Source organism: Ciconia boyciana, chromosome 4, assembly GCF_034638445.1.
Source record: "Ciconia boyciana chromosome 4, ASM3463844v1, whole genome shotgun sequence".
NCBI classification, from domain to species: Eukaryota; Metazoa; Chordata; class Aves; order Ciconiiformes; family Ciconiidae; genus Ciconia; species Ciconia boyciana.
Window position 1 is genome coordinate 62,894,630 of NC_132937.1, and position 144,179 is coordinate 63,038,808.

Below are 144,179 nucleotides of genomic sequence, written 5' to 3' on the forward strand. Positions count from 1 at the left end.
TGATGAAAAAAAGAAGAATTTCAAGTCACACAAAAATGCACTACTGGAGAAGAATGTTCAGGAAACTCACCTACCATGTGAGGAACCAGCCTGTTCTGCCTGATTCAGATGGAGGACTTGAACCTTGGCTCTGTCCAAGTCTCCTGGGCTAAGCAATTGTTCTGGTGTAAAAAACTCTGGGTTTTTTCTCATTCTGTTTTCTTGGAAAATACCTGAAGTTCCTGCAAAAATTTGCATAATATTTGTTTGCCTTTCTGTGAGATGAGAAACTTTCTTTTTTTAAATTTTAAAAAAGGGAGAACACAGCTTCTTGTCCAGCTCTGATATTATCCTGTGCTGAACTACTGTTTATGAGACTTGCTTGGTGTGGATCGCTGACTTAGCATTCTGCTTCCTGTAAACTCTTGAGTCCCAAAACAAAAACTGGGGAAAAAAAGACTCTCCCCAAAATGAAAAAAATTCAAGGTTTCTTTTGTGCTGTTGTTGTTAATACAAACTTCAGTAAGGGACTGTTCTTAATTTTGTTTCCATTTTAACTTTTCATAGAAATTTGATCCCAAGAGTGCGAGAAACTGAGTATCTTATATGACGAAATCTTGCTTGTCTCCAGAGGAAACAAAAAGTAAAGTCATATTGTCCAGCCAAAACACTTCAATACATTTTTTTGTGCAGATCATTTAGAAACTGAGGAATTATTTTCCCAGACATCTGATAGCTACCCTACTAAAACTTGGTGAAGTTGCTACTTGGGGCCTTTTTGCAGCTTCTCTTTGAGGTTAGGTGGCATCTGCCAATTCTCTGCTTGTACAGTCAGTGACAAAAACTTCCACTCACTCTCCATGCAATCAGAATTGAATCAGGATAATTTTGCATCTGATTATTATTCCCTAATGGAAACCTTTTGGTCTTTGCATGGTGTCCTGTTTTTGAAATTCAAGTTCAATACAGCAGATCAAATCTACTGTTGATAGCACCTCATGTTTTAGGCAAAACCAATTTCCAGTAAAATCTACAGGCCTTCCACAAGCTTTTCAGGTTGCTTAGCTTCCGTTACTTAAAAAAAGAAGTTGTGGATCTGGGCCTTGATAAAATGTGAAAAAAGTGCTCTGGCCTGTAATAGCTGCAGGGTGAGACTAAGTGAGCAAAATAGTCCTTTCTTACTTTGAAATCTTCCAGTACACTGAACTGTAAAACAGAACACTGGGAAGTTGAGGATGATATGTTCCTGTCCATCATGAAATGAACAGCCTCCTGTAGTCTCTTTATTCAAAACTCTCAACAATTCCGCTCCATTTCAATACAGTTGTGGACTACATGTTTCAAAAATAGCCCTAAATTAAAAAAACGGAAAAAAGCCACAAACTGAATTTTATACAGGTATGAAGGATATTAGATTGGTAGCAGAAAACAGAAAGAGCTGCTCCCTCTGTCTGTATGTGTAATCTTTTGGCATGACCAAGCATTGAAAAAGAACTCCATAATTCTATCCATTAGCAGGCTAAACAGAAAACCCCTGCAAACTCATACAAATAAAAACGTCATTCACTGGAAACAAGATCTGTTCCACTCACATTTCTAGTATTTAGATGGCCAGGAACGCATGGCTGAGATAAGGCAGAGAACAGGGAAGAGTGCTAACATAATATAGGCATTATTTCACAAAACTATAGAAAGTAACTCTTGAACTCCCCTCGCAGTGAGACGTACTGCATTCCATGACTGCATCCCATTTGTAACTATCAGTGATATCAGTAATTATTTGAGAAAAGTAGTCTTATGTAAATAAGACAGAAAATTAGGAGGCAAGTATTTAAACTGTATCACAAACTATGCGATGATAGGCACTTAGTTGAAGAGTAGATCTTTGAGTGTTGCTAATCACTTACCATTTTCTCTGCTTTTTGAAAAAATTGCTGAAATAAAGGTTTAAAGATCTGTAAGAATTTAGTTTAATATTATCTGTTAGAGCCATATGTTAGGAATAGAAGACCCTGGTAAGGCTGAAGAAATGAATTGCAAAATTGGGCATGAGACATTTGTTTTCATGTATATCTACTTGCAAGTTAAATTGTGCTGTATTTTGCTCTTTAACTATGTGGGGGAGTAGTAGGAGTTGCAGCTTCGATCCTTTGTGTTTGCCTGTTCTCTTGTATTATATACTTCTGTTCGCAGCTCTTAGGAGTCTGTCAGAGTCCGAGGCTCCTATACAAAAGTAAACTCTGTATTTTGAGGCTGATCACATGTAAATCCTTTAAATGTAGTTTGTTGGCTAATTCCTATTTTCACCATGCTGATTGGCTCTACAATATTTTAGTGGACAGGAGTATAAATATTATGGCTGTACTGGCAAACTCAGTTCCTGGGCTGTAAAGAAGCTGCAGAGCAGACAAAAGTGCCAGCTAGCTGAACATACAGTCCCTCCTTTGATTTCCTGAAGTAACCTGCATTACAATGCCTTACAGTCCTTACAGAATAGAGGATTTGTGAGTGGAGGAAATACAGACCAGACAATGAAAAAACACTTTATACATCTACGTTTTCATAGTAGCACACAATTTGAAACTACACAAGAATGCCCAAGACTGCAAATGTTCTCCTGTCATTGCTTGTTGTTAATATATAAGCAGTTCAAATTTCAGAGGGAATGCTCTCTTATTTCCCTTGATGTTAACAGAACAGAAAATGAAGTTTAACAAACTCGATTATCAATGACAATTCTACAACAAAAAGGCAAAAGGAAAAGGAATTAAGCAGTTACATATTTCTGGGCAACTATGTGTGGCACCTGATCCTGACGTTGAGAAATGGCAAAGCCTTGCAGTTCCCACTAACCTCATGTGAAGTGGTGATAGGTTAGCATTTCTACAGACTAGGATCATGGTATCGCCAGTTTGCAGCTTAAATGTAAATGGATCCAGAACAGTGGCCATTTGTGAAATTTTTGCTTTTACATGCGAATCACCAAGCAGCCCTTAGCCCATCTGCTTGGGAGCCCCATATTTTATAAACATTCGTATTTCAACTCCGTTAGTGTTTCAGAGAACTTATGCTCATTGATTTACTGTACTTAAAAGGCAATGTTTGAGCAATTGAGTTTTTATGTATTTTTATCCATTGCTGTCAATGTTGTATGAATGCTTCTACAGCTGGCATTATTTATACAGTTATGTAAACTATGGGTAGGCTCCGTTTCCCAAGTTGAAGTTCTGAAGCAGATGATAGAACTGGCTCAAAAAGAAAAGGAAAGAAAAAAACCCCAAACCCCAAGAACCCCCTCCTTCCTCCTACATATCATGGTGATTTTCTGAATAACATACAACATATTTATACAGATCTTCTGATGCAAGCTGGGCTCTCCATCGACGCCAGTTCCACACCATCATTTTCTACAGAGGGCAACCTATATCAATGCAGCTTTTAGGGACAAACTTGGCTATACACTATGGCTATAGACCAAATGTCCTACTACTCATCCCATGAGTGAGGTCCTATAGATAAAAAAGGAAAACAGAGCTCAGTTTCTTTACTGCAGGGAAGGTTTTTTTGTTGCTGGGGTTTGTTTTGTTTGTTTGGTTTTGTTTTGTCTTGTTTTTCCCCCCAAAGAAGGCTGTCTTTAGGAAAGTTAAGCCTATAATGCCCTCAATAGTAACGCTACAATCTGTTGCATATCAAATACACCTCAATTTATCATGAGAAAAGTTACTGGGAAGATCAGTGCCATAGTCTTTCCCTGTGTTGTCACCTCTCATCCTACTACAGAGGAACCCTTAGGTAGGCACACACATTTAACATCAAGCCTTTGAAAAGCTCTGTTTTCCACTTCCTTGTGTTCTTCAAGTGTTTGGAACCCTCAGCACACAAGATCCCCAGCAGCAGGGGTTAGGCCATGCTTGTCCCTCTACTTACTTCCTCTACTTTCCTGAAGAGGGACATGTTCTTAGCGTGAACTGTCATGGGGGATACTCCACAACTACAATCTTAACTGCAAAGCCACTGTAGTCCATTATCTTTAGTTATTTAAGTACTAGTTATCTTAAATTGTATTAATGAATTTGATCCTTTAAGAACACATAATCACTGCTGTGATGATAGCAGAAGCAGTGCAAGCAGCCTAACACTTTTTTATAACCCTCTATTCTCAGTCATTTCCTGACATTTATAAACAAATTATTTGAGTACTAGAATTATGAAGTTCATTGTCATACACTGAATACCTTTCAGGGCTACTTGCAACCAAAATTGCAAGAAAGGAAAATGCAGAAAAGCAAAATTAATCCTTAGGGACTTGAGTATAATGAGCTCTGGGTACATTGTACTACACTGGGTCCCAAAGGAATTCTGTGAAGGTCATGCAGTTAATCTTTCTGATACATGCTTCTTTCAAACTGATTATGGTTCATGCACTTTTTATGTAGAGACCTGCTACCCTTTTCCTAACTCAGTCAATAGTACTGGAAACATCTACTGAGAACATTTTGATAAAATAAACTGCATAGACCTGTTGTCGAAATTCTCTGGAAAGTACCTGCATTGCAGATGTAAGAGAGCTCATTGTATTTAAAATCCTAGACTAGAGCACATGTTCTTTTTCTGGAGGTTATGATTGCACACTAAATGGGAAGGGGACCTGGATAGATACAGGTGTGTTGGGAGGGAATACAGTGATGGAAGGAGTAATGCAAGACTGCACCATCTGTAGAATATCCTCTTATTACTTCTTTGTTCCTTTCAGTTCTATAAAGGTTATTTTAATGGCTGCTGAAATCCAAGATGTGCATCCCTATTGTGGCTGTAGGGCAAATATTTGAATTTATTTTTGTTTCTATATAAAGGTAAATGGCACTTGTCACATCCAAATGCAGGACAGTAGTGGAAAATACTCTGAGTTGGACTATACTCACCAGCAAGACACTATTCTGCCTCTAAAGGTGGATATTGAATAAGAATTTGCAAGGAACCTCCTGAAGGATATTTTCATGACAAAACTGCAAAGAAAACTAAACAACCCTTCCTCTCCCAGCCTGATGGAATATAAGATTAGTTTGATCCTATTTTATCTCTGGACAGCCAATTTATTCCAGCAAGGTTTGTTGCAAAATCTCTAAAGGTGCAACAGTACATGCAACAAAAATAACCATTCCTGCCTTGGCCAACATACCACTTCCAGAGCCATACTAAGCAGCCAGCCTTACACTGCAATACTGGACAGTTACCCAGTGGCACACTACTTACGCATGTAAGATTTAAAAATATTTTGTGATTTACTTTGAGTAAATTTTGTTCTTAAATGTAGGTTTTGGTAATTCTGAACTTTTAACCCTTCTACAAAGCTGCTTATGGTCCAGAAAGACTCCAGCTGCAGCTAGGGCAGTACTCAACAACGGAGGCTGATAATCTAAATTTGAGACTTTTACAATGCCTTCGTATGTGGTCAGTGGCCTTGCAAACCGAGAGACCACACACGCGCAAACAGAGGCTCTCATAATTGCCTAACATTTTCACCACCTGTTCTGAAGCCATGTTATCAGATGTGAAGGAACCAGTAAAAAACAGTTTATAAGCTATAAATGGAAGCAGCTATGTCAGAGAGCTGATAAACATTTCAGTTCAAATTATTTGTGTAGCAGACTCTGTAATTTACATGACACTGAACTGCTTTAAAGTATTGGTTTCGAGTTACAGGATGTCACAGTTACTGTTTTGGGGTGGGGGATATGTGTGTCGAAGGGATAAAGGAGAATGCAGGCAGGTGATATTTCTTGTTTAACAGATCATGTCAAAGGTAATGCTATCTTTTCCTTGCCTTTTCTGCTTCATCTTTACCCTGGTTTGCTGCCTAAGTGTGAAAGCTTGGTTTAGTTTAGAAAAAATCCGTAATGGTTCCTACCATGTTCAGTCATTTCATAGCCTTCAGAGATGTTCACTTAGTGTGGAAATGCTGGTATCTCTGTCTCCAGTGATGTCAATAAAATTAATCTTAAAAAAAAAGGTAACCTTACCCACACTATTAGTTTAAATGGACTAAAACTGAGTGGAAAAATGTATTTTATAGGCATGACTCAGGTGAATATGAGGAAGAGGAAGGTATCTCCAGATCCAATTATGGCTATACAATTCCTACATTATTCCTTAAAGGCATTTGCTTTAGAACTTATTTTAGTAGTAGCTCCTCTGTCACTGCTGATCTGAATGAAAATTATTTGTGATCAGCCTCTTCTAGAACTGGACATTTGGTATGACATGTGATGTGAATAAAGCGTTCACTAGGAATATGTTGAATATGCTGTGAATATCAGCCTTATTTCCCTCTGACTTAAATCCATTCCTATTTGTTACTTAAGCCCAAAGATCAGAACTGGCTGATTTCCAAGACAGAAGAAAAAGAGAAGCAATTGTATACATGCTGTTAGCCCTGTTAGCTTTGCATATCTCATTCAAGAAAAATTTGACAGAATTTTAGTTTTTGTTTTCAGTGAACTTATCCTTGAAATTGTATTCATATGTACTGGCCTCTTCTTGGTTTTGGTGTAAATTGTCAGGGCTGTGAATTCTTGCCTGTAACACTCTTTTATCAGTAAGATTATATTTTAAAAAATAGAGAAAGTCTGGTATTATAAATATACTAGTCAAAAGCTTGTTTGTGATATACAGGCATTTACTATAAACCCTTGACAATTTCAACTGGTAAAAATTATGTTGAAGAATTTTCCATAAATTGCTTACTGCTCCGGGTTTGGAATTTCAGACCCTCCAAAGTCATCTTTCTATATGTGATAAAACTATTCTCACCTGGAAATCTTGTGACAGCTGTAATTTGTAGTTACACAACTCTGCGGACATCCAGTGACAAACTATCAAGGTTAGTGCAATTTAGCACTGAAAGTATTCCTTACTGTTCCACATTATCAGCTATGATAATTTGTTTTTCATTCCTTAGGCAGAGCATAAGTACTGGTATTAACATTTAGCAAACAGCCACTCACTGGTGGAGCACTGCACAGTGTTTGTGCATTTATTTGTAATGACTGCTTGAAAATTTAATTAGGAATTAAATTCTGAAGTTTTACTCTCAGATCATCATCCAGATGACCTAACAAGTGTTATGTTATAGAAATCTATTATGTATCAATCAGATTTGACAATTTTGGGCAGTTTTGGTACTGCTATCTCAAAATAACTATTGCAGAATAAGAAACAAAACCAGAAAAGGGTAACAAGAACAAAGGGTGGTATGAAACAGTGGTCGTACAGGAAAAGATGAGTAAAAATGATTCTTCAGTTTGGGAAGTGAGGATTGAGGCAGGATGAAGGAAGGGGAAAGGAATCACAGAGGCTGATGAAATTATTACTGTAGTGAAGAGGCCTAATGAAAATTGAATAAATTCTAATGAAATTAGCCCCAGGGACATCCAGTGAAATTATCATACGCAGACTTAATACTAACAGAAGAAGTATTGACTTTCTCCACACCTCCAAGTTGTGCAACTTGGAGGCTTGAGATATGTCTCAAACGCTGGCTATGGGAGGCTGGGCAATGCATGGTAGGAACAGTCACCCTTATCCTCACCATAAATATACCAGATGCCTTTCAAGGCTGTCTGCAGGGCTAGGTGGACTTGGGTCCAATCTGCTGCAGCAATTCTGTAAGTTACACTGTTTTGCAATGGTGGTAATATTGCTTTTCAGTGTGGAAAATTTCTGTTTTGTGCTAATTAGCTGAGGCATGAGAGTTTGGGACTTTGTGCCTGCAGAGATCACAGGAGGCTCTTACTGATTCTGGTTAAAGCTCTTGTGCTATGCTAACCTTTCTAATTTCAGCAGTACTTTCTCTTGAGATGAACTTCAGTTTTCCTGGAAAGGAGTTATTTTTCCATTAGCAAAGCCCCTTTTTAAAACATTCACAAAATAAAACAATGTTTTTGGCAAGATAGGCTCATTTACAGGCTAGAAATGAAGTGTGAAAATTGCTGAAAACTTACTTTTATTGCAAATATTTCATATGTTTCTAACAGAACACATTCAGTTGTACCAGGCAATATATTTTGAGGAAATAACCTGAAACTTTCAGAACTTTAAAAAGAGAATTTTAAAAACAATTGCTTGGCAAGCATTTTTTTTTAAAGGCAGCTCTTATCTGAACTTTGAGTGATGTTCTGCCTTCTTGTATCCACTGCCTCTCCCTTCTTGCTGCTTCTTCCACCAGCTTCAACCCCATGACCCTTGCTAAGAAGGGTATCTTCTACTTTCTCTGATGGCTGACTGTGTTTTGAAAGTGTTTGTCTAATTTGATCATGAACCTCATAACCTCCAAAATGCATTGCACCATCATGTCATTTGTAAAGAATCACAAATTTGACATTTTTTCTTCTTTTACTAAAAAAGAGGCTTCATCCCTCAGGCTACCCTAGCCATCTGCTTCCCCACCAATCTCTAGCAAAGGATCTTCTCCTACTTCTTCTTATCCCTGATTTATTGCAATAACTTTAAGTATCCACTATCACATATTTATAGTGAGTATATCCTCTGTGGCTTTGGTGAAGTTCTGGAATTTTGCTTCAAGAGCACTCAGGCAGCAAGTACTGAACCCACAGAGATGTCAGTATAACCTGGTAAGAGTCAGGTAGAAGAAAGCTTGGAAACTGAATGAAGTTTCTGAAACCTAAGCAAAGTTTTGCACTTATTTTGTTAAGCAGTCAGGCAGATTCTTACTTCTCAAACAACTTAATTTCTCATTAGTGTGTGCAGCAACAGGTGGGGGGAAAGCTGAACCCCAATCCAAAATAAAGCAAATATCCTTTGGAAGCCCAGAATTTTTCATATGCAAACCTGGATGTAAGTCTGTGTTCTTGAACATGCGGTTGCAGAAAAGAATTGATAACAAACACTGAACTTTTATAGCTGTGAATTGGAAATAGACAGATGCAGATCATCAGCTTGAATCCAGGCCAGGATAGCAGTCGCCGAAGCTCATTATGTCATGGAAACAATTGTGTAGTCTGTTAAAGATGGGTTGAGGAGTACAGAAAGCTTTTCATTACCCAAAACTATGTGGAGATTACTGTGGAGGAGGAATACCATGGCTTAATTTCTCTTTCAGTCCTTCCTAGGATCCAGCTCAGCAAAGCAAGAGGTAGGTGGAGACTAGCTCTGCCATTATCTGCAGTCTATCACTTCTAAACAAAAAGGGGAACATCAACCCTTACTAATTTAAAAGAAACATATAGTTATACTGGCAGTGTATCCAACCCCTACTCATATCCCATGGTAATCTTTAATTAAGTGTTATACGGATGCCATTCAGGGAAAGACCCCACTGGATTCAGTCAGAAAGGATACCAAATAATGGAGTAGTGCCTTACGTACTCTTGGGCATTAATTACGTTCAGAAAGAATACAGTCATCATGAACTTTAAAGAAAATTAATTGTTTGCATGTTTTCCTGTTTTTCTTCAGGTGGTTGGGAACAGCCCACCACTGTCAACTCTGAAGCTCCCTGGACATCTGAACTGCCAGGCAGAACTGGCACTTGCTACCAATGCATGACTCGGTGTGGCTGAGCAGACTGGCAGAAGACGGCTCACTATGGCCCTTCAGACCGGGCGTTGCAAACCGCTGTAGTAAAAGCATGTAACTGGCTCCATGAATGAGGAATAACTACATTTGCAGTGAGTTACTCCAGAGTGCTAGTGACAGTTTCCTGCATGGTCTGTTCTTGTCTCTAACTCTAATTCTCTGTTGATAATAATCGAGCAAAGTTTGCCTGCTTGTATCCTGAGGCAAAAAAATTAAGTACATATATCACATGCACATTAAGTACATATATCTCTCTCCCTCTAAACATCACACCTCTTTCAGGAATTTCAATTTGAGTATTTTTTCTTTTCCTTTTTAAAATGTGTATGAACTCAACAACAGCACAACCTTATCTACACAGCCAATATAGGACGAATGCTTATTTATAAGATTAATTCTTCCTGTACCTACAACAGAGGGAAGAGATACAGAAAGTAAATCTGGCCTTTGATATCCACAGGGTAGCTGTGAAGCGATCACAAACAATTTTGGCATTCCACATTGTTCAACTTTTTGCTTCTTTAGCTTGAACAGAAGTAGTTTCCTACGTGCTTATTGCAACCAGCTACCTAAACTACAGTCCTCCCTATTGTATTTTTTTCAGCAGATGACGCTCAGACCTGCAGATTTTCCCAGAATTCGGCCATTTCCCCAAGTAGGTACAGCACTGTAATGACCTCTCTCCTTTACTGAGCTTTGTTGTAACCTCCTGATCACCTTCCAACCATCAGAGGGCTCCACAGCCCTGGCAGCAGGAAACACCACTAACCCCACAGCTGGCCGGGGCCATGGGAGCCAGGTACTGAACCCCCACTTAGTGACCCCCTTGCCATACAGTCTTTGATTAATTCTGCAGCACCAGCAACAACAAATCATTGCAACAGAAAGATAACAACCTTAAATTGCTTACTTCGGCAAAATTTCCATAGTCAAATTTTTGTTTAAACAGTGGTACAGATTTGACCTAAATTAAATAATGAAAAAGGGGAGAAATAGTGCAAGACCTCATCCTCAGAAGTTGTGGTATTGAACCGAGCTGTGGAAACAAGATTACAGTCCTGGTGTTGCTAATATCTCCTGCTTATTAATCGCAACAGCCCCACTTTGAATAACCAATAGCTCTTCCCCTCACTTGGAAGGTGGGAAACTCAGGCTGATGTCCCTGTGCCAAGCACTCTGCCACCTGGTCTCCAGCGAGGCTGTGGGCTGCTCTGGTTTGGAAAGGGCTCTCTGCTTCAGACATGAAATCCCATGCGGGCCAGAGCTGTGTGTGGGCTCTCAGAAAGGATGTTCTTGAAAAGAAAAAGATGCATTTTATTGACAAATTCCTTACTGGTTTTCTCCAAGTGCTGACTATGCAGCATGTAGCCACAGGCTCAAACCTATGAGAGAGCAGAGGGACAGTAGACAGAGAGAACTGGTACATGCAGAACACAAACAAAGCCTGTGTCCCACTCGACCCACAGTTACTGATTTCAGGATTGCCTAGCGTAAAGCCTCCAGGAAAGAGTTAATGATGACACACTATTACATCTGCATGGAAAGACTGAAACAGGCAGAGATATATCCCCCTCGTCTTGAAATGCCTGGAAGCCCACCTGTCCTAGGAACATTTTGCATATGCAGCAAGCATATTATGTTTATTTCTAATGTAAAGTTTGTGCTTTCCATTTTGTTTGATCTCTTCCTCTGTTTTACACGCTGTGTTTCTTTATGTCTGCACTGCTACCTGAACAACAATCATAAAGATCCTAAAGCATCCTCCAGCACTGTGGGTGAACTGCAGACTTTTAAGATGTTTGCTGAGACAGCCTGCGCAAAGGATTTGTTTTTGCAAGTGTTTGTGTGCATATGCGTGCACGATCCCTGTGTGTGGCCTGTGTGAATACTGAGTGCCATTTACCCTGAAGGCTCTCTAAACCACCCTCTCTGCCTGTGTAGAAAACATCTCCCTGCTGTAACTAAGCAGAATTAAAATAGTTATTTGTCCATTCTTTCTTTTATATACACCCATTCTGGCCCCCAGTGAACCTCCTCTGCAGTTTTGCTGCATGTTCTTAGCAGCAGCTGAAAGTCCCCCCCGTTACCGCACAGGCACAGCGTGCTGAGAAGAGAGAAAGAAGGCACTGGAGGCATACTGCCGCTCTCTGTCTCACACAGCAACCGCTTCAAACTCCTTCTCCACTACACCAACTCTGGCTGAAGCTGCCCTCCCACGCCTGTTCCTCCCTCCCGCACTCCATTGCTACTCCGTTTATTACATCTCCCTTGCTTGCGCCACTCTTTTCCAGCACTTTTCTCTGATTTAAGTCTCATTCCTCAGAGGCTGTGTGGCTGAAGTTCTTACAGAGTTACACAGGAGCTCTGTTTCATGGGCCATGAAAACACTGTATTTCTCTATCCTATTAAGCTGTTCCTTCTAAATAAATAAGAAAGCCAGGAAATAAAACCATCACAAACTAATAGCTCACAGAACCACCCTCTTGACATGATTGCTATAAAACTTTGGAAGTGATTTGTTTCATTTCTTTCTTTCTCATGCATGCTTGCTGCTAGCAATTTAGAGTTCATTTAACTATCACTGCAAGCAGTTTTATACTTCACCGTAAAGCCTGGGGTCAATAATCTCATAGTCCTATAGTTGTTTTTAGAATTTAGAATAATTCCTTAAATTTTAATCAAAATGTTGCTGGCATATAAAGTTCACTGGCAAAAATAATCCTTCCGCTTCACTGTTGGTACACTGAAAATTAAATTTTTCCATCTTGGAATCTGAGATTATTGTTATCCACTTTATTGTGAGAAGTCAAAAAACCTAATTTCTGTTCCAGAGCACAATACATAGTATTTGAACACTGTCTTTCTTTTAATTTCATTTTCACAAAAAGTGGTAAGTGGTTTACACCCATTTTTCTGCTAGGGAAACTGTGGTAGAGGGAAGATAAATGACTTTCACAAGGATTTGAGCGTCTTGCTGGTCTAATGGCTTTCCATTAGCCTATATTGCTTCCAGTTTGGGAAGGCAGATTGCTCAGATTCTTTTAATGTAGTTATGTTACCCACCTCAAAGCCACTTTGAAATGATTAAGCACATGGCCAGGAACCACAAGTTCTTCCTCCTTCCAAAGCTGGGTGCTCATCATATTTTACTACTACATCAAACTCTGCACACAGCACTTACTTTTGTGAGTGAGGAAAAAAGCTAGAAAGCGTGAGGAATCCACAGTCATCTAGGAAATTGGTACCAGTACTTCCACCTCCTGACACAGTGCAGACCGCAGCAGACCACAGTACCTGCTGGTGAAATTGCACCAATGCTTTTGGTGGAAACCTAGGTCCCTTCACCATTTACCTCAATGGATCCCAAACTTCCCCTTTTATCTTAACTTTTTGTAACACAGGATGTACTTACCCATCTACATTTAAAGTGGTCTATATCTGTGTACCTTCAGACTGATGACACTCAGGACCCTTATTTCAGACATTTCTGCTTACAAAGATCAAGAAGATGTCATCACAGAGAATCAAGGAAGCATGCCTGTGAGAGGAGAGGCCGGTGCATGAAGAAGCAGCATGGGACTGAACTTTTTTTATCTTGCCTTTGGCAAGTTAAATATCCGTTACTGTTTGGGAAATTATGGAAGAAGGGCACCCCAGTAATTACTTCCCAGTCATTTATGTAAACAATTTAATAATGAAAATAAAAATAACACAATGGAGTCGACATCTGAAACTTGACTACACTTAGTTTCAGTTAGAAATGCTTTTATGTTTGAAAGTACACCAAAGAAGTAACTCAGGTTTTTTAAAAGTCAGAGGTAAATAAATCTCTCATCTATTCAGAATGCCATCTGTGTGTTTCAATGGAAAAATGTCATCCTGTGGAAAGGAAATACAAATACAGAGTAATCTGTGAGAGTAAGCTGTAGCCTTTTCTGGATACCGCACCATCAAAACTTTCTTACTTTTGATTTCAAATTTTTTATTACAGGCTCACATACAAGCTTAACTACCATGTTTCAAAATAACTCTTTTTATATTTAATGTGAGTAAATATGATATGAAGCTATTGATTCACAATGACTTCACAACCCTAAAATGCCAATTTTAGAGTTTTTCCACCCCATTTATTAAAATTCTTAAAAATATTTTTGTTCCATTTACAGGAGGTGTCCTACAAAACAGTTCTGCTTCCTGACCGACAAAGGTAAAGACAGACATTAACAATGGCATAGTTTATGATCACAGAGAACAGCACAACAAGGAGCCAGGGACAAAATTTTGGAAGATGGTATTATATGCACTACAGTTTAGTAGTTTACAAACATACAGCTTGCCTAAAGTTGTATTTCATGATAAAGTACAATCCATCCGGAGAATAAGGTTAGATGTTTTCTATTGTCCATCCACGTAAAAAATACTGGACAAAAGTGGCACTGATGATTCAGCAGGTAGCACTCGTTTTTATACGGCAGGTTTGTAACCTGTTATATTCCACCATTACAGCTGATGAGTAGTAGTTGCAGTCGTAGAAGATGCAGCATAATAAAGGGTCATTTTTGCTGTTTAACCTACGTGATATGCTGTGCCTGCCAGTGTAGCCTGGGCAGCCTATTTCTCCCTACAGTACAGCCTCCTTTTTTATTGTCACCAGTCTGGAACCGAAATGGCAGGGAATTCATTGCTCCTCCATTCGCAACCACCGAGTTAAGTACTGAGCTACTGCCTCAACATTATGCTGCTCAGCTTTTTGCATTCAAGACAAAAACAAATAATAAAATGCTTTAGTTAAGGATTCTTACTGCTTTGTGCAAAAGGTGGGGCGCTAGCCCCATTTTACTGCTTGCAGTGAGTAATTATAGTCTGCCATTTCCTCTGTGCTTTCAAATTGTTACTGCATTCTTCCCACCCTAACCAAAAGGTTGTGTAGCATTTCATGCACTGTTAAATAGCAGCTTCACTCCACCCTACAAACACCTGTATTTCATTGTTGGCGAGTGAACCGACCCGTCCATTTCCCCTCGCTGAGGAATGCACTTTATGAATTTTTTGAACAGCATGAAGCGTAGACAAGGGTCACACCTTGTCGGCAAGAGCTGGCAACTGAAGTGTATCTATCAAAATTCTTATCTTTAAGGTTTTCCACTTCTCTCATCTTGTCACGCTCCTTTAATATATCCATGCTACTTCAGATGAGAGGAAAGTGCCACTTTCTGAGGCAACACCATAGCACCAGGAGCCAGGTACCCAGCAGGCACACCAGCAGCTCTGAATTCCTTAGCTAGGGATGAGTGGGAGACCTCTGGCTGTTCAAGGGCTTATTTTTATTAAAATTAATTGAAATAAAACTCTCAAATTCTTTTGCTTTTTCCCCCCCTCATAGATGCAAAAAAACCCACACAGGTGGACAAAAGCAGAGGATGGTTATATGAACTATGAACCTATTCTCGATCTACTTTGCTTTCAGTATGGATATAAGAAGTGATTTCTTGTGCTAGTAGTCCCAATTGATTGTTCATCCAACAGTAGTTATTATGGCAGAAGCAAGGAAGAATAAATCATTATGGCTTCTTCATGGAAAAATACATGGAAAAATAATTTACAAATACAGGGGCATAACTGTCATCCACTACTGTTTTCTGACCGGCAGCATTCTGTCGTGTGGAAGTTGTAACTGCACTGTCTTTTGCTTCAAATAGTGGCAAGCAAGTTACTTGGTTTTCTGACTTTTCTATGCTTGTGACGGGAGTCTCAGCATCACCGAGTGTGATGCTACCTGCATTGTACTGCTTTTGTAGCTTGAGCTGGGAAGCTCAAAAGCTTGCTCCTACAAAAGCTCCCTGCACGGTGCTGAGCTGCATTGTGTTGGTCCACCAGGTAGCTCCAAGGTAGCTCGGGAATTCACACTGAATTATGCACTGCTTCACACTGCAGGGAGCCTAGGACTGTTTATTTTTTTAAAATGGGGCTGAGGAACTTTAACTCAATTTTTGAAACGGGTTTGTATGCCATGTTCAGCAATGCCATAGTTAGGCACTCAGTGAAATGATGAAATGACTGAGTTCCCAGTAAGGGAACGAGGCTCAGAAGTTCAGGAAAGCACATAGCAAAATTAACTACAAGTTAGAGCCCTGTTCTTCTTCCTGTGCTATAACCTTCCCTACCTGTCACTATTGTTACTGCACTTGTGCAGTACAGGAAAACTTCTATGGTTAGGAATGTGTACAGCATCTGGTGGGATGGAGGTAACTTTCTCTGTAGACGCCATGTTTTGGATTTGTGGCTAAAACTGTTGATAACACACCAGTGTTTTGGTTGTTGCTGAGCAGTGCCTGCACAGTGTCAAGGCTTTCTCTTTCTCCTTCTCCCTCTCTGTCCTCCCAGCAAGCAGGCCAAGAGTGGGAAAGAAGTTGGGAGGGGATGTAACGTGGACAGGTTGCACCCAACACTTTGACCCAAAGTGACCAAAGCTTAGCTTAGCTGCAGGCTGGGGTCAACCCACCCCAGAATGCAATTATTTAAGTGAACAATTTAACTCTTCAAGCTAGCAGAGATTTAGAATAGGAGGTTCTGATTTTGGTGAACCTGGAATTGGTCACTGATGAAAGCACAGCTGCACCCGCTTCATACAAGAAATTCATGTATCATTTAATCTAGCAGATACCAGCAACCAATATTTTAGAGAACATTGAATAATCAAAACTCATGCTAATTTGTGTTGAATCAGAGCATTACACATTTGTGTTTGTTGTATTTTGTGTTTTTTCTCCATACTTTTCAGAGAATGGTTACTACTCCAAGGGGTCTTTACTCCAGGTATTAATAGCAGATGTGATTTGTGACTGAGAGCTCCCCTCACTCTTGTACTCTAATCAGCTCATCTAATTATCATTGCTACCAATACTCTAGATTTCTCTATCTTTTTCTCTATTTTCAACTGAAGAGCTCAGAAGTGCTTTTTTCTTCTCCATATACACTTTCCCACAGGCACAGGCACAAACATAGCTCATCTGATGCGCGTTCTTCAAAGCAGCCACACTAGAGCTCGGAAAAAGGCAGAAGATCTGTAGTTTTATAGATAATTAAAGTACTCACCAACACTTCAAAGTAATTTTTAATAAGTGTTTTGAGTTTTATTCCACACTTTCAATGTTTTATAAATTTTGGCCTGGGTTAACAGATAATACACATTACTTAGAAAACAAAAATGGTGACACGTTTTAATACCAGAAAACTGGCATTTAGCAAAATACTTCAAAGAGATGCTATAACTTCAAACACATCAAGCCATTTTTAACAGAAAGACTAAGACAAGTAACTATTTGGTAGTGTGGTAATTTAAAAGAAGTCAACTAGTACTTGTAGCTCAAACAGTAATGAATGGTGCAAAGGTTAAAAAAAGAAGCTTAAAATGTTGTTGCCTCTAGTACTCCAGCTGGGAGTCTGAAGAGGGATAGTATCAGAACTAGATGGATATGGAAAGAGAACTTGATTCGTCTGATTGCTTATCAGAATGTTAAGATTTTGACTTCCCAGAGTAAAAAGGCACTGACTATACCGAGGGCAGCATCTTCAGAAAGAAAAGCCTGCATTCATTTGTACCCCTCTCTGCCTTCCCTGAGAACACAGACGTTCATGGTTCATGGTGCAGGAATATGCGGTCCTTCCTTCATAAATCTTACGCCCATAAAACAGTTTGTTAAAGCCCATGAGAAGTTATCTTGAAATATGCTTGTAACAGCACTAGCGGCAAAAATGATGAAGTAATTGTCTCATTTACTAAGATCCAACTTTTACTGGAGTTAATTTCTAAGGAGTCAGGAGCAAATTCAGCAAAGGCTTATATTTCTTGCTGCAATTTCTGCATAAATGACATAGGAAATTGGCTTATTTTATTTAAATGGGTGTCAGATGTTGCTGAAAGACAAGAAAACTCAGTCATGGGAAACAACTCCTTAGTACAGCAGGGTACTCAGAAGGCTTGTCATAACTGCTGGCTAAAGGTGTAGGTGGTGAATTCTCCAGCCAGGGAACAGACAAAAAGTTCCAACTTCCAGCCCTTCAAAAGCCCTATCTGGAGGCACATCTTACACCTTGAGGTGATTTGTGTCATTTCTGCATAGGGAACGTCAATGCCCCCATAGTAATGACCTGGCTTAATACCCCTTAGCAGTTAGGACAATGGTGTCAGTAAAAAAAAAAATATCGACATTTAACAACAGGTGTATATACATGTTATACTTCTGATAACTTATGATAGGCAAAAATAATTTTTATTGCAAAGAACTCTATAAAAATGTTTTAAAACTTAATTAATTATTGAAATTACTAATGTATCCTTCTGAAACACTTTTCTTTATGAAAAAGTTGGAAATATTTCTATGCCAGAATTGCCTGATTTTCAGTAGCAAAGAGCATTATCTTCTTTTATAGACTGCACAGATTGCAAATTTAGCTCTATACACTCTTCAGTTTGGGCAATTGATGGAAGCAGAACCCAGAGGGGACTCAAACATGGGCACAGGTGAGCTAAATTCATCACATAGGTAGGAATTCCAACTGAAAGCAAGCATTCTGGTTCAGCTTTTAGGGGCAGGCGATGGGAGAGGGGCCACACTAAGCACCCAGTTCACCACACTACACACCAAAATCTGGATGTTAAAAGCCTAGAGGCCCTGAGCCAAACTTGTATCTGTCACACTTTTAACACCTTAGAATTATTCTATAAGCCTCTTCTGTACTCACTTGCACTTTAAACAGATCCATCTCTGTTCATTTTAGCAGTTATTTCTATTTACTTTTTTTTTTTTTCCCCAGGCTTAATGGCCACATCTTGAAGTTTCGCCCAGATGATTTTGGTTGTGACTCTGGCAAGAATTTACACACATCCTTAACTTTCACCAGAAGTATTCCCCCCATGAGTAACCCTGTTATCTGTGAGACCACTTTTGCAGTTCAATCTACATGTAAGCATTTGCAGAATCAAGGACTTACTTTGAAAACTAGCAAGCAGAGCCAGTTATTTGTATGTAGAAGTGTCTAGCTTAGCTAGCATTAGTTTATACTTAAGGAGATTTTAGGCCATGCCACGTTAACTCAGTATTTATCTCTTAATGAAAAATCCATTATTTCTTAAGTACAAACGATGGTAGATATAATTCATCCAGATTCAGTAAGACATTTGGTATGATGGCAGATCAGAAATTAAGTGGTGTATGATTAACATAAGAATTGTAAGAGGTGGAAAACACTAACTAAACAGGAGAATACAATGAGTTATGCTAAAAGGGGAAGTACTTGGCTAAAATAAAACCATTCAGTCCAAAGGAATTATTTCTGGAAATCCATTCCAAGAATAAATTCAATACTTTTAAAAATTTATTACAAGATCACTAATAGGTGTAAAGGTAAAAGCATTTGCTGTTGCCCCAGGTGGGGGGTGCCAACCATTCAGAGGAGAACCAGAACTTCACATAAGAATTAGGTGGGTTTGAGGACAGGAGCCATGGGAAGAACTCAATAGTACAAAAATGTAAAGTCATGCATTTAGCATCCATTAATAAGAACTTCCCCTCTCACAGAAGGTCACCTTTTGGAAGAAGAACAGAAGGAAGGTCTGTTATCTGTTATGCACTAAGACACTGAAAAGAACCGATCTTTTAAGAAGCATTCCTGTGTTTGTGAACACAAGCCAGGTACCGTACTCACTGCAGTTCCTCTCCTCCGTGCTTCCCATTAGCCAATGCCAAAAAATTGGGACAGGGGAAGGGAAAAGGGGAGAGAGGACAAGACGGAAGGAGTATTTTGAAATAAGCATTTAAAAAGCATTTTGAAATAAGCACTTTTGAAATAAGCATTTGAAATAAGCATGCGTGTTTTCATGTTAGCATGACCTCAGGAATAAATTGAGCATAGCGTGTCTGAGCCCAGCAGACTCTTGTGTGGGATATGCACTCACATCGATGGCATTCCACCCAGTTTCGGCTGTGACTGTATCTCGGCTGTAGCCAAAGGACCCTCAATAGCCTTTCATGCACAGACAGAAGAAACAGGCAGTTATACTCCTTGCCTGGCATACTCACTTTGTCTCTGCTGCTAAACAAAAGGTCTCTGTACGAGGTCACTGTATAATGAGCCACAGTTCAGTTGTAAATACATTTTCAATGTTTCCATCCCAGTGCAGAACAAAGAGGATTGTCCCAATTCAGGTCAACACTTCGCAACATCACCATTTGAGGAGAAAAATAATTTTTGTCATCAGTTGTCTCGGCATCGCTGTTTCATGGGAAGCAGACTTCCTGATACATTTGACACTGGCTGTGATGTCAAATGCCTGTCATTGCCCTCTTTAATCTTAATTGGTGATCTCTGCTTTGAGCTTTGCTGCATTTCTGCACAATCAATATTATGGGAATTAATCCTGTTTTGTTTGTCCTTCAAAATTACACTCTCTTGGTTTTCAGAGACTTGCTTTCCTGGGGTGCTTGCAAGTATGTAAAATCTGAGGTGCAAAACACCAACAAAAGACATGCTGGGCTAGGAACAGGAAGGTTGGTTTGCTGTTCTGTAAGAAGGAAAATTTTCAAAGTGGTCTACATAGTCCTTTCTCTCTCCAGATTGCCAGGTCAACTTCCAGGTCTGCAGGCTCATAACATAGTGTATTTTCACTGGTACTTTCTGTATGGACTTTATATTTTGATTTTGAAACTGGCTCAAAATACTGTATTTCTTCTAGTTTCTGGGTTGAAGTTTAAGATTTGAACTACTGCATGACACCTTCTAGGGGGGGTTAATGCAATATACTCAGACAGTACAATTAAACATAAGGGTACAGAATATCTTACCAAAATTAATTTGCTTTCACAAACACCACCCAAAAACAGAAAGGCATTTTTTTGTGAACTGAAGATTATAGGAGACTTTCTACTAATCATCTAATTAAAGCGGTGAACTAGTATAAACAAAGTTTTATTTTCAGCTGGAGATGTTTATATCCGTCTCACTGCAACTTACAGGCAAAGCAAAATTAAAAGCTAATTTAAAATTATTCAGCCTTATTTCAATATTTCTTCCACACAATGGGATTTAAAGAAGCCTGTTGCATTAAAGAATATTAACCCAAAATCTTTGGCATTCTCTTCTCCTTGAATAATCCTAGCTCTTTGGCACACATCTTGGTTCTGCCTTTGCTCTCCTGTGCTCTTGTCTCTCTATGTACACTGCTCCTCAAATTTACTGGTAGATGCACAGAGACAAGTGATTAGAGATTGCAATAAGTATTCTGAAGATCTTAGTAGTATCTTTTTTTTCTCATGAAAGTGCTTACTGAATGTTTTATATGATGCTGGTCTGAGCTTGCAGTAAAAGTGAAAAATATTTTCAGGTGCCACATTTCCAGTATCAGATAAGTCTTTGCAACTACATTGCTAAAATAGGGCACTTGGAAAATACACCCTATTGGGTTCCTAAGTAAGGAAACATACAGACAGATTTTCTTGGCAAATTCTAACACTAACATAACAGCACATTAACAAGGTACTTTATAGCAATATATGGCCAGGTTACTGTGCAAAATATTTAGTTTTAGAAACACCAGAACCTTTCAGCATAACCCTCATGCTTCCTCTGTTCTGAGCGTTTTGCATGCTTTCACTTATTCTCTTCCTGGACTTCCAGAACATATCTGCATCTTCCCATGACTTTGATGATCCAACCCCCTTTTCCACGTCTGGTGGGAAATTCCTAGTGCCTGATGATTACAGTTTCTTTGGAATTAGTTAGATTTTTCTTCCTTTAAACACAGACCTGGACTTGTAGCGCTCTGCTTAGACCCAGGGCATAATGGCAGGGTTTCAAACATCTCACAAGGGGCTACCTCAAAAATGTGTCACCAAATGAGGCAGAACATAAAATATTCTGTGAGTAAACAACTTGCTAACCTCCAGCCCTGCTCACTCCTCACAAACAATCAAGTCTAGGTGTTCCCCATCTCTGCTTCTTCTGACCTGGTGGTTTCTGGCCCACCAGCACTTCTTCTAATTATGCAATAGCTTATCAACTGGCAACATGTCAAAGAAAAAAAAGTTGCATGAAAAAGCCTGCAATCTGGCTCTTCTGTAGCTGTCCTTGTATTGGAAAATGGAGGTGGGCAGCTGTGGAGAATGTGTATCTTTTCCTCCCTTCCCTGCTCTGGCTGGTCAAAGCAGGGAGGCTTCCGACTTCTGTTTTCAATTGAGATTTTATTTTGTTTGACTATTGTTAAAAACAAAAAGATTCTGGGAGGGAAAAAAACTTTTAAAAGAGCATGGGTGTGGCTCTTGCTTCTCCTCTATAGCTGGTGACACAGCTTACACGACTGTACTTTGAACTTGCTTTTCCTGGGGAGCAGTGGGGAGCCTGGTTGTCTCCTGCAGTATAAAAGATTCTCTCTCCATAATCACAGCAACAAAGACGAGGTCAAATTTAAGGATTTCAGAGATTTGTCAGGGTGATTCTGCATGACATACTGCAGAATTTAACAAGGGCGTTAGATGTATAGCTGATTTCTCTGATCCCACACTACTGCAAAGAAAACTCCCGTAAGCATCTCTTTCCCATTTATGAATCTACACCCCTTTACTATCCCTGGAAAGGAAAGCACAAAAGCTTGAACATTGAACCATAACTGAAAAAAAGGTAAAGGAGAATTTCAGCTTACCCAGTCGAAAGGGTCTATTTACAAGGGGCTCATGATCTCCACTCTTTTCATTTGGTGAATTAAAAAAATCTTTATGGAACAAGATGTAGAATTCAACCTCTCTCTTCAGGACACAGTAATACCACAGTTGTAGAAGTCTTACACCTTTTCTATTTCTTTTGAGTATTGTTTGTTTCATAATAGAGGACTTCAGAATCTTAAAATGGGGCTGGAACAGAGTAAACAGAATAACTGGAGCAAAAAAGCCCCAAGCTTCTGCATTTCTGTATTTCTTTCATGCATAATGCTGGAGTGCAAATAGGTAAGAGGAATGTCTGTCTGATAGCCTGTTTTTGACAGACAGTTATGTTTATTATTCAATGTTATCCAAAGCCTGTTTTCAAGAGATTTCTTATTTTACAAACCCAACTAACCTACCAAAAAATATAGATGGGCAAAACGGAGCATTTGAAGCACAATCAAAAAATTATGCTAGTGCCAAAGCAAATAAACAAATACAATACTAAAAGCTTTGGTTTTGTTCTGCTAAATCATAACCTTATTTTGAAATGTGTTTTGTAATTTATTTGTTTTCTTGTTATGACAAAGAAAAGCAGTCATTGGAGATTTAATTCACTTTAACATGCTCTTTGAGGATTTTTTTGGAAGCTGATAGTAAGAAAATAGCCTCTGCTTTTTATCGTAATTTAAAATTTTCTTTTAATTCTACACATTTTTATAGCATTTTATTTATTAGGCTTTCATTTGGAAGAAAGAGAAAGGGATGATACATGAACTTACATGGCTTCTAACACAGTCGTCGTTATTTTAATTTTTTTTGGTTGAAAAATACATTGAATGAAATCCTACTTTCAGTTGTAAGATATAGTACCAAAAACCACTAGTGAAGTCAGTGGACTTCCTCTGGTTTTACAGGTATAACAGGCTAGGCTTTACCCATGTGTGTTCATGTTTTGTAACAAGTAGTATACACTTGATGTATTAACATGTATAAAACCTATAAACACCTTTATCTAGATATAATCAGTACATCTTAATTTATGACCAATAAAGAATTACAAATAGAAGTGTCTCACTCTTCAAAGGAACTGCTTGTTTTTCCTGTGACTTAAGTCCTAATTTTATACTGTCCTTATTTTATACTTCTTGTGTTGAGAGGATTATGATTCTGCCAAAACTCTTTAAAAGGCTTTTCATATATTTACAAAATCATCTAGGCTGTCCTTCATTCCACAAGGTACTGTTTTCCTCCCCATAAAAATCTCTCTCCTAAAAGCCATCATATATCAAATACTACTCCAATTTTTGGATTACCAATCGATTTCTGCCTAACACTGTGTAAAGTTAGTAGCAAGGCATTAATTTCTTAACTGAGGCCTTAACATGTAAAATTGCTTGCCATATTATGCTATACTTCTGTTTAAAATAATAAAATCACAGAATGGTTTGGGTTGGAAGGGACCTTTAAAGATCATCTAGTCCAACCCCGCTTCCATGGGCAGAGACATCTTCCACTAAATCAGGTTGCTCAAAGCCCCATCCAACCTGACTTTGAACACTTCCAGGGATGGGGCATCCACAGCTTCTCTGGGAAAACTGTTCCAGTGCCTCACCACCCTCACAGTAAAGAATGTCTTCCTTATATCTAATCTAAATCTACCCTCTTTTAGTTTAAAACCATTGTCCCTTGTCTTGTTACTACAGGCCCTGGTAAAAACTCTCTCTCCATCTTTCTCATAAGCTCCTTAATGTATTGAAAGGCTGCAATAAGGTCTCTCTGGAGCCTTCTCTTTTCCAGGCTGAACAACCCCAACTCTCTCAGCCTTTCTTCACAGGAGAGATGTTCCAGCCCTCCAACCATTTTTGTGGCCCTCCTCTGGACCTGCTTGAACAGGTCCATGTGTTTCTTGTACTGGGAACCCCAGAACTGGAGACCCCAGTACTGGATGCAGTACTCCAGGTGGGGTCTCATCAGAGCAGAGCACAGGGGGAGAATCCCCTCTCAGCCTGCTGGCCACGCTCCTTTTGATACAGCCCAGGATGTGGTTGCTTTCTGGGCTGCGAGTGCACATTGCCAGCTCATATGTAATTTTTCATCTACCAATATCCCTAAGTCCTTCTCCACAGGGCTGCTCTCAATCCATTCATCCCCCAGTCTGTATCGATAGTAGGGATTGCCCCAACCCAGATGCAGGACCTTGACCTTGGCCTTGTTGAGCTTCATGAAGTTCACACTGTCCCACCCCTCAAGCCTATCAAGGTCACTCTGGATGGCATCCCTTCCCTCAAGTGTATCAACTGCAGCACTCAGCTTGGTGTCATCCGCAAACTGGCTGAGGGTGCCCTCAACCCTACTGTCTATCATTAATAAAGATATTGAGCAGTACTGGGCCCAATGCAGACCCCTGAGGGACACCACTTGTTACTGATCTCCCTTTGGAAATTGAGCCATTGACTCAACTCTTTGGATGTGGCTAGCCAATTCCTAAGCAGTCGAATACTCCATCCATCAAACCCATATCTCTCCAATCTAGCGACAAGTATGTTGTGTGGGACTGTGTCAAAGGCCTTACAGAAGTCAAGACAGATTACATCAGTTGCTCTTCCCTTATCCCCCAATGCAGTCACTCCATCTTAGAGGGCCATCAGATCAGCCAGGCATGATTTTCCCTTTGTGAAGGCATGTTGCCTGTCTCTAATCACCTCCCTGTCATCCATATGCCTTGACATAGCTTCCAGGAGGATCTGCTCCATTACCTTACCGGGTACAGAGGTGAGGATGACTGGGCGATAGTTCCCAGGGTCCTCCTTTTTACCCTTTTTAAAAATGGGTATGATGTTTCCCTTTTTCCAGTCACTAGGGACTTTGCCTGACTGCCATGACTTTTCACTTTGTACAAGCTATAAACGTAGTATGATTCATAAGATAGTCTTCTAAAGTTACTCTGCCGTCTACTTCTTACACAGAATTCTAAGGAAATCTTGTAGTCCTCTTCTATTTATAAGAAAAACATAAACCAAACTGTCTATGTCAGTGAAGAGTAAAATTTATTCTCAGTCTCCATTTAGAGTATAAATTCTTTTATTTCTGCATAAAATATTGAATTTCCTTATTTAAATTATTTTCTATCCCTTACTATGATAGATTTTTTCTTTGTCCTTGACCAAAAAATACTATTTTTGTAACAAGATGGAGAATCAGTTCATATTGTAGCTTTAACATTTGTAATTATCTCCCCTATTTTCTTTCCCTGTAGTTTTTCTTACTTAAAAAAATAAAACCCAGAAAGCAGGATTATCTTTTCCTTAAGATGGGGACTACCATTGCTATAAAAACCAAACTCATTTATCACACCTTTCAATAGAAATTCAGGGAGTAGATGATCTGTATCCCATGTTCCTAAATTCAGTGAGCTTGGAATACCTTTGGGAACAAAAGGATGAAGTGTAAGTGCATCATGAAGTTATGGGGTTAGAAAAAGGAACAATTTCAGAAACTAATGCTCAAACATTACAGAATTTCTAACTGCCATACAGTAAACTTAATGTGAAGAGTTATGTTTACAGCTGTATAACTGTAGGTTTTTAAGTAGTTTGCATGTCATGGAAAAGGTTTTCTATTTTGAGCTAGGTATATCTTTTAAATTAATGTCATCATTTAGTCCTGGTTAAATTGACCATACTAATCCAAACAGGGGGTGTTAGGACCAGGAGTTCCTATCAGAGAAATATAATAATGATCTACCAAAAAGATTAAGGATATCTTAATCACTGAGTCTATGCCAGGGAGCTTTGAGACACAGATGTTTCAATTTAGTTAATGAAAGTAGTATGACATACTTCCTCGCACATAATGGGATTAGATATTAATTTAAGAACACTAAATATCCTAAATTATCAGAAGATGTTCACTTTATAAACAGGAAATCTGTGTGCAGGACAGAGCTGCAGCAGGGTGAGAAGTTATGCCATCATGGAAAACTCAGTGTTAGTGAGAATTTTTTCAGGGTGCTAGAGAGACACCTGAAATTGCCAACTACATTGCGCCAGAAATTTATCATGATTAGTGTTGAAGACTGATCAACAGCTCATGGCACTGGTGATGAGAGCTTGGAAATTTTTTACTGAAAAGAACTTTTTTTGATATCACAAAATCCTCATTTCACAGAATCACAGAATCGTATAGGTTGGAAAAGACCTTTAAGATCATCGAGTCCAACCGTAAACCTAACACTACCAAGACCACCACTATACCATGTCCCTAAGCACCTCATCCAAACGTCTTTTAAATACCTCCAGGGATGGTGACTCAACCACTTCCCTGGGCAGCCTGTTCCAATGCTTGATAACCCTTTCAGTGAAGTAAAATTTCCTAATATCCAGTCTAAACCTCCCCTGGTGCAACTTGAGGCCATTTCCTCTTGTCCTATCACTTGTTACCCAGGAGAAGAGAATGAAAAGTACATTTGACTGAAAAGTACAAACTCCCAGACTTGAAACAAGAAAGACCTGCAACACTGGTTTTAAATTAGGTTGGAAAGAGGGAAGAAACTAGTTCATACTAATTGTTTGGACTCGCTCAAATTAATTTAGCAGACATATGAACATGAACAGGAAGGCTGAGGACACAAAGGTATTCTGAAACGAAGATGGTGATAAATCACTGAAGTGTCAATAGAATAAAGCAAGAATGGAATAGAATATTTATTAGTAAAGGGATTTCTGATGGTTAGTGCTAGCCTGGTGGGCTAACTTTGAATTTAAAAAAAAATCACTAAAAGTATTACTTTTGTCGGAGAAAAGTGAGAAAGGAAAGAGCTCATAGCACTGGCAGCACAAAGTCGGCAGACACTGGAGACAAATGCAAGGTAAGATAAAAACAAGGGCTCAATTCTCCATGCTCTTTTGATACAAGACTTGGGGTGGCAGATGATGCAAGCTAGAGTTGTTGGAGCGTCTTTTGTCAACTAAAAAAGTCAGGTGTTGTCAGGGCCTTGGTCTTGTCTCTAGATAACCCATCTCTTCTCCTTCTGTCCCTCATTGCTTCCACAAGGCATCATGGTCCAAAAATTGCAACCATACAGTAATGGTTTTAAGAATAGAAGATAAATCTAATGGCTCATCTAGATGAAATAATTCTACAATACCCTTACAGAGGCATTTAAATAATTATACTTGTATTTTATAACATTGGCAACACTGCAGCATTTGGGGTAAATTTCTGGTATATGTGTATTTAAAAGCTTAAGTATTAAAAAGCACACGTGGAAGGAGTTTGGGGAATAGTAGGACATACAGGGTCAAATTTGGCTACTCCTGTACATGCACAGTCAACCATAGAATTTTTTCTGCAGTAACGGATATAGGGTCAATATCCAGCTGCCCCATGTGGGTAGCACTGTAGCAGACTGCTGTGATTAATACAGGACATATATAATCACATGATATTTCCATTAGCAACATGTAGCACAAATAAAGAGTGAACACTCCTAAAGTTTTTTTGCAAGCAGTAAAATCTGAATATGTCTCATATTTTCCTGTTGTTGCCATGCAGTTTTTTGGTGTGCTTTATTCCACAGATTTTATTTTTAAAGACATATTTTTCCTTGCACTGCTGTAAGTTGCTATACCAACGGAAAAAAATTTCTCATTTCAGAAACTGTAAGCACACAATAAGTAGACCACTTATTAAGTTCAAAAGAGTAATTTTATTAAGTATTATATACTACTGCTTGCAGAAATCAGGTTGATTATTATTGATATTTCAGCTTTCTTGATGCATTGTTTAGATGCCCTTCTGAAGTTAAAATTAGACTGCGGGCCTGTAATATTTTGGTTTTGCAGGCGTAATGGGAAAAAAATAATTCTGCAGTCTTTATTATGAAAACTTACGTTGCTGTTCTTGGTGTGTTCTTTAGCTTAATACTTAAAAGAACTCTGTATTTCATTCTGAATTTCCTTAAGAAAATCAAGATCAAAACATGTCTTTAGCAGATTCTCATGGTAGTCCCATGAAATTTAGTGAAACTCCTAGCAATCGTTACATACAAGGATAAATTCAATTTAGTTTAAAACATTTGTTTTAAAATTTTAATTGTTCTCATCTTAGAATAATTAAAATTTAATACCTGGAGAAATATAAAATATGTGTTCAAACAGAATGAACAGTTTTCCTGCTAATAGCAGTTTAAGCGTAAATGAATAAAACGGAAAACAAAGGGTATGAAAATGGTTGTTGGGCTAGCTCAACATAGGTAGATGAATTATTGAGAAAAAAATTCAGACAAGGGAGCTTTACCCCTTTTGCAAAATTATACTTCGGATCCTTACCCTAACCTCCCACTACCTTCATCCCCGTATTCTACCCTTTTTCCGCAAAGTCTGTGTACTGTAAATTGTTACAGGTCTTAAACTGACTTGTCATATTTGGCATTAGTTTAATTAGTTTTGGCAAATGCTTTTTGGTGACTCATGGGAGAGTTCTTTCAGTCTCTTTACTAACAGATGTACCATTTCCTGTGCTAAAAGCAATGACAACAATGTCATATGGCTATAAAATTGTAGGAATTTGCTACTCATAGTCCAATAAAAACAACTTGCTTAAAAAAAAAAAAAGAGTAGATAAAATGGAAAACACACATTAGCAGAAATGTTTGGTCATAAAAGATTTGATCCTTTGTCACCTAAACTTCATATGTTGAACCAGAATTCCATATTATACAAAAACATTAACTTAGTGGCAAAAATTACTTTGTGTGACAAAGAACCCCTCTGGATTGCACAAAGCTGCCTCTTCACATTACGTGCATGGAATAAAATGGACACATATAACCCACCATCACTTTATTTATCAGCTCTAGTACAATTTGCTAGATGTTTCTCCTGGTTAAAATGTTCTGATATGAAAAGCAGTCTCTGTGGAGTCATACTAGAAGACCAGAAGACACTCCACAACAATTTCTAAATCTTGATTTATTCACTTACATGTCCTTACTCTCCTTCTCTGCTTACTTTATGCAGCACAGAAGCCCCCAAAAGATACAATAATAAGTTAAAGTCTAGCGATTAGGATATGGCTTTTAATGATCCCCAATGTCCCCTCCCCATTTGGAAGCAGAGGGGGATGGCACCTTTTCTGGGATAGATGAGAAAAGGTAAGCAGCACCCTGCCTGCATGCCATCTTCTTGTTCCAGAGAGGGCCCTGGAGGAGGCCACCAGATCCCTGCTGGACCCTCCTCTTCTCAAGCCTTCAGGGAAAGCAATTTAAACTACCAGTGACTGCAGAGAGGAGTTTTCTGCCACACACCACTCACAACTATTGGTTCAAGTAAAGCCCCACAAACATGGGCATATATTCTCCATTCATTTCAATTTGCTTTTGTAAACATTCTGAGATGTTTACCTCTTTTCTCAAAGAGCAGGAAAATCCTGTGAATCATCAGGAGAGATTTCCATGTGAACATCTGTCTGGCCATTCTGAAATATTTTTGAGATGCCTGTCCTATAGAGCATCATGTGGCTTGTGCCTGGCTGTATTACACAAATAGCATTTCAAGGTGTGGTACAGGTATCTGGATGCAGGTAGAAGGAAAATACTCTCCTGCTGTTACTAAGCTGTGATTTTTAGACCTAGCTGAAACATTTTTTAGATAATTCAAGGAAAAAAAAAGTTAATGAAATACTTTTTGAACCATTTCTCAACCAGCTTCAATGACTTAATTCCCAGTGCAATTAATCTGTCACCTTTATCAGAGCTGAATTCACCAAAGCAAAACAAAAATGAAGCGAATGTATTCATCACTTAATTACAATTAAAGTTTCAGATTTAGACAAGCTGCCACAGGGAGATGTAATTTGCACATCCTAACATCAGCCAACCCTCCTATGCCAGAGGGGGCAATTCATCACTGTGGAGGGGTATTTGCCGTTTCGTGAGAGCTCTGCTGGCAGTAGGCTCCAAGTCAACACCTTTGTTAGACATCCTAGTCATGCCCTCTTCTGGACAGTGCTATCCACTCCTTCAGCGGCTCCTTCAGCAGCCGGGAGTACCTAGGACTCTATACTGATATTATTTATATTGGACCAGCAGTCTGCGGCTGAAGCTTCCCCACACATCACAAAGTGGGGAGAAGAAAATTCCTCAGCATTAGGAACAAGACTTCATGCCACAAATATAAGATCACATGCACTTAACTCTTTTAATCTTAAATGCCTGCATACATGAGGACAAGAAAGAGAAGTTCTTAATGAGAAGGTGAACATACAGGCGAGACTGCAATTAAACCTGGAGCTGGAATGGTCTCAGATTTATTTCTTGAATCACCTTCTCTCATGTTTCCATGGTGCTTACCACAGATTCCTTCTTTCCACTGCTATTTTGTATCATGCAAAATTTAAGTGATTAAAAAATCTATCTGTTACAGATAGGGCCCCATCCTGTAATATTTATTCAGGCCTCAGTTAATCAAAGTTTTGTATTTCTCACCTAACGCTTGAATATTTTCATGTCATGTTCAGTATTTGATGAAATAGTTCTAGCCCCATCAAACTCCATAATGTGGAAAATATTTTCAAAATAGAATCACAGAAATTAGATGTTCAGTGTTAGGGATTTTTAAACATGTCTAAGAGTTTCTTTTGTATGGAATTAAGGCTAATCTTGACTTCCTCTTTTTGGTCACTCTGGACAATATTTAACACAAAAGGAATTATTTTGCTAATAAAGAAAGTCTACTGTGACCTTTACATTGCCTGTGATACAAAAAGCTCCCACCATAGCAGAAAGCAATGTCAGATTTAATTTAAATCCTTGCAATTTGAACTGTCATCAATGATAAATTCTTCCTCATCAGCAACAAGGGAAAACATGTCCAGTAGTTTGGAAAAGTGTGAAAACCTTTCATGTTAATGAAAGCAAGTTGATTATTGATTTCCAGGTTAAAATTTTGGTTGTATAAACTGAAGATGACTAAGCATGATTTTAATAGAGCAATAATATCTCATGTCAAAAGACGTCAGAACACTTCAGGGGACCAGAAAACTTCAGCTGGTAATGATTTAATTTCACAGTGCTCATGTAGATCAGTATAACTGCCTCCCTTTGGCGACAGATAAACTGAATGAAGTTAAGATGCTCTTTTCTGAGAGACGTTCCTGGATCACTTTTTTGTGGACATTTAATTTGGAATTAAGAATGCTTCATTGATATAAAAAAGAGGGCTTGAGTGCCTCATATGAGTGTTAATATATATATTAATATATATTAATAATTTAGTCTCCGTTCATGTTATTCCTGTTATCTTCTCAGAAATTTGTAGCTAAGAAGTTGAGAAGACTATTATTTACAAAATTCCTGGCAGTACTACATAGCTCGTATTTTCTCCAAAGGACTTACATGAATATTCATTTCACTACCATCTTATCACAGAGCAGAGAAACAAAATAGAAAGTGTTTTATCCTCTCTCTGTTAAAAATTTAGACCACGCTTCTTACAACTAAAGGTTCAACATTTAAAATCACATACTTCATGAATGCAGGGTCATTATAAGTGAATGTTATTGCATTCCTCTCTTCTGTCTTTCAGATCCACTCAGTAAACAAAGTAAATATGAGTTATGGAAAAAGGATGTGTAACTTTAGTTAAAGAAAGAATATAATTTGTATCTTTATTACTGTTTAAATAACACACTAGGTTTTATATAAAGTACGTAATAAGCTTTGTTTCTTATCAATTTTTAGTATTTTTATAGTGCATAACTTTTACATTTTTCCTTAGGAAATGTTTATGTTTCCAACAATATTGAAACTTGTTCAGGACGGCCAACTAATTTTTGTGTAAACAGTAAAAATAATCATAAGACATCATGCTGGAAGTCTGAATTACCACCCAACGTGTATCTTATTTCTAGATGTCATTACTCATGCATTTACATTTTTTAGATATGCTTTTGGCTTTACTTTAAACTTCACAACTCAACTTGACTTGCCTGCCATTTTTGTATGTCAACTGAACCAAACAGCAGTTCTCTCTCTGACAGAGCAACATCTTAAAATTTTTGAAAGTACAGCCTTGTTTCAAATGGTCTTTGCTACTGAAACCTTAGTTCTTCTAATGTGGAGAGGGGTTTTTAGGCTGCCCTGGAGCATTGGGCAGTTGTTAGCAATTAGGGTCACTTGTCCACTCCCCCACCCCAGGGAAACTGCACCACTGCTAATAAAACCTCTCCAATGCCTTTTGGATTTTATGTGGCAACATAGTTGGAGAATGACAGAAGAAAGATAATGGTGGTAAATTCAATCCAGTAACATTACTCACCAATGTAGGCGAAAACAGATTTCCCATCAGTTTCCTACTAAAAGTGGCAGGAGATCTGACATGAGGATGGGGACTGTGCTGACAATCTATTACAGTATTAGGCACTACGAATAATACTGAGACACTAGGCTTAATAGTGATTAAACACTTCAAAAAATTAAACTTGAAAGCACAGGACAAGTCAATGTTCTTGGTCAATATAAAGCATAAATATTTCTACTGTATATTCAGTTAACAGTGGAGAATTTCACTTCTGCAAAATTTTGAAAAGTAATCTTTTTATTTCCTAGTGTACGGTCCATAATAGAAGGGAAAGATGTTAGCGTGAATAGTCACAGAAGACTATTTTGCCCATCCTGTTAGATGACCAAGTAAGTATATAATCTATAGGTTTTAAAGTATAATGAATTTGGGAATGTGCATTTGAGCATATAGGTGCATACACAGCACATACAACACAGACAAATGCTTCATGGCATATTTCCATACGCAAGGATTTAGATGTCTTCTGTGTTTATAAGATCCATGTAGTGAACAGAAAAAAGGAATCATCATCCCGATGATCCTTTTCATTAAATGTCACTCACACGCACCTGGGATAGGTATGCACAGCACTCTAAAATGACACTGAAGAAGAGTGCAAATGTTTTTGCTGTACTCTCACTCTTGGCAGTTCACTGTGAGTATTTCTTTTTTCCTTCTTGACCTTTCAGCTTATACATCTGGCCTCCAGAGCAGCTCTCTTACAGGGTCATATAAAACTCTGTCCCTTCTTGGATACTCTGAGTCCAAGATAAGCACAAAACCCCAAATTCTTTCACCACTTTTGGGCCCAGACTTTCATTAGACTTCACTACTGCTAGACTCTACAAATGTTTCCATCCTGCCCAGGTTCAGGCAAGCCTGAGTTGGTTTTTGGCAGCTAAATAAGTAATCATTTCCTATCAAGCTCTACCTTTCCACAGGGAGCAATCTTCCTTAGGTCCTGGCACTCAGCCAGTGCTCTTACTCCCACAGTAACAGATTAAAAAACCTGTCTACTTCCCATTCTTAAAGAAAAAAAAAACCACCAAAACCAGTGCTAGGCTTCTCCCTTTGAATCCTCCAAGAACCTTAATATTGGTCTCAGCCACTCCAGGGCTAATTAAGACCTCTTGGGGCTCGCCATGTATCTCTTGGGGTGATAAATCCCACTAGAGTTGTCTGAACCTTGGCATGTCTAGTTCAAGAAAAATTAAGATGGGATGCCTTTTTTCTAAATAAAAAGATGTTTCTACCAGAGGTGAAAATGAAGACCACATCATCATGCATGGTTCACACCACAGATTTTGATGCAAATCATTTCAAGAAGTGTCTTAAAATGTATAGATTGCATTTATACCATATATACAAACATACTGGGGGAATGTGCAAGAAGGGATGGAGGAATAAGCATTCCAAATACTTCATTGTACCAAGGAAATTACAAAGACATGTAGCAGTAATTAGACAAAACAGCTTTCATCCTGGTGTTGGCTGAGGTAGACAGGAAAACTCTAACAGGTAAGAGTATGGGTTCACAGGATAGCAGTACAAAGGCAACAATCTGATAAGATTTTCCGATACTGTGATTGTTGCTTGCTGTTCCAATCCTACCATAAATTAGAACTAATATGTAAAGGTGGTCTGGGAAGCTCTAACTCTGTGCCAAAACTCTGGCAGCATAAAACTCCATACATAGCAACAACTCCATACTGCAAAGTAAGATCCACCTATACTGGCAGTTGTTGACACCAGTGTGCTGATTTGCCCTAACAGCTCAAGTTTTACTATCAATGTTTATGATGTAAAACAGTGCTTCAGGCTGTCGGCACCTTCCATGTCCAACTTCCTATGCATGTTGCAAAAAAAACCCCCCTCCATTGTAGATACCTTTTTGTTTGTTTATTTTGCTGCTTACTGAAAGAATTACTATATATTGTCTGTGCCAGCTCCATGGCAGATCACAGGATTATGTCACTGTTTATTCTTAAATCCAATTGAATGCCTCATATGCTTGTTCCTATAGGTGGACAACTCCGTAATGACAGGTACAGTAGCAGGAAGTATTGCAATTGTACGAACAAGTTCTGAGAAGCCAGGAACATTACTATTAAACATTTTGCTGAGCTATCCTACTTCCACACGACACACACATCTTTCAAATAAAAGAACACAGCCAGATGTTCAAGTAATGGTCCTCCAGTGTTGGTTCGCTGCTTCCTATATGTGATGTAATTGTGAAACATAACATATCATAAAGTTACTCAGTCTTAGTAAATGAACAGCTTCTTTTTGAGCATTTTGTGAATCTATAGAGAAAAAAAAAAAAAGAAAACAAACTTGTACAGTGTATGAAGTGTTTGGGGTATTCTTAGCCAAAGAATGGTTTTGTACAGACCAAAACAGCTCCTCATCAATACTTGGAGTGCAACGCCCTATTACAATTCATATTTACAACATCCTGCCTATATATTGCAAATATTGCAGACTCTACTTTTCAAACGAGACTAAAACAGTAACTTGTGACCAGTTATGATAATTAAACAATTCATTATCTTTTTTTTTTTTTTTTCCCAAGAGTTGGCATGGCTGCTATGGCCTTCTGACCAAAATCCAGTCAAGAGTATCTAATGATCTGATACTTACTGAATATTTTATCCAATTTAATTAGCTGGATACGATACAGACCTCCTGACCTGTATACTTGGTTATAGCAAGGAAGTTCTAAGCACAGTTGAGGAAAGACATATATATGAAGCCTTTGCTTTCTGTGATCTGGTATTCATGCAGTGTACTGAATGAGTTTCTCAGGAGAAAATTATGTCTGCTTCTAGCCTGTGTTCCCAAGAGAGGTCCTGGAAACTGGTACATCAAAATAACCCAGGTTTATGCTCTCTTTTCCTCACTTATCCATATCTCCTGGAAGCAGATCCATGCTTTCCATGGCTACCTATGCTACCTTTGCAGCCCATAAGTAATAGGATTATCCTACAGTTGGATATAATGTACCTAAAGATTCAAGCTCTTTTCCTCCCTAGAATTAATAGTCCCATACCCAAACAAGAAGAGACTACATTTCAGAGACAGACAGCATGTGTCCAGTTGTTATTCTAAAAGACATTGAAGTTTGTGGAGACAGTCTGAAACCAGTAAACATTTTAAATGTGCAAGTTCCCCCTGAAGAAGCAGGCAGGAAGAGCGAACATCAGAAGGATCCACTGAAATGGAAATTATGCTTGTGCCAAAGGCAGGACTTTTATCCAGAGAAAGAAAAAAAGGAAAACAGACTTGAATTATGCAATTATTAATCTTTATTCTTCTGCTTTGTTCATAGTTTAAAATATGAGTAATATAAAAAATTATCATTTTATTCCTATATCAGACTAAAAGAAGATTAAGATTGAAGGAACATTCGTGTCTGCATGATTTCTACATCTTTCATTGCATGCACCTTCTGTTCCAGATTAAGCTTTTGGTTTTTGCTCCCACTTTTCCCTTCCACCCATTTCCATGGTTTGTTTATCATTTAGTATCTTTCACAAGACTAATGTGGCATGCATCCATTGGAGGATTGCTTTCAAGCCTTTTCTCCTTATCTTCCTGTACTTGGATGCTCTCCATATTAACTCACTGAGGATAGGAAGGCTTTCTTCTTGAGCCTAGGCATGTGCTTTAGCACTCCACCTTCCAAGTGGGAGTTGTTTATTAAGGAAAAGGAGCAGACACTTCAAACCAAAATTGAGAACTTGCTTGACAAGAAGCAGAAAAGAGACATAAGATCGGAGGGTGCAATCTAGCTAAATGGGGTGTTTCCATTTCCTCTCACTCGACACCTAGGTTGCCCTCCCAGATGTTAGTGTTAAATATCAAGCAAGTGCAGAGTGATTTCTTTTGGCTGCTGAGTTGGATTCTTCTGGAGGCTATATGGCACAGAATATGAAAGATGAGTTATTTGATGCAGAAATAATCTGTATGGCTTAAGTTTCTAATCTGAAAACAAATCTGTATCTTTAACACTTGCATGCACATCTTTATAAACATTTATAGCCATAGGGATTGTAACAGTATGTATAAAGTTTGGGTCTGGGGCCTGATAAGGTTTCTAATGAAACACACCTAACTGAAATCAGTAGGAGTTGGCCCTGCGACTTCCAATAAACTTTAGATAAGAATCCTCCTCAGCTACTGAGGAAGCCATGAAGAACTTGAACAATGCTGACACCAAATGTTTAATAATTATCTGATCTTCTCAGGCTGCTTTTAATTTCATACTTTAAGAGCACAGAGCAGCTTCAAGCCCTCTCTCTGTATTAGGACTGGTATGCATAGACCTAAGGTGTTAGACCAAAATAGTTTAGGGAACAAAATGCAAGCTGAGATACAAAAGACTAGAGAGGTTAGCATTGCAAAAGGTAATAGTCAGACTGGGGTAAATTGGATAAATGACAATAGACAGCATATTAGTTCTCTCTAGTTAAAGGACAAACAAATGCTTCAGTAAATTGCAGGGACCACAGATGTGCTAAGTCTTAGAGAGGCCAGCAAGGGGAGGAATAATTCATCCTTGGGGCTGAATCTGGCACAGCAGATGCTTCTCCCTCTTCTGACTACTTCAGTTTTGTGGCAGTCGACTTTTTCACAGCACTCAACTTTCCAGCTAGTTTATATACAGTGTCAACTTTACAAGTAGTACCCATAAGAGAATCACACAGCAGTGTCAGGATCCTGATAAAGGCTGCAGCCCTTCTCCCAGCCAAAGCAAGAAAAGGAGTACAAAGTAGACAGAAGCTGCAAGCAACCTCCTCCTCATGTTTCAACTCTTCTATTGCCCAGTTTAGTATCCTCCCTTTGTACAGCCTGCCTCTACTGTCGTAGCAGCTTACAGTCTTTAATGTGTTTCCTACAGGTATTCAGAAATAAACTGTCCACTACATAGTCCAATGTCAAGACAGGGCCTACAGTCTCACCACTAAGCCTGATTCACTAGTCCTCACAAGATTAAGGTTGGGTGGCCTTCCTATGAACTTGAAAGATACAACTCTGAAATCATAAATAACAGTGCCTCAGGCAGAGAGAAGAAGGAAAGGCAGAGTGTTTCCTTCATCATACTCAGGCACTACTGTAACACAGAAAAAAGTATTCCTTAAATAAAATACAAGGAACTCTAAAGCCAACTTCTCAATTGCATTGTAAACCTCTTTTTCTGGGCAGCTTTCAGTTGAGCTGGAGATAGCATCAATTTTTGTTTTCTGAGAATGCCCTCAGTTCTACACTAGGAGCGTCCCTGGGGGATAAGATTTTAGTATCATTTACATAGAAAAGGACCCGTTACCAACACAAGCTGCCTTTCAAGAAGCAAAGTACATAATTTTTTTACCATCAAATTATCTTTGGTTCATACTTTTGATTATATCTGTCAGAAATGGCTCACTGGTGCTGGCAACAAGTGCAAACTTTAGTGTATGGTCAAAAGGAAGAACTGCCTTAACTCATGATATATGGGATGGAATATATCTGGCTTTGTCTTCTCAGCACCTGAAATTTCCTGAAGTCATCATTATAAAAAGCTATAATTATAAACTGAATCTCTCAATCAAGGACCACTTGTGATTCAGAAATTCAGATCTTTTGTGATTCACATCTTAAAGGGTTTGTTTTCCACACAAAATAATTTCCATGTTCCATAATATTTCCAAGTGTTATTCTGTTTAGCTCCATGAGCACAAGACTATGCCCATATGCCCAGTTGGTTCATATGTGATCCACTGACAAGCATTTTTGTTACTTTTAGTCACAGAGGCTACTTTTGAGGCCTACCTTGCCAGACAAGGAGCATTTCCATGGTTTGGAGAGTGCAGATGAATACAAGTTCACCAGAGACCATCTTTTGCAGTAAGACAGAAGCATTTACCATAAAACATAATGCAGGGACTGCAGCCTCACATTACCAAGACTGTGGATCATAAATTCAGCTAGAAGTGATTCTCCCTGCTATTCTTGAGGCCCCATGCCCATACTCTTGACCAGCAAGATTCCCTTCTCCATTCCTGAATCTCTCCTCAGCTGTTAGGTTTTAGGCAAAACTAGCAGTCCCCCAAAATGGACTCCTAGAGCCCCTGGCAGAGCATTTTTTGCTTGTATTTTCATAGAATCACAGAATCGTTTAGGTTGAAAAAGACCCTTAAGATCACCAAGTCCAACTGTTAACCTAGCACTGCCATGTCCACCACTAAACCATGTCCCTAACCACCACATCTACACATCTTTTAAATATCTCCAGGCATGGTGACTCAACCACTTCCCTGGGCAGACTGTTCTAATGCTTGACAACCCTTTCAGTGAAGAAATTTTCCTAATACCCAGTCTGAACCTTCCCTGGTGCAACTTGAGACCATTTCCTCTTGTCCTATCGCTTGTTACATGGCAGAAGAGACCGACACACACCTCACTACAACCTCCTGTCAGGTAGTTGTAGAGAGCAGTTAAGATCTCTGCTCAGCCTCCTTTTCTCCAGGCTAAACAACCCTCAGCTGCTCCTCGTAAGACTTGTTCTCCAGACCCTTCACCAGAAGGGTGAAGCTCTTCTTTGGACACGCTCCAGCACCTCAATGTCTCTCTTGTAGTGAGGGGCCCAAAACTGAACACAGTATTCGAGGTGCGGCCTCACCAGTGCCGAGTACAGGGGCATGATCACTTCCCTAGTTCTGCTGGCCACGCTTTTCTGATACAAGCCAGGATGCTGTTGGCCTTCTTGGCCACCTAGGCATACTGCTGGCTTATATTCAGCTGGCTATTGACCAATACTCCCAGGTCCTTCTCTGCGAGGCAGCTTTCCAGACACTACTCTGCAAGCATATAGCGTTGCATGAGGTTGTTGTGGCCCAAGTGCAGGACCTTGCACTTGGCCTTGTTGAACCTCATACAATTGACCTCGGCCCATCGATCCAGCCTCTCCAGGTCCCTCTGCAGAGCCTTCCTCCCCTCAAGCAGATCAACACTCCCGCCCAACTTGGTGTCATCTGCAAACTTACTGAGGGTGTACTTGATGCCCTTGTCCAGATCATTGATAAAGATATTAAACAAGCCTGGGCCCAAAACTGAGCCCTGGGAAACACCACTTGTGACCGGCTGCTAACTGGATATAATTTCATTCACCACAACTCTTTGGGCTTGGCTATCCAGCCAGTTTTTTACCCAGTGAAGAGTATGCCCATCCAAGCCAGGAGCAGCCAGTTTTTCCAGGAGAATGCTGTGGGAAACCATGTCAAAGGCTTTACTAAAGTCTGGGTAGACAACATCCACAGCCTTTCCCCCATCCACTAAGCGGTTCATCTTGTCATAGAAGGAGATCAGGTTGGTCAAGCAGGACCTGCCTTTCCTAAACCCATGCTGGCTGGGCCTGATCACCTGGTTGTCCTGCACGTGTCACATGATAGCACTCGATATGATCTGCTCCATAACCTTCCCTGGCACTGAGGTCTGACTGACAGGTCTGTAGTTCCCCAGATCCTCCTTCTGGCCCTTCTTCAAGATGGGTGTCACATTTGCTAACCTTCAGTCAACTGGGACCTCCCCAGTTAGCCAGGACTGCTGATAAATGATTGAAAGGGGCTCAATGAGCACTTCTTCCAGCTCCCTCAGTACCCTTGGGTGGATCCCATCTGGCCCCATAGACTTGTGGGTGTCTAAGTGGCGTAGCAGGTCACTAACCATTTCCCCTTGGTTTATGGGGGCTTCATTCTGCTCCTCATCCCTGTCTTCCAGCTCAAGGGGCTGGGTACCCAGAGAACAACTGGTCTTACTATTAAAGGCTGAGGCAAAGAAGGCATTAAGTACCTCAGCCTTTTCCTCATCCTTTGTCGCTATGTTTTCCCCCACATCCAATAAAGGATGGAGATTCTCCATCGCCCTCCTTTTGTTGCTAATGTAGTTATAGAAACATTTTTTAATTGTATTTTACAGCAGTAGCCAGATTAAGTTCCATCTGGGCTTTGGCCCTTCTAATTTACTCCTCATGGCATCCTTGTTGTCCTCCTGAGTTGCCTGCCCCTTCTTCCAAAGGTCATAAACTCTCCTTTTTTTCCTGAGTTCCAGCCAAAGCTCTCTGTTCAGCCAGGCTGGTTTTCTTCCCCACTGGCTCGTCTTTTGGTACATGGGGACAGCCTGCCCCTGTGCCTTTAAGACTTCCTTCTTGAAGAATGTCCAGCCTTCCTGGACTCCTTTGCCCTTCAGCACTGCTTCCCAAGGGACTCTGTCAACCAGCCTCCTAAAAAGGCCAAAGTCTGCCCTCCAGAAGTCCAAGGTAGCAGTTCTGCTGACCCCTCTCCTTATTTCTCCAAGAATCAAGAACTCTTATCATTTTGTGATTGCTATGCCCAAGATGGCCTCCAACCGTCATGTCACCCACAAGTCCTTCCCTCTGTTCACAAAGAACAGGTTCGGCACGGCGCCTTCCCTAGTTGGCTCACTCACCAGCTGTGTCAGGAAGTTATTTTATCTTCCACACACTCCAGGAACCTCCTAGACTGTTTCCTCTCTGCTGTATTGTATTTCCAGCAGACATCGTGTAAGTTGAAGTCACCCATGAGAACAAGGGCTAGCGATTGTGAGACTTCTCCCAGCTGCTTATAGAATATTTCGTCTGCCTTTTCATCCTGGTTGGGTGGTCTATAACAGACTCTTGCCATGATATCTGCCTTGTTGGCCTTCCCCCTGACTCTTACCCATAAACACTCAACCTTTCATCACCACGATTAACCTCTAAATAATCAAAACACTCCCTAACATACAGGGCTAACTGACCACCTCTCCTTCCTCGTCTATCCCTTCTGAAGAGTTTATAGCCATCCATCGCAGCACTCCAGTTGTGCGAGTCATCCCACCATGTTTCCGAGATGGCAATTGTATCATAGTTTTCCTGCTGCACAATGGCTTCCAGCTCCTCCTGTTTGTTGCCCATGCTGTGTGCACTGGTGTAGATGCACTTGAGTTGGGCTATTGATCCTGCCACCTTTTTGGGGGAAGAAGCCCTAATTCCTACGTGATCATTCTCAGGCTCTTCCGTGTTTTCTAACACGTCCATAACCCTTTCGTCTTTGCTGCCGCATGGATGTCTATCCCCTACCTCCACTGAGACGGCAGAACAAAGGATCTCACTAGCACACCACCCCTCAAACATTGGTGTGCTGCCCTCAGGCTTATCTCTAGCAAGCCTGCTTTTATCCCTTTCCCCCTTCAAATCCAGTTTAAAGCTCTTTCAATGAGCCCTGCTAACTCCTGTGCAAAGATCCTTTTCCCTGTTTAAGACAGGTGTACCCAGTCTGTCGCCAGCAGGCCTGGTGTCATGTAGATCGACCCATGATCAAAAAACCCAAAATTCTGCTGGTGACACCAGGCTCGGAGCCAGGTATTGATCTGCTGGCTCTTCCTGTTTCTTCCCTCATCATTCCCTGCAACTGGAAGGAAAGAGGAGAACACTACTTGTGCTCCTGATCCCTTAACCAGTTGTCCCAAGGCCCTAAAGTCTCTCTTGATTGCCCTCGGACTTCTAGTTGCAGCTTCATTGCTGCCTATCTGGAAAATCAATAATGGATAATAATCTGAGGGCTGTATCAGGGTATGCATTTTGCATATGATGAACAAAATATAGTCTCACAGAAGCCAACACTAATAAAAGGAGCCCACCTTCATACGCAAAAAGCTTTGATGAGTGGCACTGTGTTAGGATGCAGTGCTTTGTCTCAGGGCTGAGCAGCACCTCATCTCTACCTAGTCTTGAGAACCCACTTGCACAAGTCTTGCAGGTGTGGCTGATGTAGGGCTGTCTGTGACTAAGAAGTCCCAGTGTATCAGCAAGGGGTCTGCAGCCAAAAGTGTGTAACAGACTCTTGAACATGAAATGGGTGATAACAATAATTTTAGAACACACAAAACACACACCCCTTATTATCTTTTTTTAGGTCAGTGAGAATGGCAGTGGTGAAATTCCAGAGGCTGTGTTTGAATTATAGTGTCCTTTGGGGACAGGAAATGTCTTCCAGCTCCAATCCATTTCTCAAGAGGGAAATAAAAATGGAAGCCCCCACATGCCACAAGGAGTGTGTCTGGATTCTGTCGTCCTAGGGCTAGAGCTGTATGTGTTTATTAGATGTAGCAATGGAGAACATTGCAGGGAGCTGAAAATGTATTTTGGAGGGCAGAAGACCAGTACCAAAAAGCAAAGTCTGTCAGTGTCATGCTACAAGATTGGACTACGAATCATAATGGTGTTTACTATTATTCTCAGATTATGTGGTAGGGAATATGACTGAAGAATCAGCTACCAGTTGTCAATTTGAAACTCCCCCAATCTACAGATATTTCATAGAAGAGGAACTGTTGGTTTTGTCCAGTTTTGAGGGAAGAATTATCCATCCTCAAAATCCGCCAATGCAGCTAATTCATTTAACCTAATTAAATAATGGAAATATTTTAGTTACACACAAGTAAGATTTGTCAGGAATGTACAGTCTACAGCTCCAGCCACTTCACTGGGGGCCTCTGTCCATGGTGCCAGCCCAGACACTTCCTTACTTGCAGTCTGCTAGGTAAGTGACACAACAGAAGATCAGAAAGTATGAATACTTAGGGATAAAGTATAGGAGGAGTCAGAAACACACAATTTAAGATGTCTCTTTAACCTTCTGGAGGATCCCAAGAAAAATAAAATTGCAGCCGTTTGTCCTTTTTCCAGAGCAAAGGCTTTAGAATAATATTCATGTAACTCCACATGTGGAGAAAATGGCTTTGGTCCCAAAAGCCTACAATATAGGCAGAGAACAGAAAAGGCAGAACAGCAGAAGGCATGCAACAAGAGTAGAACGATAAAGCAATGACATTGAGCCCGTGTCTCTGTTTTCTTCAAATATGTTATCTGTTTTTTTCCTCCTTCCATATTAACTACCATATTGAAGAAAGGCTTGAAGAAAGTAATAAGCTAAATGCAGTAGTATTAAACGGGAATAAAATGAAGCTCAGCAAACTTAAAAGCCACTTTTCTGCATAAAACTTGATGTAGCAGAAGCTGTACCTTTTAAACTAACCTTTTCTGGAAAATACTTGCTCCAATAAAACAGAAGTAAATTGGCAACGCAACATAAGGCATCTAAACACGAAGCCGACTTGTGGAGATGCCATCCCTTTATCTGCTGTGAAACAAAACAGGCCCTTACAAACTGCATTATAGCTCCATCTGTAGGAAGCTTGGGCGTAAATAATTTTGTGAGTCAGCAAATATACATGTGGATATGCCCCTCAGCTGTGGGATTTCTTGTACTTGTTTTTGAAAGCCTGCAGTCTCTACTTCTAGCTCCCCTCTGGTCCTAGGAATCCTTCCTGAAGTCAGAAGGAAAACAGGCAAAAGGGAAGGCAAGAAAGAAATAAAAGTGGGATCATAATCTATGTCTTCATCCCACTTCACTGAACTGTTTTATATTACTCAAAAGTTAGAAAAAGCCTTTTTATAAAATACAGGATTGTGATGTGACTGGAACACTTTTCAAGGTTTAGTTCCTATGCCTTAAGCATTTTTCTTTGTCAACTCCAATGTTAAGGCAATGTTTTAAAGTGGCAGCCAGTTATGATTGTTCAATTAGAACAAATGCTTTTTTTCTCAGGGAAAAATATGAGTTCTGTAGGAACTAGGCACATTGACAAGTCTCTTCTCCCCATCTAAACACCTGGGCCTTCACTCACTCTATGAGGCCACAGCTATGATGCAACTGAAAGTAAATATGCAGCAATATCAATAAACTAGGTAGTATTAGCATACTGATCTAAGACCTTCACCTGTGACTGGATACTGAATAATCTAAGCTACCTTTAAACTGCCTTGCTTGGGTGCAATTATCAGTATAATTTCAACAAGACAGAACACAATGCAGGCTGCAAAGCCTACCAGAAAACATACAAAAGCCCACCCTTGCTGGGCTCTTTTCTGACGTGGTTGAACTGCTCCTTGATACCCAGAGTAGCTAATTTAAAGCTAGGTCACTGTGGACAAGCTGAAGAACGCACTTCCTGGTACAATTACTATAATATAGCTACACATGGGTACTCTTCTAATTTAAATACAACCCACACTGGCAACAGTGTACTTTTTGGGGAATAACTTATCCTATTTACCTAAACAAATTAATTCAGTAATTTTTTTAGTCAAAACATATTGTTAGAAATCATACTACTTATATTACAATACTGTTTTCAGTATTCAGTATACATGTGGACTAGCTGTTTTTGCCAAATGAAACTGCATTTGTCAAATTACAGTGGCTAGTTTTGGTGGTGTATTTTCACTGAAAATGTTATGTAAACTTAATAAAACAGTACTCTGTTTTCTTGTCTTAGAGGCACATTCATTCCAAAACAGAGTGCTGAGTCAGTCACTGAGCAATATTGTATTTTCTGGTTATGTTATGGAAATGGCCACACCCACTTTAGCTGATATAGAAGAATGACTTCTGCGTTTATATAAGACTATTTTCTTGGCATGAATGATACTGTTTCACTGCAGATTTGTATATGATGTATTTCTGCACCTAAGCTTGCAGCCGAGTTTGGGGTCCTTTGAATTCTGTATGAGTCTCAAGTTTTTAGTAGAAAACAACATACTACCAGTAAAAGTTGATCTTAGAATTTGAGTTTAGCAGTGTAAATCTGGAGTTTAGAAATGAGAAACTAAGAATCAAAGGACACTTTATTCCTGGCTACTGTAAGAATTCTTTTTTCTCTGGGGCAAGTCTTTCACTCAACCTCCTCATATTTGACTGCTTAACTGTGAAATACTTTGCTGTTCTCAGTATGTGCTGTGATATGTTACTGATTAGGTACCAGAGATGCTGTGACGGAAGGTATTGTTATAAACTAAAGTATTTGAAGAAAATTAATTAACAACAACTTCATGCAGTTTATGGTATATTTGGTTTTCAGTTATCGGTTCATCCTGTCACCTGTTTTGCACTAGTACGTTCCAAAGTTGGTAATATAGCAAAGTGGAGAATTGGGTCACCACATAGTTGTTTTCATAACATACTGCAGTTTGTTTGGCATTTGTAAGCTACAGTGTCCGACAACAATTTGAAAATTCCTGTAGGCATTTTTCCCAGTGGCTAGGTTTGTTTCTGGTGAGCAACTCAAAGGCACAAGATCTGTTTGCCTTCTTATTGCAATGGGGACAGCACATTAGCATCAATCCTGATCCCTGAGAATGCTGTAATCTAGATTTACCCTGCAGGAAATCCCCTCTAGTGAATAAGATGAAAGCAGTTTGTTTCTCATGAATAATCATTCCTCATCATTTATGAAGTAGGAACAGAGTGCCAAATATGACATATGAAACAAAATATACACCAGGAGATTTTGACTGACTTCTCCAGATCATACCTTTAAAGGATCTCCGATAACAATGAATTCTGGTTGTTCCAGTGCGAGCTGCATGGCGGTTCACGGCATGAACTAATGTTCAGCTATGTGCACTCTGTACTCTGGCTCTTTTCTTTTATATTGCACCATATGTATTGTAATCTTCCATATGACTTTGCAAAATACATGTGATTGTATGACCTACTAGTCTCCTCTAATACTCTCCAGGTCTTTGGGCTAATTTCAACTGAAGGGAGACAGAATCACAGAATCTTTGACAAAGCTAGTCAGAAGAGGTTTTGGGTGATCATACATCCCACCTCTTGCTGAAAGAAGGTCTAATTTCAAGTTAGAGTATGTTGCACAGGACTTTGTCCCGTAAAGTTTTAAAAATCTCTGTTATCATTACATTTCTAAAATTTAATTAAATTTGTCATCTGGGTAGAGAGGTCAATATGAGTTGCATTGTCAGAGGAAAGGCAGATAGGAGGCAGTAAATACAAATTTTCCTTGGCTTCTGCTAGTCAGCTAATAGCTGATATTATTACAGCCTACGGAGGAACTGGGAAGAAAGAACCTGGTGAATATTTCAAGGGAAAAAAAAATGCTTTTTTAAGTCTTCTGTTTCCAGAATAGCTTGGAAAATGAAAAAAAAAAAAAAAACAAGATAGTAAACAGAATTTTCATTTTTCAAGTATTTTTTCACTCATGAAATGTAGTTCCATTTCATGAACAGCATTTTCACATTAGAGATATAAGAAGCATATATATAACTGGCCCAGATTAAGAAACCTTAATTGCAGACCTCTTTCAAATAAATGTAAACCACCTAGATGGATTTTAATTAGAATTCAGTTTATTTCTGAAGGCTGAATTCAGACAGGCAGGTCTGTTTTTGTTATGTACTGTCTAATCCTGCAGTTCTTTCACAAGTCCATCACTTTGCTCGATGCAGCAGAGTTCATTTAGAAATTCACCAGAGCAAGAAAGCATTAGACACTACAGAATGGATGTCAGCATCTCTAATTAGGTTGTAACACTCATAATTCTGTGGACTCATACACATGTACTCAGACTCTTCTAAATCTAGCTAAACCTAGATTTATGAGCAAACGTCATGGAAGAGACAAAAAATGGCTGTTTGCTCTGCTTATGGTTTTCATCAGAAATAAAAACATTATAAATGTAACATATTCTTATCATATCTTAAAGACTGTAGATATCTGGACCTCTGAATGTCCCCTTATAGTAAGAAAATATATGAAGGCTTATTGAGTGGCTGGTATGCCAATTATCTAGCAATGGAAGACAAAAATCTTTCTAATGCAGTTTTACCTGCACATTTGATTGCACTCTATCAAACACATCTGTCAATAAAAAACCTGAAATTATTTGATATAATTTAGTACATTACGTCAGAGGCATTAACATAGTTAAAGACCTCTCCAAAGCAAACAGCTTAGACAAAATTTGTTTTTCAGACTGATTTCATTGTTGTTTAAATAGGTACCTAGCCTCTAAGTATTAAAGAAAAATAGCTTAAAGTGATAGAAATAAATCTCAGCGTAGAAGTAAAGGCTTACATTTGAACACCCCAAGAAATCAGTTGTACATAAGCATGGTAACTATGGTTTCTGCATACCAGCACTGCATCCAGCAATACTGAGCAATCCAGCACTATATATTCTTGAAAGGGAGAGTGACATCAAAACCACTAAGCATTTCAGGGATCCAGTAATACACAGACTGATTTCTTCTTATTTCAGATGTGGTTTGTTTAACTGACAAATTGGATTTTATTTCCTAGTCAACTATATCTTTCAATGACCGATCATCATCCAGCCCTGAAATAAATGTTACCTGATTAAAGTAGTAAAGGTTAAAACATTTAAAACACATGCTGCAGATCTCAGAAATCAAGTCAAGATGTGTAAGGGTAAGAATTATTAGAGGATTTATGAAATCCGCCCCGAACAAATTAATTCATCAGTTTAGCCAAAGGCCTGTCAATGAATTCAAGAGCTTTTCAAAAAATGGAACATCTGTTGCATATTTAAAGGTTCTGTTTATATGTGAATGTAGTGGATTATTCTTTCTGAGGCAGGATACACAGTTTACATAAATGTATTTGGAAGTTAATTTGGAATTGCTCTCATGTCCTTGAGGATCAGGGGTAATCCATGGAGGATTCCAGCAATCACTAGTCCTTGAGCCTTTGGACTAATTGAGGAGAACTAGATCTTGAGTGAAGCTGCAAGATACATCCATAAATCTGGATAATGACATTGTCAAAACAACTTATTACCTCACAAGAGTTAATAGTAGCCTTCCTTTTTTTTTTTTTTTAAATGAATCAAGATTACATGACTTTTTAGAAACAAGGTGGAAGTCTCTCTGCTTTCTGTGGTCTTTATGGGATGACATAATAACCTTGGCTCTCATTTGTCCTAACATTAAGTACTGACTAATCTCACTCTGTTTTAGAAAATCACTTAAGCTAAGGCTTAAGTCCAGTCAGCTAAAAGATTTTGGTTTACTCTCTTTGTTGTGAAAGGATGGTACTGATCAGAAAATGTGCATTAAGCAAAAGTTTAAGCACTTAGTTTTTTTCTTCTGTATATCTATACAAATATTGTACTGTAAATGAACACCCCAGATTCTGTAGAAAACTTGATTGTGCTACTTTGTACTAGCTATATTAACTTCATATACATACAAGTATAAATGAATACAGCCACCTAGTAATTGAGATCTTTTAATCTTTCTATATCTTCCCTGAAGCATGCTTAGGAAACACTACACCAATGCACATGAATGCAAACGCTATTCATATCATACAGAAGACACAGAACCTCAAGACAACAATTTGGCTTAGAAGATCTCTCCTCTGCCTCATTTTCTACGGTGGCTGCTGCTACTCTATTTATTTTTATGGCTCCAGTAGTTGTAGTAGTAGATGATAAACATCAGTGAAGTCATAATAACAGCACATCTGTCTTAACACAGGATTATTCTCTCCCACCTACACACACAGAGCTGGGTACAAGTGACAAGTTAATCTCTTCTTTAAGAAAAAAAAAGGCATGCAGTACGAGTGACTGGTTGTGATAAGAATGCTCTTGGGAACATTTTTGCTGCTATTTTTTTCTCTTTTAATCACACCTATGACTGCACATTTGGATTTTTTCCATGTCCTTTTTTTTTTTTTTTTGTGAAAGTCAACAGACTACATTTCACAATTGGCCTGGGGAATCAGTTACTTGCGCCTTATACTTACAACCCAAGACCCACATGGACAGAATCAGTCCCTAGGACTGACACAGAAGGGATGGCTGAATTTGAAAAGGGATGGTAAGCTCTGGACTGGCAGTAATCTTGAATGTTGTGGGAATACCCTGGTAGGCCTGTGCAGAAGCATAAGCAATTGAATGCTGTATATTTTTGTCTTTCTCTCTGGCTTTTTTTTTTTCCTTTTGGCTTTATTTACTTACTATACTTAAAGCATGAATCTTCTTTGGTTTTGTACGGCAAAATGAAGCATTCAGCATGAGAGAGCACCATGCTGAAGAAGGCAGGTCCATTGCTCAGTGCTGCCTGGTGGCAGTGCAACTTGATTACAAGTCTACTTAAAGTAAGCAAACAATCATCCTCAGAAACAAAAGTATTCTTCCAAACTCCAAAAAATGGTCCCCTTCTTTGGCCCTGGTCTGTTCCTTAAAATGCACTAGCAAAACCAGTAATTTAAAACTAATTTAATAGCAAATATTACCAAAAAAATAGAAATCTGTTCTATTTAAAAATAAGAAAAAACCATTACCGTTGGGGTACAATCCCAGAGTAAGACTGAATATTTGGTTTTCATCTGGTTTCAAGAATTTTTTTATAAGGAAGCCTATTACCTGTCTGAGATAAACTAAAGCTAGAAAAGACATGCATGTTTTTAACAGTAACAGTAATTCCTTTTGTAAGCCATACTGTTTCTTTCTGTCATATATAAATAACTTATTCTATATGCTACATCTTGAAAAAAACTGGTATGAGGTCAGAATTTACTGGATAAGGTGAATCACAGGAAATAAGAAAACAGTGCTGCTCAAAGTAACTGAGAATTTGCTTACAGCTGACGAAGGTACACAAGTTTGATTTGGACAGTAAGACATAGCTATTACGGCATATGAACCAAATTTACTATCCTGTGGCTTTATTAAGTTTTAACTGTTGATACTTGCATTTGGAAGCCTTAATTACAAACTAGGAATGGGTTTCAGTTTGTCCGGGGGCCAGTCACACAGCATATGCATGTATGTGTATGTGTACAAATCGATAGATAGGCCGTTTTGAATAAACCTAACAGAGGTGTTACTTACTACAATGATCAGATACCTGACAACAATTGTGATATTAACCCAGTAAAAGGCATGCATGGCAACTCACTTTTTCATGTAATATATGATATATTTCTGATGATTCCTTTAAATTAACTTTTAATATAACTGGATTAATAATTTCTTTGATGCTTTAGAAATCATATAATGGTATTTCTCCTATTTTATCTTCAATGTTATCCATAAGCAAAGACTTGGAAAAGTCTACCAGTAGTTTTACTAGTATTGTAATTCGTTGCTAGTGTCACAAAAAGTTTCTTTTTTTTTAACGTAACAGTGAACATTGGGCAAGAGCTCAGAATTTCTCTAAATCAAAGATATACTTCACAGTGCAGTTCCCATTGTGTTATGAAATGCCGCTGTGCTGGGGTTATTGGTTTAATGTATTTGGTATACTGAGAGCTGATTCAGCAGAAATAATCTCTGACATACTGGTCCCAGACGCTTGAGGTTTCTGGCACCAATGGCAGTCTGATCCTCCCAGTAAAAGAGGTTAACTGACTTCAGAGTTGGGGAAAAATCCCCCAGGAACAAAAATATCCCTGCCTTCCACATGAAAATGCATCATTCTTACATGCTTTAGGCGAACTGACTGGTGAATTGTTTGACAAGCCCCCAGTTTATCTTGTCTAGCTCCAGTTTACATCTTTAACATATTTGTACACAGATATAATATTCCCCTAAAAACTGCCGCTTCATCAAGTTACCCTATTTTGCTAGATGTGTTGTGTAGATAACACAAAGAAGAAACACAGGAAATAACTTGTATAAAGCACTGCATTCTACTCACAGTATTGGAATAGGGTTTTTTTTGTTTAAACAGGAGTTATATCTTTTTAACAAAGCTTCAGAGTTGCTTCCTAATATGCGCGCATGTGTGTGCGCATCTCTCTCTCTCTGCATGTTTCCTCAAAAGTGTAACACATCAGGTTATGGCTCACACAATTAATGAGGTAAATTGCTTAAAACAAGTCAGAAATGAAAAAAAGAGCTTTATCTTTAAGAGGATAACTACATACAGTTTTTCTTTATTTTTGGATCATCATAGGAGCCTAGCAATTCACAGCTGGCATCACATTTCCAAGATGACCCTACAGTTTCATTTGATTAGAAACGCTTTGGCTAGGTTGGACCTGATGATTAGTCAGATGGCTGTTTACAAGGGTTGTGTTTTCCAGGTTTTGTGATTTTAGTTTTGAAAGCTGCATGTCCCAGTCTCCTACACCAGACCACATTTGCATCTCATCTGCTTAGGAGGCTTTAAATCATTACTTTCTTATCTCTTGAGGACAGCTTGTCATGTTACACCCCCCAAAAAGAAAATAAAAAACTGTGTCTTTCCAGTTTTAGTCTCTTTTTGCTCTCTTTCTGTGTGTGTGGTGCTCTTAAGTCTTTCCCTTCATGCTTTGCTGTCAATCAAAACTCAAAAATGTGAAATCAAACCTGAGGAAGCAAATACTTTTTATTTTTTCCTCAAGGAAAAAAGGGATTACGGGAACCAAACTCAACTGTAATCTCCATAAACCATTTCTATGACTACTACTCCTAATGGAAAGCTCTGTTCCATTTCTGAAATAATTTTTATTTGTAAAGTGGAATGTGTAACACATAATAAAAGATCCTCTGAAGAACAATTATGCTGATTTGGTTTAACCAGACCCAGACCATAACGGAGACTGGTCCACAAGCCTTTCGAATGTTCTCATATTTTTCTGAAACACTCTAAACTGCTCTACACAAATATCTGCTACAAATCCAATGGAGCTGACAAGCCTCATTATCCAGTTCCCGCTCCAGGCAATCATGAAATCCGAGTGTTGCTGACATGATCCATTTATATACAATATTTATTTAAGGACAAAACTTTACATTTTCCTCAAGTCACTTTTTAACCAGACACTCGAAGGAAATGAATCAATACTTTGTAACACTTGTGGAATCAGTCTCTCAGGTTTATTCAAGCTGAGTAACACATCATCTGGCAGACAAACTTTAAAGGACAATTTTGCAGCAGGTTATAAGAATTATACTATCCTGGCTTCTAAGAGTTAGTAAGATTTAGGACTGGGTAGACTCTGAGAATGAGTTAACAATACAAGGGATATCTGATTTATTGAGTTAAACTCTTAAGGTGTTACCTATTTTTTGTGTGTTGTGCACATGTTTAAGTGTTGTGCAGCATTTCCAGACATCCTTAGTTAGCATTTTCAACTTTTATTTTATGACTGACGATACAAAAGAGAAGAATGACTTGAAGATCTTATGAGTCATTAAGAATAACCAGAAGATGAGACTGGAAATATGCATATACCTAGGTAAGCATTGGTGCCATGTCTTTTGGCACTGGGCTACAGGACAAATGGGACTGTGGCTAACCAATCTGTCTGGTCTTTAAAGCTCTTAATTTTTAAATAATAGACAGCATAAGCAGTGGGCCAGAATTCAGTTTGTCCTACAGACTTCTTCGAAGAATCACAGAATGGCTGAGCTTAGAATCATAAAATAGTTTGGGTTGGAAGGGACCTTTTTAAAGGTCATCTAGTCCAACCCCTCTGCAATGAGCAGGGACATCTTCAACTAGATCAGGTTGCTCAGAGCCCCATCCAACCTGACCTTGAATGTTTCCAGGGATGGAGCATCTACCACTGCTCTGGGCAACCTGTTCCAGTATTTCACCACCCTCATTGTAAAAAATTTCTTCCTTATATCTAGTCTGAATCTACCTTTTTTTAGTTTAAAAACATTACCCCTTGTCCTGTTGCTACAGGCCCTACTAAAAAGTCTGTTCCCAAAGGCTGGAAGGCTCTAGAGAACATCTAGTCCAACCTCAAAGTAGGGTCACCTAGAGCAGGTTGTTTAGGCCTATGTCCAGTTGGGTTTTGAATATCTCTAACGATGGGGATTCCACACCTGTCTGAGCAGACTGTGGCAGCATTCAGCCACCCTCACAGCCAAAGAGCTTTTCCTTATATTTAAATGATATTTCCTGTTTCAATTTGTGCTCATTGCCTCTTGCCTTGGGCACTATGGATAAAAGTATGGCTTCACCCTCTTTACACCCTCCCATCGGGTATTTATGCACACTGACAAGATCTCCCCTGAGACTTCTCTTCTTGAGGGTACACAATCCCAGCTCTCAGCCTCTTCTGGTATGGTCAGATGCTCCAATCTCTTCATCTTCATGGTCTTGGACTTTCTCCAGTATGTCCATGTCTTCCTTGTCGTGGGGAGCCAAGAACTGGACATGGTCTCCCCCAGGCTAAACAGAGGGGAAGGATCACCTCCCTTGACTTGCTGGACAATGCTCTTCCTGGCACAGCCCAAGATACTTTTGGCCTTCTGTGCTGCAGTGGTGTACTGCTGACTCATGGCCAACTTGCAGTCCACCAGGACTCACAGGTCTTTTTCTGCAAAGTTGCTTTCCAACTGGTTGATCTCCAGCCTATACTGCTGCACCCACAGTGCAGAACTTTGTTGAACTTGATGAGATTCCTACCTGCCCATTTCTCTAGCCTGTCGCAGTCCCTCTCAGGTGGCAGCACAAGCATCTGGTCTGTCAACCACTCCTCCCAGTTGTGTATCATCTGTAAACTTGCTGAGGATGCACTCTGTCCCACCATCCAAGTCATTAATGAAATGGCCAGTACTGGCCCCAGTATCAGACCACAAAATACTCCACTAGTAATAGGACTGCAGCTGGACTTTGTGCTGCTGATAACAATCCTTTAAGCCCTGAAGTTCAACCAGTTTTCAATCCACCTCACTGCCCCTTTACCTAGCCCATACTTCATCAGCCTCTATATAGAGGACGTTATGGGAAAAAGTGGTGAAAGCCTTGCTGAAGCCAAGATAAACAACATACACTGCTCTCTCCCAGTCCACCAAGCCAGTCATTTCATTGTAGAAGGCTAATGGTTTGGTCAGGCATGAGTCTGATCTCCTGAAGGCCAGGGTTATGATCCCGCTATTTGTCTTGTTCCCCTCTCAAGACCCTGAACTCCACCATCTCACGGTCACTACAGACCAGGCAGAGCTTCATGTATCCCTGCTGCTCTCACACAAAACACCGATTCTGCTCCCCACTGTCCTGGCTCATCCTTCCTCATGCAGGTCTGTCCACAGCAGCACTCCAGTCACGTGAGCTATCCTGCCACCTCTCTGTCATCCCAAAGAGACTAGCCCTGCAGCTGCACACAAGGGTTCAAGTGTCCCTTCTTTGATCCCTGTGGGGTGTGCATTAGTGTACACACACTTCAGAGCACCGTTGGTCTGATTTCCACAAAGAACTCTGAGAGCTTCTTGAATACTGTTAATGGGTAATGTGTAAAATAGTGTGGCAAATGAACTGCTGTAGAAGCAAAAGGCCTCCCAAAATATTAATTCAGTGCACATCACATTACTGCATTCCTCTTTGTAGCACTTTTAATGCTGCCATGCTTAATTAATACCACTGAATTGAACCCCCTCTTCTTTCTTCTAGTATAGAATTAAACAACTGACTTACTTGCATTTTCAAAAATTCTAGGTGCCTCTACTTTCCATGGGTTTCAGTTAGACTTGCAAATGCTGAGTGCATCTAAGAATCACTAGCTTGCTTTGTTTTCAGACATACTGATGTGGAGGATGCTGTGAATGTAACTAAGCTGCCCTTTCTAGATGCACATCAGTTAATTTATCTCCTCTCTCTGTCAAAGAAGAGTGAACAGGAAGGCCACAATGTTACATGTGAAATGCTTTCAGGGATATAGCACATATTTAAAAAGTGCTTATCCCCATTATCCTATTCATTTTGGTTGTTATCTGAGCCTAACATTTCTCTTATGAAATCTAAAGTCAAATATGAGCAGAGTTCAAATTTTCATATGGAGTTTGGATATATTCAACTTTTCAGTAATGGCAACAGCTTTTCAAAATGAAATCCTTTTACAAACCTTTCCCAGCAGAAACACGGTGCGAGACTTGACATCCTAGCAAATAACTTTTACCTTGAGCTAGAAAGATTTCCTGAAAGAAGGACTTTTATAGTCCAAAAACTTTCAAAGATACATGACAGGACAAAATAATTCCCTGGCCTCTGAAAACATTTTCATTATGGGCCTGGTCCTAATCCCAGTGGGCCAGCTTGTTTTCTAGCTTTTTTTCAAAGTGGAGTAAAGATACAGAAACTTCTTGTAATCTGCAACAGGAATTTTAATGGCAAGAGGAAAACTACCGGTTGACATGCTAACCAACCACTCCTGTTAAGGGTGTGTTCTTCCCTTTGCTCTCCCCCCTTAAAGGAAGAGCTACAAGAGTGTACCTAACTGTAATGGGGACTCATCCTAGTGACTTCACCAGGATTTTCGGGTGCAATTCTGTTTCCAGCTAAGCCACTAAGGTCTTACCACTGACATAAAACCAGAATGGGATCCTTGGAGTGTAGGCAGAATTTTACTGCCTGTTTATTAGAAAAATTAAAGTGTTTAAGCAAGAGTTTAATCTGTTTCTTATTTCCTTCTATTGTGAAGTCATAATATTGTATTTGTGACTATAAAATAACAGCTGTACTCTGCATGAAAGAGTCCCTGTTAAGCACAAATATCTCGGTAAGAATCAAATGCAACATAGCATTCGTTAAATAAACACCTTGTGGTATAAACACACATTTATTTTCAAACATGGTCCAGTTTAAAAGCTTGCCTTAGAATCAGAGCCTATATTCTCACTGATTTTTCAGTGAGATGCTCAGAGGGCTGAGGTCTATTAAGGTGTATCTCAGGTCATGGTAAAGTTATATTGTGTTTATTTTGCCAAATTTTTAAAATCTGAAATGTCATCCTATTTTCAGCTTTGGCTTTATGATGGTATAGTTCTTGTCACACTCCTTTGGAATGAATGCAGTTAAGTGTATAACTACATGTATATTGTTAAAACAATGTAATTTATTGGTTCTATATTACTTTTATTTTTGAAAAACCTCTCCCAACCTATGTGGTGCCTGATATTCATGTAGTTTATTGTTGCAGCAACTGTATCAGTGCTTTCATAGCAGGCCTGCTATGCTCCCATTACTCTAATACAACTGGCTAATCAAAACCCATACATCTTTCATTAACTTCTGTTAAAACAAAATTCTGGCTAATAGCACGCCATTTAAAGAAGCAACTTAACATTGCTCCAGGTTGCGTAAGTCTTCATTACTCTTAAGAGCAGGCAGGTAGCTGCCTGCATGTCAGCTGCATGCGGAAAAAGCACGTAGACCCACATATTAGAAAATTTATTGCCTTGCCTTGTTTCTGAAGATATTGCAGGATGTAGAATTTTGATTAGCCAGTCCGACTATCCATCTTAATTGTATGCAATTTTACTGTACATGCCAAAAGGATGTTTTTTTCTCTAATGCTTAATCCTTCCTTAACATGTCATTAAAAGGACTGAAGTTATCAGCTAATTAGAAACGGCAAAGATTCAACCCAAACTGATGTCTCCTGCATTAAAAAAGTAATAAAGCTGCTTTAAAAATACATCTTGCATGATATTTACACACTCTTAATTTTCATAAGTGAAACTTAGTACTGCACTATTAAATGCATGTTAAAGCATTTTTTCAAAGTAATAGCAAGGATCTAGGAACTCATACCTTTCATGTAACATTCAATTAAATTGCTACCGAGATATGAGGCAATCTGGATAGATTTCTTCGTGGAGCTGAATTTTTTCAGCAAGACAGTTGCTACTGATTGACTTTATAATTTGCAAAGCGTTACTGCATTCAGTTAGGCTCTTCTGAAAATGGGCAGAGGTAAAACACGGGCCTCTCACTTCAGCCTTTTCCACAAATGTTAGATCTGGCTGCATGTCTGGTTGTTGCCACGCTCCAGTCACCTCACTGCAGCTAACTCCCCTCTACCACCTCTACTCCCCTCTGGCAAGGCCGCTGTCTGCCAGAGCAGCAGTGCCACCCTCCACTGTACCAATGGTTCTCCCTGCTTCCTTATCCACACCATTTCTTGGAAAATAACTTTAGATCCCTTTTTCCCCCCCTCCTCTACAGATTTTCCTACAAACAAGGGCCACATTAGGAGGAAACGCAGTTACAGTATAGGTAGCACGGGCCTAGATGCCACCATCCCAGCGGGAGCAGCGATGCTCCACTCAGGGGCCAACGCCGCATCCTTCGCGTGCCACAGGCCTGCACACCGCCGCCACACGTACCGCACGCCACCGCGGGCGCTTCTGTGCGAAAGCGCACTGAATTCGGTGCGCGTAACACGGCCCCGCGGCGCAGTCCCGCCTTACTCCCCGCCCCGCCCTGCGCTGGGCTCTCCCGGAGACTCGCCCCACCAGCACCCACGGCCGCCCTCCGGCCACAGCACCACAGCTACCGGCTGCCTGAGAAACCTGACGACAGCGGCGGCGCCGGGCGGGACAACCACCGGCCCTCCACGCGTTGCGCACGGCACTTCCCCGCCGCGAGGCCCCGCGCCCACACCCCTCCCCGCCCGCCTCTCGCGACAGCGCCAGCAAACCTCGCGATACTTCCCGCTCCGCGGGCTCCTTTAAGAACGAAGTCCCGCCGCGCCGCCCCTCTCGCGATATCCGCCCCCCACTCCTCCCCCGCCCTGTGGTCCGGCTGCGGCCGAGCCTGCTGCGGCGGGGGTGGGGCGACAAGCGCGGGGGCGACGGGGGCTGCTCGCCCCCGTCCCCGGGCCCGGTTCCTGCCCGCACCCTACCGGAGGGGGGCCGCCCGCCCGTTATCGGGGCCGGCAGCGGTGCGGAGATGGGGGGGCAAGCGACGGTTTCCCTCCCTGACACGCTGTGAGGTGCCCGCCGGGTGACTGCTCGGCGGCCCCTGGGTCTCCTCAGCCCCTTCCCCGCTGTGCCTTGCTCGGGGGAGCGTGTGGCCTCCAGCGAAGGGGTGTGGGCGCTAGGCCGGCCCGTGCTCCCGTCCTGTGGCGGTAGGCCCCCAGAGCGGCGGGCCCGTCTGGCTTCTGGTCCCCGCCTGCCCCCGGGTGCCTCCGCCCACGGGCGCTGCTGGGCTTTGCACGGCCAAAGGTTAAAATGAGTGATGATGTCCCAGGTAAGCATCTTCCGTGTATCTTTCCAGAGCGATGTTCAGACGCTTACGCTTATGCACGTTTGCCCAGGTGGAAAATGAGAGCAGGTGCGGAAGTTACGAGGTGCTTGGTAATCCACGGTGGGAGCTCGCTGGCAGTGCCTTGTGCACACATCTCTGTGCCACAGAGCTGCGAGGCCTCGCCTAACAGCAAAGCGGAGGTGTTTGGATTTTAAGAAGTACGGTGGTGTATATGTTTTAGAAATATTCAGTGAGAAAACTTTTTAAAAATCGGTGTGTTTCAGAAACACTTGAGTTTGTTTCTTGAGGGAAGTGGAGACGTGTGGTTAAGTGAACTTGGAACATCTCTTTTGGAAGACAACGTTTTAGGGTTTTTTAGCTTCTTTTATTTAACAACTTTGTATTTAGCTTTGCAATTTAAGAAGAGCAATGGTTTTACTTTATATTATCCTTGAATTTTGCGTTTACAGTCATTTACTGGACTGTAAAAAAACCTTTGCACTCTACATTAAGTGGTCAAACCTTGATTGTTAGAAAGCATTCATGGTACTTTGGGGTTTTTTTTTGTAGAGGAGTAGTTGTTGAAATGAGCTAGTTGTGACAGTAGGCCCTTAGCAGCATGATTTAGTACAGTCAATATATATAATGGTACATTTTTTTCAACTGTGATAGAAGGGCTAAGTATAGGTAGGCATCTTAAATACCAGCTTTCTTCATTGATGGGAAGTGTACTGTACCAACGCTAGGAAGCCATACCAGATAATTTTCTTCATTTTTAAATATAGTATTCTACATAAATTATAGTTCTGGCTCAAAACCCAAGTAGTTAGTGAATCAGGATAGTTAAAGTAGCAATTCTTGCTATTTTCTGGGGCTTTGTAGCAATGATGTCCTTAATACCATTGCTTTGCTGTTCTTTTCCCTTTTTTCATTCTGCTCCATGTTTCTCGCTAGGTTTGCAGTTTGCTGATACTGAACTGTTGTCCAATGTGATTTATTCCACTTTGCACCTGGAACCCTAATTCTGACAAGTCATATGCAACTCATTAAACTCAAGTAAATGCTTAGTTAAAAAAAAAAAGGCACTGTCATCTTAAATCATAGTTTTAACTTCAGTCTTTAAACTAATGTCGCATGTCACTTCAGATATTACTGTAAAAGAAAATAATTACAGAAATGCGCTTTCTTATTTTAAACTTTGTTTTGCATATTTAAAATTGTGCTAGTTTCATTTTTTCAGTCTCACTTCTTGATTTTGAGTAATTGCTCAAAGTCTTAGGTGCTACTGGGACAAGTTCATGTGCACATTTCTTTGCATGGATTTGAGCAGGTGTGAGACAGTACAAATACCTTAAACTTTAAGAGATTAGTTATGTATGATTTGTTGAATATACAGTCTGTACCCTTTGCCTCAAAAAGATACCTTTGATCTTCAAGTCTCTGAGAAGGTCAGCGGGAATGGCTGAAGGTATGGAGCAGCTCATGTACGGGTCACGGGATGTGGGGCTGAATTTATCAAGGATCATGTGGGGTGTTATGAAAGAGATCTGCAAAATTATGAGTCTAGCGGAGAGGTTGTGGTTTATGATCTTCTTAGTATAAGAACTAATGGGCCATCATTTTAGGTTGTGGCATCCAAATGCATAGCAGGCAAAAGCTTGTCAGGTATTAGAGAGCAGACCTGTGAAATTCATAGTCAGAAGACACTGAATGCAAAAAATATGCATGTGTTGAGGGCAGAATGAAGCTACTTGAAAGAGAGAGGTCCACTGAGGTTTGCTAAACAGACAAACCACACCTGGCCCAGGAAATCTCTGTATCTAAAAGAATACTTTAAGGACGAAGAATTTTAGGAGAGAAGTATTCTCTATGCTTGTGCTATTTTTATTGTTATCTGGATGTCAACTTATGGCCACTGCTGGTTGCAGAATAGTGGGCTACGTGAATGTTTTTGGGTTTTTTAGTGTATATAATTTAATTTTTAAAAATGAAGTATAATTATCAGTGATCTAACTAATACATTGTAGAGAATAATCCTATGAGTGTGCTCTTCCAGGACTATAGGAATTAGTGAGAAGAACCTGTCTTCTCCATGAGTGTTTTGCACTGACGCATAAAAATGGGGGAAGGTGGAGTTTCTTGCCTTCAGGACTTCATCTTTTCTTTTCATTACCTCTGAGAAGTAACTGGGTTGATGCACCCAGAAAGGTGTACTACCACTGATCATAGTTATGAAGTATGAATACTTGCTCTGAGACAAGATTCTCTCTCTCTTGCTCCTTCCCATAAAAACCTTAGATGCTTCACTGCTGCTGATAATTACTTTCTCAGAAGTAGCAGAACTTATTCCAACAAATAGATAAGAAACAATGAAAGTTCTGAAATGAATCATTTATGTTCCTCTCTTTCTTTGGGATGGCTTAGCAGGGGAAGGTTGGAAGTTGTTTCCACAAACACAAAAGGCCAACGCTTCCTCAGTTCAGATTTGGAAAACTTTGTGTGCAACTGTTATTTACTAGGTCTTTCTCTTTTTTCTATGTAGAGTGAATGCCTTGTTTTTTTCTGATAGACGTATCTTGTTGGGTTTTTCCTTGTCAGTATCATGTGGATTCTTTGGACTCTGACACACTGCTGTTCTTACCTTCTTTTCTCTGTTAGGAGCATACATACCATTTAAAAAATTATCTTTGTTCATGAAATGTAAAACTGAGATAACTGAAAATGAAGTAGTTCGGTCATCTTTGTTGTTAATATTTGATATGCTGTATTAAGGCTGTAGTGAGACCACACAGAGGAACAGACTTTAACAGTTCCAGACTGGACAGCTATGTAAGCAGTTTACTGAGTGATTAGCCATTTTGATGAACAATATAGGCAAAAGATATGCTACTAAGTGTTCTTAAAGTACACTTCCGTTGTTTCGAAACATCAGGTTTTTTAACGTGTTCCGGACTTCATTAGGCAAAAGGTGATGTTTTCCTATGTGACTGTATTTGTAAAACAATTTACTGAGACTGCAGTACTAGATTCAGGTAGGTCAGAAGTGTATCTAATATAGAACGCCTTTTTGACAAGTTCATGTGGTCTGTTAATGGGACACTAAACCTGCAGGCATCAGCATATCTGTGTTTGCCTGTGTGAAGGCATTGTGGAACAACTTAATGTATCAGAATATGGCTTTTACATGAGATTTTTTCCTATACACTTTTAGATATTTGTAAAATAGCAGCACTTCAGCAAATTATAATTTAATATCTAGCTCAGGATTTGGTTCTAAACAATAATCAGTATCCTAATTCTAGTGCTGTCTTCAGTAAAATTTTCTATCTTAAGTTGTATGCATTTTGTCAAATAAATTTATATCCAATGTTTTATTAGTGTGACAGAATGAAATACTTTGTACATTTGGTCAGTTTATCACTATGTGTGTTTGTTTGGTTTTTTATAGATAATTGGCATATTGGGGAGAAATGCCTTGTCCCTTGTCTTGAAAATGGGAAACTTCATGAAGGAACAATATCCTCTATTGAAAAGGACAAGAATGGAAAATCATTTGCTGTTGTATCATTCTTGGAGTCCGAAGAAAGGAAAATACTAATAACTAAACTTTGTAGAGTCGAAGCCAGTAGAGGACCCCGGAAAAGCTTAATATTTGATGGTGGTGATCTGGAAAAGCCTTTTTTTCCTGACCGAAATTTTCCATCTCCTGCAGTTGCTTTTAAATTATCGGACAATGGTGATTTTATCCCATATACAATTAACAGATACCTGCGTGATTATCAAAGGGAAGGAGCCCAATTTCTGTATGGACACTATGCTAATAAAAGGGGGTGTATTCTTGGAGATGATATGGGCCTTGGAAAGACAATACAGGTATTCTTTTTGATTGTTACATTGAGAGAAGAGAACTTTTTTGGTAGAGGTTTTCTGTGAAATGTAACTCTTTTTAAAAAATGATGTATTTAAGAAAAGCCACCTCAGTGGAGCTTAATCTTTTTTTCTATTGTGGAACTGGAGGAAGCAGGACGTGACTGTCCAGGACAGCACTTAGAGTCAGGAGCCATTGCTGTATTTAAGGTGCACTTCTGACAGGCCACGAAGCTGGGATGTGGCCCCTTTTAGTGTAAGCACAGGCAGTTACGATAGTTAAAATGTTAGTATTCATTTTATGTGGAATGTACTTTGAGGATTGCTACCTGTGCATCATGGAAGTAATTTGCACTGGAGTATGCTAAAACTACATACAGCTCTTACCTGATTGTAGCTCTTTAAATGTCTTTTTCCTTTTTCTGTGGAAACCAACAGTTTGACTGTACTAGGAACAAGGAGGAGCAGACACGTTTACTCCCATCTCTGGAAAAAGTGCTTGGATGTTCCATGTTATTTTTGTCACTCTCTCGGAAATACAGCTTGGGTTGATGAAAGGACAAAGTATAGCTGGATTTTTCCATTATGCTTTGAATCAATGTGGCCCAAATGATTTATTTATTTTACTAAAATTAGTGTGGTTTTATGTTTGAAAATTCTCTTTAATCTGTCTGGTTTTAAGTTAGCAGCTTGAATCTTATGGTGGCTACTCTTTCTCCCCCTCTCTTTTCTCCCTCCATGGGTCAAATGCAAGCTCATTCCTTCACTGACAAATTCTGGCTGTAGTGTCTGTTGCCCTTCTGTTTAGGAGAACGTTGACAGATACCCATCAGTGCAAAGAAGCATTGTTCTGTAGCAAACTTGACAAGAGGAGTGAGTAAACTAAACCGGCAAAACTTCTCTGGATAGAGCATTTAGAGGTGCATCATGGATTTGTGTAGCTGCTGCTCGTCTGTTAACAAATGTTTATCAAAACTAAACCACATCCATTTACCTTATGTTTTACCTAAGCTTGGCCATGTTTCTTGTCTATGGCAGTTTAAGAACTCAGTAGTTATGGAAGTTTGTTTCTGCTCAGAAGTGCAGATATCTGATTTCATATAGTAAGAATCATCTATATACGATAGCAGTAAACTGGGGGGGAAAACTGAGTTGTCTTGCTTCCATCTGTTGTATTTTTTGAATCTCAGAACTGATTCTGCAATCACCTGGTCACATTTATCACACAGTGACAGTGTGTTCTTGTGTGGAATTCACATCTGATAGTTATTTCTTTTAATCAGTGTCAAGTTTGCAGAAGAAAGGTAGACATTTTGAAGAATATCTTGTGTATCTTTTATAAAACACAGTATTTATGTTTTTCAAGTTCAGTATGGGAAAGGCAGTTCAGTGAATATGAAGTAAAAGAGGATTTCACTTCTTTAGAAAGGATTACTATGTATGAAAGAATAAATATTAGTTAAACTTCATCAAGTAGCAAGTAACTGATTTAGTGTTATAGAAAATTTGTCTTATGTTTGTCAGTTGGCTGAACCTTATTGTTTCTGAATTATAGGTTGATTTATGAGATAAAGACTTTTCTAGAAAACTTCTGCATTTTAATATTCTTTGTACTTCTGAACTGAGTTTTTTGCTTAAATGGCCTGACTATATGGCTCTTTCATTTCAAGCTGAAGTTGAGGCGGAGCAAGTAGAATAATGTTTCTTAACATAATTGCAGTAAGTTAAATTTCCTATTAAGGCCTTTACGTTGCTTCCTGCTTTATCTGGAAGAGCCAAAGGTTTCTCAGCAGAGTTGCCCTTTTAGAGCCTTCTGCTATTGTTACAAATTTGTGATGCATAATTCTTCCAAAAATGGAGGATCTGGAAGACACATGGAGATTTTATGCTAAGTTGAATTTTATTCTTATTCTTGAAAGGATTAAAAAAAAAAAAATTAAAGTCAAGCAACATGTGCAAACTTCAGTTCCTCTTAGCTTCAGTTTATATGAAATATTATGTATAAAAATGTTTCATTTTCTTTTTTTTTACATATCTCTTTCCCACTCTGCGGCCCCATATGTGATGGGTTTCCGCTCTCTTTTGTTCACCTACCTTTACTCTTCAGGTATTTTTCCTGCATTTCTGCAGTCCTGGCTGGTCTTTTCCCCATATTGTTAGAGGGAGAAAGCTCTGGAAATTTCCTCTTCTTTGGAAATCAACAGATGACAGCTTCACCTCTGCTCTGCTATGAGCAGCTGTGTAGCAGCTGCAAAAGGAAGCTGCTGGAGCTGGCTGCTCAGAGTAAAGGGGGCCTGTTGAATTTTCAAAAGAAGGGCACCTCTCTGATGATGCATCTGGTTGTTGCTGCTGCATAACCCCATGGGTACCAAGTGGGTTTTGTGGATTTGAATCTTCTGGCCAGATATCTCTGTGCTGTCTTCCTGTTTTGAATTACCGTGGGAGCAGCTTGGAATAGCCTGTGCTGGGATGTTTGTTCCCACTGTGGTGTATTATAATAAGTGTCTTCTCATAATCAAAAGCAAATCACCTTGACTGGTTTGAGGCAGATTAGAGAATGGTTTTAAACTGAAAGAGGGTAGATTTAGGCTCGATATATGGAAGAAACTTTTTACAGTGAGGGTGGTGAAACACTGGAACAGGTTGCCCAGAGAGGTGGTAGATGCCCCATCCCTGGAAACATTCGAGGTCAGGTCGGACGGGGCTCTGAGCAACCTGATCTAGTTGAAGATGTCCCTGCTCATTGCAGAGGGGTTGGACTAGGTGACCTTTAAAGGTCCCTGCCAACCCAAACCATTCTGTGCTTCTATGACAATATAGGCCCAAAGACAACAGAAAGAACCGGTTTTGAAGTGAACAACAGGAATTGGAAGGAATGGAACATAGAGAAAATGGCATATTAGTAAAAACCTGACCTAGTTTAAACCTTTTCTTCCTTTTGCAGAAGTAGTATTGGGAGTATAGTTAGCAAATATCTCTTCTTCTGTTTTCTCATCCAAGAGTCAAGTCTTGCAATGCCATTTTGCTCCTGAAAATGGAGGAAAACTGCAAGGCATGCCTCATGTCTAGTTTTTTCTGGTGCATTCATAATATCTTCTGTATTTTTGGGACTCTTGCACTTCGAGGGTGGAAGAGTAAAGTAGAACAATTAATTGCTCTTATGAATTCAGGATTCTCCAAGGGAAGGCATTGCCATTTTAAAAACAGATTGATTTAAAACAAACAAACTCCCCCCAAACAAAAAAAATCCCCCCAAGCTCCCTTTCTAAATCCCGTCCAGGATTTTGTCCTAAACGTTTATTTTCAGTGGAACTAATTCACTTTCCATTTGCAATTTTGTACATAATCACTGAGTTTTTTTCTTTCTCAAGGTCATTTCATTTTTGGCTGCAGTGTTGCACAAAAAGGGAACACGTGAAGATATTGAAAATAATATGCCAGAATTTTTACTGAGGACACTGAAAAAAGAATCAAAGTGTAACTCCAAGAAGGTACAGCTTTTAGTGATACAAGCTTAAGGATTTTGGTAAAAGGCAATACTTGGATGTTTTTGTTTGCTTGTCTGCTTTAGGAGTTTATATATATTCATTTTTAATATTCAGCTGCTTAGGTAGATTAGGGGTTCATGGCCTTCCTAGTAGTGTGAGGGAAGCCTTCAGTTTTCCAGATTGTCATAGTGCATTATCTAGCTGTTATTGTCTAATCTGTTAATACTGTTGATCTGCATTAACACAAAACATTTGGAAATATCTGGATGAGATTTGTGGCTAGAGTGCTTTGAAAAGCCCATGTCAATGAGTAGAAAATGATATTTTTGTGTGGTTGTGTTTCTAAAGTACAAAAAGCATGTGTATATATATTAACATGATATTTAAATAATTAAGGCAAATGCATATATTTGGAAAATTTATTGCTAATATTCTTATGACCTTGCATGTTTTCTTGAATGACTGTCATAATGGCAGAAGTAAGGCTGACTGATAATCTAGGTAATCAAATACAGCAAATAAAGATACATGTAAAAGTTCTGTGTGAACGAGAGAAATCTGAAGATCACTGTAATTTTACTTGTCACAGGACCCATGCAACTTCTGTTCTCCATTGCTATTTTTATTTTATTGGAATAATCGGAATATTTAACTGGTAGTATGGTTCATATGACACTAGCTCTGTGAATAATGGATACAGGTTCCTCAGGAAAGATAGACAGAGAAGAAGAGGTGAAGGGATAGCACTTTATGTGAAAAAACCAGGAATGCTTCTGACTGGGAATAAAAGAAGAAGAATTTCACTTTGAAGACAATTAAGTATTGGAACAGGTCACACAAATGTTGTGGACCACCCCATCCTTGGGGGTTTTGAATACCTGAGCAGGGAAAGCTCTAAATGTCTGAATTCAGTGTTGCCCCTGCTTTGACCAGAAAATTGGACTAGAAACTTCCTGAGAACCCTTTCCACCTCATTGATTTTATTATTTTATGATATCAAATGAGTTGTATGAGCCGTCTTAAATTTTTAAACCCTTTTCAGGTCTTTCTGTTTTGAAGTCATATATTGACTAGACTTGTGGATTGAAGGAAGCTGCTTACCCTCTTCATCCTTTTGTTTTCTCCATCTGTAAAACATTTTATGGTACACGGATACAGATGCTATAACAAAGCAAAGTGATAGTATCTCATGTCTTATTGCAGTTGTTAGAGTATACTTTGAGTAAGTAGCACTACTTTGGTACCTTTTGTAGTATTACAGTATTTTTCTTCTCTACTATTACATAGTCTGAGTAAACTGATTACTTTTGAATTTATATTGACTCTTCGGCTATTTTCTATACTATGCTTTGAAGTGACAGAATTAAACAATTCAAACTATAAAGCGGTAAAATAAATCTGTATTTTGACCTTCCTTATTGAGAAAGTGCTATGTTGTAGTTTTTCCAGTAATAATGTAACAGCTATTTGTTTTCAGACTTTCCTCATAGTGGCCCCTCTTTCAGTGCTGTACAACTGGAAGGATGAGTTAGACACATGGGGGTACTTTAAGGTCTCTGTATTACATGGCAGTAAAAAGGATGATGACTTGAGTCGCATCAAGCAAGGGAAGTGTGAAGTTGCCCTTACAACATATGAGATACTTCGCCTGTATTTGGATGAATTTAACAGGTAATGATTTTAATGTATTTTTCTACACACAGAATTTTAACTGTCTAAATTTGCATTGTTCTTTGCAAGTACTTATTCTTTCTGTGTAATGTATTTACTGTGAAATCCAATGACTCATTCTGTTGAAGAGGAGAAGTTAATTCAAATATCTTTGGAGAGTTTACCCTATACTATGTTTGTAGTGGGATACCTGGGGGAAGTTTGAATAGTTTTCATAAAGCTAGTTTCTGCTGTTAACCCATTCATGAAGTGTTCTCTAAAAGATGCAGGATTTGGCTGCCTGAAAACCTGTGGTAGGTAAAAGATACGCAGAAGATACTTCTATCTTTCAGTAGAGTGTAAGGAGAAAAATCTGGAATTTTTAGCGACTGTTCAAAGGGTATTTTCGTTATTTGCACTCTTCACCAGCTTGGTGAAATTTCTGAGTCCTAAAAACTTTGAGATATAAGATATGTATACGTGTCTCTGTGTAGTTTTAAATACCTGATAGACTTACCAGAATCAAGGTCTTTCTGATAGCAGATTGTATTAGAAATCCTACTTTATTTGCACCATAGCTGTCAGCATTTTCAAACCAGGAGTGTTGCCTTTCCTTTGGCTATGTTCAGGAGCACTTAGCCTTTCTGATCCTAGTGGTCCTCTTTCCTTACATCATCTTGGAAGTAGGGTACAAGTTGCATGAATAGCTAGTAGCAGCAGCCTGCCCTTAGCAGCTGGTGTTGTCAGTGGCTCTGCAGATCTTGTTGTTTTAGGTGTTGGGAAAGGTCTGGACCCCAGCGAGTTTTCCTAATATTCTGGACAGCCATCACCACAGCAATCAGATCTCCAGCTCTTGTCTGTGCTCAGGTCTGAAAAAGTGCAGATAGGAGAAGGCTAAAGGAGTTGTGTTACCAGTACCCTAATACTTGCTGTTGTTTTTCTGAGGAACTCTGCAGGCTTGGTCATTGAATAGGCAGTGGTCAGGAAATAGGTGCATGTGCAGAGCAGATCTGATGTGTGACTGACTGCTTGCAAATACATTACTTCAGCATACAGATTTACCAGGCTGTTTCTGCAGAGCATGTGACTGAATGGGCCTATGGTCTTGACACTGGAAGAAGCTATGTGTCTTGCTTACTAGAATGATAGATTGGCCTCAAAAACTGGTCTTAAGTAGTTAGTTATCACTAATAAGAATATGTAGACTTAGTTATGCATGTACATCAGCATAATGAGAGATTAAGTTGATGGAGCTAGCATATGATCATCTGTTAGGCTCCTTTCAGAAACTCCCAATTTTTAGCAGATTTTAGGAATGTACGGAACTCAGATATGAATGAACGTATTTAGCAGGCATCCAAAATGCCACAAGATCAGCCTTCAGATTAGTGAACTAAATGCAGCCTGCTCAGGAGAGAGGTTTCCTTCTAAACATGTCTGTTTCAGCTTGTTGCTGCTTGAAGTATCATCCAAGTGGATATGATTTTGTTCTGAAATATTCATTCATATATATATATAAAGCAATCTCATAAAGTTAATAAATCTCTTCCTAGTGACTTGATGACTTAAATTAGTATCACAGTATACAGGTCATTCTACCTCCAAGTTTTATGCTTGAACTTGCTGCAAAATCTCTTTTGTTCCCTACTTCTAGGTAAGTTCCTCCTAGTCACAAAATCAGAAAATATTAAAACTCCTCTGCCATATTGGTATCGTATAGATATTAAAGATGTTGAGTGATGCTTTCATGTAGGAAACGATGCAGATTGAAGTGCTTTCAGTCTACTTCTAGTTACACTGGATAGGTTTTGTTGGAAAAATGAAGCACACCTGTGTTAAGCATGTTTCAATAGTTTACCTTCGGAGATTTATTTCATTTTTCTAGATCTTACTTATGAGTGGAATTAGTGCTGGCAAGATGTGCTGGATTGATTGCTCCTAAGATTGAAAGCTGCTTCCTTCACAGAAAGCATGTGATGCAGTTAACAGTAGTTCATTTATTTAGCTATATAGTTTAGCCATTATACTCAACTACGGCAACTGCATTTACTAAACAAACAGAATAGAAGGAAACTGAGTAGTATAATACACTGTAAAACAGGAAAACCAAAAAGTAAGTGTCGTATAATAATCATGGCTACATGTGTGGCTGACTTCACCTTGTATGTATATGTGGGATGACGGGATAAGTAGTTTCAGTTAATACAATATTTCTTGTTGATCTGCAGTGTAGAATGGTCTGCTGTGATCGTGGATGAAGCACATAGAATCAAGAATCCAAAGGCTCAAATAACTCAAACCATGAAGTCATTAAAATGCAGTGTTCGCATAGGTCTTACTGGAACCATTCTTCAAAACAATATGAAGGAACTTTGGTGTGTTATGGACTGGTAAATAAAATATCTTTTTTTAATTATTTAAACACCTCTATATGTTAACCATGCAGTGGAACTGGGATAGGGCTGGATGATTTGGACCCATCTGTGTCAAAAAACCAGCAACGAACTACAGCCCTCGCCCAAAAAACCCCAGTGTTTTGTGAGAAGGGAAGTATGTTTTTCCATAGATGTATTGGAGGTAAGCTCCTGGTAGATACATCTGCAGTATGTATTTTGCAATTATTAAATAAGTTTGGAGCTCCTCTTATCTGGCCTCTTTGGGGAATTTGGGAAGCAGTTAAAATTATTTTCTTTTCCCTGCCCTATGTTTACCTGTCTTTTTTTTAAGGACACTATTTTCTTCTTCGTCTCTCCTCCACACAGTAGATTGAGAACCATTATATAGTTTTGAACAATCTTGTGCCTTTGCTCTGTCCAGTATATGCAGGTCATTCTGACTTACTTGGACATTGAAAGTAATAATATTTTGCTGTTTTTCAAAATGCACAAGTGCACATATTTGGAAAGCAACAGTCTTGTCCAGGAAAACTTTTAATGGAGAGGGAGAAGTGGAAATAACCCTAGATATAAATCTAAACATAGAAGACTTACTGGGGATGCTTTAGAGGAGGAACAGAGCAAACAAGCCCTGTATTTAAGGCAATACAGACTGAATTGGAATATCAGGAAGAAATACTTTAACAGTAAGCTTAGTGTTGCATCCTATGCTGATATTAATAGATTGTTCCAATATGTAGTGCTACCAGTGATTACCAAATTCTTTTTCCTATTGAGTTTCTTAAGACTTTATTTAGTAAATTGCAATATCTGCATAACCTGATTTTAATAAAAACAGTAAAAATTGAAAACTTGACTGCTTAGCTTCAAATTTAGGCTCCTGAACAGTAGCAGCCTTGTAGTTTAGAGGTTCTATATGGTTGTAACTTCTGTTGCTCTGCTGAGCTTTAGTTTTTCTGTAGATGGCAACCCTTTCCTGAGGCGACTCTCTTAACATTTGAGGATCACAGCAAGTAAATGAAAAAATGACATCTCTGGAAGTAGTATATGTTTCTATTTGTATACACAATTTTTACTAATTTCTCTAGTGATTGTTAATTTAAGGTCTCTTGCTGTTAGCCAGAAACAATTTATGGTATGCTTTTAATCAACGGAAAAGGATAGACTGCCTTGGAGTAAAGAAAATGCTGTTATTCCTTCACACCCCACCCCCCCTTTTGTTTTTTAATAGGGCTGTACCAGGACTTTTGGGTAGCAGACTACATTTCAAGAAGAAATTTTCTGATCCAGTGGAGCATGGCCAGAGGCACACTGCAACTAAAAGAGAGCTAGCAACAGGTCGTAAGGCCATGGTGAATCTAGCAAGAAAAATGTCTGGCTGGTTTCTGAGACGAACCAAAGCTCTTATCAATGATCAGTTGCCAAAAAAGGAAGACAGAGTAAGAGCGCCTGCACATTTCAAATACAATGCTAATGAATATATCTCTTCTTATTTGTTTTTGTTGTACTTTTTCTCTTTCATCATGCCTTTAGTGGTTTATGGCTTTCTTTTGGACTTACTAATTTAAGAAGAATCCAGAGCCTTGGAAAAAATGCACATGCAGTAGTGTGCTTTGTTCACATAATTACTATGATTGCGTGTTGAAATGGAGTTAATCAAGCATGAAAATGCTCAGCTAGACTTCTGACTAGTGATTTACACATTCTATTTTATGTGCACTTTTGTATTTATCTGTGCAAACCCAATGCAATTTATGTAAATCTCTTGAAATTCTGTGTAGGACTTCTGAATTTGCAGCTTGACACTTTGTACATAGAGCAGTATGCTTTTCTTGAAATTCTGTTTAGGACTTCTGAATTTGCAGCTTGACACTTTGTACGTAGAACAGTATGCTTTTCATTTTTAACTCCCTCATTTTTGATCACTAAATAAAATAAAACCCCCAAACTTAAAGCTGATTGTTGATAGGTCTGTAATCCTGTTCACCTAATGGTATTGTAAACATTATATAAAGTGATGATACTTATGACTGTAGCTAAGAGTTCTGATAAATTCTTAATAGATATATTTGTGCTTTCCTTCTAAGTAGACAAACACATTGGTTTGCAGCTGGTTTTGTTTTCAAAATTTGGTATTTATTCTTCACCCTTAGTGTATAATAATGTCATCTAAACTGTCTTCTGAAGGAAAGATTAACAAAAACATCAGTCAGTTGCTTTTCTAAATCTAGCAGGTTTTATTCTTTTCATTCTCTTGTAATGTGAGTATATGTCCAAGTTACTGCTGTATTATTACAGCTCAGCGTGGTGCTGCTGCTGTGTGGGTGGCCTAGGTTAAGGAATGATCTTGGGATTTCTGTCTCCTGCTGCTTAAGACTAAAGATGTCATGGAGATGCCACCCATGGTCTCTAAGAAGGAGGGATAAGAGTTTTGTCCATAGCACTGTGTAGATCCTTGCCTTCTCATTGCTTATTCTGTTTGTCCTGCCTATGGTAGTGCCCTACAGCAGCTAGTGCCTAAAAAGAGGAAAGAAAGGGTAAATTAAGCAACTGGCAAAGCAGAGGGGAATCCTTAATTACAATTATGCATTTATTTATCTCACTTCTCCCTCCTTCTATCCCTCCACAAAAGCCATACTGAAAGGTTTATAGAAACCTAACAGCGGGTTGTAGCTTGATATTGATACTCTTTGTAGAATTTTGCAAGGGAATAAACTATACATACATTTTGGCTACAATTTCATACTATTTTGTTGTCAAGATCCAGATTTCTTCATCTGGTGGTAGGATAATTTCATGTAGCTATCTGAGCAAATATGTTGTTGTTTTCTACTTTATTTTCAATGTTTTATGTTTTTTGTTGCAGTGCTCTTTGCTTTTCATTGTATCCTGCACATAATTGTGTTTTGGGTCTTCTCTTTCTTTGGCAGATGGTATACTGTTCCCTGACAGAATTCCAGAAAGCGATGTACCAGGCTGTGCTAGACACAGAGGATGTAAGCTTAGTATTACGAGCAGGAGAGCCCTGTAGCTGCAAGAGCGGCCGTAAAAGGAAGAACTGTTGTTACAAAGTAAGAACTTGCACTGTTTGGATTTTAGAACATAGTCTTTCTGGTTTGAGCAGTAGATAGGTTTTCTCGAGAGACTCTCTGCCGTTGAAGATCTAATTGAAATGGCTGTGTGGCTGTAGGCCATCTGTTTGGGAAATCCTGACTGGAAACATGGGTAGTTCCATCATGAGCGTGATGGAGTTAGGCACTTTGGGATTACAGCAAAGCTGCTTTGCATGCCCTGAGCAGGTGGTTGTTATTTATGCAGTAAATTCTGGATTTGTGGTATTAATAAGTGCACCTGTGAAACAGTTGATGTTGGCAAGTATGTTGCATTGGGATGTTCAGGATGTGTCAGTATGTGTCAGGATGTTCAGTATGTGTCATTGGGATGTTCAGTATGTGCTGCTCCCATATGTGTCAGACGGTCAGTGCAGAAGCTGCAAATCAGAGGCATCCTGGACCTGTCCTGGCAGGTTGTCTGGGCTTTGCTTGTGTTATAACTGCAGTTGAATTGTGTCTTTGTGTGCCACTAAACATGTGCTTTGTTTTGCTTCATTGAAGGGAGAACTGACAGTAACCACAGAGCACAAGCAGAACTTTGTTCATGAGTAGCAGCTCTGTAGATTTCTTCTATTGTCTCTGGACTTCACTAACACTCAATTAGTCTAGCTTTATATTTATTTTGTCCATATCACTCAGTAGGCTCAGATTAAGCATGTCTTTCTAACATGTAGAAGCATGTCTCATACTTGTTTCTCCCTGTTTTCTTTCTGGCCTGTTTTTATTCTTGTATAGTGTTTGTGTTTTGGTTTTTTTTTGTTGTTCCCCCGCCAATGATGTAGCTTATTGAGTCTTCTGCATCTTTCTTTAAAAACAATCCCTCTATCAGCCTGTTTAATATTCCATGGATACTAGCGTTAGTTCTTTGCAGGCTGCTATTTCTCATGATGTTTTGTAGAAAAAAGTAAAATGCTGTTTAACTTAATTCACAAAGGGCATTAGGCAGGCCTGCAGATACTTAAGTACTCTTATGGACTGTCTTATTCCAAGGTTAACCGTGAAATTTAGTAACTTGAGAAGGGAAAGGAAAATGATCATTGGTTGAATCAGCCAACCATAACCAGAAAAATAGCTGATGCTGTTGCTGCATTGTAGAATGTTTGAAGTTGTTTGAATTATGTTACCCGAGATGTTTATAAAACGTTATACATTTCTGCTGTAGAGAAAAGTAGAGTTAGCAGTTGTAGGGTAAGAAGTCATTCAAACAGCTCTGGTTTGATTTACATTTAAATCGATTGTAAAGTTACTGTCTTCTTGTTTACCAAGGAATTTTTGGTCATCTTAGTAATTTCTGTAGATATCACACTATCTGAAATATTTAGCAAACTATGAACATAGCTGTGGGGTTTTTTCTCTTTTTGATAAGATGTTTTCTATCAATAGGATCACAAAGCTGAGGAAAAAAAAGCCTTGCTGCATTTTTGTTAGAAACACAGTATGCATCTCTTTGGGATCAATTATAATACTACCTAAAATCGCTAATGCATTAAACCTTGTAAGAATAGCACTTATTCCAGATTATTTCTTATTTTCAGGAATATTTTTTTGCATAAACTTTCTTTTTTTTTTCTTTTTTTAGGTAAATGCTCATGGTGAAACAATTAAGTCACTACGCTTCAGTTACCTGACAATCCTACAGAAGGTTGCAAATCATGCTGCACTGCTGCAGATGGACAACACTAGCAAGCAGCAGGTTAGTTTCAGAAGTATCTAAAAAATACTTGTGGAAAATGAGATGAAAACTCTTGAATGAAAATTGCTGCTGGCCTCCTTTTTAAGCCTTAACTAACTGAAATTAAGATATTTTGCAAAATTCCTTTTCCATTCAGTAATTCAGAATGTAGCCCTTATTTAATAGATAGAGATGTTACACAACAATATGTTAACTTAGTTGATGCATATCTGAAAATAAGGGTTATGGAAACATTGGAGAGCTTTAGGGAGAAGAGTAATTTTTAGTGATTTCTCATAATGCCATTTCTGTTCCATTTATGACAAGTGCCTAGTAAGAGGAATGTCTTTCTGCAAATAAGTAAATAATAAGCAATTAGAATGTGTTTGGTTTTTTCTCTGGTATTTTATATTCGGAGCTGAGCTTCTTTAAATAATGAGAAACATGTTATACTAAAATGCTCAAAGAGAGAACAGTATCAGTTTATCTTGTTACTGTGGCAAGTAACCTACAAGACCCACAGAAGGCAGGATTTTTAAAAATGCTTGTATGTGATCCTTATGATCCAAAAATGAGCAAAGGGATTTAGGGATGTTACCACCTCCTCTCAGAAGCCGCAAGGGAATAGAAATGAGAAAATCCTAGTTAATTTTGGCAAGTTTGCATTAAAGCAGTTTTGCTTTTTAGGAAATGTTACTGTTAGTGTCCAGGGCCTTGTATGCAGTAAATACCCAAATGTTTTCAGTGTTGGTTTTTTTTTGATATTGTGCATGTGATTTTGTTGTAGTAACATTTGAGAGTTTAGTCACTGAAATAAGAATATATGAGTATTTTGACACTTACTATCTTTTACGGCATACATAATTATTAACCTCTCCAAAATCTACTGAAGAACATGGTATTTTGTAGTATTTCTTATCTTTAGTATTAAAGTCCATCACATGTGTTATTCTTAGGTGAGAGATGAGAGCTTTTCTGCTCCTCTGGAAAAGTAGACTTAAAGTATGTGGTCACATTCAAGTTCAGAGCTACCCAACTTCTAGCAGTGGAGCTTTAATGTGGCTTTTGAACAGTTGAAATGCATTTCCCATATTGTTCCACCAATGTGACAAAAAGACAATATGTAATTCCCATATTGGTTTATCATCAAGATAAATGGTCAAGAGAAATGCTGGTACAGATCCATTGGGTAATGCAAACCTCAAGCCAACAGAGTTCTTGAGACTGACAATTATGGCCAGTCCTATTGCAGTCTCTGCCCAGGAGAAGAAATTTTGGGCATCTCTTACTCTAGTAACTGGAATCCATGGTTTCAGATTAGGATTCTCTTTCTTATTTAAATGAAGCAAACCAAAACACACAGGAGATGTTTTATCCAGCACTTCTGTAGTGAACTGAATGAAAACACATAACTCTTTCTGCTTGAATTACTTTGGTAGATTACTTGTTTCAACCTGTTCAACTCCTTGTATGGCTTACTGGTATCCCAATGTAGCTCTAATTTTTAATGCCTATTCAAACTTTCTGCTTTTCTTCCAGGAAGCACATATCAAACGGGTGTGCAGCCAGGTATTTTCCAGTTTTCCAGATTTTGTTCAGTTAAGCAAAGATGCAGCCTTTGAAACAATTTCAGATCCAAAGTACAGTGGAAAAATGAAGGTAAACCTGTTCTTTAGAGGAAAAATAAGTATTAGTAATAGTAATAGATCTGCAGCTCTAGTATATGGATATAAGAAAAGGTACACCTAGTAGTTGTGGGGTTTTAAATCATTCTGTTTATGGTGGTGGTACCACAGCAGAGATCTCCTGTCTTGGATCGGGGTGTCTCTGGGCAAAGACTGGATAAGTGTGATCTGTGATGCTAAGATATCCTAAGACGGTAGCTTCACATATTTAGTGATGGTCACGGAAATGAACCTTGCAGTCAAGGGGTTTGGGGTCATAATATTATGACAGATAGTTCCATGAAACCGTTAATTCAGTGGCAGTCAGAAATGTTTGGGGAAGGAAGAGAGCAAAACAAAATCCTTATGGACTTAATGATTTGTACACACCTTCAATATTGTGGGTAGTTCCAGTCCCTCCTCTCAAAAAGCATGTGTTAGACCTTGAAAAGGTTTAGAGGAGGGCCACAAAGGTGATCAGTGCTGCGGGACAGAAGCAACCGAGTGGGCTGGGACTCTCCAGCCTGGGAGAAATGTTTTAGAATGAATGTGGGAGGGACAATGATGAGTAGCATGGAACTAGTGAAGATGTACTGAGTGCTTACTGTCTTTTCTAACCCTTTGGACATCAAATGAAGCTAATGGGAGCCTGGCTAAAGATGAACAAAATAAACATATTAAGTGTAAACCTGTAGAACTCCTTACCTCAGAAACTGGTTTACACTTGATACACAGAAACTGGACTAACTGAAAAAGATGTCTAATGTAGCTAATTAAAAAGAAAACCATATTAGGTTTGGGAGTGTTCCTGAGCTGAGAGTAACTGGAGGGTGAGAAGCTAAGCAGAGTGGAGTACACTATATTTTTGCTCTCTATAAACCTGTATATTCACAGTTGCTGGTTGGGACTAGGGGGGAGGCAGTGGCTGGGCCATGTTTTTTCTAACAGTAATGGTTGTTATCACTTTATTGATTTGTTATTGTGCAAGCAACATCTTTCTTTTCTGTTATTACATACATGTGAGAGGCCTATATATTACCTTTGTCATATACACTTCATTATCTCATGAAAGTCAACTTTATTGTTAAATTACCTGCCAGCATATACTTAATACATAACTGTAAAAACAAACACCATGATGTTCAGTGGTGCTTATGAAGCTCTTCTTTCATTGGTTAAAACTAATTTTGCTTTCTCTAGAAATTTCTCTTGGGGCTATTGCATATGTCACTCCAGCACTGCCTTATGACATTTTCATTATGTGTTTTTTGACACACTAGTGAACAACACAGGCAAGCAAAAATGCCCAAGTTAAGGCAGAGGTTCCAACATTATGTGCCTTTAAAGTCAGCAGCTTACAGAGCTGCCTGTTGAGAGGAATCTGTTCCAAACTGTCTGTAAGTCTGAGTTGCTTCTGGGACAGCATAGACTGCGGTGTCTTCTCAGGGGTGCAGCTGGCTGTGGCTGTGTGGGTTGGGTGTAACCTTGGCTGGTAGCCTTCGTGAGGAAGAAGGTTCTGCTATATTGCAGTGCTGGAGTAAGAGCATAACCGAGGTGGCAAGAGAGCAGAGGCTGTGATCTTTTTAAGTATACTGAGCTTGTGCTGATGGCTTGATACTGATGAGATCAGGCAGGTTGAATGTTTACTTTGACATTGAGAGATCCACACTGTTAGAAAAACGAATCTCTGAGCTACCAGTAGATAAGTGCCAGGCAAATTTACATTTCTGGATAAATTGCCCAAACATAAGTAGAATCATAGAATAGTTTGAGTTGGAAAGGACCTTTAAAGGTCATCTAGTCCAACCCCCAAGTAGAACGAGGTGAGAAGTATGTGATTAAAAATAATGAGCTACTAGCATGGTGATTACTCCTGTTGTGGTTTTTTTTATTGTTAGCAAATTATCTAATACTCATCTTCATTCTGTTTCATGAGAGACTTTCCTGATTGTGCTTTTTATTTAATTTTTGATCTTTTAGCTTGTTATCAGTCTGCACTGATCAATATTCCTGTATTTCAAGCTATTTTTTATATTGATTGTAGGTAATTGCAAAAAAACCCCAAAACAAGACAAAAAAACCCCACAACCCCTCCAAAAAACAAACCCCCAAAATAAGCACGTATTCTTGAGAAGAGCCTTGGTATGGAGAATTTCCATTTTTAAAAATAATTGCAGTGTATATCATGGGAAACTGGATTTTAAAAGCCAACCTTGTGTTTTTGAAGTAATATTTATATTGAAAAACATTTCTTCAGTATGTTTGGTAGATGGGAGTTAAGTGCAATACGAATTTCTGAGAAAAATAAGAAAGGAAATTAAAAAAATTGCTGTAATTCTTTCACAGAACATTTTATTACTCTGACCTTTTAAAAAAGTCAGATCAGATACTACACTGCAGTAGTAGTAGGCAAAGGTACAAAGCAATATGGACCTTTCTTTCCTCCAACGTAAAAAACTATGATCTGGTATTATAACAAGGGGTTCTACTTGCTTGGTTTGTTTTTTATTTTATAAGTTATAGAATAGGAGCATTTTCAAGTGCTGCATTTATGACAGCCCTGTAGACTTACAGAATATTTTTCCACTCTTGATGACCTATGGTCTTGTATATACGACACTTTATTTTAGAAATCTATAGTGTCTATTTCAGTCCACTGCAAACTGGATAGAATTTATCTCAGAATTATTGAAAGAATTGCTTGCTTTGAGGGAAATTAGTCTGCTTTCTCTTTTAAGGGGAACTCGAATTTTGTGTCAGTTCATGAAATATATCTTAGGATAAACAGAATATTCTGAACTGTGTGGTGATACCTCTGTGCCCAGAAGGAGGAGTTTTATGTAATGGGCCAAGTAGCCATCATTGAAAAATAAGGTGGTTTTTGAGTCCATTAAATGTGACTTTAGAATAATTATGATGCCAAAAAATGGTTTATACGTGTCTGGTATTGTGGTGGCTTTTTTTTTGCTGCTGCTAATTACATTGGAGGTTTGTCTTGTGAGAAAAGATTGTCTAACTCTTGTTTTCTGTTCTGAATTTTAAAACAGAAGATGTTTGGGATGATTTTGGTTTTTATGCTGTGGAAGCAAAGTAATTCAGAAGGTACTGCATTTAGAAGGTCCTCTTACCATCAGAAAGTAATCAGAGGAGAGTCACTGGATACTAGAGCTTGAAAACCACTTTGTATATTTTTAATGTGTTTATTTGGACATAAATGATAAAAATTATAGTAAAATGTTTTTAATAGCCTTGTCCCACTGTAATACTTTACATTCTCTGTTCTATAAATAAATTCTAGAAACTAATTTAAATACTTTTGTAACTTTCATCTGGTAGTATAGACTGAATAGGTATTATTTAGTCCTTTAAAATAAAATTTAGTACAGGCTACCCAGAAATTTTGGCACAGGTGATTATTGTTTTGTAGAAGAGCATATTTGCAAAGGAGAAGTTTGTGGCGTTTACTTAATTTTTTTCAGGGCAGGGAAAAGGCTAGGATTTGTCGAAGTTCATTAGCTAAGGAGTTGTAACTTTTTTGAAGGGTTGAAAAGGTTAAACTATCTGCTAAAATACCTTCTGTTCTCTCACCAAGCAGAAGTAAAATGTGTAGGGAAACATAGCTTTTTATACTGTGGAATATACCTACTGCCACCAGTAAAACTAGAATTGCTTGAATGGAAGTGTGAGTGTGTGTCATACTGGTGTTTGTGTCCTACCTTGCGCTGTGGCTGCAGTCATCTCTACGTGTTTTGCAAGTGGTAGCATTTACAAAGTGCCACCCCATGTTTGCTGATCTGAATTTAAGATTATAACAAGAGCCTGGAAAAAGCAGTCCCTATAATCCAAACGTACATGTATAAGCATTGATGGTATACCTATGACTAACACCTCCTCATTATGGTGGGAGGCAGGTAATAACACAGTGATATGGTTTGAACTTCGGTTATTTTTGTGGAATTATCCCTTCATTTTCAATCATACTGCAAAACATACAGTTTTTGGAAGACTTTGCTTATACTTTCTATTGCAAGGTGAATTTTATGCCTAGATTTTTAACCTGAAATAGTTGAATATGTGAGAATTGAAGTCAAAGGAGTGTGCTGCCTTGTTTGGAAACCACACTTTTTCCATCATGAAGTAAGAAAGTGAGGACCTGCAAAGTGTAAGGACAAGTGATTCCATTGCTTTTTAAACACAAAGATTGGAGATTGTTCACACAGAAGTATCAGGGACTGTTTGGAAAAGAAGTAAGAAAAATGAGGGTAGTTTTAAAAGCCTGCAGTAATTCTCATTATTACTTTGTCTGATTATTTCTACAGTTTTGTTAAAATTCTGGCTCAGAGAGGCTCTATATGCTTTCTAAGTGAAGAGGGCTATTAAATGTCTGGGCATTTGAAATAACTTTTTTTTTTAAACTACATGTATAATATTTCCACAGATATCCATTTGTTGAGTTTTGGAATATTGTTCTTAATATAAATGTCTTAGGAATAACTATATTGGATTGATTTATTTATTTTGCCTGGCATATTATCATTATTTCAGTAGGAAAATGGAAGTCTGTCAGAGCACCTTGCAAATAATAGTAACTTCCACTATTAAACATAACCCTAACCCAGGCAGGCATGATTTTGAAGACTTAAAAACACTCTAGGCTATCTGACATGTAAGAGGTAAAATTTTGTAACAGTCAAACAGTTCGCAATATGTAGTAATGGCAAGATATACATTTAAATCCATATGGACTCTTACAAAGAGCATGTTACTTTTGCTTGAGTATGATCAAGTGTTTATTTTTCAGACTAACAGCTTTCAGGATAATACTCTGCTGTGCAAGCATAGAATTTATTTCTTTGGTGCAAAACCTTTCATTAGTTCTCCCTGTTCATTAGAGCTGTTCTTTACTCCAGAATACCTAAAATCCCAATGGGTGTGACCTCGATCCATTTTATTTAAACAGACTGGGTGGATTTGTTTGTGTGTTCTCCTATAGGAAATTCATTATTTGACCTATACTTTACTTTAATAATACAGTAGCCAAATTCCTTCTACTTTAAAAGCATGCCACTGGTTTTTCTTCTGTTTCTTAATGTGGCTAAATAAAATGCAAATGTAAGTCATTTAGCTCTTGTTAAATTACCTGATGTGGATTTTTTTCCTAATAAAATAAATCCTGGTTTATATGTTGTTGTACAATGAAACCAGGCAAAACTTACTTTGCTTGTACCTTGTTTTCACTTGTAACTGGCTGGCTAATATATACAAAAGGGCTTATAAGTCATGTAGAATTACTATTTTATATTCTAGATATTATCCAGAACTGTAAATTTAATATAAACATTCCTTATTATTTGGTTGTCAAAGATTTGTTAGCCTTTTAGTGAAATCAGTGTTGATTAACAGTTTATGTATTTATCACTGAATAAATGTAATTTTAAAATATTTATTGCCCAGTGGGAGAAAGTTACAGACATGGTACAGAAAATTCCTCTTTCCCCTTTGTGTATTGCTTCTGCGTGGTACTCTGGAGCTGCCATTGCCAGATGTGGACATGCTTCTTTTGAAAATAACAGTATCACTATTATACACAAGCCTCTGGATTATTTGCTTCCCCACTAGAACAACATTGTGTGTGGGCGGATTATTGGCATTTCGAGGTCTGTGCAGAGTCTGGGAAGCTGGATCCTACTGTAAACAGAGCAACAGATGAGAGTGGGAGCAGGGAGGGGCATACATCTCGCTGATTATTTTAAGAAGACAAGTTCCAAGAAGTTCTGAACTCAGATGTAGTACAGAAAACTTAAACAGACATTCCTGTTTTCAGTGGAATTGTATGCATTTGCTATATGCAAAAATTCATAAGCTGAGCTAGCACAAGATAAGTATCATTTTGTTGCAGTCTATGCACTGACACAAATAGCTTCTGAATTTACTTGTTAGTTGTATGGTTGCCTTTTTAGAGCAGGATTTCCATGTAGATCACTGAAAAATGCATAGGTCCGGCATATCCATTACCTTTGGCACATTTATTATGATAGTAGTGGTTTTTGTTATGCCTGTTTGGCTTCGCAAACAATTAATTACAGTGTAGCCTGTTTAAAGGCTGAACACACAAGTAGGTGTGTGTGAGATGACCTGTAGATAAAATCTCTTCATTTGTATTCTGTGGTTTGTTTACAGGTCCTTCAGCAGCTTTTAAATCACTTCAGAAAAAACAAGGATAAAGTTCTTCTTTTCTCCTTTTCCACAAAGGTGAGCTCCATATGATTTTTATCAATTAACTGCAGCAGTAGGTTCTGAAGTTTAAAGCACTGAGGTGACAGCTGTCAACCACATTTCCTATGGGAAATAATGGGAAATAATGTGCTATGGGAAATAATGATGAGGACGGTGTGCTATACTCCAGAAGCATGTTGAAACCTTATGTTATCTCAAGATAAAAACGGTGATGGCAAAACAGACGTAACACTCTGCTGCTTTCCTTAGAGGTTTTTTAAATTGTTTTATTACTTCAAGTGTGGATAGCTCATACTGAGTTCATCTTTTTATGTCTTGAGTTAGAGCAGTGTCATGGCAAAATACGACTGAAGTATCATACAACCTTTGTGTTAGCACTGAAAGTAGTTACATTTCCTCTGTTCTACTGCCTTTTGACCATCACCAGTGATAAAGCTTCAGCCTTGAGACTTACTACACCAGTTGGTTTGAACAGAAAACAGTGTTTAATTGGAGCAAGAGATGTATGTGCACTTTACTTTTCAGGGACTTGCTCCTTGATTTTCTTGTTAGGGAAGAACATGTTTCTTGAAATAGTGCAAACTGTAGTGTGGTTTTCTTTACTTAAATATTCATAATGATAGGATTAAAAAGTATTAAAAAATAATAGTGTGAATGGCAGTTCAGAGTCTTAGATATTTAATAATTTTGTGGCTTTAAGACAGACTGCAAGTTTAATATTTAGATGTAGTAGTTAAATGCTCACGTCTTAGGCTGTGCTTCACAGTGTTCAAGACCAGACTGATTGCTGGTTACTGCAGTGTCTCTCACTTTGTCCCTTTGAACTCTGGCTGTGCATACCAGCCTGTTTCTCTGTGCTGGCTCTGATGCTCATTTACCATACTTCAAGTCATTGTAACTTGCTAAGATGGTAGGAAACTCTAAGTTGCCTACCTGCTTATTGGGTTGAATTGACTCAGCATCACTTAGAAGTGGGATACAGGCAGCCAGGGTTGCAGGATTGAGTGAGACCGCAGCAGACCAACATTAATCACCTTGAGTGTTGCAGAATCACAGCTAAAGAATGTCGAGGATGTTGATATCAAAACAGGGAAGATTTACTGTTATTTTCAATGCTTTGTCTATTCAAAATATATTTGAGAAACATGACCTCTGTGATGATTTTTAATTAAAAAGATAATAGTAAGTACTTAGTCTTTTTTTTCTGTTTTTCCAACCAGTTGCTAGATGTGCTGGAACAATATTGTATGGCATCTGGGCTAGATTACCGAAGACTTGATGGAAATACAAAATCAGAAGACAGGATCAGAATTGTAAGAGAGTTCAACAGCATTCAAGAAATTAACATATGTCTTGTATCTACAATGTAAGCAAATTTAACTTGTAGTCTGTTTCACTCTGCCTTTCTTGTGTTTAGTAAATAGGTTACTCTGCATTTTACTTGATGACCTTGTGAGGGATTACTTTTTTGAGAAAGTGAATTGTTCTCTTGTCTGTTAGTAAACATAGACTCACTGCTGTGGACTGAAGCTTCTTAAAATATCTGAAGACTTTTTCCCTTCCCCTCTCCTCTGCTTTATGAAGATTGCTAAGGTCTGAAACAAGCAGGTCTTCTGAATCCTACTTTTAAATTTCCACTTGCTGTAGGAGTGGGGAAACATGAAATGCTATATTGAACTGAAAAATTCTCTCCTAGTGTTACTGTAATTTATTAACCTTGTTAATTAGTATATGTTTATTTAAAATACTTCAAACAATCCTTACTTGTCTTTTAAAAATGTATTTGACTATCAGATCTGCTTATCAATTTATGATCAATAGTGAATTATTTTGAAATAAAGCAGTATGTTCAATTAAAATTAATGAAAATATGATGACCTTCCTTTCTTCTTTCCCCTTCTTCTTCTTTCCCTTTTCAATTCTGGTTACTTCCATGTTTCATCTTGGATGACATTTGTTAAGAGGCAAGAGCAGAAAGTGAACAAAGAAACTTTAATCTTCCTGCCCAGAGGAAAACTCAGTGAAACTCGGTGAAACATGCAAATATGCTGTTCTTGCCTATACGGTCACTTTGGTCCTTCTTTACTGAAAGTCTGCATGTTGGAGTTAGATAGGAGGATCCACACTACCTCTGTTTAATTAGAAGTTAGATGTAATCTTAAAGACTGTTACAAGTGCAGGTCAGAACTGTCTCCAGATACTCTCTGGTGCATGTGGGCAGGGTTGTGAAGAGATTTGTTTTGTTGGTCATGCACATTTGTTTGTGATCTCTGTCAACTGTGGAACCTGGCCATCAGCTTCCCTAAGACCTTCATGAATCCCTATTCTTTGTCCCTGAAGACAGCAGGGAATTACTGCATCTGTAGCATTAGGAAAGACTCTCTAGTTTGTGCTGCTATCAGTCCAGTTTTGTTGCGTAATTATAACCTTTTCAGTTTTCTTCCATTAATTTACATAGAAATAAGAATGAAGGTCAGGTAAACAGATATGTGCTTTCTCCATTCTGCTATTAGAGCTTGTTAATACAGAGATTGGTGAGATTTCCATGCCTGCTGGTGGTGTTTGAGATGAGTCTTGACTCTGTTGTTCTTAGTGTTTCTCATCTTACTGAGTAAATGGAAGGAACAATCAATGATGGAATTGCAGTCAATATAACCAGTGTTTACTAAGAAAAACAGAAGGTGCAATTCTTTGTGTAGTTTATCACAGATAACAAAAAGTTATCTTTTTGCTTGCTTGATATAGAGTAATGGAAGCAGCTTTAATTTTGTAATCCTTTGGAAATCAGGAAGTGATTTATCCCAGTCCTACTGTACAAGAGATTCATCCTTCCTCTTACTTGGATTTCAGGCATTAGGACTTCACAGTATATTCTTTATTTCTCAACACATAGTGAGTTGACAGAATTGGGTCATACTCTTCTGTCCGTACTTTCTTGCAAAGTTTTTGGCCAACTGTTCTGTGTAGTCAACTTGTACATGTTCTGAAAGTCCCATTGCTTGAAAAGCCAAATGTTGATTTTCGCTGAAAATACTTGCACAGTCTTTTGGCTGCAAAAATGCATTCTGCAAAGGATGAATTCCCTGCATAGTGATCTTGAGTCTGCCATTATATTTCACTTGCAGAGTTAACATACAACTTTCAACAGGAAGCTCCAATCTGTAAATTAGTGAGTTACAGTGCAGACAGTGGTGATGACTTCACTGTTAAATTTACAATGTTCCTGTCTTATATTTCTTTTTTTTTATACCGGCAAAATGCCATTTCTGCCTGGAATTGCCTATGTATAGCCCGTAGACATTTGGAAATCCTGACTTTAATTGGTTGGTGAGTTTTTTGAGAAATAGGACCTTAAACAATAAATAGTAAAAAAAAAAAAAATCTGTCTATCCATATAGCTTAACCTTAAGTCTTGCAGTTAATGTTATTATCAAACATAGTCATATAGCTATCCATAATGCTTTTATGGATAGCTGTGACTAATATAGCTATATAGACAAATATATTTTATGGGTGTTGGGAGAAAATATGATTGATTTCTTCAGAGCTTGTAAATTCCATCAAACTGGTAGCTACAGATTACGGATTTCAGCCTTGAGCTTTATGGAAAAACAGATATACATCTGTTGGAGCTTCTAAGGCTCATGAAGTAAAGTCTATTTCAGAATACTTCAGTCCTGTGCTGATGTTGCTGGGAAAATGTATGATTATTTGGAAGAAAGAAAGGGGATTTTTGGTCTTGCTTAGAAACACTAAAATAATTGCTGGAGTTGCTAAAACTTGACAGGAGAATGTCAGTACTTGTAACTCCATTGATGCTGCTTAGCCTGAAGGAGGAGGACTGTGTATGTACAATACCGAAGTCTGCACAGTCCTGTTCCATTGCAGTGTTCTGGAAGAAATAAGAGCAGCAAGTGTTCCCACCTTCAAAGATAAATCACTATTCTCTGGGTTTTCCACATGAGTCTTTCTCTACATAATTCCTTCAGAATAATTATAAATTAAAATATGTTTCTGCTTCTCAGTTTTCTTTATTACATAGAGAAGCGCTTAGATGATAGAGATGCTGGTTACAGAAATTTGTAGACAGTTTTTATCATGAAAGGTTACAGTATGCACTTTCATTCTACCTGCAGCGTTCTCAATTACTGTCCATTACTGGACTGCTGTCTATTACTCTGTACGTTGTCAGGGCTTCATTTAACTTGAATTCTTCACAACTATGTTGTAAAGAAACTATGTTTAACTTTAATTAAAATAAAAATGTAATTTTAAATTTTTAACATTTAATCACATTCAAAGAACTTTCAGCCGCAAGACCTCACTGAAACAGAGAACTGACAAACTATAAAAAACTTAGCTCAGTAGATAGAATTACGTACTCACAGTTTACATGGAAACTTCAATGCAATATGTTTTGTAACTTCTGAACATTGTGGTATTAAGTTGTCAGTGACAGGATATAGAAACAAGCCATTTATTTAACATGGTGTGCCATTTTAAAAAAGATGATCTCTTGCAAACTGTTTTTTGTAACAACTGTTATGAGACATTTCATACAGGGCTCTTCATTTGAGCTGTATTACAGTAATTTGCATGGACCATCTTGCAATAATGAGTTTAACCTCTGGTTAAAATGATATCTAAAATGGAAGATACTCTTTACAATGCACAAACTAACTACTGTGTTCATTTTGTCTGTGAAGGACATAGGAGCCATTCTTTTTCTCTTTTGGACTATCTGAATTTTTGTGGCATACCTAGAAATATTGAAAGGTAAAATCTTTATGAAGCTAAGTATCCTGTTTAGTTAATTTTCATAGTCAGTCTGTTTTACTGACACTAAGGCTTTGCACTGAGGTTTAATTCATATTTCAGTTCCAAATACTGCAGGTTTTTTTATGAGAAAGCATTTGGAAAAACATGTTGACTTATGTTTCAGTCTGACTGCAGGGTTGGTTTGGTAAGATGAGAGGCTGAATTCTGTCCTCACTAAAAAGAAATACACCAAAATTCCAAAAATACAGTAAGGTATTCTGAAAAATACAAAGATTTTTATTCAGCATTTCAAACTGAGAGTGCTCATCCTCTGGAAACCTCCGTTAACATTGGCCGGTCCCCACATCCTCTCCCTTTCCAGATTTAACTAACCCAACACCACACCACACCTGGAAGGAAGAGGCCACAACTGTATTTACATTAACAAGGATTCCATGAAGACCAAAAGGTGGTGGGGCTCCATAAGCTTTTGGTTTCTGTCTCCATTTATTCACATCCCTGGAAACTTTACCTTTCCCACTGCTTTAAACAAGCAGAATATAAAGTAATCTATTAAACCCAGGTGCTTGGTAAATTAAATGGGATTGACTTTTTCAATTTTGTGGTATCTCATCCAGAAAGAAACACACTTGAAATTAGTGCTGTCTATGTCAATGTAAAGAATTGTTTTAATAGTTAAATTAATAATAGTATTCGGCATATGCTTGTTTAGGAACTTGTCTCTTTTTGTAGGAATGTTGGTTGAGCCAGTTGAAAAGAATTTTCAGTATTTGCTTGTTTTGCAGCTGGATGATAAGTGGTGTTTTCTTCACTTTTGTTCCTATCAAATTATCCAGTTATGCACATGCCAAGCTCCAAGTAACTGAGCAGTCTTGTTAGATTCAGCAAGGGCATTAGTTAGCTACCTCAGGTTAAGCACATGCTCAAATTCTTTGCTGGGTTGCAGGCTTTACCTGAAAGCACAGTACAGCTGTTGAATGTTTAAGATGTAACTGGTACCCCTGTGACTCCTTACCCCCACAGCAGACAACTTTCTTACAGTGACTTTTTTCCTTATAATGACAGGTATGAATGTTGCTGATATGCAGCTGTGTGGCCAACTGTATTTTTAACAGTTGACTTACTGTACAAATATACTTGTGACAGTTGTTAATTCTTATAGGTATGACTTACCCTAGACTGTGACCATTTTAGTGGAAGCTACATGGCGTTATTGTCAAAACCATGTTCTGGGATTAGAGGAAGTAAAATTTAATGCAGACTTTTTATTTAAACTATAGTTTTTCTACTTCTGCAATGTTAACTGGCATAAAAGTGATTATGAATTCCAGTATAGCCATTGGGGGAGTTGGCCTGTGTAGGGCTCAGTGGGTATGAGGTAGCAATCAGGACTTTTACTATAGTAAGGTGATAGCAGTTGGTTATGACTCAGCCAGTCATACGGTTTGTGATCTTGCTACTTAAGTGAGATGACTGCATTTTACAGCAGTGGTTATTTAAGTATTTGGTGCTTATTAACACATCAGTAACACAAAGCTGTACTCCACTATTTTCAGTATCTCTATTGTGGTCTTTTTTTATGTTGGGAAAGGGTATGCTAATATGGACCTAATACACTGAAAAAAAATTGTTCTGTTTTTCTTACTGTCAAATGGTTCTATTTTTCATTTTTATGTTTTTAGGGCTGGTGGACTGGGTCTTAATTTTGTTGGTGCCAATGTTGTTATACTGTTTGATCCTACATGGAACCCAGCAAATGATCTTCAAGCTATTGACAGGTACACTCTCAAAATACAGAAGTTGATCCATGTTGTACTCTTAGTTTGATCCTGTAATCTAATTGTCCAACTAAACTTTCCTAAGGGAAGAAATTTTTTACATAGTCTGACTTGTCCACAAGAAAGTAAGAAATGTCCAGCCAAATTATTTTTTAGCTTTGATGTTCTAGTTTTTAACCCTGAATTTTACTACTTATTTTCCATTTTATTTTTGTGGCACTGTGGTGGTGGGCTCATTAAAAAAGTAAAAAAAAGCCATAGTTACTGTAACTTTTTGTGATCTCTGGAGCAAGCGTGTGTGTGTGTATAGCTGGATGGCATTTTTCCTGTGTTTGTCAGGGCAGAGTACATTGTAATTGACCCTAGTTCAAGTGATGTTTTGAATTCCAGAATCCTTAAAGAAAAACATGTATGTTCTTTTCTGCTTCACCCTTGTGGAGATGAGTGTCTTTTCAGCACTCACTTCCGTGTCTGGTATTATGCTATTGGAGGATTTCCAGGAATCTGGATTTTTCTTTCAAGGCTTTTTGATCATAGAATGTTTCCCTAGGAATTCAGGACAGACTTTTGAATAGCTGAAGTAAAGAATATTGGAAGCCTTCAAAATTCAGTAGACTTATATTTTTTCATGAGCAGAAATAAACTTGTTTCTGTTGTCCCATCGAATTACTTAATTCCATTTTAAGGGTCTTTCTGACTTCTAAGAGGTGTTTATGTGCACCTGTTCTGGAGAAATATGTGTATCAGAAATGTGTATTGTTGAAAGGGGCTGTCTTTAAAGAATCCTTGTAAGACCACATTTCTATAAACTGGTTCAGCCTCTCTCAAGTTTCCAGAATGTAACCTATTAGAAGAGTCAGAATTTGCCATTTAGATAGAACGCCTCCTGTTTGTTAGCTGGTTTTATTATGTTGTAACTTGCAAAGTGCTTTATAAAGTTAAGAAAGAACAGACTGCCCGACGTAATCCCTGATCTAACTCCTATATAACGCAAATAGGAAAATGTCTTGTGCAAGAGCAGATGGAGGCAGAGAGGGGGGGAAAAAAAAACCTCTGGGCAAAGATGCTGGAAGATGTGTTTTCAAGAGAGATGGCCTTGTGATACAAATTGAGGAGAAAGCTTTTTCAACTGGATAGGCCTGGGAAGAAACTTGAAAAACTAAGGATAAAGGGAAAGGGAATGAAATACTGAGGAAAATTCAGAAAGGGGGGGTGGGACACACACCAAAACCCAAAAAACCCCCAAAACCAACTCAAATGATTTAGAGTACTCCTGTTTTATTGGAATGTTTTTTTTATTTATTTATTTTAATAAATTTATTTATTTTACTACTCCTAAGATCTCTCTTTTATTTTTTTTTACTGATAAAAATTTACGTTTTTTAATATGCTATTGTCCTTGCAGAGCTTATAGGATTGGCCAATACAAAGATGTTAAAGTGTTTAGATTGATATCCTTGGGAACTGTGGAGGAGATGATGTACTTGCGACAAGTTTATAAACAGGTAAAATTCACAAACTATTTAAATTGGGAGCTCTTTTTAGCTGTTTCAATGACTGAAAGCTAAGCTAGCCTGTAGCAGAATTGTAGTTTACTTTGATTTTATGATATATGCTGTTACCTTAACTTGTTAAGCAGAGATACATCATTTAGCAATTGTCAAAGAACAAAACAGAATGATACTGGTATTCAAGTTTTTCTGTAACTTTTGACAATTTAGTTATGCAATATACATTGATCAGGTTATACAGAGAAGAGAACTATTTTATTTAACAACTTGTAAAGTACATCTGCAAAGTTGTAGTTAGTATCTGCAGCAGTCTGATTCAGGCAGCTATTTCTTTTGAAAAGCTGGAGAAAGAGAGCAAAAATCTTGCTGATGCTATAGAAGAAAAGCAAGAAGACATTGCTACTCTCCTGCCTTTGAAAACTTCCTTATAAAAGAAGGGGGAAACAGCTTGTAGTTGCTGCTATTATTAAGATAAGAAGTGATGTTGTCTGCCAGAATACTCAACTTGAAACAATTGCTTTCTCTAAATTTTGCTGCTTGCATTGATAGGTTTAAAAACCTCACAGTGGGAAAAACAAAGTGCATGGTTTGAGGAACACATAATCTAGCAACTGTTTCCTGATGAGATCAGAATTGAAACAAAAAATCAGCAAACTCAAACATGAACAACAAAGAGCAGGCTTCATAATAATAAGAAACTAGATAAAATATGAACATGTTTTTCTCAACAAAAGTTGCAAGTTAAGAAATAAAATGATTGGCTTTAAGGTACTGACATTATAGGCTTATAAACTTGGAGAAAGGACGAAAATCAGTGAGATTGTCCTGAAGAATGCATTGCATAGAAAAGGCAAAGTAGGTCACCTCAGTGGGCAAATGATGTATTAAAGAATGCTTTATGAAATTTGAATTAACCTAGTAGTTTCAATTTTTGGCCATAAATAGGAAAAAAATGGGTATTGAGTCTTCAGTGACGAGCACCTTCTTGTAGCTGGCTTATTTACAAGGAGAGGTTGGAGGCTGAATGAGTGGGAAATGCAGTAATAGACAGATTGTCATTATCCTCATACAGATTTAAGTAAGTGACAAATAAGAATAAGGTTCTAAAATCAAGTATTTGGACATGGTATCTGATTTCACGGAGCAGATAGTCAGAAACCCCACAGCTGGCAGATCAAATCTTGAGCTGCTCTCAGTAATGTGCATGGCCTGCTTTAAAATGTTACTTTGAAAAGTGTAACAGTGACTTTATTTCACTTAAATTCAATGTTTTGTAGAAGCCAAAAAAAGTTAGAGTTCTGTTTAATTTTGACAAAATGATGTAAATAAAAAAAGAGAAACTTGTTAAGAAGAAATGAAAAGTAGTAAGTGACGGGCTGACGTGCTCACAGGTAATTGGGCAATTTTCAGAGACTCTGTATTGATAGCTCACAATGAAGAAGACATTGTATTAATAGTTGAAATCATATAGTAATGAGGCGAGTTAAATATAAAACACAGTAAGTCCAAAAACTACTTTGAGGGACAGAGTCTAAAAACATAAAAGCTAATAATTTAGTTTTCAAACACATCAGGAGCAGGAATTGTATTGTTCTACGGGTGTTACTTTAGCGAGGTTTAAAGGACTGTTCATTGCAAAAAACCCACTTGATTTATTCTTTATATCCACTTCATGGAAAAGCTTAGAGAGCATCCCATTCCAAAGTTTCTCTTGTGCGAAGTACTTCTGAGGATTCATTTCAACAGCAAGTATAAGTAGGAGAGGTCTCTGAAAGGCTAACAAAATGATCAACAGCAGATTACAACCAAGTATATTCACTAAAATACTGAAGGAGCAAGTCATGCTTCACAGATGTCTTTGGAGTTGGTGATCTTGTAGATAAAGAAGACCTGGATGGTATTGTCTGTTTGGATTTCCAAAAGGCATGTATAAAACTTCTTGAAAGGCTCTTGTTTGGTTTTTTGTTGGTTTTTTTTTTTCAACTTGACTTGTGTTTTTCAAGTCAGATAAGAAGCAACAAACAGAGTAATTGTAAATCTGGGATTTTTTTTTTAGTCTACACTTGGATTGTATTCCCTGCTATTGACACTTGAGCACAGTTAGGAAATTTTCAGTAAGGTGTGAAGAAAATGCCTTTATTTGCTGTTGAAAATTCTGAAACCATGAGTACATGTAGACGTGTGGCTTTTGGTGAACTGTACAAATGTGCTCTGAGAGCTAGATGCTGTCATGCATCCTTTTCATTAAATGAATTTATGTGAAAATTATTTATCATGTTTGTAGTGTATTCTTACTGAGGGATCTGTCTGATTTTAAAATTGCTGGATTTTTTTTTAGTAGTGTTTAGTTGTCTGACTTAGCCATATGTGATTGAAGAATATGATACAAATAAACATGAAATCTAACATAATAGAAACCTGAATAAGTTATGTATGTTTCCTAAAGTATACTTTTGTAAATACCACGCATAATTGAAGAAAGAGTAAACTGTGCCTAGCTAAAGTTAAGCTAGAATTTGACTGTATACTTACTGGCCTACATAATTCAAGAGACGAACTGTCTAGGAAAATGCCTGTTCAGTGCTTGAACTAGAAGTGAGTAGAACTGAAGAACTAACAACTGCTTAGAGACAGTTACAAAAAATATTACAGGTCTGGTATCCATAAAACCATGGTTTTGACATTCTTCCACTCAGTCAAATATACCAATTATGAACGTATTGAAAATTTGCAGTCATTGGAATGCAGCTAAACCTGCCTGGCTTCAAAAATGTTTTAATACTGCCTGACAAACTATTTACTTGTCTTTCATTTTCACCTGGAAGATTAAGTCACTTCTTTTCAATCTACTTAGGAAGAGTGCACAATAATTAAATATTCAGAGATCAGTAGGAGTAATCTTTTGGGTTTTATTTAATCCTTACCAAGTAAGCATGCAATGCAAAGGACTATGAAAAAATAGTAAAAATTTAGTATTAAGGAAAGATGAGCTGTCAAGATAGGAGTGTCAGCAGTGTGTATAGTGGGTGTCTGATATTAGACAACAATGAAGTAAAAGACTTGAAATATTTGTATTTTTTTTATTCAGTAAACCCAAGCAGGTTCCTGTTATACCACAATCTATTATACCAACATCTGCCAGGGAAATTAAAATAAAATATCCTCCCTTAAGAATTTCTGCCTGCTCCAACTAAAGCTGTGTATATAATGTGGATGCCAGGAAATTCTGACATGTTGTTGGAGCAAACACTTCTGAAAACTCTTATGTTGTTCTGTTTTAGCAACTTCACTGTGCGGTGGTTGGAAGTGAAAATGCCAAGCGGTATTTCGAGGCAGTGCAAGGATCAAAGGGACATCAAGGAGAGCTTTTTGGGATCCATAACCTTTTCAAACTTAGGACTCATGGGTCCTGTCTTACCAAAGACATCCTGGAGGTGTGAAGTCCTACCCTTTTACTTCTGGATATTAGTTTTACAATTTTCCTTTCCTCATGAGATGTTTCCATTCAAAATTACGACAAAGTACTTTATAAAACAGAGAAACTTAAACAGTACCTGTCTATGCAGTGCCTTAGATGAAATAGGCATGCTAATTTCTTGCTCTGATGTAGACCAGATAAATTTCCTTAAATCAAACAAAAAAACTGGAAAAAGTTTGGATTAGAATTTCCAAAAGTTTGCTAATATATTTATTTTCCTAATCAAAATGCCATAACTTATTTTTGTGATACTTTCACATATTGTCAACTTTGTGCACAGATACTTTTTGTCCATCAATAACTCAGAGTGACGTTTTAAGCCAGAATTCTGATCATAAAAATATTTTTTATGATCATAGTAGCCTTTGTATAGTACATTGAGATGTCAAAAATGGTTTAATAAAATATATTTTAAAATGCTGAATTTAAAAATGTTACAAGGTGGAAGTAAATAACTGAGGCTTTGTATTTTAAGATTTATTTCTTAGTTACTCTAAAAAGACTGTTGGCACAATTCCATAGCATGTAGTGCACACTGGTTTTAAGTATATCCAACATTATACCTTTTTCTATCCAGCACGTTTGCTGTAGCTGACATGCATATTGGAATTTATTGCAGTCTTATTCTAGGTTTCTTTCCGTCCTTCCCTTTATTTTGTTGTTTTGCCTATACTAGGAAGAGGCTGGGGAATGTGATATAGCAGTAAAAAGGTAGCATAGCCAGTAGCATAGCCAAAAGAGTAATGTGGTGTAAGAACACGTACTTTGGGGATATTAAGCTCAAAAGTTCTCTGAATTAAATCTCAATTAAAATGTGGCATGTAATATGAACATTGTAGCAGGTATTGAGCTTTGGAAAAAAGTTAAATTATTAAAACAGTATATGCATAAGATCCAAAATGTAAGTCTTAGTCAGGACTTTGCTGATTATAGTTTTGATGCTTGTATCTCTGTAGAAAAAAAGAAAAACTTTTTTTTTCTGGGCTTGCCTTTGTGAACTTGAACAGATACATTTTTATTCTATACATTCTTGATTGTTTTAGAGGGAAGGGCGAGTAGAAGCAGGAGTCATGACAGCAACTACATGGCTAAAGGAAGAGACTCCTCAATGCAGCTCAGAAAAGGTGAGGTGTCTTTGTGAAGTATGGACCAGAGCATGACAGTCCCTCTAGTTCCTGGTACTGCAGTAGCAAATGTGGACAGTATGTTGTTAGGCTGATAATGCTTTTACCCTAGATTGCACTTGCCATCTTTTAATGTCTGCTTGCCCTTGGTTTTACATATTGTAAAGCATTAGATAATGTCGTGCTGTCTGTATTTAAAGTGGAATATTCTGACGGTCTCGTAATAGGGTATTCTATCACATTTACAACACTTGGATATCCTCAGTCTGAATGAGGGTATTAATAACATGCTGTTATTACAGAGCAATGTTGTTTACTGAAGCATTGCTCTGTAGTGTCTTAAGACTGACAGCCTTATGATATGACATGACATGATATGATAGTACAGCCTTCTGATCAAGAAGTCAGCTGAGAATCTAACACCTATTGTTGTTTAGAAGATTTTGGTTAGGGAATTATGGAAAGGAGTACAATTGGTTTAGAAGATTGAAAACTTGCTTCAGGCTTTGTGGACCGCTATGGAAGACATGGGCTATTTAGTTGATGTAATCAGACAGTGCTTCCCACCAAATCAGTGGTCTATTCAATGCTGGCTGCTTTTTTTTAAATAACATATTTAATAATTTCCTTCTGGAACAAGATTTTTTTTTTTTCTCCTGTAAAGGCTGGGTTTAATGGGAGCATTTTTATGCAAGTTTTTGACTGACCGCTGTGTTCAGATGATTTGGGAAACAAACAATTAGGTCTACAATATGGCCTCTAAGCATGAAAATATCATTAGATTAGATCACACTGAACAGTACTGAAAATTACCCACTATCTCTTATGCTTTTTGGAGATTTCTGTGGGTAAATGTCAGCATTAATTTAAATCAGTATGCCATCATGTTGGTCATAACCTCACATTGCTAATACATCACTGTGTGGTCATGATCTTGCAGTGGATTTGGTAACAAACAATAACATTTTTAGCTTGTGTTAAATGCTTTTTGATAAGCAGGGTGATATCAGGACTAATATATTAACTTTAAAACTTCTCTTAATGTACAAAAGTTTAGTATTCACCCTTCTGACTTTCCATTTACATATTGTCATAATCCTTATCTCAGTAGTACACAGTTTTGGAGTTCTATTCTGGACTTCTGTAGCTTTAAAATGTTTTAAGGTTTCCTGGAGGTAGTTTTTGTTTGATTATAGTAGGCCTCAACTAATTTTAAGAGCAGAATGTTGTGTACTTGCAGCTCTCTCAAACTGTGTTAGCCCCCATATGCAAGGAGGTTGACCACTGCTGGAGATTATTTTTTTTTATGAATGTCATTACACACTATTAAGGTTTGAATCATGAAGTCGCTTTTCAGACTACCTTTGAAAGATGAAAAGTTGCAACAAGATCAGTATAAACTAGAAAAATATGGGTGTGGATTGTGAAGGCATAGGTTGTTTTAGCACTGTGCAGCATATGTAGTCTCAAATGTATATTTTTTTATTTTCATTGTTCTGCTAAAAATTTTGTTCTGACAAAGACTTTCATATAATTTGTCTTTATGATTTGTTTTGTATTTGCTTTCTATTTGTGTATTGTAATACTATTTTGTATATTTTTTGATTGAGTAACATAGTGAAAATCCACTTTCTTACACTGCTTTGGAATTAGGTGTGTTCCATATATTAGTTACATTTTAAATACCTTTACTGTAAATTACGTTTATTTTTAGTATGAACAACCAGACTGTAAAGAAGATAGAGAACCCGGAAGCATTCAAGCACAATTAAAGAGAGAAGAAACAGATTTTTGTGATGACTTTAGTGATGATGATATTCTGGAAACTTCTGTGAAAAAATGTGAGAGAAGGAAGCCTTGCAATGCAAATAGTTTAATGGTAACAAAGGGACACCTTTCCTTAATGCAGTGTGGGTTCTCTAAGCTGTTGCAGAGGGAAATTAAAACTACCAAAGAAGAGTATAATAACTCTCATCGTTCAAATTCTGATGATCAGACTGTAAGAACAAATGTAAATAGCAAGCATAGTGATTTTCAGAAATGTCAAAGCCATGTGCATGTTTTGGAGCATGGGAAAGCTGCTCAGTCACCAGATGGAACTGATAAACAAGATATGTGTAGTACAGACGGGCTTGTTTTATCAGGCTCTGAGGAGGAAAGGGACAGAGAAAGTGAGGATCAATGCATTTCAAAGCAAAGTGATGTAGTCATTGAAACTGAATGGAGTTCTGAAGAAAATGATGATATCATCTTTCCTACCCAAGTTCCAGCATACCAGCAACCAATGCTTACTAAAAAAGTTGAAATTTACAGGTCAGCACCTGAAAATTGTGAAGAGTTACCAAAAGAAAAAGATGGGTTGGTATTTAACGGAGACAGTAAGCAATCTGGATTCCATAGTACTGAGTCAAATTTCAGCAAAGTCATGTCTTTCAAAGACATCAAGAACAGCACAAGAGATTTGAAAGGAGGAAGTGACATAAGTGATGAGTCTGATGATATTGAAATTTCCCATAATTCTGAATCAAGGAAGTTAAGAACTTTCAGCTTTCCAAAATGGAAAGACAGACACACCCGTAACAATGGACTAGGTAGCTTCTCCAAATCTCCACTACAATCAAAGAAGCACAACAGAAAAGAAAAGGAAAGTGATTCTCAGAATATAGATGAATTTTCATCCTCTGAAGATAACTTACCAGTTGAGAAAATTCCTGCCAGAAAGCAAAGCTGTAAGTGTAAAAGACAGAGAGGCAGAGTTCGGTTTGGGTCTAAAATGCTTCATCCTATTCAAGATACCTCTGGTGCACAAATGAAGTCTAGCAATTATGCTGTGCATAGAACTTCTGCAAGAAAAACTGAATTTGAACATCAAGAGCAAAAAGTGGAATCAATGGACAGATATTTAGGTAACTAGTAATTTAATTTCTTTGATTTTATTTCAACTAAAGTAGTAACAGATGTTTAATTTATCATTGTTGGCAGGTTTTAAGTTCTTCCTACTATACACGTTTTTGTTACAAGATACTAATAGGTGCTCTGCTAATTTTTTAATAATGTCTTTCTGTATCTCTCCTTACCTATTAGCCTTACTTTCCTGTCTTCTGAGGTGATGAGTTGCTTTGTAATATTTTGTTAAACACTTACTGTCTGTTGAAAGATGCTAAGATTGAAGGTTTATGAAGAATTCACAAATCTATATATTTGAACTGTAAAACCTTAAGTCTTGACAGGACTGTTAAGTTTTTTCTTTTTTTACCATGTACATAAGTTTTTATTTATGTGATTTGGGAGTTTGAAATACCATGTAGAAGATTTGATTCTGTTAGAGACTTACTTTAAACATTAATATTGCAGCCATTAAATCATAGATGCTTTGAAACTGCTTTGTCCATCTGAAAAAAAACACACTGAAATGGAAGCAGTATTAAACTGTCTGGATGAATCTGAATCCATCAAGTGATTGTTGTTCATTTCATAGAGCTGAGAAACTTGGTGCTGAGTGAAATCATAACAACTTTTACAACTTTCATGTTAAATTTTTTAAAAATTGTAATATCCTTCTTCTGTGCAACTGTGTACCTTCAGGGTTTTGGAATAAATCTTTGATTATATCTTTCTCCTAATATATCAGATGGTGTTCAAGAAGTGGCATATATTCATTCAAATCAGAATGTGGTTGGATCCAGCAAGGCTGAGAATCGGTTGAGCCGGTGGGCAGTGCGAGACGTATTTGAGTTGAAGCAGTTTTCCCAGCTCCCTGCTAATGTAGCAGTCTGTAGAGCCAAGGTAAAGAGAAGTGTTTGGGAAATGTTGTTTTTACTGTTTTTATCCTCATTTTTCATCTTAAAAAGCTCTAACAAACTTGTTTTTCTGTTAATGGCCACCATGAATGATCAAAGCCACTGAGGATGGGAGGAGGAGAAGGCTCAAATGGAGGTCTAATAAATTACTTTTGTGTTTTGTTTTTGGGGTTGTTTTTTTTTTTTTACATTGGCCAGCTCTGAAAGAGTTGGGAATTAAGCAGCAGAGCACCCTCTGTGGGATTTTTTCTGAGAGAAATGGTAAGATTAAATATTGGGTGTTTGAAATCAAATTCTGTGCCATGTTTTTCTGATTTGAGGCTTGAAAAAACTTCAGTTTGTCCTGGATACAGTTAAAAAAAATCCAGTTGCCACAGTGCATGCTGGAATCTCTGTGGCATAGACAGTCAAACATAAATCAGTTTCCAGATTTTTTTTTTTGGGGGGGTGGACATACGCACTTGCTACAGTGGGTTAAAGTAATGGTCATTACTGTCTATGCTTAATGTCTGAAACATAAAACTAGAGTTGACTGGGAGTGCTCATTTGCAGCAACAGATACGTTTTATGCTTTTTGTTTGTCATGCATCTTGTTTAATTTCATTTGGAATACATATGAATCTGGAATAAATTCAGGTACAGCTTCCAGGTTTTTGTTCTTATTACATAGTGGTTTTATTCTACTCTGATCATCTGGACACTTTGTTGTTTGCCTTGTAATAAACATTTGCCATTTCCTAGACTGATTCTTAAGATAAACCACAAGCGTAGAATAAGTAATTGGTGAATGTGCAATTTAGTCTTTACAAACATACTAGCAATCACTACAGAAATTGTAGACAGAAGACTGTGTCGCTCTGGGGTATTGAACATCCGCTGTGGCTAAAAGAGTTTCTTCCAGTGTTGTTGATGTACTGTATTTAATTAAGCCATTAGCAGGGATGCCAAAGAATTTTTGCACTGGGAAGATCAAACCAGGCCAACCAGTAAAAGTGAAGCCTTTTCAATTAACACATTTGCATTAGAATGTCCCTTATTAACAGAAAAGTTGGTCAAAAATACTCAAGAATACTGTAGAAAGGTCCTTATTTAATGGCAATGGCTGACAACTTTAATAAAACTAAATGTAAATGAAAGAAAACTTTCAAGAGAGTACTTTGAATAAATGTCTGTTGATCCACCTATGTTCAAAACTAGTTTGTGGGAGTCATTCATATTGTTCATGTAACTTACATCTCATTATTGAGAGTTTGTGTGGCTGCAACTATTACAAATTAACCTCTCTGGATTAACTTGTCAGTTTTTCCAAGGTATCTATTTTTCACTCAGAAGCAACAGTAGTATCAATTCTCTTGGAGATTTAAGTAGGAAGAAAAGCACCAATGATTATGGAGAAGGCTGTGTCTTCCTTTGCTTCCTGTTCTTTCTTTGTCGTAGAGGCACTAATCTAGAAATAATCCTTAGATGGCTGCCTGTTCTTAAATGTGGAGCTTTGAATTTTTTTGTGCTCGGCTTAAAAAAAGAGCTGCTGGAGCTTCAGAAACAACTTTGAAATATGATCTACTTAAGAATGTTACTGTTACTATTTTCCTTTCTTAATTATTTTATTTTTATTTTAAAAGATGTTCTATGAAAAACATGATCATTGTTGCTCTTCTGACCATCAGTCTTTGGTCATTTTTCACTTATTTGCCATCAGTTTAAGCTAAGACATTCGCTGTCAGAGCAGCTAATTGTGTTATAAAGAGAATGCTGATTTCAAATGAAGTTTAATAAAAAAGTTTTTCAACAGATTCAAGTAGCATTGTGTAATATTAAAAATACAGCTGAACAGTTTAAATTTCCATTGTTATTTTTGGTGAATAAAATTATAGTATTAAATACCGGAATGTTAATTGTAACCTGATAGTTATTGAAAGAAAACCAAAATTTTTGTCAGCTGAAATTTCACACTGATGTTGCTTTCTAGCATCATTATTCTAACTGTTTCTCAGAAATTATGTAGCTATTTCTGTTTGCTCTGGGTATCAATGATCAAATTCATAATTAGAAGCTTTTTTTACAGTGTATTTATATTGAAGCTTTATTTGATAGCACCAGGAATGCTCCTGAATAATGCCCTGATATTTATGTCCCTTTTTAAGCACATTTAATCAATTTGTCTTATTTCTGAGTAGGAGTGATCAAAAAAAGGATCTCTTGTTTCATTTCATAGATAGGTCTTTTTGGGACAAAAGTAAAATATCGTTTGTGCTGTTCAGTTCACCTATGCCAACTCTGTCTTCCTGCTTTGCAATTATGCTCTGCAATCTGTCTATAATAATGCATTTCTGACTTAATAAAATTTAAATACATTTTTCAAGAAATGACTGATATCTCTGGGAAAGGGATGCAAGAACACTTAAAAACTAACAAAGTATGCCATTGAATTGAATGAGTTGTAAGTTGGGAAATACAGCTTTTCCTACAAATCTTGGTTGAAGACTGAGTAAAACATTTTTGTTTCCTGCTTACATATGAATCTAGAATGACAGGCATAGTAATGTTATAACAAGTAATAAGCAAAAAATAATAAATAATAAGCAAAAGTAATCAATTAAGATAACCTGTTATAAGAACATTGACATTTTGCTGATTTCTTGCTATTGACTAGTCATCTAATCACATTTTGGCTTCACTATATTCTCATGAAGTTTTACGTCCTACGTTAAGTTCTTTAGTTTCAGTAGCTAGTTTATGGAAATGAGTTGAATATGAGTGACAGCAAAAATAAGTTGCTGGAAAGCAATATAAAAAAGTCTTCTTCCTGGTTTTCTAACTGCAGTAAATAAAAGGCATATAAATTAGGCTTATTAGTCCTTCCTTTATTGCTGAAGCATGGAGACTAATGTAGTCACCTGAGTTGTAGAAACTGCTTAAAACTGGAGCAGACTGCAAAACCCATGAGGACTCTTCCTTCAAAGTGAGAGAGGTTGCATGGGAAGAAGATCCTTGAGAGCCAAGGTAGAAGGGATGGGAGGCAGGGAGTTTTGTTCCTCAAAAGAGAACTTTGAAGGTATGTAGAACATCTTATTTAAGAACATAAATAACTAATGAATAAGTAAACTTGGATTTAAGTTGGTTGTAAAAAGTGTAAGATTTGAACTTGTGGATAAGAAAAGATACTTGTCTTTGTGATAGTCTCTTTCCTTAATTTGACTTCAGAAGGTCTGTGTTAGATCTGGACTGTTGGCATTAATGTAATTCACAGTCAAATCTCTCTTAACCTTTTAAACTGTAGGTTTCAATCAAGCATATTTTTTTGTAACCAGTAATAACTAGTCAGTCTGCCCTGAATGTTACCCATGCTAGTATTCATATACCCCAGCTACCTTTTCTCTGAAGTAATAGAACATATTATTTTAACTTGCTATTGTTCTGTACCACTAAAGGCTTGAGGGAACAAAATCTTGGTTCTTTTTATGAGAAGTAGGTCTTGCTGCTGTTTCTTTTGTTCTTGCTTGCTTTATGCTCCAGGTTCCATAACAGTCCTGGTATGTGGCTTCAAGACTGCTGCAGAGCCTTTGACTCTTCTTTCTCCCAAGGTGGTAGGGACCATAGTCATGCTCTCTGTTTTTGTTTGTTTTAAAAGGGATTGTGTAAATTAGCTAGTTTAGCTAGAATATTCATGTTTATAATCCTGAATGCTTGTTTAGTGTGTATTTCCATAAATTCTATATGACTATCGAAAATACAGTTAGGTAACAGCAATCAGAATATGAAATATGCCGTCAAGAAATAAAAATAGAACATCACGAGAGTTCTCCCACAACTTATCAGCTATGAAAGGTGAGATCAAATCTAAAAGTAGTAAAAGTAACAGTATAAATTATGCGTTAATTATATAAGCAAGAGAATAAACCATATTTTCATTGAGTATCGTTAGTCAAAGTAAGTCCTGTCCAGCATCTGAATTAAAGATAACTATTTGAAGATAGTTTGTATATGACAATAGTAGAAGGAAACAAATTTGAAAGGTTTTATCACATGATCCTGAAGAAACGAAAATAAATTGTGTTTTGGGGAATATATTGCCTTTATCACAGAAGTCCATGGGATTGCATGGACGTGGAAGAAGATTCTGTAGCTGTAGGTGAGTTGGAGCAGCATTTTCAATGAAGAGAGATACTGTTGTCTTGTTACAGAGGGAGCTTTCATAAATAGTCACCTACAGCAGTGGATATCTGCTTACACTTTATTTTGCAAGTATATCAGAGATACTTAAAAGAATACCAATTTTCTTTTGAGAGACATGGTATTTATATACTTAGTATTCTACATTTAAGGGATATCTAGAATTACAGTAAAAATATTCTAACTTACTACCAACAGTTCCTGAATTGTACATACTATCCTGTGTCTAAAGATTGTCCATATTCTGACCGTTGACCGCAACTCGCAGTGTCAGATCAATGTAGATTTTGAGAAGAAAGGACAGAAGAACAGTATGATAATCATCCCTCAAACAGTTGATGTTTATGGTAGTGTTGCTTATGTGGAAGGCACTGAAGCATCAATAATTAGACGTGTTTAAGAGCCTCAGTTATCAAAACAAAGCCAAGGATTTTTGTTCCATGCAGAGGTGTGGCAGACAGCTGTTCCTGGAGAAATTTTGGAGATACATATACATCTCAACTTCCTCTGTAGTTCAAAAAATTTATTGTACATCCCAGAACCTAAGTGTCTCAGAAAGCAGTCAAATGTCTCTTTTTTGTTCTGGCTATTTGTAATCTTTCATAGCAAGTCATAAGTGTCAAGGCAGAAATTATGGTCGATTCTGTGATACCATGATGCAGGGAGAATCACACCAGGTTTCAGTATGCTAAACATGTAAGCGTAGAAAATGCATGTAATTTAGTGTGGCAGGTATCCACTCCATTAAAAATTACCGAGAGCTGCTTCCTTATGCATATGACTACAAAATACACTTGATCTGCTCTTTCTTAGAAGATTATTAGTAACAAGGGTTTTCTGGTCTTCTATGTAGAAGTCTGAGTGAATAAGATTATATTAAAAATTAATTTATTGGAATAAATAACTTGTTTTTCCTGCATTATTTTGTGTGTTGTTTTTAGGCTGATTTAGTGACAGTGAGCCATCTTTGTTCTACATTTTAGTTTCAATTCAAGTCTTCTGTTTGCACATGTGTGCAAATAGACTTGGTTAAAAATTCATTGGTTTTCCATGAAACAAGTGGAAGATTATTGTCCCTATTACCTTATTACTATCTGTGAAGAAGATAGTTCTTAATTTGGTTTTTCATCTGTCTTGTGTAACTACAGAAAGAAGCATATTGAAAACAAAAGCTTCTAAAAGAAAACATGTGAAATGAACCTGTAGAAGGGACATGGTGGACTTACAAAGCCAGACTATAATTTTCAGAGCAGACCTACATACAGCCTTTCAGGGAAAAGTATTGAGTCATTCATGTGATGTTTTGCTCAAAATTATGCTGGCATTATTAACTTTAGAGAAAAAATGAAAGTGTTAACAGTTTCTCTAAGACCTTAGTCATGTACTAAGTATTTTTAGAGGTTTTGGGTTTTTTTACCCTTTTTTTTCTGGTGAGTTCCAGGTTCCAAAGCAACCTGGTCCATTTTCAGTGCAGGAGCTTGTTACTTTGGTTTTTGGGTAACTTGCACTGTTATTTCTGAACCTTTTTCTTAGCTACCATAAGAAATAGAAGCCTCCCAGAAGCAAGATTAAATATCTTCTTTTAACATTTCTAGTCTATTCTGAAGTAAATGACTGCATTCCTTAATTTCCTAATTAATTTCTCTGTTAATTGGCAAAAACCGCCTATGTGAAATGTTTTACGTAAGTACAGAAGTCTGCAATAGGCTTTCTCTAGTTCCTGTAAAGCTGAATTTGTGTAGTATTTCTTCAATAGGAATCTTGGTGGGGGAGGTAGAGCATGGGAAGACTTTGGAGAAGGCTTGGAGGCTTCACAAAAAAGACAAAAAATGGGAACAGGACATACTAAATTTGAAAAACTGGTGATGTCCCACATTAGAGCTAATTTGCACTTTTTAATATGTGGAAAAGTATTAGTCACAAGAACTTGTACTCTACCTGTTGAATATGTGGAGTCTCATTTCTTTTTTTCAGTCAACTGCATGTTTTCAACTTAAGTTTACTTAAAGTTTTACTGAAAAGAAATGTACAAAGACAGCCATTCAATTGAGGATTAATCACTATGGCAACAGAAATGTGGTGACTGAGAAGGGGGAGGATGTATTCTCCCCGCAGCTTCCTGCCAGCTGTCATATTCAACCTCTGCGGCATGAATTCAGGCCAAAATATAGACTGTGACCAGCTCTAAGAAACTATATCTGTATTTTTATAAATTGGTACAAGAATCGCACTATAAAAGAAGACTTAATCCTCTGAATTGGATGACAGACATTTGGCACTCTTGCCAGTGTTTGACAGAGAAATAACGGGATGCTTTGTAGTAAAACCTGGATTAATGGTAAACCCCTCTTTATGTTATTGCAATGTGGTGTAAATGAGAGAACTAAGCATGCTGTCAGCCTAGGAAAAAACATGCCCTTTGTATCTCCAATGCAGATTTAAGTGCTGTTGAGAATACTGTAAATACAAAAGTTGTGTTATTAAGAACTCCTCTTTATCGTATTTGTATTACATTGACATTTTGTAGATTATTTAAACAAAGACTTTCTATCAGATACTGTAACTCTGATTGCAGTGTGTTTGCACAGCTTTCAGGTTCAACAAGTTTAGATAGTTGTTTACAAAGAGTAGGCTTTTGGGAGATAACATTCCATTATCCTTGCTCTTCTAGAACGGGGAATGCTATTCAGCTTTAAAATAATTGTTCCCAAATGATTGGCCTGTAATGCTGCTTTATTGAGCTTACAGCTTCAGCTTACAATGGAATTAACCATTTCAGTATGGCTTTTTTTTTTAAATGCGGTGAGTTCGTATGTGGCATTCTGTGAAGCATGTAGTTGCATATTCATTATGGTGTATGTGCATGGCTTCTGGTTTTGCTGCTGTTTGGAGGGGTGAGAGGGCGAAAGAAGATAGGTGCAAGTCCATAGACTTCTGCTGGAATAAACAATTGTCTTAGCTTTGAATTCTGAGACAGGCTGATTACCTCCTCTCATTTTCAACAGTAATAATAACTATATTGATTTATGGTCAGATTTTTGGTGCAAGAAAATGATATGGCTTATAGGAGCTCTTTTTGTTAAAGAGTCACCAAATTAAATAAAACTGCTCCTAATGATAAATTCTTGCTCTGTTACCTGATTGGAGAAGAAAGACTCAGAAGTAAATGCGAAACAGAGAGAACACAATCTGTCCTCAATTGACTTAGTCAATTCTCCACTACCAAGCAAAAGATCAGAGTTTATGGAATGTCCTTGGTCTTGGTTTATACAAGCAGAAAAGCTAGATATGACAACCAGAGCAAAATAACTACATATTGCTCTGATAAAATTTCTTTACTTTTATCAGCAGGTATAGCTAAATACTGGTCTCTCAGTGTTGGCAGAATATTTTGGAGGAGTAATTTGGATCCAGAATAAGTCTAACATTTTTTGCAGCTTGAAGAATATTTCAGCTATTGGTCTCCTGTGATACAATCCAATATTAGATACCTTTGTATTCAGAGCCAACATCCTGAGTAGCTTTGTTTAGTTCAGAAAGTATGAGTATAAATGTAATTGTCCTAGAGTATTCTAAAATTTTAAGGTAGGTTTAGCTTCATTTTCTAAGACAATTGAGGTGCTGACCATTAGCTATGCAATTACCTCTAGTTCTTATTTTACGATCCTGTTTTGTTAGAACAATAGATAAATTGAATCTGAGTGAGACTGCTTTTCAATTAAGAAAGTTAAATTCAGAGGGAAAACTAATGTCCACATCAGAAGTCATTCTAAAATATAAGATTCAGGCTTATTTCAAACTGTGGAGTGTGTAAGTCACTATAACCTTCTGAAGTACATAGTTGGTTCAGTAGTGTATCCTAGGGAAGTAGAAAAGCAATTCTGATTTATTTAAGAATCAGGTGAAAGTAGAGACATTCTCATTATTTCATAACTGTTTTTTTATCTTGACCATACGGACCTCATTTTTAGAGAAACTACATGAAGTTTTATGTGGACACTATTATACTTTGTCTTCCTTGGCATGCAGAATAACTTAGGAAGAAATTCTTGTTTGACATGTGTTTGTGTAGAATTGAGAAGGAAACAAGACCAAGAACAGAGTCAGTTAGCAGACGTTTCAGGGTATTTATATATGTCCTGACAAGTAGAGGAAACATAGGTAAAATAAAAACAGTATCTAAGAATAGCATGTGTTCAAGAAAAACATATAGAAAGGTCATAGTAATTCATACATATAATGGGAAAAGCTCCTGGGGAAAAAAAAAACCCAAGGAAAACTATAAGGGGAAAAAAGATTAGCTGAAATAATTTGGAATTGTAATTTGAGTAGATAAATCCACTGCAATGCAGTAAGTATCACCTGATCAAAATAAGTCATCCAAAACCCACTGCAACTCACAATATGTCTGGGAAGTCATGTGTTTTATCAGCTTTTGAGGGGAGGGGGAAAATATAAAGTAGAATATGGCATAAGAGTTTGTTATTTGCTTGCAAGCTGTGTTTTAAGAGGACAGTCATACTGTATTCACTGTGTTTCATGCTTTTGTACACTTTAGGTGACTGCAAGGCAGGTAGAGATTTGAGAAGGCCTTTCTTGTTTGTTTTGGACATGAAAACAAACAATGAAACTGTGCAATGGAAAGTATCCTGGATATCTGGCAGCAGTGGTTTCATGCATACCTGAAGAGAAAAGCCTGTTAACACTGTTTCAGCTGTGAGTGGGAAGGCCAAGGGGGTTGTTGCTGAGTGGAAGTCAGTATTTGGCAAGATACTTACCATAGTGACATGTCAGACAGTAAAAGAGAGGAAGATGCTCATAGTACAACTATGGCTGAGGAATAATTATGCAAATGTATTTTCAACTTAAGATTCAGACTTTTGAAGGAAGTTCATTATCCTCTTAAGTCCAGTGACTTCAATTGCCACAAACATGAGACTGCTTAAACATGTATCCTTGAATGTCTGTTTCTCTTCTCCCCCCATCTTACTCCTGGCCTCTGTTCCCTTGCTCTCCCATACATTTTCATCTTGCTGTACTTAAAAAGGTGAACATGGTTCTTTTTCCTTGCTTCAAGAGAGGAAAAGGGAAGTCACAGGCCTAAGGTGGCCAGTCATCTCAGTCATGTCTGAGGATGCTTATACATGGGTTGGCATTCATTGCTCCAGAGTGTAGAGCCACCTCTTTATGCTTGTTGTAGGAAGAACAGATACTGAAATTTTGTACTGTCAGATAGACAAAAATTGGTTTTGGTAGGTATATACTATTTTTAAAACTACTGTAACTATGCAGCAGGAGACACATTGTCACACAGAGCTAGCAGATCTAAGAGTTGTTGCAGATTCAAGATGGAATCTCTAAGTAGAAGTTACTGCTGCACTGTGGCACTTAATGCTTGATGCTCAGCTGCATGTCTTCATTCTTATTGAAGAGCGTTACCCTTAAATGGTGTGGGACTCTAAATGTGCAGATGCTACCATTTTTGCTGGACTCTTGATTACAGCCTGTATGTAGTCTGGAACTCAAAGAAATGGAAACTCATTATTGGTATCCAAAACTTGCTATATTCTTTTAAGAAACATAACAAAAGAAGTGGTGGAGGAAAATATCTTCTGTGGTAGGAAGATATAATGTGTTTATGTTGAAAACCCCATAGACTAAATGGAACATGAAAGGTGAAAATATATGCTTTCGTTGATGTATTTTTCATGTGTGGTAAGAGTCCCTAGGTTTTCTGAACACTTTTTAAACTGTTTTCTGCACAACTATGTAGTAATCCCTCTTCTTTCCCATTGCAATATATGGAAAGCCTCTTCAGAGTAAGTGCAGTAAATGAAGGGATAGGATAAGAAAACAAGCATAAGACAGGAAGGAATGGCTGCACTTTTACACGTTATTTTCCCTAGTTTGCAATAGCACTTCACAATTTCATTTTATTGTACTTCCATTGACTTTATTTCTTTCCATTTACTGGGATATTTTCTGTACTGTAACCTTTTATCACCCAATTTTCTGAATCCAGAAAATGTTGCTTTCTACTAAACAACTTGCATCTGTGGCCCTTTGTCTTACATGTATGCCTTTGAAAATAAATTGCTTCTTTCTTTTGAACTTTGTGTGAAGGTTTTCTTGACAACGTGGAAGTGCACAAAGTTGAATAAAACAGTAAAAATGTTACATTCAGTAATTCAATAAATTTTTTTGTCTTTGATATCAAAGGAATTATTTTGCTGCACCTTTTTCCCCCCTGCCAAGGTACTGGTTTGAGAAAGGAGAAAATGGGAAGAGTGCAGAAGTGTATAATGGTGTTACAGATAATTCACTATAGGCGCACTTAACTTATCAGATGACCAGTAAGTACGTGGTCAAGTATAAGTGGAGCTTTTCCACTTTGAACAGTGGAAAAAGTTTCACTTTTTTAACAGTTTCACTGTTACTTTGAACAGTGGAAATTTCTGAACATGCACTGCAAATGCATAATGTCTTCAATATAGTTAAACATTTACTAATGACTAACTGCTTTCATGATTGCTGTCAATCTTATTGTAAAAATTCTTTTAAAATACATATAGCAGATACTATATGTTATACTAAGTATTTCTTTAGCTTTGCATCCTGTGTATTTCAGAAGGCTAATCAGAAGATAAGCTATGCGATGCATGAAGAATATGTTTTAACAAACAATGTGTGTGTGATGGTGTAATGTTTGGCAATAATGCTTTTGGATTTCTATACTGTGATTTTTTTAGTTGTCATTCAGAATAACTTGTTCATAATCATATGTTTGAAACTTTTAAGCATATTTACATTTTAAAGTGAGAGAAAAATGTGCTATTATTTACTGGATGAAATCTTTCTAGGAGAAAGAATTTGTGGTGTTATTTGTGCAATTTGAGTTTTTTTTACTATTCTCCCTGTGTTAAATTGGTTAACATTTTTTTAGTAGTTATGTGGCTAAGCCGTAAAACAAATCAGGACTTGCTGTTTGGCAAAACAGTTGGATTTTTTTGACAAAAAAAATTGACTTGTTCTTACTTCTCCTTCCTTTCTTTCTAGTCCTGAGATATGCTTATGGACTGATCACTGTCATCTTTCCAGTTTTCCAATAATTATTTGAAAATTCTGTAGTCAGATCTTATATCGTTAAAATGTTCTTTCGAGAAGTTTAGCAACACTTGTACTTACCTAAGTATATTAATTAATATACAATACTTTAAGTTAAACAAAGATAATGTGCACTTCCAAATGCACAGAATATTTCTTGTATTGAAGGATTTTTGTTTCCATTATTATTCTATTCTTTCAGTCATAACATTTATTAATCCATAAAGTGTCTGACATTCAATAATATAAAAAGATTGTTAAATGCACTAGTTATCAGTAGTGTAAGAACAAGAGTCAGAGGTTCCTAGCTGAATCGAATTGCATTAATTTCAATCTTGCTTTGCAAGATTGCCTTATGCATATTATATACTTGATAATTCAGGTGAACAAGACCAATGCTGTAAAGTCAACATGGGATTTCATGTAGGAGCAAATAATGGGACACACACAATAGTTTGGTAGAGAAAGTGCTCGAGGAACAGAAAATAGAAAGCTGTTGAAAGGAAATGTTTATCATGAAATAGATTTCATTGATGAGTTAGAAGGCAAACATTGAAAGAGAATCGCAAAGAAATTGTCCATGAGAGGGAAGAATTAAGGAGAGTAATACCTAAAGTCAAATTCAAAAGGAAGCAAAATAGTGTGGAATGTTGACAATGCTGGAATGTTAATTGAAGTTTTCACTTTTTTAAATGGTAGTGGTAGCAGAAAGATACAGGGAATAATTTCATCTATATGTCTGTAAAGTTTACCTCTACCTAGATCCTCATCTATGTATCACTCAGAGTAACAAACTTCAGATTTGACCTTTAACTAACATGGAGACATCTTAAGAAAAACTGAAATAAGTGTTTTAGTTTTACTGACAAAATGTTTATCGTTTTTTAAAAAGAAATTATTGGATTTGGGATTTGAGGGCTGGATTTAAGTGGGCAAACTTTCAAAAACATTCACAAGTTCAACAGAGCCAGTTGTTGTGTTTCAGCCTAACTGGATACTGTTTAATCAATTGGCTTTGCTCCAGAGAGCTGAGAAGTTTTTCAAGCGTAACTCACAGTGGCCATGGGCTTTCACTGGCATTAGTTCCTGCAGCTCTTGGGGTAACTTGTTTATAGTAACTTTTTCTACCTTCAGGAAAAAAATTTGAGCAGCTAATTTAGGTAAAAGAGGAGGAGCTCTTTGTGTATGTGGCGGTATTTTGCTGTTGTTCTTCCAGGTTTGGTAGTGTAGGTCAATGTACTTAGTTTTTGTACTTCCAGAACTAAAGATGCCATTTGTGAGTTTATTTGCAATTAGCAGTACTTTTAACATTAATTCTAATTCTCTGCAAAGACAATCAATTTTACGACTTTCAGTGTGTTTACGTTTGGCTTTTTTCCCAAAGATTTTTAATCTTCTGTGTTTGAACAGACATGTAAACCAAAGTATTGCTGCCTCATACTTTGGTCTTGTTTAATAAGAGGTGGATGGATGCACATTTATGGGGGTTTAAAATGCTTTTAAGACAGGCATTGACGTGGTTAGGCTTGTATTCTACACAAGTTATGCTTGCTTGAATTAAATTATACAATCCTGATTTCCTGATAGTGACAAATACACTAGGTCTTATCATAGTGAGATCTGAATACTATAAATATTTTTCATGCAAAAATTCCATCAAAATAAACATTTTAAAACTAGAATTGCTTTCTTCTTTCAAAATAAATTTTCCAAGTAAAGTTCTGTATTACCTATACATGTCTTTAAAAAAAGGTAAACACTTTAAATGCATACAGAATTAGCAAGATAACTGTAGAATGTTTATGCTGTAGATAACATCTGCTAATTAAATCTTTATTTTGTTACTATCATCATAACATTATTATTGGGAGATAGGGTTTTTATCTTAATTGGGGCCTTGTTTTCAGTTTTGTGGAGTGTAACTTTTAATAGTGCAGTGAAATTTTAATCTTTGGAGTTGTGCATTTAGCTTAAAGAGTGAAAATTTATACCTGTAGGTCCCTTACTATTAACATCTCTCTCTGTATGCTAGTTTGAGGTTACTTGCCAAAGTAATGGATTGAGAACAGATGTGAGATCCTAAAGCTCAAGAACATTGTGAACAGCCCATGGAGATAAAGGAAGTGGACATGGATCAAATAGAAACACATTGGGAAGAAACATTGTAAATCCTAAACCAAATTTTGGACTGCAGATGACAAAGTGTGAACACAGTTTGTGTTTTCATCTCTCAAGTAGTGTTAGTTAGTAGGGGGACTGAGGACATCACTAAGCAGTTATTCTTTCCCTTGATCTCATTGGGGGGGGGGAAGTAATGTTGCTTTTGTTGCTTTTCTGGTTTTCCTCTGTTTTTTGCTGCTCTTCAAACACATTCTTTCATTTTAATATTTCCCTTGGCTTTCCTTTGGGAAAGGAGACATTTTGACAAGAATTTGTGAGAATTTCTGAAAAATAACTAAGGTGAAAATAGGATTATATTTTTGTGCAAGACATTGACTGTCAATGCACAATGAGTTGATCTGTAACATGATCTTCTTGAATTTGATTAAAACATTAGCTTCTTATGACCATTACATTTAAAATTTTAATCTTACCAGTTTTAATCTTATCAGTATTATAATGAAAGTGTAATGTGTAATTTTTTTCTGTTCATTTACAAGTAAGTATACTGATACCTCTTCCAAAAGTATCTTTACAACTCTGAATAATTGTGTGTGTGTGTGCATTAGAGATTGTGATATTGACAAAAATTATTTTACCTTAACTTTGGTATCTTTGAATAGCGTTGTGATTATAGTTTTTCTTTGAGTGTTAAATTGCTAAGGTCACTAAGAGTTGTGAATATGTACTGTGCAAAAAGTGTGTAACATACATTAACAAGCAGGAAGCAGTGAATCCAAATAATCCATTAATCTTGATGCATAATATCTTCCTGGATTAATTCTTCTATTAAGACTGTAAGCTATTAACACAGGCATTTTCTATTTTATAGTAATATTTGAAGGTTGTAGTTGAGATTCGGGTCCTGTGGTGCAGGATTAGGTATTTGTATAACCTCCTTTATGCATTAGAGAACTTACAGAGATCTTTCATTTAGCCCCACGATTGACCCGTTTGGAAAAATATCTCACCTTATTCTTAGAGAACCAAGACTTGCCTTCAGTGTCCCTGAAAGTTTGTGACTGAGTAGGGAGTTTACACTGCAGCTCTGAATCCCATTCTTAGCACTCAAACCATTGAGTGCTAGCTAGGAGTGACAGGATTGGGCATAATAGAGCTCATCACTATGTCCCAGACACAGCTGTTTTGACGATTTCCATGTCTCATTTTACTAGAAAAATGAAGAAAACCCAGACGAAGACACAGCAGAGAAGAACATTATTAAGGGAAGGCAAGAAATCCTGGCAAACAGTAAGCAGCATCAGCTGTATGTTATGCATCCTGTGACCCAGAAAAACAAAAAAGTACACAAAGTAGGTTCAACCACCATCTTGGTTGGAAAGACACCCAAAGGAATCCGCAGGTGAGGTTGTTTTGGTGAGATGGAAGTAAAATTCTAAGCTTGAAACGAACTTCCCTCTGGGCAGTTGCTTTTGTCTTTGTTTCAACCATACTCAGGGAATATTGATTATTTTCTGTGGCAAGAGCAGAACTAATGGGAAACTTCCACTCACACTATACAAAGAGCACCGTAATTGATTAATAAAATGAATTGAACCCACAAATCACTTTAACGTGTTGATTCAATGTGTCATATATTGCATAGCTGTGCAGATGTCATCACCACCAGTATTCATGGTATGTGCACCATGCAGTACTACAAACCAATGTTTAAACTGTATAGAAGCAAGAAGTTTTGTAGTGTGAGCTTCTGACTGCCTACTGGTTTTGCCCAGCTCTCATCACTTGCATTGAAAAACTGTTAAAAAAACCTGGACTTCGTATTTATTTTTTTAACATGGGGCTCAATTTTTTTTAATACTTCTTTTACTATGTTGTTTCCCCCTTCATGTTTGGAAAGCTAATAATTTTTATGTCTCCTCATTTTCCCTTTTTCCCCAAACTGTTGCTGCTATTAGTATAAATACCTAAATTCCATTGTTACACAGATAGAAGTTCAATAACAATAGCCAGATGGTATGTGGAAGTAGAAAGCAGAAAGCTGTAGCTAACTAGGCAAACCTATAGAACTGGGATTTGGTATATATTTAGGCTTGAGACAAATAAATTACTATGTGAAAGTTGGTATCTAGGTAACACCTCTGTGTTCAGAATCTGTCATATTAGCCAGCTGGCCTCAGCTATCGAAACAGTTATTGTTGAAGTGCCAGACTTGCTTACTGTTATAGATACTGAAAATTCTAAATATTGAAGAGGCAGGTAGAGGAGAACCCTTCATGCTAAAAATACTCAAAATTGTAATCATAATTATCAATAATTTATTGGGGTAAAAACTTTCAAAGGCAATGAAGTAGTTAAGGATGTTATTGTGAGATCCTAAAGTCATATCTAGCAAAAAGCTTAAGCACATTCACACTTAAATGTTATGCAGGTCAGCTGTTGGCACCTTGCTCACAGTTGTACTTTGTAGTACATCTGGATCTGCTGTGCAATGGATGAGGATGATAAGGTCCCTCAGTGTGGTGTGTTGTAGTTGTGAGGCTGACTGGGAAGCCATCTGCAGTCACCACGCACAAAAGGTATAGCTGGAGCTAGCCAGTCAAGTGGTATTTGAGGCCAAACAGGGTTAAATCTCACTGCCTACTGGAGCCCTCATACAGGAAAGGCAACATGTTTCATACCCATTCTCTGACAAGGGAGCATAAACCCACCTCTCCAGCCTTCCAGTTAGGTTACCTCATCCCAAACTATGGCTAATTTGATTAAGATGATCTCCTTTAGTTAGAGCTTGGCCTCTTAGCAGAAACAAGTATTTCACAGCTCACTAGATAGGATGGAGGGCACAGTCCCGTCTCCTGTGAATGTGTTTATCCAGCTTTTGTTTAGCAAGCCTTTTAAAATGAGTTTGAACAACTACTTTGTGGTTTTTGGTTTGGGTTTGCGTTTTTTTGTGTTTTTGGGTTCCCCCCCCCCAAAAAAAAAAAAACCAACAACCCAAAACACGCTACCATCTGTCCATCTGCATCCTTCTGAACTCTGGTCCTTTGGTACGAAATCTTACCTACATTGAAAGTCGGCAAATCTTTGGGTCTTAAGCTGAGGAAATCACACTGGAGTTTGGGATTCAGAAGTCACTTCAGTTCTTCTAAGGTCATTATTCTTTCTTCTCTTTGCTAATAAAAACAAACAAAGTTCCTAATAAGGAAGTTACTTTTAGTGATTACTTTCTGGGATATGTGAAGAATGCGAGTTGAATGAATTGCTTGAAAGCTGCTTTTGTTTCTAGTTAAAGGTGTCAACGCATTTTTCCTTCTTGATAATTACAGGAGACAATTTGAGGAAATGGTATCCCACTTTAATATGGGATCAGTGGAAGAACTGGCAGAACATATTGCAAAAGCTACATCAGAAACAAGGCAGAAGATGTTGAAGGAATTCTATGTTTCCAAGCATCCAGAGATGGAGTCTTTCTTCCCAGTTGAAATACCAGCACAAGCTTCACATGACTATGAGGAAAGAGAATTGGGTACAACACGCTCCAGAAAAAGAAAATCAATTGCTAATTTTAGAAGATCTAAGTCTAGATCTTCATCAGCTGAAGGTCTACTTCTGAGCGGAACGACAGAAACACAGAGCCAGCAGAGCCATAAGGGAGAAGTAGAGCAATTTCACAATAACTCCTACATGCAGGATATGTGTGTTGATGCAAAATATAAACAATCACCCACTGTTGCGACTCAACATATCGAAAGGAGAAACAGTCAAGCATTCAAGGATTTTATGGCATCTGGCTCATTAAGCAGTAAATCAGAAATAATTGAGGTGCTGTCTGTAAAAAGTTGTGAAGGACAGCAGGACTCCAAAGGAACACAGCTGCCAAGAAAAAGATCCCTGTCTCAGTCAGAAAATTGGGAGAGAAAAGCTCAGACTTGTAAGAAAAAGTCTTTTGTGGACTTACTTGGAGATACCTCTATTCTCAATGACCTCTTCAGAAATTATGGAAATGGGCCTACAGAATCACCAAGGAGATTCCCTTCAGGTCAGGTACAAAAATCAAAGGAGAGACCAAAAGACTTCTGGGATGTGCTGAATGAGCAGAATGAGGAGAGCCTCAGAAAGCTCACGGACATAGCAGTCATAGAGAAGCTATGTGAAAGAGTACCTCAACCCCCAGTGACAGAAGAGAGAGAACTGTGTGAAAGTTCTCTTTGGAAAAAAAATGAAAATTTTTTATGGAAAAAATACAGTCCAGATGATTCAGATGAACCATCCACAGCTACATCTTGTAATGTAGTAAAATGAAAGTTTTCTATGTGAGTTGCACTAGAATTATCTTAGTTAAACATTAAAATATGCACAACTTAGCAGTACGCAGCAAAGCATGATACCTCCATGAAATTAAAGGCAAAGTGATGAATTTATATTTATGATATGGATTTTACAGAGGTGAATACATATACATATTAATACATATGTAATTTATAGTACATATGTGCATATATAGTACATATGTACTATATATTATTGTAAGCTATGATATATTAATTTTAAATTAAACTTTTTAAAATGTTCTGAGTGCACTTTGCTTTCTTGCATCCTGATTTTATTTGCAGACCAGTAGCAGTACTAAGTAATTTTTCCCCTTCCATTTGGACACCCTCAGTCATCTCAGCAGAATCTGATGATATTAAAAGAATTTGACAATGATACTCCACATATTTTCTGAGCTATTAGAGACTTGAGGACTTCATAAGACAGGGATGATGTCTTTGTGTCTAATAACCTTTGATGGATTTTTTTTTTTCCCTTCTATGATTTTGCTCAGTTTCTCTTTGAAGCTGTGGAGCTTCTAATTATCTTCAGTATCCCATAGCAGTGAGTTTCTCAGCTTGGTTGATGTGCAAAATCACCAATTTTTGTTTGTTCACTCTTTTTCGGTGCAAGATCTACAGCACATTAAACGATGTTAGGTGTAAAATTTCATCTTTCACTACACTTTAATATCCCATTTTTTATTTTTATAGACTTCTGTCGTGTCTTTGAGGTGGTGTGGTCTGGACAATACTTTGGTGTTTACTTTTCTATGCAACAAAAGAAGAATGGGAATAGTATTTTTAAATTAAAAAAAAATATATATATACACACTGTTTCCTAGTGAATTTCAGGAAGAATCTAATGCCATTCAGTATTTGAGACTTACTGTTGTCTCCATTTATTTCATACATTTGAGTATCTGACAAGAAAAAAAACAAATACGGTTTATACTGGGAAAACTTATTTCTTGCTTGGCTTAATAAATGAAACAAGTTTCATTTTGTGAGCACTGCATTCTGAAAAACTTAAATACCTTGTATTGCATGTGCACTTGGAAAATATGCAATTGCACGTGCAGATTCGTGATTGATTTTTTTCTTCAGTTATTTAAAATATGAATATTTTAGTGAGAGCAATTTTGTGGGCATTTGTATAGCCACATTTTTTTAAACTCAGGTGTGCATACTCTTAAAATCAGTGAGGTAACTTTTTAGGGAAGTTAACTGTAATATTCTGTTGAGTTAGTTCTGCTGTTGACTCTGGATATTACCGTTACATGTATTGCAGCTTGAATTCAGCTTCTGCTGATAGTCAGAAGGTTTGTCAGTCATATTATGCTTGCATAATTGTAATTCTTGCTGTGCTACACCAGTTTGCTCCAATATGATACTTGAATCCTTTCTGCAGCAGGAACAACCTATGAGCGTGTCTCGGGGACACTTCAAGGATGTTGCTTACCACATTTGAAATACACAAACTAGGCTAGACACAGCAGTTAGCTACCTGAGGCCATTTCAAGAACCATAGGATCATAGAATCATGGAATGGTTTGGGCTGGAACGGGGACCTTCAACTATCATCTAGTCCAACTCCCGTGCCATGGGCAGGGACATCTTTCACTAGATCAGGTTCAACAAAGCCCCATCCAACCTGACCCTGAACCCTTCCAAGGACAGGGCATCCACAACTTCTCTGGGCAAACTGTTCCAGTGTTTCACCACCCTTGTCACAGAAAAATTTTCTTCCTCATGTCCAATCTAAGTCTACCCTCTTTCAGTTTAAAACCATTACCCCTTGTCCTGTCACTACAGGCCCTAGTAAAAAGTCTTTCTCGGGATTTCTTACAAGCCCCCTTTAAGTATTGAAAGGCTGCAATAAGATCTTCCTGGAGGCTTCTCTTCTTCAGGCTGAACAACCCCAACTCTTTCAGTCCAGCCCTCTGACCATTTTCGTGGCCTTCCTCTGGACCTGCTCTAATAGGTCCATGTCTGTCTCATACTGGGCACCCCAGAGCTGGATGCGGTACTCCAGGCAGGATCTCATAAAAGTGGAGTAGAGGAGGAGAATTACTATCCAAAATTGCCACCTGGAGGATTCCTGTAGCGATCAGTCAGGCCTAATTATGAAGGTTCAGTTAATCAACCAGTTTCAAGTCAGACCATTCTCTCAAGCCACTCCGTTATCTCAACTGTGCGGATGACCACCAATTCAAGGAATAAATGACCCAAGTACCTTGGGTGTGCACACCATGCATCCATTCACCATTGAAAGCATAGAGAATCTGTGTTCCTGATCGTATCCCAGTGTTTAACTCCATTACCCTTTGAGCCTGTTTTCAGGTAGGCAGCAGGAGGCAGTTGTGGATATATTCCTGATGGCATTCTGTTTTCATGAGCAGGTGTTCTGTTGTGGCATGTGATGGGCCTTAATGCAAGTATAGACAGGGGAATGTCTGTTGGTTCTACTGCAAGGGCTGTTGAAGAAGCAGCTTATACAGCAGTCTATGCTTGAGGAAACCACTGGTGCCAGTCCCTGCTTTATGCTACCTCTGCTACATAGGCAGATTTCTGTCTGTAGCGTGGGGTATTGTGCGTTCCTCTGGCTTTGGCATCGCAACAGCTGGGTGCCTGTTTTGGCTGCTGTATTTCAGCCAAAGCAAATGTATTTACATGTGTCTTCTGCATTTGACTTTATCCTCAACGCTGGAGTTGATAATGGGCCTGGTTATAATCATAGTACTTATCACAGCATCAAATTTGTATACTATTACTATAGCTTTCAGGCAAATAATTTTTGTGTTGGGCGTTGTAAACATTAGTTTTGCCCAACAGTTCACTGGTGCTATGTAGGGTTACAGACCCAAGCTTTCAGAATGAAGATGTGTAAAACTTGGATCAGGCCATAACTACTCTCTCTGGTGCATGTATCAAGTGCATGTGTTATCAAATAGAATGATAGATAATGTTGGTTTTTTACCCAATCATGAATAAACACAGGCTGCACCCCATTCAACTACTTCTGTAACAGAACATACTTATTCTTCCTCTTAAGACAGTGAGGAGCACTACCTCAGGGTTCCATTTAGCATTTTGGATGCAAAATAGGTAAATCTATGCATCTCTGAGAACATAATAAATACTTTCCAAGACGTACTTGGGGGGGAAAGCTGCTGGATCTCATTTTTATTCCAATACTTAATACACTACCAGTATTTCAGAAAGGAAGGGTTCACCTTGTCAGTTGTTGAGAATATGCAATATAGTATATATGGAGTAAGGAATTTCTGCATACTGGCAAGTTATCATCTTACTCCTGAAATGCTGACTGTAATAAAATTTTGAAATGAAAACTGTTCTTCACAGATTGGAGAAGTGGTTATAAGATAAGCAATGTCATATCCCATTTGCCAAATAGTCTGTCACATTTCTCAATGCTATGGGATCATGTGAAGGAGTACCTTATCATAACACATAACCAAAAGAGGCCAGGGCTTCATGTTGCTCTGGAAACCTTAACCCTAATCTTTGATTTTTGTAAGCTTTGAAATCTCAAATGTAATGCTGCATTAGTATAGGGTTTTACATTGAGTATACAGTATAAATTGTTTTATGTGAAGGGTAAATGTTATGAAATTTTAAAAGCTTGGACACTGAAGCTGCACAGCAGCAGTCTGTGAACGGTGGTGGTTTTTGTGGTCTGGATGACTGCCCATTGGAAAATAAGCTTAAATTTGATCTGGAGCAGCTTCTACTTTAGGTCATGGGAAGCTATTGCAGGCTTTGCTCTGTCTCTGTGTTAACCATTATACGCTTATTGTAAGTGGAAGCCATCTAAAAACTTAATTGGGAAATCTGACTTAACTGCCTGGAACAAGGAGCTCAGTCTTTAACATACATGATAAAGCAGTAAGAGGCTTGGTCTTTGCAGGCAACTAAGGTAAGTAAGATAAATGTGTTCCCTAACTGCTTCGCTCACCCTGAATCTATGCCGCTACTATTGTTATTATACCCAGTGATATTTAAGATACAAACTGAAATTTAGGGTAGTCATCTGCATCAGCTTTTAAAAAAAAGTGTAAACTAAGAAAATAAAATAAGAATCCATAAAGCTGTTAGTTATTGGTACATTTGAATTATGTACAGCTGAAGGAAGTCAATTTAAGACAGGGAATATGTGGACCCTTCTTGTTGGTGTTAGTAAATAGGGCATAAATTAAGGCCTTTTACTGGTGGCATTATTATTGATTTTCTTTACAGCATTCTTCTGCTTAGAGAGGCAAACTGCTGCTTAGCTAAAGAAGAGGAGATTTGGTGGAATGAAGAATGTGGCCATCAAATATGTAAAAAGGCTGCAGGAGAGAGGGGAATAGTCCCTTCATATCCACAGCAAAAAGAGAAGAGTTAAGTGGCTTAAACTGCACCAAAGGTAATTGAAGTTAGATAACAGGGGAACTCTGTAAGAGTAAATGTTGTATAATAGGTTGCATAGTGCCAATATTGGAGGTCATCAAGAATGGAAGAAACAAATATCTGTTAGAAGTTGCATAGGGAAAACTGACCTTTTTTTAGGCCAGAAGGAGGGACTGGTAGCTTCCTCAATCCAAGGGCCAGAAGGGGCTAAATAACTTTGTTAATTTCAGTTGATATCAGGCCACTAGAGAGAGGTTTCACCTGAGCACCACTAGTTTGTCAGTCATGGTCTAAATCAGTAGATACTGGGGAGGGCAAAATCTGATTGAGTTAGGTAAGATTTCTCATTTTTCTTCTTTTAGAAGAACCTCAAAGTGATGGAACTGTACAGGTACAGGGCTGAACTGCAGGGCTGATTCCCAAGTATGAAGCCATCATAATTTTCCTGAAGTACTCAGGGAATTATGTTTCTCATCTATAAGGTGATGATACACATAAATCAAAACCTCCATAGAAGTGCATGTTTTATTCACATGTATGCCAAGTACTGATAATATATTTGTGGAAATGCATTTGTTATCTGCAATTAAACTGAGCTGCAGGAACATGTCTTGAAGTAAGATTTATGTCACTCTCTAGCTTCCTGTGCAAATTTAACATATTTTACTAGGTAGTATCACCTGAGCCATAAATACTGCGATTTTGTGCCCTAGGGATCTGTGTATAAAATATTTTTGTCATGAATAAGATGTGTGTCTGATTTAAAAAAAAGAAACTGAACAAATTCAAAAGGGAAGAACTTGACCTATATTTGAAGGCATATCCTTCAAGTGTTAAAAACAAACAGATAATTCTTGTCTTCTCAGAAATCTGTGATTATTGTTTTGTTTGGCTTTAAAAATGGAGGAGGCATTGGGGGATGCTGTGTTTAGGATTATGGTAGAGTGGAGTTCATACAGCTTCTGCGTGCAGGTTTCTGCATGGTTGCATGGAGGCACAGGCTAGAGGGGAACTGTAACAGCCTCCTAGCCCAAGGAAATGACTTCATGATAGTTATCACCTGATCTCAATATAAATCATTCAGGAGAAGGGTGTCTTTTTTGTCATCGCTTTCAGCTGGAAATGGCTCACTAGGTTTTTACTGTTACTTATTGCCGTTTCCTTGTTCTTTTACTCGGTGAGGTTCCTACGAGTCTGGCTCTGGGTCCCTGACCTAACAGGGGGTACCAATAGTTCCCATTGCCTTCAATGGAAATTCTTTGACTCGAAAAAAACCACGTTGCCAGTGAAATAGCAAGAAATCTGACCCTGTCTATGCTAACAAATGCAGCTCTGTCAGCAACCTGTTTACAAAACTGTCACCAGACCTAGTTAAAAACACTGTGTGTGTCCTGGGTCTGATTTGCAATATAGTTCGTATCTTAAGCATGTTTTGCAAACTGGAGTTATGCTTAGAACTAGATTTGGGAGTAGCCATGTGGTACACAGATTTCATATTTGGTCTGGGAGAGGGAGAATGAATAATTTCAGATAATGAATATGATTGAGAAACTGAGGGTGTGCATACAAACATTTCATGAACACAATAAGGCAGTTTGAAAGGATGTATTTGCTCAGCTTTAGCAGGTCATGACTTCGAGCACTGAAAGGCAGACTGACGCCAGTGCCATGGCTTCAGCACAGTGCGTGAAAGCAGCATTAATGGGAGGGAAGGGAAATTGGTGACAGCATAGTCAAAGTATCACTGGATACTTCAAAGATGAGAATACAGTTACTAGGTATGAAAAAGATGTTCTAAGTTATTTGCTTAAGAATCTTAACAGCAGAAGGAGAATGGGGTTCTGTTCTTCCAAGGAAGCATCTAACTGCTGTTGCTGCTAGATATTTTTCTGTTTGTGCAGTGCCCTGCGTATTTTATTCACTACATACCTTCCCTCTTATGCAACAAATGAGGTAATATTCTTATGAAAACTCTCTCTTCTTGCATTTGCACATTCCACGATTCAGTACGTCTTGACTGATGCATCCTATAGAAAAAAAAGTAATAATCATCTAAGTATACTTCATGCCAGAATCTACCTTCCTGATTAAGGCACCTGAAAAGTAGATAACTGGCTTAAAGTAACTCAGGAAATTCAATTTCTGTGATCTAAACTGGATGTCTAGATGTGCAGATGAGAGACGTAGGCAGTGACTCAGAGCATTTAAGAGGTATGCCTTTTTTCCTGTAGATCACATGTGGATCATAGGAGGATCCTTGTGATGCTAAGTGAGTGTGTATGTCATGTATGATTCTGCCAGCTGATTCTGAAAGAGAAGGAAAGTGCATCTAAACAAGATGATTGAAGGCGTTCAGAGTTGTTTGCTTGGCATCCTAACCTTTGTTTAGTTGGCATCCAAAAAGCTGAATTTCCTTTTTCAAAGACCAAGTGAAGACTGTGCTCTAAAATGAAAGAAGTAATTGAATGTAGGTATGTTGCATATGCATGATACTTGAGGACAGGTTATCTCAATTGTTCTTTGAGTTTGTTTGAGCTGAGAGGGTGGAATCGAGCAATCAGAACCTGACCTTGTGTCTGTGTGTCTACACGCAGTACGACTGAATTGAGATTGCACATGTAACTTACACAAACTGGAGCATGAGCAGGCCTGCTGCACTAAAAACATTGTTTTCTGAAAATGCACAAACACAACATAATTACATTAGAATTTGCACCGGTCTATTGTAGCAAGTTCCAATGGCTGAACATTGGTAGTTTATTTGATATCAACATTAGCAATCCCTAACACTGCACCCATTAAAGACAATGGCAAAGCAGTGGGGATAGCTCAGATGCTAAACGAATACTAGCTCAACTCAGAATGAATCTGTGTTTTACTTCAACAGAACTGTTTATACTAACAGGATTTTCTTCCCCTATGGTTTGATATTAAGTTGTTTCCATCAAGTGAACGCTCATGTAAACATGATCTCCTATATCACCCTGAAAATCATTCTATGCCAATTACTTTAAAAACAAATACCAGATGTCTATTTATATTGTTTGAGGTAAATGCTCCCAACTGTCGGCAGCACTGGCCTCTCCATGATTCAGGCTGCAGTGGAAGTTCCAGCACAGTTTCTAGTTGTTCTGGTTTATAATTCAATGGCAAAGAAAACAAATTCATACTGTGGTCTAATTGGAAACATAATTTAAGTACCTCTGAGAAAGCTGTTTTATTAAAACTTCTCTTTTGTGCTTTGGTCTTATCACCTCTGTAGTAGATTCAGCTGTGAACTTGGCTTGGTCCATGTATGGCTATTGTGCTAGCACAGCTAGAGTAATTCGGGCTCCTCTTGCCTCTCTCTCTGCCCCCCACTGTTTTGTAATTGCAGTTATATATATTGATGGATTACAATACACTACTTCCAATTTAAGACTCTTTACTTGGAGGGAATATCAAGGAATATCTTCTCTTTAATCAAGTGTTAAAGTTCTGTTCTGCTTCTGACATGTCACTGTATGCAGTATTTGACAAAATCAGAATCTAAGTTACCTTGTAATGGACATTATTACTTTACAATACTACATGCCCTAATCATTAGAGGTAGACAATATATTATACTATATAAAAAATAAATTGTAATTCTATTGTGTATATATATGTATAATATAAATTACAATTATATTGTAGATTATCTGTACAATGTAATTTACTTCTAACATACATGGAGAGAAATTATGATTCTATGAAATGCATATTTAGGCCTGTGGCAAAACAAATAATAGGTATTTTACTTACACACTGTTGTTTGAAACTTGAGAATGTAGAATAATTTTGTGGTTCTGTCAAACTATTGTAATTGGTGATTCACCATCTAATGGCACTTTGTTTCAAACTCAGAAACCTTAGGCTGCTAAGAAAACACTGAAAAATCATAACTTGCACCCATAGCAAATACCTGAATTCAGTGGCATTCATCTCTCTGATTCTTTGTAAGCTGCACACATGAACAAGGAAGAAAAAATATAGGAAAATGCACTTGGCCTAGGGTGTGATATTTCTCTTGAAACATTTCTGGATACGTATGAAGGGATTCTCTTCATAAATTCCATTTCATTGAAAGAGACAGAAGCAGTAGGAAGGCATTTAAAGGGAAAAGTTGGACTTAGTATTGCTTATGTAACGCAAAAAAGGTTAAAAAAAGGAAAGGAAAGGTTAAAATCCTTGGTAATAGTGAGGAAAGCTATTTAATGTTGTTTTTTTAATCTTTTCCTTTACCCTTTGGTTCAGGCACTCTACATATTAACATTTGTGAATACCAGTGAAAGGAGGAATATCCTAGCTAGTGACTGAAAAAGCCAAAGACATGGAACCTGTTTGTACCTGGAGACCCTGATGTCCAGAGTGTCAAGCTGTTCTGCTATCCCCAAGAAAGGTAAAGGTTTAGGCCTTTTTGCAATGCTGCAGTGTTTTCTCTGCATGGTTAGGTATTTAGACTGTGGTAGTAGGTTCAGTGTGGTTACAGTTTTTCATCTCATACATGAAGTCTTAGCCTCTACCATGAGAAGAGACAGCTGTCTCCTGGTAGTCTTGAGGATCATGTGTCTGAAAAAAAAAATCATGGTAAGAAAATAATTTTAGAAAGTTTAAGGGAGTTTTAAAAAATGGAATGAGATATTTTTATTTTACTTTCCTCATCATGGAAATCCTAAGAGTCATCTTAATGGAGAACTTTGTGTTTAAGACTCGGAGTGAGCAATAAAATCCTCTGTAATTGAGTTACTATAGTTTAAGCATGTCACTGGTTTATCTTTTGTTGTTTCATTCCTTCAGAGGTGAGAAGTGGGTGTTCAGAACCACTGGGAAGCTGCAGTGAGTCTGTTCCTCCTGGTGGCAGAGAACTTCCATTTTTAGCCTTGCAGGATTACAGGGTAACAGGCATGAAGGCTGTGATACGTGTCTGGCTTTACCTTTTGTTTTTGTTCAGACAGGGAACTGGGAATTAACTAGAAAGGATTTTAGCTACCCAGTAGTTTGGTTTGGATGAGTTGAGATGGTAGCCACTGTGCAGCTGTAGCCTCTTCACAGATGCAGAGGCTGCAGCTGATCCAGAGGTGCAACCTGGAATTTCTTCATTCTTGGCTTTGTGCTGGGACAGTCATAGGGAAAAACTGCAAATCTGAAAGGGAAAGAAGTAAAGGGATCTGTCCAGAAACGTGGTGTCCTCTGCGGAGAAGAGGGGTGATATCCTCGGGGAAAAAGTTAGTATCAATGAGCATACAGTTAAATACTATACCATAATGCATTTACACCAGTTTGCACGGGCGTTTTTAATGCTGGCATTTTCTAACTTTTGAATGTTTTTATAACTTTAATACTTCTAGCACAGTTTTGACAATGTGCTTTTTGAAAAGTTTAATATAAAACCAAAAAGAAAAGGAATTCTATTACTCAGAAGTGATTGATTCCCACATGGATCATAATCAACATTTAGAATCACAATTTCCGTTACTTGACCGATTGGAGTGGCTAATAGCAGGAAGTAGTAGGTTACAGTCTCTTCTGTGGACCAGCCAGTTAGGGGAAGAAGGGATGTAGTTGCTAGTAGTTGTCACAGAAACTGGTTGAAAACAAAAGAGCGCTGGCATTTGTGAATTCTTGGTTCTATTCTACAGTCTGGGGAGAGTGAGTATTTAACACCATGGATCATTATGCCCTGGCTATTCTGCTCTCCTGTTGCATCTGTCTCTTGGAGTCTGCTCTGCTTTTCCATTTCTTTCTTGTTACTCCAAGCTCTTCGGCTTGTTTCCAAGCTAACGAGCTTTGTCAAGTGTACTGCATGGGCACCATCAACGGGTATTGATGGTAGAACAGGCAGAATTTCTCAGCTCTCAGTTCTGGTGCCACAGCAGCTCCTGGGGGCCAGGACTGGAAATGGCATGAAAAGTCCCAAACTCGCCTATAGATCCTTTTGTAACTGGGAGGCTGCTCAGTTGATCAGTGGGAAGGATGCACGCACAGTCTGCTGATGGACATGGAGGAGGTGCGTGAGGTCAAGGTCATCTGTTTCAGTGGAGTATTCAGAAAATAGTGGTGCTACTCTTTAGGAGACTTATATGGAGCACGGATAAAACACAGTTTTTAGAACTTTATAACGTGGCCAAAATTTGGCACTTTTTCAGAAGGCTAGTACTGGGCATGACCCTGACACTCTGATCCCTTGCAGTAGGGTAACCCCTTTTCTCTCCCTCAATATCTCTCCCAAAGCTCGCAGACAAAATAGATTTTTAGTGAAATGGCTGTAAGAAAAACATGGGGAAAAGGGAGATTGCTCCCCTTTAACCCCATTTTCAGAACAGCTGTACTTTTTTAGTTGAAACTTACCAGAAAAATTCAGCCTGACGCAGACAGTCAGCATGGAAAATTTCAACTTGAGCACTTAGAGTTTGGCAAAGTTATAAACAACTGAAAGCAGGGTCCTATAATGGAAAGTGTTAAGCAAGCTTAACTATTGGTGGAAGTAGCAGCAGTGCATGTAATACAAGTATATATGTACATTTGTATGCATAAGCAGATATAGAGTATTCAGGATGATGGAGTAGATATCAATGCCTCAGTTGGATGATGGTATTACCGATCAAGTTCAAAGCAACAAATGAGATCAATCTATAAGTACCTTTGCTTGTTCATTTTTAGCTCTGCAGGGGCAGTTCAGCAGACGTGCTACAATTGTAATGCAGGAGAACTCCTTACCTGTTGAATGCAATGAAGCCACTTCTGGTAGACCAGCATAAAGGAAATGTTTAAGGAGAGCTGAGCAGGGGTTTGGCCAATGTCTCAGTTTTTAAGTGTACTCGCTTGCTGTAAGGCTGTTGAGAATTAAGATCTGGAGGTGATATTGAAGCAATGGAGTAACAGCTGTGGAAAAGTTTGCCCTTTGCCTATTCTGTGTGTAGTTTGCTCTCACTAGCCATGCAATATAGTTCCTATGGTTGGGAGAGGAAAGGATGTGAGTTTTTTATATGCAATAAACTTATCTGTCTGTTTTACTTCACTGGATTATAATGGAAAATTATATTTTAAACACTCACTGATTTTAGCTTAACTAAACAAGGAGTGACAGAACCAACATTATGCTTTAGGAAAATTGTGGGGAGGACTTTTCCTCATCTCCCTGTGCAGTAAAAATAGCTTTAATATGTTTGCATCAGCAGTTTCTGCTCCTGAAAGCTGTGTTTAGATGGCACAGGCTTTTTGCTGTTTCTCTTTGGCATGGTATGCACATACTCTAGTAATCCATTTTTTCATCAGATTGTTGCTAATAATGAGCCACCTAAGCTCTGAAAACCTCCCTCTGCCGTTAGCTGTAGAAGAATGCTTAAAGGATTTAGGGATGTCAGTCATCATCTTGTTTTTTTGCAGGAGTGTGTGTATGTGTGCATGGGGACGAGGGGAAGAGAGCGTGAGCTGGAGTTCAGAAATTACACTGTGTGTGTGGTCTGAGGTTATTTCTCATTTCATGAAATGCACGCTTCATTCCTGGCTCAGGCAAAACTTGCACGTCACTGAATAAGTCCCTTATCCACTTTCCAAAACACTGAAGAGATTTGAAAGGGCTCAGTGGGTGGACTGCTACTATCAGCAAAAGCAAATAAGCTAACCTATTTAGCTAAGCATTTTTTAATACTTAAACAGAATAACCTTCAGCAACACTTGAACAGTTGTGGCCAGCCAAGGGAAGAGAAGGGAAAAAAATGCAGAAGTTTAAGCAGTCACACCTTAGTTAACATTAAAGGCTGGATTATAGTTCTTGGTGTGTGAAGGTGCTGTCTGACCAGTCCAGGGAGAACACTGGGGAATGATTAAATGAACTGACTGTGCTGCTAGGAGTCCCCTGTGGTGTGCTGGTCATAGTTTATTCAGCATTTCACCTTCCTTTAATCAAATGTGGTACAAACTTATTATAGTCACCCCCAAGAAGATGAATCCAAAGACTCCTTGTATCAAACTGTTTTGGTGTCCAACATAAGTAAATGGTTCTACCCTGGAAAACCACGGGTGTCCAGCAGCAAAGTGTTAAAAGTAGCGAATGCTAGCTCCGTGCTAAATCTTGGCATCAAGATTAATTATGGTTTTATGGATTAATTATTAATTATAGGCTAAATTATGGTTTATTTCATGGCAGGAAAAAAAAAAAAAGAAAACAACGACAAACCCCCAAACAACAAAAAATCCCAGAATGCAGTCAGGATGCTAACGAACCAAATCAGCAACTGTGGGTGGGTGAAACCCAAATGACAGGACAGCACCAGGGAGTCTTACAAAATGTTAGTATTCATCTAATTGGAAATTATTTGGCCAGAACACGGTTGAGTACTCCAGATTCTGTTTTCAGTCCATTACTCAGTGATCAGAATATCATTGATTGTGATAGATTTGCTCTGTGTTAGCAAGATAGTTAACACCACAGCTGTCCGACCCATGTATTTACAGGATTAACTTTGTTATTGCTCTGAGCTAAATCAAGATGGAAGAATCTCTTTCAAAGTGAATCTCAGGGAGAGATCTGGAGACTGAGAGATGAGGACAAAGCATGGTAATGGAATTGGGTTAAGGCATCCAGTGGCAGGTTTGAAGCAATGATCTCCTTGCCCTGTGTAGCACAGGATGGACCCACACCTCTCAGAGGTCCAGCAGAGTGGAGGGCTACAGGCCTTTGCCTGACGAGAGAGGTTCCTTTGTCATTGTGGCATGAGAGAGGAAAAAGTTGGGTTGAAGGTGAAGGATTTTCCTGGGACCTTTTCAACCCCAGATGCAATTTCGAATACTTCTTACCTGCCAGTACCAATGTTAAATTGGGTCCCAAGGGTCTCATGTTCTGAATAAACAGTGGAGAAATGAGCATTGTCAAGAGGCCATTGAATCACAAGGGAGGAGGAAAAGGTATTTGATGTTTTTGCTTCCTTCATGACATTAGCAATTCCTGCTTGCCCGGTGCAGGCCAAAGACCGATGAATTGCCAAAGCCATGTCGCATGTTGGCTTTGCAGGATGCACAGAGCCAGAAAGAACTGGCAACACTGCAGTTCTTGTCTGTGTCGGCAGCCCAGTGCCATAGACCTCCCCCATCACGTCTTCCATGTGGGAATGAAGGGGTTGGCTTAGCCTTCACTTTGATGTCAGATCTGCATATGTCCCTTGTTACCTTCTCCCCATGGGGAAACTGGGGCACGAGGCAGATAAACGGTGCATGCAGAAAGTCTGTGATGGACAGGCTGTTGTGGAGCTGAACTGCAAAACTGTTCTTCCTTTCTTAGATTGTGTAGCATTATCCTGCAGCAGATCTTCCGCTGGGCTGCTGGGCAGACCTGCCCAAATGGTGAGCACTGGAGGGGGTTGTGATATGAAGCACTTTGTGTGGTCAGGGATGGTATGGAAATCTGCAAAGCGTGTGCAGATACAATGTAGAGAGGTTAGTCAACATAGGCCCAGAAAATATAAATGTGTTGGGGCATGTGTAATTAAAAGTTAAGGGTAAACAAGTCTGGACAGCAGAATAATTTAGCTGATGGGGAAAGGTGGGATTTTAAGAAATTTTTAGGGTTTACTACAGGCCTATCACAAATGGTCCAGAGAGAGCTCTGAGTAACAGCATACCAATGCACTACAAAAGTCATTATATGTTTCCCCTGCCCTTGGATGACAGCAGTTTGATGTTGAAGTTCTCCATGTTTTCACCAGCTCCAAAGCTGAAATTTATCTTGTGTTGTTGTTTATTTAGTCTGACTAGTTCTGGACAAGGTGTTAGCCCCTCATTCATTGTGCTTAATGCACAGCAGCAAGTCCAGCTGCTGAGTATGGGACTTTTCTTGGCAGTTGTCTGCATTAGCGTCTGGCTACTAAGGCCAAGCTGTGCTGCCAGACCTCCACGACACTGTCCAGACAAGGCTTTCCCAGAGTTGGATGAGCCTAGGAAAAAAAACCCAAAACCAAAACCCTCTCCGCGAAATCAATGCCAATTTCAAATACCACACTGTGAAGTGCTTCTGCTTGTGAAGCTAGCAATCAGAAAACCTCTGCCTGGAAAAGGGCTCTGAACCAGCTCCTATTATAGGACCTGACGCGGCATTCTTGGTGGTAAATGACCACATTACTCTTTGGGGCCTGTGGGTGTCAAAGAAAAGATGCATGTGAGAAAAGTCACTGGCTGAAAGCGAGGGCATGTTTTTGAACGCTAGAGGTAGTTTAGTAGCCCAAGCCTGTTTCTGATTAAAATCAGAGTCCTTCAGATGAATGGAATGTAAACCACATACCAATTATTGGAATCCCATAAAGGAAACTCCCTTTTCCGTCTGACTATCCATCCGTCCGCCCACCCACACAAGTACAGTGTCTCAGAAATATCCTTCTGTAGAAATGATGGAAAAATTCAGTGCTGGCTTCCGTTTTCCTTACCTCCCAGGTGCTGGATGACAACTGAAGAGATGAAATTGCAGTGAAGCCACTTAAACACTTATCAAAGAAATGGACCTGCTAATTAAAAGGATAATATTTCCTGGCACCGAGACAAAACACACAAAGCTGAATCTCAAGGCCTTCCTCAAGCAAACTTCTGTGGGAATGTGGCTGTGTGAGGGCTGCGGGAACAAGCCTTAGAGTAAGACCCGCTCAAAGTGAAAGCATTAGATCAGCGCACTAGTCAGAAGAAAACACTAAGGCATGTGTATGCCTGTTTCATTTGCCAGATCTCTCATTGCTCTGCATTCCTGTTGCACTCTTTATTGAGGCTCTTCTGTGTAATTGATTAAATAATTAATCTTCCCATCACTTCTATGAGGCAGGAGGTTTTCCTCCCAGGTCAGCTGTGCATTGTAAGTATCACAGTATCTATTTTACAGATGGTAAAACCAAGACACAAAGTTAAGAGACAGCAAATCAGTGCCAGAGTATGGTAGAGTCCCATTCCTGGCTCTAACCACAATATGCACTGTTTCTCCTAAGTATGCACTAATCTCAAGCACACTGCTTAAATGAGCAGATCTTCCCTATATGAATGAAGGCAATATATATGTTTGGGTGAGCACTCTCTACTTCTAACATCCATGACCCCACGTAAAGAATTTAGATCCATGATAAAGGTAATACTATGGCATGCTTTTTACATTCCTACTATATTTGCAGGACAGTTCAGTCTCAATGCAAAAGCTGGAAGCTTTTGGACAGCTGGAAGAAGTTTTAAATGTTAATAATTTGGATAAGACTTGGTTCTACAGTGGTGTTATGGTCTAGTTCACAGTAACCGTTTTCTGATACTCTGCTGGCCCCTAGAGGGATAATTTATACACAGGCTGGAGCAGTAACCTAGAGATTTTAAACATTACTGCCTGCTCTTCGATCTTCTTGCCAGGTGATTCTTTTCTATTTTGCAAGGCCTTTAAGTAATGAGGCTTTGTAGCCCTTTGGAAACACTTTTTTTTCACTTCCATGATTTTCCTTCTCTCTGGGCAATAGATGTAAAGTATGTTTCTTCTGCTTGAATAAATAAGGGTAGAAGATCCTGGCAATAAACACCTCTCAACTGCTGAAGTGAGAAGCTCTGAGGAGAATGTGCCAGAGGAGTAAGTGAGAGAGAGAAATGCAGAAAAGAAAATACAGCTTTTTATGTATAACATTTATTCATAACTTAAAAGCTCCTAAATACTGAGAATTCTTCTCATGAATCCTGTCAAGTTCAGTGAAAAGCATAACTGCATTGTGTTTAAAAAAAAAAAAAAAAAATCATGGCTTTGAAATCCCCAGAAGGCAGCACATCTTCCTTGGCTTTTTCTGCTTTCTGTTTCTCTACTTGCTGCAAGAGTTTGCTGTATGTTCTACTTAATTCCCAGACCCCACCTTTTTATTTCTTTTGGGGTATATGTATTAAATCTGAGAGAAACACTAAACAAAAAGGTTGACAATTTTCTGCCAAGGGCAGATAATGGTTTGTAAGCAGTAGCTGTCTTCGAGGAATGTTGTGGCTTTGTTCAATATTAAGCACATCTTTTCTTAACGCTTAAGGTGTACTTTTCTGTAACTTCAGAGTGTAGGAGGCATCTTGGTACATCTATGTGAAGGGCTGAATTATTTTTCCAAAGTCATCTATACCCTTTATCCAACACCAACAGCATATACCCTGCAGGTCCTCAGCTCCGTCCTGGCCCTTTGCCTCCACTCCCCGTGGCCAGTTCTCTCCCAATTGAAATGTCTCCTGTCTCCTCAGGGTATCTCCATTACCACTCTACTGGCAGTTTTCCGCTTGGAGGAAGGTTGGCTTGCTGGACCCCAACCCAAACTAATTCGTAACTTCTCTGTGCCTAATGACACAATAATTGTAGAATATGCTTATCTTAGCTTTTCCTTTTCCCTTGGAGGTGAATATCAGGAGCTTTCAGTGTAGTGAGGAGACTTATCTAGAGACCATCCTGATGTCAAATCCTATTTTAACATTTAAGTTGACATACTTGTTGACCAAATTCTCCCACAAAGTCCTTTGCAGCATTTAAACATGTATGGCAAATACTATCTGGTGCGACAAAATGTCAAGTAAGGCCTCTGTGGTAGGGTACATGTCTGTCACTGGATTTGCTTCTGTTGAGGCTTATTCTAGTAAAACACCGCAGGAAGTAAAACACTGTAATAATCAAGATCTGCATCTGTAATCTACAGCCGAACTCATTTTGGCTTCAGGAGGGCTAGGCTTGTGTGGAAAAACAAAAGATCCCACACCACTCCAGTGTGCCTGCCTCCCATGGAAAGATTTCCTCTCATTCCTCCTCTGTGCTGTTGTTCTGCAGACACGTCATCAAAATAGCACACATTGAGTTACCTGTTATTCATCAAAGTTTGTATATACACTGCAGCACATACAGGAAACTATCAGGTTAAAAGACTGAAGCATAGTGTAGTGACATACAAACATTTGGCGAGAACTTTTAAAATTATCTGAGCAGCTACTGATGCTTGCTGTGTCCCACTTGAGAAGCCAGACAAGGTAGCCTGTATAAAGCTAATCTTCATGAGGCTGTGTATTTACTAAGTACAATTATCGGAGATCGTGGCGACTCTATGTAGTTTCTATGTATTGTTAGTAAAAAATGTATCTCCAAATGGAGAAAGAATGAAACAAAGGAAATTCTGAGTGTTTGATTCAATTAAGAAAATTAATGGAGCTGTGTAGAGCTGCAGAGTTTCAATGTTGTTTCGTGGGCTTGGTTAGTGTGTGGTATGCAAAAGGAGGTAATCAAAAAACAGCAAATGGCTGGCTTGGCCCTAAAATGTGCACTAGAAATTACTGGATTAGTGGCGACGGTAACTACAGATGCCAGGGAACTGCAACAGCGACATGTCGTCTGTGCAACAAATAACTGGGGTCAAAGAGAAAGCACAAAGACCACATTCAAAGACTGTTCTTTTTTTGTGGGAAACAGCCTCACAATGCAAATGCTTATTTGTTAAAACAAACCTTGAAGAAACTGCTGGAAATTGGGACAAATTCAACAAATACGCAGGTCAGTGCGAGCCTTTCAGGAAGACACTACCAGGGTATTTTGGATTCATCAGGTTGCAGGTGACAGCACAGAACCAGCTGAAAATGTTGTAGCAATTCTGCAGCTGCAAAGTGACACAACAATAATCACCATTTATTAAATGAGAGTTAAAATGGAGCTTGTTATAACCTCCATGGTTCCTCTAACTTTGCAGCCAGACTATCACAGGCAGCCTAGAGGGGTGAATATGCAAAAAATCTTGATGCTATGAGCAACTTAAACAGGGAAATCCGTCTCTTTCTCTTGGGTATTATTACAGTAAAGTTCACATGTAGTTGTAAAAAGCTGAGGCTAAAACTCTGTGTTGCAAAGCACAGGAGTGCTGCATTCTTTGGCAGAGAGTGGCAAAAGGATATTTATCTGATCTGCTGAAGTACAGAGTATCCAGACGGCTTACTATGGAGACTAAATTAGGTGCTGAATCTCACCGCCTTCCCCACCCTGCCCCTGCCCCAAGCTTTGGTCTGAATCACTCATTATTCTCTTGAATTTGGAGGCTATGACAGGCATGCAGTGTCAGTGAATACGGCCCAGAGTGCCTGAGGGCTTGGAAAGAAAGGGAAAAAAAAAAGTTCCTGCCTAAATAAAAATGGAGCTTCAGTTTCAGGTATGTCAACTTGGGATCAAAACTTTTGGGAAGTCCAGGAAGTCCATGGTTTCTGAAAAGGTTTTACCTTTGCGGAAAAGGTGAACAAGTGATTTTCCCACATGGAGTAGAGGCATGCCATATGCTGGAAGGTCTTTCCTGTCCTTGCATTTCAGTCTTCTGCATTAGCAGAATGTCACTGTGCTTGTGTTGACAGAGGAACTTAGCAGCTACTAAGGGCTGCTGGGTAGGAAATTATTTTCTCCTATTGCAAATAACCAACTTGTAAATCTTGCTTTAGGAGTACATGAAAGGTCTTATGAGAATGATAGAGAAATGATGTCCTTTATGGCACCAGCTGTTACAATATTAATTTCAAGCTGTCAATTAAGTTGGAAGTGTTGGTTGCTTGCCAGTGAAAGCAGGAGGTAGCAATAGTGACAAGGACCTGAAGACAGTAATTTTATGGTATATTCTGATATGATGGGGCAAGATTTAATATGACCCCACATTGGTTAAACTGTAGTGTATTATGGGAAATGGATTGACTCATATACACAAACAACTGTTTTAGCCTCCTTTAGTTGAAAACAAGTTAGAGTAGCTAATTTGTTTTTTCAGATGATTGTTCCCGTGAATCACAGGTCTTTTATACTCCAAGCAACATCAGGGTCTTGGGAAGATGCTGAATCAAAAGTCTTTGAAAGACGTAACCAGATATTCATACACAAGTAAGGGAGAAATTTTGTGTTATTAATAGTAATGCTTCTGTAAGTTTTTAATATCTTTTTTATAGATTCATAGAGTTTAAAGCCAGAAGGGACTATTAGCTTCTTTCACAAGCATTGAATTTCATTTGCTTTATGTTAGGACATTAAGCATACTTACAGTACAGGAACTTTAAACAGCTTTCACTGTGCTTTATACTTTCAAGATTGTCCAGAGCAACATGTGCATAGACAGCCTTCAGATGTTCATTATAATTAGCAAACATTAGTATCCAAAAGCCAACCATTCCTATATTATTTTTCCACATTATTTTGCTGTATCAAGAAGACAAGATATGAGGGGAAGTGTTCCATCATCCATTCTTATTCGTCTGCACACACTGTCAAAAACAAGACAACTGATTTCCAGTAAACCCATTGGGATTTTTTACTTTTTTTCCTGGAAACCGAATACAGGGATCCATGCTGGATTTATATTTTCCAGACTCCATCCCACTACCTGGCATAGGTTTGAAATTGCTGAATAGGATTTCCAATGGGAACTCCAATATGGAGTTCACCTTTCATGACTGGACTATTTTTCCTTAATGAGATTTTAGAAATTCTCCAAGAAAGGGAAGAAACTCATTGGAATAATAGGAGAAAACTGCTACTTTCCGTTTGCAGGGGAGACTGTTTCTGGCAACAGTCTTGAGTGGATCTATTCAGCACACTGAATGCAGTAGCACAAGGGACAGGACTTTTTAATGAAAGACATTGTTATCTTTTTTTTGGCCTTCATTGTTGAGGAAACTGGAAGGTATTTACTGAATCAAGCAAAGGTCGGGTGGTGAAATGCTGCCACTTACAACTGAATTCTCTCTCTCTAACACATTTAACGGGCAGCATATCGCCAAGAATTTAGCAGGTAATTGCTTGCTGTGTGCAGGGGTCTCACTTGCAGAACTGCCGAGCACTCGTGAGAGCCATGGAAGTCAATGGAACTGGTGTCTGGAAAATGTAAAGTGCCTGCTAGTGCCAAAAAGTCTGAAAAAAAAAAAATCCTAGGAGCCTCAATTTAGGCACCCAAAAGAGGTGGACCCCATGGACATTCATCTGTTTGTGCTTCAATTCCTATCTTTTATAGTAGTTCCTCTTTTCATAGGCTTGTTATAAATGCAGTCTGTGAAGCACTCAAGTATTATAATAAGGAGGAGAACAGAGAGACCTGCAGGCAACTTAGCACTTCTGTCTTCGAAGTGGTGTCTGAATTATGCAAAAGGCACATGCAGAACATTGGGGATGGGACACGCTGATGACTAGCAGCCCAGTCTGTAAGCCTACCGTAGCCCAAGGCACACATGCAAGTGAACCCAAGGAAGATTTTATGACTGAGGGAAGTTCTGGTGTTCTTAATTTTAAATAATTGAATCTGAAACTTCATTGTGTATTTTTACTTCTACATGTGTGCACCACGCATGCAAAATACTGCCATCCCTAATAGCTTTGCTTTTCAGGATCCTTATAGTCCTAACACTAATTGGAGGTACCTAAAGTTTTCCTTATATTCCTAGGCTTGTCTTTCACTAGAAAACTGCTGTGGGTTTTCTACATCATGTCATCTTTTATGTCTAAATCAGAGAAATAAATATTTATTTGTCCACAAACACTCCCTCCATCTCTCCAAAATCACTAAGAAAATTAAGAGCTTTGCATTCTGTAGCATTGTCCTGTCCGTACTGCTTTGGTTCTCAGGTCTGTAAGTGGTCATTTACTGACCCAGGTGACAATTATTTAACTCCTGATTTGTTTTTACCTCCCTGCTCCCTGCCCTATCCTTCTTTCTGAGGAAGCCCTGTCCAGTATTTCAATGAAAGGATTTCTCTGATAATATTAACATCCACAAAAATTGCATCATCCTCTGCATAAAATTGTACATTCTTTTCCTAACACAGCATGAGTCGCTTTCTCATCTTTTCTTGTAAGTGGTACTTAAATTTGCAGTATTTCTCAATTTAGGTCTATCAAATACCACAGAGTTTTCTCTTCTACTGGTAAATGAAACCTCATAAATTTTTAATAGCTATCATTCAGTATATTCCTTACTTCAAAGGCACTTCTACGATCTTACTGGAATTTCCCTTCTTGAAGATATATCCATGAAAATTGTCATTACATATAATCATCACTGGAAAAGCAAGAGGTTGACTAGATATCATATGTGCTTACAATAGCTGTAGGGACATGGCTGAAAGATCACACTTATGGATGTAAGCCTCAAGGGTGTAAGCCCCCCTTCCAAAGCCTATCCATATAACAAAGGAATTTTGCAGTATACTGCTCTCACAGCCCAAGTCTGTAGGACATTTCTTACTCATCACACAGAAAATGGATTAATTTGTAATGAAGCCACAAATGTCTAGCTGGTGCATGCTCCTTATTTGATGTGCTGTGCTTCTTTTTGTTCCTGTTCTCTAGTTCTTAGAGACCAAATATGGTGTCCTTGGGTGAAACAGGAGACTGGAAGACTGCTGGGTTCTTCAGGATTTGCAACTTCCAGATGTTTTTACACAACTGTTCGAAATGGAGATGTTAGGTGTATGGCTTTCATTTTGGTTTTCTACAGTACGCTCTTTTGCTCCTTTGCCCCCCCCCCCCCTTCCTTTGTGTGGTATTTGAGATGGTTTAAGGTAAGGGCATATATTGTCTATCCATTTTTATTGTGGCTCTGGATCTAATCAGTGCTGCTAGTGGTTGAGTGAACTTCTCTATCTAGTAGCTTTTTACAAGATTCTTTACGCTGTCTGAGTAGTTGTGTCTTTCTGTGGCAAAAATTTTTGACACTGCTGGATTGAATGAAACAGAAATTTTCAAATTAATTTCTGAATTCTGCTAATGAAAAAGAGTAATGTGAAAAAATAAATCGTTACTTTGAAAAGACCCCTATGTTATGTCTCATAAAAGTGCCTTCAGATGTTCTTTAGTTTGAACTGCATTTATTTTTATTACACTTCCTAATATCTAATAATGAAACCTTCTATTTATGTGCTTCATCTTCAAAGTGCCTTGAAAACATTTGTTATCTGAACATCTGCAGGATTGGATGTCCTTCTACCATTCAAAGTGTCTCCCACTACTACACGAGATAATCTGATGTCTTAAATGATTCCAGCATGACTTTACCACATGCCAGACTCCTGGGAGGATGATTTTGCTTCAACTTTAAACTCATCTCCTATTTGCCCAAAGGTTTGTAGCATATTTTAGACATTCTTGGCTCTAGATTCAAATACGCTATAGCAAAATACTACATTTCTGTATGACACAAGAATTGAATTTGATTCTTTTGCAACTGGAGTTTTTTAATACATGTTACCTGGTAGCCTTAATCTTAGAATCGTGTGAAAGTCTAGTGCAACACAAATATATATTAAGATCTTCCATTCCAGTTGTCTTATTTACCATGTTCTTCCTTCACTGTAACAAATTTGCATTTTTACTGGTGGTTTAATTGTTCCATCACAATCTAGTTACAAGAATTTAAAGCCTCTCTCTATTGTGTGAGCTGGTCACATTCATGGTCTTCTACAGGAGTCAAACTTTGCCTGTATGGGTGTTGAAGTGGAGTTTCAAGCAAGGTAAGTGAGCACAACTGATTGACTCAGTTGTAAAATCTTCCCTCCCCAGGCACAGGCTGCGGTGCCTAAGGGTGCGGTGGAAGTCTTTAGTATCTAACAGGGCTACTCCCTGCCACTGTTTGTGATTGCCCCATGTCGGAGATTATCACCTCCCAGCTCCAGACTCTGAACAGTAACAGAGGGCTCCCTGATTCCCTGCCAGCTGAGTTGGCTATATTAACCTAGCAGCCACTTAGGGTGATTCAGTGTGGTTTGCAACTAAGGGGAGGGTATTATCAGGCAGCAAAGCAGTTCAAGAAGTTCATAGCCACCTCCACAGTGTCTCCCATAGATCCCTGTACAGCAGTGGAGCTCAGGATTTACTTTCTGTATCAGTGAGATCACACTGCTGAAAAAGAGGATTAATGAATAGGTAATAAAGTGAACAGTTTTGCTGTGGGACTTAACATTCATTGGAATCTTGCATTATTCTTACATGGGGTATGAGTCTAGGTTCAGTGAAACAAAAAAAACCACCCAAACCCCCAATTTGCACAGACTTTCAAAGGAAGAGCATAATAATGCAGCAAACTCACATTTGGAGCTGAACTTTCATCTCCTGCTTCTGAACAGCCATTCAGGGCCTATTTGTCCTTTTTGGACCTTTTCAATTTTTCTTTTTTCACTTGGATCCTTTGGTAGTTGAGATTGGGAAATGGCAGATGAATGCGTTTTATGGGAAAGCTTAAGGGAAAGAGTTCATGCGCAGCGTGTTATCAATCATGTCTTGTAAATATGATTACAGCATTTACACTGCATCACATCAAAAGCCAAATGTTATGTGACATCTCCACCATCGTAAACTTTAAGGAAGCTTTTTTAAAGTATAGTGATCCAACTCTGAAACTGGATGCCTGCTGTCAGCATTGGAAGCAGCAGCGCTCTGATCTGAAAGATCTGGTAGCAGAGGGTGCAAATGCCAAGCTGTCAGTGGTGTGGCTACTTAGGGAAGAACCAAAGATTCGCTGTCACCTGCTCCAGTTGCAGTGAGGAAGTTTCCCATCTCTCCAGCTGTGCGTGTGATGGAATCATTATGGGTGTCTTGCTACAGCATCTGGGGAGTCATCTGTCTTTAACCTCTGCCTCCCACTATCCTAGTAGGATTAACTTTCGTTAATCTCATTGGTATTTTATCGCTGGAATTTGGGCTTTTTTTACTAGAATTTTAGAATGAGTATGAATTTTGGGGCATTTCTGTCGGGGCTCAGCAAAAGTAAGTTTTTCACATTATGACTGGGGACATGGATCTGAACAGAATCCCTGGATCTGAATTTTCAGTTGTTATTGAGATTAATCTAAGTGCAACCTATTTCTGGCTTACATTTTTACCTGCTGTCACCATCATCCAGTGTGTACATCTGGCCAGTAGCTTTTATGCAAGAAAAAGAATGTGACTTTGAGGAACACAGTGACTGAGCATGATTTATTCTTCACTCATTAGCTACACATCAACTCCCCTGTCAAGGATTCTGGGTAATGTAGTCCACGGGGCCTCTCCTTGGGGTAAACGGTACCAGATGGTTAATGTTAGTGCTGTGAGAGATCATGCTACAAAGAGCTGTAGGCACAGGAACCTAACACAATACAACTGGGCTCCAAAGAGCGGGCTGTGTGCCTGTGCTGTCTGCAGAGGCTGTTTCTCAAAAAGAGAGCCTGCAAGACTCCACGCAGCGGGACTTGTGGGCATGGGGAGGTGGAACGGGGACATGCACTGGAAAAGAAGTTTAGCCTCTGGGTGCTGGGATCTGGGATGCAGGAACAATGGGAACAAAAATGGTGGGGAATTGGGATTTCTGTTCTAAAGGAAATTCCAATGGTTTGAAACAAAGCTTATTCCAAAACAGAACAAAATGCTAACATGCTTCCATCAAACAAAAGTCTGAGAGGGTTTGATTACTGTGGTAGTATTAAGAAGAATTTTTTTTCAGTATTAGTGTTCTAGTTCTATGGAACTTTGAAAATTAAATTAAATTAGCCCATGTGATAGATAGTGTCAATAATGTGTAACTATTTAACATTGTATATCTATAGATTGCAGTGTTGTATAAACGATATTTGTTACAGTCTGAGCAACTAAAGCTTAATCAAAATGGAGAAGTGTCAGTTACGTATTCCAGCCACTTCCTGACAAATTTGTGGAAGCCAACCCATTCCCACAAAGCTGTTTTTAACTAGTCTAAGTGGGGACACCAGCACCTGTCATGTAACAGTTGGGGCCTAATGCCAACAGTTCCTTTGCTACCATCTGTAGGAGGTCAAGAGCTGTCCTGATAGCCCCATCCAGCACTGTTGTGCTAAGCACAGATATCCAGGTTTATGGACCAGGATTTAGCACATTAGCAGTTTTCGTATGAATTTTCTTCTTCTCTTCAGTTTGGGAAGCCAAAGTGCTGAGTTCTAGGCAGTTTCCATGGCACTGCTGCCTGATCAGACATCTGTTTCATCACTCCATCACAGCAGAGTGCAGTGGCCTTTTCTGACCTGCTTGTTCCTAGGTACAACCACTATTAGACTTGTTGTAGGTAACACCAACACTGTCACAGGCAAAGCTAATTTATTGTAACACTTAATTTTTGAAATATCTCCAGAATAGCAATTTAATTGTCCCTGATACGTTTTTAAATTTTGTTGTACAATCCAAGACAAGAATTTCCGGTAAGGCACAGCTCTTCCTTGATTTGCTCAGGGGCGCCTTGGCATGTCTCTTTGGAAACCAGCAGCTGGATCCAGCAATTAGGAAAATGAAAACCATAGTTCTGTGCAAAGACATATTTGTGGGGCCATGATGCTCTGGCCCCATGACTTCTAGCAAATTGCATTCTAGCAAATTGCATTGACTTCTAGCTAGTTTGCATTCCCAGCAGGCAGTAATGAGAGATCAATGCATCCTTCCTAATCTTTGATTAGAACTAAACAGGAAGGATAGAGATCCGGATAAACCATTAAAACAGCTTTAAGCATAGTCTTTGTATCTAAACAAGATAATAACTCAGGACAACAGTGATTTCACCAACCTGGTGTAAATACATTCTGTCCCTTCAGGAAAGAGAAGGTAGCCTGGATCTGCAACGGGCACTCATGTTTGTGTTGGTAATTGTGTGCTTAATGTCATTTTTAAAAGGGACATATGCTATAGATGGCTGTGGTCTCCCACTGGAAGTGACAAGGTATCACTGAAATCTGTACATCTCAAAGAATTGTCCAGCATATCTTTCTTGGTAGAACTAAACGGTTTGTATTCGTCTGTATCCACCAATGTGAATAGAGCCCTTTACATGCAGATTTCAGACTGGGACTTTTAATCAAGTCAGCATTAACAATGGCTATCTCTTGCTATCAAGAGGGGTAAGTGTCCCCTGTACTACAAGCACACCCAATCCACTCTGCATACTGAGAGCAGTGTACAGCTGTCCTTCTGGGAAGAAGTAAGAACAAGTAGTGTTGGGGGAGCTTTGACCTTGTTGACAGCCTATGAAATGCAGTCAGACAGCAGAGGTGAGCAATTTCTCTGCTGCCAAAACGTATCAATTGCCAGAGCTCCTTACACGATGTCTTATCGCGTGTCCTGCTCCATGTCTGTCCAGCACCTCTCTGAGACACGTCAGACCACCAGTGCTCAGGCTGGTTGGTACACCTCTGGCAACTTGATATCCCTTTCACCACTAACTACTCTACTTACTGCCAAAGACCAACAAAATGAGGCTGGTTTTATCTAAAGCTGAGGTGGGTATGATGGGGCAAGAGACCCTTTCAAAAGGTTCAGCAACTTCAGCTGCCGGTAGATAAACAGGGTATTTTGTAGCTTGAGAATTCATCTAGATTTGTCACTGCTTCATGGTAGTCAGGAAACAATGGCTGAGGTAGCGTATCATTTCAGTTCCATATATTAAAGTATTTTTTGTTTTTCCCCTCTTTTACTTTTCTTTGACACCATGGGAGAAATTTGGTTGCTTAAACATAGATGTCTAGCATCATTTTAGGTATGGGGTATCCCATTTTAGGCTATGGGATATCACACCTTACCGCCAGCTGTTGTCCCAGATGGCTACAGGGCTCCCACAAGTCCTTACAAGGGTTTCAGCTGTCTGAGGGTGTCTCAAATCACAGTAGGCTCCTGCGTTGAAGCAACTGCAGTTGGCTTTATTGCTGCAATTGGACTATGTCTCCCATGAGGTACCTTAGCTCTAACACCACTGCTATGATGTAGAGGAATAGCTCTGTCTTTTTACCAGTCCCAAGCATTTATTAAGAAGAGGAAATCCATGTATTATTGCAGAGGGATGAAAAGACTAACAAAGAAAAGTTGGATAATTCTCAGTGCTTTTAGCTCATATTTGGGGAAGTGACTACTTCAAAGCACTGCACATAGAGCTAGTTCAGCCTCGAGCTCCGAGTGTTTATTGCCCAGCTTTCTGAGGTCCAGATCACTTAATCCCACCACAAACTTCATCCCCCACCTCACTCGAACCCGTTCTTGCCTCCTTGGTAGACAAGGGACCCATGGAATTGGCAAC

At 38.3% G+C, this 144,179-nt stretch overlaps 1 protein-coding gene across 6 annotated transcripts; it reads left to right on the forward strand.

Annotated features, from left to right (window-relative positions):
- Positions 1-57,973: 57,973 nt before the first annotated feature.
- ERCC6L2 (ERCC excision repair 6 like 2) lies at positions 57,974-116,923 on the forward strand. 6 transcript variants are annotated; one of them, XM_072859449.1, is made up of 19 exons: positions 57,974-58,450; positions 61,896-62,320; positions 65,686-65,805; positions 67,280-67,473; positions 69,681-69,842; positions 71,080-71,287; positions 72,779-72,919; positions 74,541-74,654; positions 76,173-76,292; positions 82,478-82,549; positions 83,755-83,900; positions 88,996-89,091; positions 90,497-90,596; positions 93,884-94,036; positions 95,124-95,204; positions 96,919-98,110; positions 98,836-98,990; positions 113,617-113,804; positions 115,729-116,923. In XM_072859449.1, the coding sequence occupies exons 1-19, from the start codon at positions 58,432-58,434 to the stop codon at positions 116,702-116,704; spliced, it is 4,662 nt and encodes a 1,553-aa protein (XP_072715550.1). In that variant the 5' UTR covers positions 57,974-58,431; the 3' UTR covers positions 116,705-116,923. The 6 variants fall into 6 exon arrangements, with proteins under 6 accessions (XP_072715550.1, XP_072715554.1, XP_072715555.1 ...); XM_072859453.1 differs by lacking the exons at positions 113,617-113,804; positions 115,729-116,923 and adding an exon at positions 107,736-109,242; XM_072859450.1 differs by lacking the exons at positions 57,974-58,450; positions 61,896-62,320 and adding an exon at positions 66,845-67,024 and having other exon boundaries at positions 67,308-67,473.
- Positions 116,924-144,179: the final 27,256 nt, after the last annotated feature.

Excerpts from the sequence above, each read along its gene's own strand:
- ERCC6L2 (XM_072859449.1), top strand. Across the intron at positions 71,288-72,778 it reads TGCCAAAAAAGGAAGACAGA|ATGGTATACTGTTCCCTGAC; the intron begins GTAAGAGCGCCT and ends TTTCTTTGGCAG. Across the intron at positions 94,037-95,123 it reads TTACCAAAGACATCCTGGAG|AGGGAAGGGCGAGTAGAAGC; the intron begins GTGTGAAGTCCT and ends TGATTGTTTTAG.